Source organism: Chiloscyllium plagiosum, unplaced genomic scaffold, assembly GCF_037043375.1.
Source record: "Chiloscyllium plagiosum isolate Xiang-an unplaced genomic scaffold, Cpla_swu_hap1 HiC_scaffold_46, whole genome shotgun sequence".
Taxonomy (NCBI): Eukaryota; Metazoa; Chordata; class Chondrichthyes; order Orectolobiformes; family Hemiscylliidae; genus Chiloscyllium; species Chiloscyllium plagiosum.
Window position 1 is genome coordinate 1,487,352 of NW_028270184.1, and position 127,083 is coordinate 1,614,434.

The 127,083-nt window shown below is 47.6% G+C and overlaps 2 protein-coding genes across 7 annotated transcripts in view; one reads left to right on the forward strand and one right to left on the reverse strand.

Annotated features, from left to right (window-relative positions):
• The window catches only part of LOC122543788 (RDS/peripherin-like protein xRDS35), an 8,748-nt gene extending 6,961 nt beyond the window's left edge, over positions 1–1,787 (reverse strand). The window contains exon 1 of one of the 2 annotated variants that reach the window (XM_043682561.2): positions 1,062–1,785. In XM_043682561.2, coding sequence (XP_043538496.1) covers positions 1,062–1,642 — 581 coding nt within the window. In that variant the 5' untranslated portion in view covers positions 1,643–1,785. Of the gene's footprint in view, positions 1–1,061 lie in introns of both variants that reach the window. The other variant, XM_043682563.2, reaches the window with a different exon arrangement.
• A 44,502-nt stretch (positions 1,788–46,289) lies between these two features.
• Positions 46,290–111,037, forward strand: LOC122543787 (echinoderm microtubule-associated protein-like 2). Of its 5 annotated transcripts, none has more exons than XM_087983578.1 (25): positions 46,408–46,435; positions 57,346–57,447; positions 69,153–69,332; positions 70,639–70,762; positions 71,481–72,617; positions 74,392–74,523; positions 84,050–84,078; positions 84,459–84,491; positions 85,114–85,237; positions 86,088–86,237; positions 86,850–86,919; positions 88,544–88,654; positions 89,807–89,902; positions 90,974–91,108; positions 94,555–94,693; positions 96,529–96,680; positions 96,903–97,028; positions 97,226–97,357; positions 99,540–99,607; positions 102,014–102,102; positions 102,516–102,613; positions 103,395–103,482; positions 104,043–104,141; positions 105,183–105,313; positions 109,621–111,037. In XM_087983578.1, the coding sequence occupies exons 1-25, from the start codon at positions 46,423–46,425 to the stop codon at positions 109,822–109,824; spliced, it is 3,762 nt and encodes a 1,253-aa protein (XP_087839704.1). In that variant the 5' UTR covers positions 46,408–46,422; the 3' UTR covers positions 109,825–111,037. The 5 variants fall into 5 exon arrangements, with proteins under 5 accessions (XP_043538494.1, XP_087839705.1, XP_087839704.1 ...); XM_043682557.2 differs by lacking the exon at positions 46,408–46,435 and adding an exon at positions 58,279–58,448; XM_043682559.2 differs by lacking the exon at positions 57,346–57,447 and having other exon boundaries at positions 46,290–46,435.
• Positions 111,038–127,083: the final 16,046 nt, after the last annotated feature.

Genomic DNA, 127,083 nt, shown 5'->3' on the forward strand with positions numbered 1-127,083 from the left:
CTCCGACGCTCCAGGGAAAACAGCCCCAGCCTGTTCAGCCTCTCCCTGTAGCTCAAATCCTCCAACCCTGGCAACATGCTTGTAAATCTTTTCCAAACCCTTTCAAGTTTCACAACATCTTTCATATAGCAGGGAAACCCGAATTGAACACAGTGGCCTCAGTGTACATTTTGGAGGTAAAGGTAGAGAGGCTTTGGACTAACCAGAGTACTGGGGGGATCAGTGGGATTTGTGGGGGTGAGGCCACACTTGGATCAGCCAGGATTTTTTGGAATGGTAGGGTGAGCAGAAGGGACCAACTCCTACCCCAGATTCACCTGAACTTTCAGTTCCTGGAATTCAATTCACACTCAACACTGAGACAGCAGGAGGCAATTCAGCCCCAAGCCCTGCTCTACCATTCCATCAGATCACGACTGATCTGTATCTTAAACTCATCTCCCCTTGTGCTGTAATCACTTAATTACCTTAGCTGGGGATAAAGTATGGAGTTATTGAAGCACGCAATGGAGAAAGGACTGTCAGATTCTGGTGGCAGGAAGCAGGGTGAGTGGAGAGCAGACACCAGTGCAGGGTGCCTTGGCTCCAATGGCCTGTCTGTGCTGTCAATTCAATGTAACAAAAATCTACCGACATGACCTCTCACATTTTCAATTCACCCTTGCCCCTCACACTGACCTCCCCCCTGCTGGCCTCGAGGGCCATTTTTGGGCAGTGGGAGGGGGAGGGGTGGAATACTACATTTGCCCTCCCATTTGTGTGAAGAAGTGCTTCCTGACATCACCCCATCTCCGATCTGAAGGTTCTGCCCCTTACTCAGGGTGAATCTCTCTCTACTGACCTCGAGTTTCCTCAGTTGGGTCACCCCACTGAGGGAGACCAAGCAGAGAGATGATGGGGTGGGGGGAGGGGAGCACAGAAAAGATTAATACCTTTCAAAGAGACAAAGCAGAAAGAAATACTGACATAAAACCAGCAAAACCCAAGAGCCTGTCAGCAGCATATGTAAGGAGAGAGACAGAGTTAACATTTCAGACTGGTGATATTTTGTCAGAACTTACTCCCTGACTTCCTTGTTGTTGAAGTCTAGATATCGGTTACTGATCCACTGCACATCAAACCAGTCCTTGTAATTGTTGTTGCCACAGCATTGGAATTCCATCTGGATGTGGTCTATGGTCCTCTTCTGATAGCACCTCCCTGGGGTGTCTGTGTCCTTGTAGAAACGGATTCCGTTTCTCAGGCCAATCTTCAGCGAGGCGTCCAGGTTCCCTCTCATGAAGTAGCTCAGGAGTGAAGCAAACAGCATGAGGAAGGTGAAGAGGAATGAAAAGACGAGGTACGGCTCCACATAACCCTTCCATCGGGGGAACTTGGCCAGGTCCAATGAATCACTGCTGATCTTCACCCCGATGAAGTTGAGGAGCATAGACAGGAGGCCCACCACGATCAGGGTATTGGGGACAAGGTGAATATCAGTGTTGTCCATCACCTCACTCCGTCTCTTCAGCTCACATTTGAGGTAAATTCCCAAAGCGAAAGTCAGGATTCCAGTAAGGACTGAGAGCCAGCAGAGCATCCATAGGGTTTGCGCCAAGTGGACACGTTTTTGAAAGGTGAATTTCACTTTGAGTAAAACCATGTCTGTGCTGGTTTTTCAAACAATCTCTGCCACCCTCTCTCTTTCAATCTCCAGGGAGGGAAGGGCTACTGGGGCCAGGGGGATTCACAACGCAGTCCAATCAGATGGGCTTGAGTGCAGCAGTCCTAACTGTTCATCCATTGTGGAGCTGCACAGTTCACTGCAGTTCACTGAGGGCAAATCAAGAGAAAAGCTTTGACCTAATTTCCCAAACACCAGGTGGTAAGCTCTGATTTGGAACCAGTGTCCTACCAATAAGAACAGAGAGATATTTGTCCAAATCAGCAAATTCCGTTTCAATGTCACCTGTGAGCTTTATCAGTACTTACAGTCTTTAATACCTCAGTTATAGCTCTGTAATGTGCCATTATAATCCACTCATCTCTGTCCTTGTCTCAGCTTACTATGGGAAACTATTGTGTTTCACATTATGGGTAGATAGTGGCTGTCGGATGAGACTAGCAATCTTGTGAAGAAAGGTTAGCACATTGAGCCACTCCTGATCAAAGTTTCAAAGAATGAAAGGTGATCTTATTGAAACATATAAGATCCTGAGAGAAAACAAATCCTTGGAGAAACTCAGCAGGTCTGGCAGTGTCTGAGGAGAGAAAGCAGAGTTAATGCCATTCTGAAGAAGGCTCAGTAGACCTGAAACATTTCAGATTTCCAGCATCCGCAGCTGGTTTTTTTTGGTTAAGATCCTGAGAGGACTAAACAGGGTGGATACTGAGAGGATGACTCCTTGTTGGGGGATTCTGGCACTCGGGTGCACAGTCTCCCATTTAAGGGAGATGAGGACAAATTTCTTCACAGATGGTAATGAGAAGGTAGTGGAATTCTGTCTCTATTCTCCCCCCCCCCCACCCCAATCAATGGAAGCTGTGTGTTCAGGGCTGAATTGGAGAGATTTTTGATTGACCCCAGTACTAGATCAATGGAGGTGACCTTCATGTTCTCTCCAGCGGCCAAGACAGTGGTAATTGGTGAAACGAAAACAACTGATTAAAGACAACCAATGAATATCACCATTTTCAGCAGGGCCTACATCCTGACAGCGATGAATAAAACAATTAAATAAATGTAACAGTTGCACCTTGCATGAGCTCAGGCTCTCCAAAACACACCCAGCAACTTTATCTGCAGTCCTGCTACATGCAGTCATAAATGGTGGCTGAGATGGAGAGGGAGACTCCACAAATATCCCTATCCTCAATGAAGGAACAGCCCAGCCCATCAGTGCAAAAGATAAGGCTGAAGCTTTTCCACTAATCTTCAAGTGGTAGTGCCAAGTGGGTGATCCATCTCGGCCTCCTCCTGCAGTCTTCTGCCAATTCAGTTCATTCCATATGATATCAAGAAACAGTTGGAGGCACTGGACACTGCAGAGGCTATGGGCCCTGACAACATAATGGCAACAGTACTGAAGAATTGTGTTCTAGAACTTGCTGCTCACCTCGCTAAGCTGTTCCAGTACAGCTACAACACTGTCATCTATCAGACAATGTGGAAAATTGCCCAGGTATGTCCTGTACATAAAGAGCAGGACAAATCCAACTCACAATTACTACCCCATCAGTCTACTCTCGACCGTCAGTAAAGTGATCGAAGGTGTCATCAACAGTGTTATCAAATAGCACCTGCTCAGCAAAAGCCTGCTCAGTGACACCCAGTTTGGGTTCCGCCAGGGCCACTCAGCATATTAGGGAGCTCTAGGAAACCTGGAGTCAATGGGAGTTGGGAATAAAACTCTCCTCTGGTTGGAGTCATACCTGGGACATCGGAAGATGTTTGTGGTTGTTGAAGGTCAGTCATCTCAGTTCCAAGGCAGGTCTGCAGGAGTTCCTCAAGATAGTGTCCTAGGCCCAACCATCTTAGCTGCTTCATCAATGACCTTCTCTGCACAATAAGGTCAGAGTGGGGAATGCTACAGAACTTGAGCAATATCGAGGCTTGGGATGATAAGTAGCAAGTAACATTCATGTCACCCAAATGCCAGGCAATCTATTCATTACCCTTTCAAATTCTTTGGCACTACCATCACTGAATGCCCCACTATCAACATCCTGAGGGTTACTATTGACAAGAAATTGAACTGGACTAGTTATATAAATTCAGTGCAGGTCAGAAGTTGGGAATCCTATACTGAGTAACTCATCTCCTGACTCCCCAGAACCTATCCATCTCCAAGATACAAGGCAGGAGTGTGAAGGAATACTCCCCTCTTCCCTGGTGGAGTGCAGCTCCACAACATTCAGGAAGCTTGACATCCTGGATAATGCAGCCTACTTGATTGGCACTACATCTACTCCATCCACCATCAACACTCAGTTGCAGCAGTGTGTACCATTTACAAGGTACACTGCAGAAATTCACAATGGTTTCTTAGAAATCACTTTCCATGCCCACAACTACTAGTGTGACAACCCCTATGAGGCCAATGGAGCTCCTTAGGGAGCTAGTTGAGTATGAGTTCATACAGGCATGGCCTATCTGCTGAAACTCTGCTCTTTAGCTGCTTTTACTGGGGAGTTGATAGTGCGGTGATATTGTTGCTGCAGTAATATTCCAGAGACACACAGAAGACTCAAGGGATCCAGGTTCAAATCCATCTGTCTCTCTTGATGCCTTTAGAGAGGTGGGCACCATGAGGGATGTAGTGCTTTATTTGTCCCTCCAATTCCAGTTTGATTTAGCCCCTTCCCTCTCACCCTCCCCTCTCCTTCATTTTTGATGGTTTCCATTGGCCATAAAGGCCTTTGCTTGTAAATATTTGATTGGCGCCATGGGTGATTACTGTTGGTAGTTAAAGTAATTAAAAACAAAGTCCCAGGGATTTTGGTGGTGGTGAAGTTGCTCAGTTGTGTGGCTGGGTATAAGAGAGAAAAGATTGAAGCAGACCCTGGAGGGTTTTAATGGTCCAGTGGTAGTGTTCCTACCTCTGATCCAAGAGGCCTAGTCTCAAGGTGTAATAACATCTCTGAGCAGGTTGGTTAGGAAAATGTCGATAAAGCAGAGTCAAGGATGGGTGTAGAACGATCTGTCCTGAGCTGGGACAAGCCTGTCCACGTCATGTGTAGTGGCTCTGTTCAACAACAGGTTCAAGAAGGCAGCTCAGCACCACCCTCTCTAGGGAAACTAGGGTCAGGCAATGGGCTGCTGACCCAGCCAGCGATGCCCATGTCCAATGAACAAATCAAAAAAGGAAGATTTTCATTGAAGTGTTGTCACTGTTGTAATGTGGGAAACAGGGCAGAAAGGCTATGCACAGCAAGATCTCACACACAGTGAGGGAATAAATATCGAGGTTGTGGACCTTCTGACGGTAAAAAATGTTCTCTGTTTTTGAAAAGGGCAAGAGTAAGTTTTACCCAATTTCAATCCCTCAACACATTTGCTGAGAAATGGCTGTGTCATAAGCACATGGCTGTGGGCAGGATCTTGCTGTGCTGCCAATTGACTTTCATGTTTTCTACATCACAACAGAGGCCTCACTTTAACAATAATTACTTAGTTGGCTTTCAAAGCCTACAATTTGTCCTGGGATTGTGAATGGCTCAAGTGATAAGCAAGTGTTTCTCAGCCAAAGGCAAACAAATATTTTAAATGAATTCCTGGTTTCTTTCTGACGTTTGGTACCTGCCGTACCTGCACAAACTGTAGGTGTCACTGCTGCACTTTGCCGAGAATTATTTGTCTATTTGTCTGTTTGTCTAAGCTGAGCTGAGCTGAGCTGAGTGAGAACGACAAAGAAGTGCCAAGCCGAGACTGTTTCAAAGTGTAGGTCTCAGAAAGACTGAGTACCTACTTCATTTGAAATATTTTGGGAGTCTCGCATGATTTATGGCAGCAGCAAGACTCTCTCAGCGCCTTTCCAATCATGAATGACAACCCGCCAACAACGTGGGAGTGTGAGCAGTCACACCTACGAATAGTCCAAAGTGCTTTAAAACAAAGCCAGTTACTGATAGAAGATGCAGCAGCCAATTTACAGACTGCAAGCTCCAATGGACAACAATCTTAGAATGACCCAAAATCGAAAGAGGGCACAACCAACACCATTGCATCCTCACCACTGATCGTATGACAGTGCAGATCCCCGTCATCACTAACCGTGTGACAGTGCCTACTCCCCGCAACACTGACTGTCTGACAGTGCCTGCTCCCATAACACTGACCCTCTGACAGTGCCTGTCCCAAAACACTGACCCTCTGACAGTGCCTGTCCCACAACACTGACCCTCTGATAGTGCCTGCTCCCGCAACACTGACCCTCTGATAGTGTCTGCTCCCACAACACTGACCGTCTGACAGTGCCTGTCCCACAACACTGACCCTCTGATAGTGCCTGCTCCCACAACACAGACCCTCTGATAGTGTCTGCTCCCACAACAGTGACCGTCTGACAGTGCCTGTCCCACAACACTGACCCTCTGACAGTGCCAGCTCCCACAACACTGACCCTCTGACAGTGCCTGCTCCCACAACACTGACTGTCTGACAGTGCCTGTCCCACAACACTGACCCTCTGACCGTGCCTGCTCCCACAACACTGACCCTCTGACAGTGCCTGCTCCCATAACACTGACCCTCTGACAGTGCCTGTCCCAAAACACTGACCCTCTGACAGTGCCTGTCCCACAACACTGACCCTCTGACAGTGCCTGTCCCAAAACACTGACCCTCTGACAGTGCCTGTCCCACAACACTGACCCTCTGACAGTGCCTGTCCCAAAACACTGACCGTCTGACAGTGCCTGCTCCCATAACACTGACCCTCTGACAGTGCCTGTCCCAAAACACTGACCCTCTGACAGTGCCTGTCCCACAACACTGACCCTCTGACAGTGCCTGTCCCAAAACACTGACCCTCTGACAGTGCCTGTCCCACACCACTGACCCTCTGACAGTGCCTGTCCCAAAACACTGACCCTCTGACAGTGCCTGTCCCACAACACTGACCCTCTGATAGTGCCTGCTCCCACAACACTGACCGTCTGATAGTGTCTGCTCCCACAACACTGACCGTCTGACAGTGCCTGTCCCACAACACTGACCCTCTGACAGTGCCTGTCCCAAAACACTGACCCTCTGACAGTGCCTGTCCCACAACACTGACCCTCTGACAGTGCCTGTCCCAAAACACTGACCGTCTGACAGTGCCTGCTCCCATAACACTGACCCTCTGACAGTGCCTGTCCCAAAACACTGACCCTCTGACAGTGCCTGTCCCACAACACTGACCCTCTGACAGTGCCTGTCCCAAAACACTGACCCTCTGACAGTGCCTGTCCCACAACACTGACCCTCTGACAGTGCCTGCTCCCAAAACACTGACCCTCTGACAGTGCCTGTCCCACAACACTGACCGTCCGATTGTGCCTGCTCCCATAACACTGACCGTCTGACCGTGCCTGGTCCCACAACACTGACCGTCCGATTGTGCCTCCTCTCACAACACTGACCCTCTGAAAGTACTTTCTCCCACAACACTGACCGTCTGACAGTGCCTGCCCACATAACACTGACCGTCTGACCGTGCCTGCTCCCACAACACTGACCCTCTGACAGTGCCAGCTCCCACAACACTGACCCTCTGACAGTGCCTGCTCCCACAACACTGACTGTCTGACAGTGCATGTCCCACAACACTGACCCTCTGACAGTGCCTGCTCCCACAACACTGACTGTCTGACAGTGCCTGTCCCACAACACTGACCCTCTGACAGTGCCTGCTCCCACAACACTGACTGTCTGACAGTGCCTGTCCCACAACACTGACCCTCTGACAGTGCCTGCTCCCACAACACTGACCCTTTGACAGTGCCTGTCCCACAACACTGACCCTCTGACAGTGCCTGCTCCCACAACACTGACCCTCTGACAGTGCCTGCTCCCACATCACTGACCGTCTGACAGTGCCTGCTCCCACAACACTGACCGTCTGACAGTGCCTGCTCCCACAACACTGACCATCTCACAGTGCCTGCTCCCACAACACTGACCCTTTGACAGTGCCTGATCCCACAACACTGACCCTCTGATAGTGCCTGATCCCACAACACTGACCGTCTGACAGTGCCTGCTCCCATAACACTGACCCTCTGACAGTGCCTGATCCCACAACACTGACCCTCTGACAGTGCCTGTCCCACAACACTGACCGTCTGACAGTGCCTGCTCCCATAACACTGACCGTCTGACAGTGCCTGCTCCCACAACACTGACCCTCTGACAGTGCCTGCTCCCACAACACTGACCCTCTGATAGTGCCTGCCCCACAACACTGACCGTCTGACAGTGTCTGCTCCCATAAAACTGACCGTCTGACAGTGCCTGCTCCCACAACACTGACCCTCTGACAGTGCCTGCTCCCAAAACACTGACCCTCTGACAGTGCCTGTCCCACAACACTGACCCTCTGACAGTGCCTGCTCCAACAACACTGACCGTCTGACAGTGCCTGTCCCACAACACTGACCCTCTGATAGTGCATGCTCTCTCAACACTGACCGTCTGACAGTGCCTGCTCACATAACACTGACCGTCTGACAGTGCCTGCTCCCACAACACTGACCCTCTGACAGTGCCTGCTCCCACAACACTGACCCTCTGACAGTGCCTGCTCCCACAACACTGACCCTCTGACAGTGCCTGCTCCCATAACACTGACCGTCTGACAGTGCCTGCTCCCACAACACTGACCCTCTGACAGTGCCTGCTCCCACAACACTGACCCTCTGACAGTGCCTGCCCCCACAACACTGACCCTCTGACAGTGCCTGCTCCCACAACACTGACCCTCTGACAGTGCCTGCTCCCACAACACTGACCCTCTGACAGTGTCTGCTCCCACAACACTGACCCTCTGACAGTGCCTGCTGCCACAACACTGACCGTCTGACCGTGCCTGCTCCCACAACACTGACCCTCTGACAGTGCCTGCTCTCACAACACTGACCCTCTGACAGTGCCTGCTCCCACAACACTGACCCTCTGAAAGTACCTGCTCCCACATCACTGACCGTCTGACAGTGCCTGCTCCCACAACACTGACTGTATGACAGTGCCTGCTCCCACAACACTGACCCTCTGATAGTGCCTGCTCCCTCAATACTGACCGTCTGACAGTGCCTGCTCCCATAACACTGACCGTCTGACCGTGCCTGCTCCCACAACACTGACCCTCTGATAGTGCCTGCTCCCACAACACTGACCGTCTGACAGTGCCTGCTCCCATAACACTGACCGTCTGACAGTGCCTGCTCCCATAAAACTGACAGTCTGACAGTGCCTGCTCCCACAACACTGACCCTCTGACAGTGTCTGTCACACAACACTGACCCTCTGATAGTGTCTGTCACACAACACTGACCCTCTGATAGTGCCTGCTCCCTCAACACTGACCCTCTGACAGTGTCTGTCACACAACACTGACCCTCTGATAGTGGCTGCTCCCACATCACTGACCCTCTGATAGTGCCTGCTCCCTCAACACTGACCGTCTGACAGTACCTGCTCCCATAACACTGACCGTCTGACCGTGCCTGCTCCCAAACACTGACCGTCTGACAGTGCCTGCTCCCAAACACTGACCGTCTGACAGTGCCTGCCCCCACAACACTGACCGTCTGACAGTGCCTGCTCCCATAACACTGACCGTCTGACCGTGCCTGCTCCCATAACACTAACCCTTTGACAGTGCCTGCTCCCAAACACTGACCCTCTGACAGTGCCTACTCCTACAACACTGACCCTCTGACAGTGCCTGCCCCCACAACACTGACTGTCTAACAGTGCCTGCTCCCATAGCAGTGACCGTCTGACAGTACCTGCCCCCACAACACTGACCGTCTGACAGTGCCTGCTCCCATAACACTGACCATCTGACAGTGCCTGCTCCCACAACACTGACCGTCTGATATTGCCTGCTCCCACAACACTGACCGTCTGACAGTGCCTGCTCCCATAACACTGACCGTCTGACAGTGCCTGCTCCCATAACACTAACCCTTTGACAGTGCCTGCTCCCAAACACTGACCGTCTGACAGTGCCTGCTCTCACAACACTGACTGTCTGACAGTGCCTGCTCCCACAACACTGACCGTCTGACAGTGCCTGCTCCCACAACACTGACCCTCTGACAGTGCCTGCTCCCACAACACTGACCCTCTGACAGTGCCTGCTCCCACAACACTGACCGTCTGACAGTGCCTGCTCTCACAACACTGACCCTCTGACAGTGCCTGCTCCCACAACACTGACCCTCTGACAGTGCCTGCTCCCACAACACTGACCCTCTGATAGTGCCTGCTCCCATAACACTGACCGTCTGACTGTGCCTGCTCCCACATCACTGACCGTCTGACAGTGCCTGCTCACACAACACTGAAAGTCTGACAGTGCCTGCTCCCATAACACTGACCGTCTGACAGTGCCTGCTCCCACAACACTGACCCTCTGACAGTGCCTGCTCCCACATCACTGACCGTCTGACAGTGCCTGCTCCTACAACACTGACCCTCTGACAGTGCCTGCTCCCACAACACTGACCGTCTGACAGTGCCTGCTCTCTCAACACTGACCCTCTGACAGTGCCTGCTTCCACAACACTGACCCTCTGACAGAGCCTGCTCCCATAACACTGACCGTCTGACAGTGCCTGGCCCCACAACACTGACCGTCTGACAGTGCCTGCTCCCACATCACTGACCGTCTCATAGTGCCTGCTCCCACAACTTTGACCGTCTGACAGTGCCTGGTCCCACAACACTAACCCTCTGATTGTGCCTCCTCTCACAACACTGACCCACTGAAAGTACTTTCTCCCACAACACTGACCGTCTGACAGTGCCTGCCCCACAACACTGACCATCTGACAGTGCCTGCCCCACAACACTGACCATCTGACAGTGCCAGCTCTCACAACACTGACCGTCTGACAGTGCCTGCTCCCACAACACTGACCGTCTGACAGTGCCTGCCCCACAACACTGACCATCTGACAGTGCCTGCCCCACAACACTGACCATCTGACAGTGCCTGCCCCACAACACTGACCGTCTGACAGTGCCTGCTCCCATAAAACTGACCGTCTGACAGTGCCTGCTCCCACAACACTGACCCTCTGACAGTGCCTGTCCCACAACACTGACCCTCTGATAGTGCCTGCTCCCTCAGCACTGACCGTCTGACAGTGCCTGCTCACATAACACTGACCGTCTGATAGTGCCTGCTCCCACAACACTGACCGTCTGACAGTGCCTGCTCCCACAACACTGACCCTCAGCTAGTACCTGCTCCCACAACACTGACCCTCTGACAGTGCCTGCTCCCACAACACTGACCGTCTGACAGTGCCTGCTCCCACAACACTGACCCTCTGACAGTGCCTGCTCCCAAACACTGACCCTCTGACAGTGCCTGCTCCTACAACACTGACCCTTTGACAGTGCCTGCCCCCACAACACTGACTGTCTGACCGTGCCTGCTCCCACAACACTGACCGTCTGACAGTGCCTGCTCCCACAACACTGACCATCTGAAAGTACCTGCTCCCACATCACTGACCGTCTGATTGTGCCTGTCCCACAACACTGACCCTCTGATAGTGCCTGCCCCCACAACACTGACACTCTGACAGTGCCTACTCCCACAACACTGACCCTCTGACAGTGCCTGCTCCCACAACACTGACCGTCTGACCGTGCCTGCTCCCACAGCACTGACCGTCTGACAGTGCCTGCTCCCACAACACTGACTGTCTGACAGTGCCTGCTCCCACAACACTGACCGTCTGACAGTGCCTTCTCTCTCAACACTGACCCTCTGACAGTGCCTGCTCCCATAACACTGACCCTCTGACAGTGCCTGCTCCCATAACACTGACCCTCTGACAGTGCCTGCTCCCATAACACTGACCCTCTGACAGTGCCTGCTCCCACAACACTGACCCTCTGACAGTGCCTGCTCCCATAACACTGACCCTCTGACAGTGCCTGCTCCCTCAACACTGACCCTCTGACAGTGCCTGCTGCCACAACACTGACCGTCTGACCATGCCTGCTCCCACAACACTGACCGTCTGACAGTGCCTGCTCCCACAACACTGACCCTCTGACAGTGCCTGCTCCCACATCACTGACCGTCTGAAAGTACCTGCTCCCACATCACTGACCGTCTGACAGTGCCTGCTCCCACAACACTGACTGTATGACAGTGCCTGCTCCCACAACACTGACCCTCTGATAGTGCCTGCTCCCTCAATACTGACCGTCTGACATTGCCTGCTCCCATAACACTGACCGTCTGACCGTGCCTGCTCCCACAACACTGACCCTCTGATAGTGCCTGCTCCCACAACACTGACCGTCTGACAGTGCCTGCTCCCATAACACTGACCGTCTGACAGTGCCTGCTCCCATAAAACTGACAGTCTGACAGTGCCTGCTCCCACAACACTGACCCTCTGACAGTGTCTGTCACACAACACTGACCCTCTGATAGTGTCTGTCACACAACACTGACCCTCTGATAGTGCCTGCTCCCTCAACACTGACCCTCTGACAGTGTCTGTCACACAACACTGACCCTCTGATAGTGCCTGCTCCCTCAACACTGACCGTCTGACAGTGCCTGCTCCCATAACACTGACCGTCTGACCGTGCCTGCTCCCATAACACTGACCGTCTGACAGTGCCTGCTCCCAAACACTGACCGTCTGACAGTGCCTGCCCCCACAACACTGACCGTCTGACAGTGCCTGCTCCCATAACACTGACCGTCTGACAGTGCCTGCTCCCATAAAAATGACAGTCTGACAGTGCCTGCTCCCACAACACTGACCCTCTGACAGTGCCTGCTCCCACAACACTGACCGTCTGACAGTGCCTGCTCCCATAACACTGACCGTCTGACCGTGCCTGCTCCCATAACACTAACCCTTTGACAGTGCCTGCTCCCAAACACTGACCCTCTGACAGTGCCTGCTCCCTCAGCACTGACCGTCTGACAGTGCCTGCTCACATAACACTGACCGTCTGATAGTGCCTGCTCCCACAACACTGACCGTCTGACAGTGCCTGCTCCCACAACACTGACCCTCAGCTAGTGCCTGCTCCCACAACACTGACCCTCTGACAGTGCCTGCTCCCACAACACTGACCGTCTGACAGTGCCTGCTCCCACAACACTGACCCTCTGACAGTGCCTGCTCCCAAACACTGACCCTCTGACAGTGCCTGCTCCTACAACACTGACACTTTGACAGTGCCTGCCCCCACAACACTGACTGTCTGACCGTGCCTGCTCCCACAACACTGACCGTCTGACAGTGCCTGCTCCCACAACACTGACCATCTGAAAGTACCTGCTCCCACATCACTGACCGTCTGATTGTGCCTGTCCCACAACACTGACCCTCTGATAGTGCCTGCTCCCACAACACTGACACTCTGACAGTGCCTACTCCCACAACACTGACCCTCTGACAGTGCCTGCTCCCACAACACTGACCGTCTGACCGTGCCTGCTCCCACAGCACTGACCGTCTGACAGTGCCTGCTCCCACAACACTGACTGTCTGACAGTGCCTGCTCCCACAACACTGACCGTCTGACAGTGCCTTCTCTCTCAACACTGACCCTCTGACAGTGCCTGCTCCCATAACACTGACCCTCTGACAGTGCCTGCTCCCATAACACTGACCCTCTGACAGTGCCTGCTCCCATAACACTGACCCTCTGACAGTGCCTGCTCCCACAACACTGACCCTCTGACAGTGCCTGCTCCCATAACACTGACCCTCTGACAGTGCCTGCTCCCTCAACACTGACCCTCTGACAGTGCCTGCTGCCACAACACTGACCGTCTGACCGTGCCTGCTCCCACAACACTGACCGTCTGACAGTGCCTGCTCCCACAACACTGACCCTCTGACAGTGCCTGCTCCCACATCACTGACCGTCTGAAAGTACCTGCTCCCACAACACTGACCGTCTGACCGTGCCTGCTCCCATAACACTAACCCTTTCACAGTGCCTGCTCCCAAACACTGACCCTCTGACAGTGCCTGCTCCCATAGCAGTGACCGTCTGACAGTACCTGCCCCCACAACACTGACCGTCTGACAGTGCCTGCTCCCATAACACTGACCATTTGACAGTGCCTGCTCCCACAACACTGACCCTCTGATAGTGCCTGCTCCCATAACACTGACCGTCTGACTGTGCCTGCTCCCAAACACTGACCGTCTGACAGTGCCTGCCCCCACAACACTGACCGTCTGACAGTGCCTGCTCCCATAACACTGACCGTCTGACAGTGCCTGCTCGCACAAGACTGACCCTCTGACAGTGCCTGTCACACAACACTGACCCTCTGATAGTGCCTGCTCCCTCAACACTGACCGTCTGACAGTGCCTGCTCCCATAACACTGACCGTCTGACCGTGCCTGCTCCCATAACACTAACCCTTTGACAGTGCCTGCTCCCAAACACTGACCCTCTGACAGTGCCTACTCCTACAACACTGACCCTCTGACAGTGCCTGCCCCCACAACACTGACTGTCTAACAGTGCCTGCTCCCATAGCAGTGACCGTCTGACAGTACCTGCCCCCACAACACTGACCGTCTGACAGTGCCTGCTCCCATAACACTGACCATCTGACAGTGCCTGCTCCCACAACACTGACCGTCTGACATTGCCTGCTCCCACAACACTGACCGTCTGACAGTGCCTGCTCCCATAACACTGACCGTCTGACAGTGCCTGCTCCCATAACACTAACCCTTTGACAGTGCCTGCTCCCAAACACTGACCGTCTGACAGTGCCTGCTCCCACAACACTGACCCTCTGACAGTGCCTGCTCCCACAACACTGACCCTCTGACAGTGCCTGCTCTCACAACACTGACCGTCTGACACTGCCTGCTCTCACAACACTGACCCTCTGACAGTGCCTGCTCCCACAACACTGACCCTCTGACAGTGCCTGCTCCCACAACACTGACCCTTTGACAGTACCTGCTCCCACAACACTGACCGTCTGATAGTGCCTGCTCCCATAACACTGACCGTCTGACTGTGCCTGCTCCCACATCACTGACCGTCTGACAGTGCCTGCTCACACAACACTGAAAGTCTGACAGTGCCTGCTCCCATAACACTGACCGTCTGACAGTGCCTGCTCCCACAACACTGACCCTCTGACAGTGCCTGCTCCCACATCACTGACCGTCTGACAGTGCCTGCTCCTACAACACTGACCCTCTGACAGTGCCTGCTCCCACAACACTGACCGTCTGACAGTGCCTGCTCTCTCAACGCTGACCCTCTGACAGTGCCTGCTTCCACAACACTGACCGTCCGACAGAGCCTGCTCCCATAACACTGACCGTCTGACAGTGCCTGGCCCCACAACACTGACCGTCTGACAGTGCCTGCTCCCACATCACTGACCGTCTCATAGTGCCTGCTCCCACAACACTGACCGTCTGACAGTGCCTGGTCCCACAACACTAACCCTCTGATTGTGCCTCCTCTCACAACACTGACCCACTGAAAGTACTTTCTCCCACAACACTGACCGTCTGACAGTGCCTGCCCCACAACACTGACCATCTGACAGTGCCTGCCCCACAACACTGACCATCTGACAGTGCCAGCTCTCACAACGCTGACCGTCTGACAGTGCCTGCTCCCACAACACTGACCGTCTGACAGTGCCTGCCCCACAACACTGACCATCTGACAGTGCCTGCCCCACAACACTGACCATCTGACAGTGCCTGCCCCACAACACTGACCGTCTGACAGTGCCTGCTCCCATAAAACTGACCGTCTGACAGTGCCTGCTCCCACAACACTGACCCTCTGACAGTGCCTGTCCCACAACACTGACCCTCTGATAGTGCCTGCTCCCTCAACACTGACCGTCTGACAGTGCCTGCTCACATAACACTGACCGTCTGATAGTGCCTGCTCCCACAACACTGACCGTCTGACAGTGCCTGCTCCCACAACACTGACCCTCAGCTAGTGCCTGCTCCCACAACACTGACCCTCTGACAGTGCCTGCTCCCACAACACTGACCGTCTGACAGTGCCTGCTCCCACAACACTGACCCTCTGACAGTGCCTGCTCCCAAACACTGACCCTCTGACAGTGCCTGCTCCTACAACACTGACCCTTTGACAGTGCCTGCCCCCACAACACTGACTGTCTGACCGTGCCTGCTCCCTCAACACTGACCGTCTGACAGTGCCTGCTCCCACAACACTGACCATCTGAAAGTACCTGCTCCCACATCACTGACCGTCTGATTGTGCCTGTCCCACAACACTGACCCTCTGATAGTGCCTGCTCCCACAACACTGACACTCTGACAGTGCCTACTCCCACAACACTGACCCTCTGACAGTGCCTGCTCCCACAACACTGACCGTCTGACCGTGCCTGCTCCCACAGCACTGACAGTCTGACAGTGCCTGCTCCCACAACACTGACCGTCTGACAGTGCCTGCTCCCACAACACTGACCGTCTGACAGTGCCTTCTCTCTCAACACTGACCCTCTGACAGTGCCTGCTCCCATAACACTGACCCTCTGACAGTGCCTGCTCCCATAACACTGACCCTCTGACAGTGCCTGCTCCCATAACACTGACCCTCTGACAGTGCCTGCTCCCACAACACTGACCCTCTGACAGTGCCTGCTCCCATAACACTGACCCTCTGACAGTGCCTGCTCCCTCAACACTGACCCTCTGACAGTGCCTGCTGCCACAACACTGACCGTCTGACCGTGCCTGCTCCCACAACACTGACCCTCTGACAGTGCCTGCTCCCACAACACTGACCCTCTGACAGTGCCTGCTCCCACATCACTGACCGTCTGAAAGTACCTGCTCCCACATCACTGACCGTCTGACAGTGCCTGCTCCCACAACACTGACTGTATGACAGTGCCTGCTCCCACAACACTGACCCTCTGATAGTGCCTGCTCCCTCAATACTGACCGTCTGACAGTGCCTGCTCCCATAACACTGACCGTCTGAGCGTGCCTGCTCCCACAACACTGACCCTCTGATAGTGCCTGCTCCCACAACACTGACCGTCTAACAGTGCCTGCTCCCATAACACTGACCGTCTGACAGTGCCTGCTCCCATAAAACTGACAGTCTGACAGTGCCTGCTCCCACAACACTGACCCTCTGACAGTGTCTGTCACACAACACTGACCCTCTGATAGTGTCTGTCACACAACACTGACCCTCTGATAGTGCCTGCTCCCTCAACACTAACCCTCTGACAGTGTCTGTCACACAACACTGACCCTCTGATAGTGCCTGCTCCCTCAACACTGACCGTCTGACAGTGCCTGCTCCCATAACACTGACCGTCTGACCGTGCCTGCTCCCATAACACTGACCGTCTGACAGTGCCTGCTCCCAAACACTGACCGTCTGACAGTGCCTGCCCCCACAACACTGACCGTCTGACAGTGCCTGCTCCCATAACACTGACCGTCTGACAGTGCCTGCTCCCATAAAAATGACAGTCTGACAGTGCCTGCTCCCACAACACTGACCCTCTGACAGTGCCTGTCACACAACACTGACCCTCTGATCGTGCCTGCTCCCTTAACACTGACTGTCTGACAGTGCCTGCTCCCATAACACTGACCGTCTGACCGTGCCTGCTCCCATAACACTAACCCTTTGACAGTGCCTGCTCCCAAACACTGACCCTCTGACAGTGCCTGCTCCCATAGCAGTGACCGTCTGACAGTACCTGCCCCCACAACACTGACCGTCTGACAGTGCCTGCTCCCATAACACTGACCATTTGACAGTGCCTGCTCCCACAACACTGACCCTCTGATAGTGCCTGCTCCCATAACACTGACCGTCTGACTGTGCCTGCTCCCACATCACTGACCGTCTGACAGTGCCTGCTCACACAACACTGAAAGTCTGACAGTGCCTGCTCCCACAACACTGACCCTCTGACAGTGCCTGTCACACAACACTGACCCTCTGATAGTGCCTGCTCCCTCAACACTGACCGTCTGACAGTGCCTGCTCCCATAACACTGACCGTCTGACCGTGTCTGCTCCCATAACACTAATCCTTTGACAGTGCCTGCTCCCAAACACTGACCCTCTGACAGTGCCTGCTCCCAAACACTGACTGTCTGACAGTGCCTACTCCTACAACACTGACCGTCTGACAGTGCCTGCCCCCACAACACTGACTGTCTGACAGTGCCTGCTCCCATAGCAGTGACCGTCTGACAGTACCTGCCCCCACAACACTGACCGTCTGACAGTGCCTGCTCCCATAACACTGACCATCTGACAGTGCCTGCTCCCACAACACTGACCGTCTGACATTGCCTGCTCCCACAACACTGACCGTCTGACAGTGCCTGCTCCCATAACACTGACCGTCTGACAGTGCCTGCTCCCATAACACTAACCCTTTGACAGTGCCTGCTCCCAAACACTGACCGTCTGACAGTGCCTGCTCTCACAACACTGACCCTCTGACAGTGCCTGCTCCCACAACACTGACCCTCTGACAGTGCCTGCTCCCACAACACTGACCCTCTGACAGTGCCTGCTCCCACAACACTGACCCTCTGACAGTGCCTGCTCTCACAACACTGACCCTCTGACAGTGCCTGCTCCCACAACACTGACCGTCTGACAGTGCCTGCTCTCACAACACTGACCCTCTGACAGTGCCTGCTCCCACAACACTGACCCTCTGACAGTGCCTGCTCCCACAACACTGACCCTCTGATAGTGCCTGCTCCCATACCACTGACCGTCTGACTGTGCCTGCTCCCACATCACTGACCGTCTGACAGTGCCTGCTCACACAACACTGAAAGTCTGACAGTGCCTGCTCCCATAACACTGACCGTCTGACAGTGCCTGCTCACATACAACTGACCGTCTGACAGTGCCTGCTCCCATAACACTGACCGTCTGACAGTGCCTGCTCCCATAACACTGACCGTCTGACAGTGCCTGCTCCCACAACACTAACTGTCTGTTAGTGCCTGCTCCCACATCACTGACCGTCTGACAGTGCCTGCTCCCACAACACTGACCCTCTGACAGTGCCTGCTCCCACAACACTGACCCTCTGACAGTGCCTGCTCCCACAACACTGACCGTCTGACAGAGCCTGCTCCCATAACACTGACCGTCTGACAGTGCCTGCTCCCACAACACTGACCGTCTGACAGTGCCTGCTCCCACATCACTGACCGTCTCATAGTGCCTGCTCCCACAACACTGACACTCTGACAGTGCCTGGTCCCACAACACTAACCCTCTGATTGTGCCTCCTCTCACAACACTGACGCTCTGAAAGTACTTTCTCCCACAACACTGACCGTCTGACAGTGCCTGCCCCACAACACTGACCGTCTGACAGTGCCTGCTCCCATAAAACTGACCGACTGACAGTGCCTGCTCCCACAACACTGACCCTCTGACAGTGCCTGTCCCACAACACTGACCCTCTGATAGTGCCTGCTCCCTCAACACTGACCGTCTGACAGTGCCTGCTCACATAACACTGACCGTCTGATAGTGCCTGCTCCCACAACACTGACCGTCTGACAGTGCCTGCTCCCACAACACTGACCCTCAGCTAGTGCCTGCTCCCACAACACTGACCCTCTGACAGTGCCTGCTCCCACAACACTGACCGTCTGACAGTGCCTGCTCCCACAACACTGACCCTCTGACAGTGCCTGCTCCCAAACACTGACCCTCTGACAGTGCCTGCTCCTACAACACTGACCCTTTGACAGTGCCTGCCCCCACAACACTGACTGTCTGACCGTGCCTGCTCCCACAACACTGACCGTCTGACAGTGCCTGCTCCCACAACACTGACCATCTGAAAGTACCTGCTCCCACATCACTGACCGTCTGATTGTGCCTGTCCCACAACACTGACCCTCTGATAGTGCCTGCTCCCACAACACTGACACTCTGACAGTGCCTACTCCCACAACACTGACCCTCTGACAGTGCCTGCTCCTACAACACTGACCGTCTGACCGTGCCTGCTCCCACAGCACTGACCGTCTGACAGTGCCTGCTCCCACAACACTGACCGTCTGACAGTGCCTGCTCCCACAACACTGACCGTCTGACAGTGCCTTCTCTCTCAACACTGACCCTCTGACAGTGCCTGCTCCCATAACACTGACCCTCTGACAGTGCCTGCTCCCATAACACTGACCCTCTGACAGTGCCTGCTCCCATAACACTGACCCTCTGACAGTGCCTGCTCCCACAACACTGACCCTCTGACAGTGTCTGCTCCCATAACACTGACCCTCTGACAGTGCCTGCTCCCTCAACACTGACCCTCTGACAGTGCCTGCTCCCACATCACTGACCCTCTGACAGTGCCTGCTTCCACAACACTGACCCTCTGACAGAGCCTGCTCCCATAACACTGACCGTCTGACAGTGCCTGCCCCCACAACACTGACCGTCTGACAGTGCCTGCCCCACAACACTGACCGTCTGACAGTGCCTGCCCCACAACACTGACCATCTGACAGTGCCTGCCCCACAACACTGACCATCTGACAGTGCCAGCTCTCACAACACTAACCGTCTGACAGTGCCTGCTCCCATAAAACTGACCGTCTGACAGTGCCTGCTCCCATAAAACTGACCGACTGACAGTGCCTGCTCCCACAACACTGACCCTCTGACAGTGCCTGTCCCACAACACTGACCCTCTGATAGTGCCTGCTCCCTCAACACTGACCGTCTGACAGTGCCTGCTCACATAACACTGACCGTCTGATAGTGCCTGCTCCCACAACACTGACCGTCTGACAGTGCCTGCTCCCACAACACTGACCCTCAGCTAGTGCCTGCTCCCACAACACTGACCCTCTGACAGTGCCTGCTCCCACAACACTGACCGTCTGACAGTGCCTGCTCCCACAACACTGACCCTCTGACAGTGCCTGCTCCCAAACACTGACCCTCTGACAGTGCCTGCTCCTACAACACTGACCCTTTGACAGTGCCTGCCCCCACAACACTGACTGTCTGACCGTGCCTGCTCCCACAACACTGACACTCTGACAGTGCCTGCTCCCACAACACTGACCATCTGAAAGTACCTGCTCCCACATCACTGACCGTCTGATTGTGCCTGTCCCACAACACTGACCCTCTGATAGTGCCTGCTCCCACAACACTGACACTCTGACAGTGCCTACTCCCACAACACTGACCCTCTGACCGTGCCTGCTCCCACAGCACTGACTGTCTGACAGTGCCTGCTCCCACAACACTGACCGTCTGACAGTGCCTGCTCCCACAACACTGACCGTCTGACAGTGCCTTCTCTCTCAACACTGACCCTCTGACAGTGCCTGCTCCCATAACACTGACCCTCTGACAGTGCCTGCTCCCATAACACTGACCCTCTGACAGTGCCTGCTCCCACAACACTGACCCTCTGACAGTGTCTGCTCCCATAACACTGACCCTCTGACAGTGCCTGCTCCCTCAACACTGACCCTCTGACAGTGCCTGCTCCCACATCACTGACCCTCTGACAGTGCCTGCTTCCACAACACTGACCTTCTGACAGAGCCTGCTCCCATAACACTGACCGTCTGACAGTGCCTGCCCCCACAACACTGACCGTCTGACAGTGCCTGCTCCCACAACACTGACCGTCTGACCGTGCCTGGTCCCACAACACTGACCGTCCGATTGTGCCTCCTCTCACAACACTGACCCTCTGAAAGTACTTTCTCCCACAACACTGACCGTCTGACAGTGCCTGCCCACATAACACTGACCGTCTGACCGTGCCTGCTCCTACAACACTGACCCTCTGACAGTGCCTGCTTCCACAACACTGACCCTCTGACAGAGCCTGCTCCCACAGCACTGACCGTCTGACAGTGCCTGCTCCGACATCACTGACCGTCTGACAGTGCCTGCTCCTACAACACTGACCCTCTGACAGTGCCTGCTCCTACAACACTGACTGTCTGACGGTGCCTGCTCCGACATCACTGACCGTCTGACAGTGCCTGCTCCCACAGCAATGACCATTTGACAGTGCTGTGCTCCCTCCAACAGAGCTTGTTCCCTCTGCACTGACTGTCCAGCAGTGCCACACTCCCTCAGCATTGACCCTCCAAAAGTGCAGGACTCCCTCCACAGTGACCCTCTAATGGTGTAGCGCTCCCGCCCATAGTGCTCCCTCCACACACGCCCTCTGACAGTGGGTACTCCCTCAGCACTTGTAGTATGGCACCTCTCTTTATTTTGCTCTCCAACTCTGCAGGGACATTTCAGTGCTTCTTCAGGAGAGAAAAGCAATATGAAGGGATGGATGGTTTGGTTTGGGAATCAAATGCACCATCTTTATTTCTGTGGGGAGAGTCAGACAGTCAATTGCAGTCACTCCCTGAAGATTTTGAGGCCAACAATTCGGTTTCTGTTGTAGCCCCCGATGACCAGGCATTGGGCATTGCCTGCAGTTGTGTTTTGTTCTCTCTGCATTTCAAAGCTGTGCTGGTGGAACATAGACTTTGTGGTCCTGATTGAAGGTTGGGCTGTTTCTGACTGACTCACACAATTCTCCGCGGTACATCACATCCTCAGATAGGAATTAGAAAACGTCTCAGGGTGTCATCTCACTGGTACAGCTTGTCTGTGTGGCCAATCCAGTCCGCTAATTCAGAAAAAGGCAGTCAGCAGTTTTAACACAGACTGACGTTATTAACTGCTGCAGGAAATCAGAGTTAATTATAGCAAGACTGGACAAACTGGATCTGAACAACAATCTTTCATTCTGTTCCGAGGGTGACACTATGGTTAGCACTGCTGCCTCAGAGCATCAGGGATCACAGAATCACAGGGTTCGTACAGCGTGGAAACAGACCCTTTGGTTCAATTGATCCATGCCAATCAAGTTCCCAAACTAAACTAGCCCCACTTGCCTGCATTTGGCCCATACCCCTCCAAGCCTTTTCTATGCATGTACCTGTCCAAATGTCTTTTAAATCTTGTAGCTGTACCTACTTCTACCATTTCCTTTGGCAGTTCATTCCACACACAAACCACCCTGCGTATGGAAAACATTGGCCCTCAAGTCCCTTTTAAATTGTTCTCCTTCCAACTTAAAAATATGTCCCTTATCCGCTTTCAATTCCAACCTTGGGCAACTGTCTGTATATAGTTTGCACATTCTCCCCATGTCTGTGGGTTTTGTCCCTGAGTCCAGAGATGTGCAGGTTAGGTAGATTGGCCAAGGGAAATGCCTCTTCGGAGGGTTGATATAGACTTGATGGGCTGAATAGCCTGCTTCCATTCTGTTGGGATTCTGATTCTGTGAGTAGATTCCCAGTCACTACTTCCTTGCCCCAGTTTATGGGCTCAAAGTCTCAACTCCTCAAACCACTCCCCCTTCCCCCAAAGAATCCCATTCCTCAAATACTGACCTAACCAGTGTGAGACATTGCTATTATTCTGTACTTAACCCCATGCTGTCCCTGTCCTCAGAGTGATTAACAGGGACAGTGTAGAGGGAGCTTTACTGAAGCGCATCTGACAAGGAAAAGTCTTTTCATTCATTCACAGAATGTGCTGCATCACTGGGCTATTTATTGCCCTGTCCCTAATTGTCCCTTGAGAAGGTGGTGGTGAATCACTGCACTCCATGTGCATCACTCCATGATGTTAGGGAGAGAATTCCAGGATTTTGACCCAGCGACACTGAAGGAACAGTGATATATTTTCAAGCCAGGATGGTGAGTGGCTAGAAGGGAACTTGGAGAGTGATGTTCTAGTGTATCTGCTGCCCTTGTCCTCCGAGATAGAAGTGGCTGTGGCTTTGGAAGGTGTTGTCTAAGGAGCCTTGGTAAATTTTGCACTGAATCCAGTAGATGGTACACACTGCTGCGACTGAACATCAGGGATGGAGAGAGTGGATGCATGTGGGTGTGGTGCCAATCAAATGGGTTGCTTTGTCCTGGATGGTGTTGGGCTTCATGAATGTTGTTGGAACTACACTAATCCAGGCAAGTGGAGAGGATTCCATCACACTCCTGTCTTGCGCCTTATAGATGGTGGAGGGCTTTAGGGAGTCAGGAGATGAGTTACATGCTGCGGGATTCCCAGCCTCTGACCTGCTCTTGTAGCCACAGTGTTTATATGCATGTGGTGAGTCCAGTTCAATTTCTGGTCAATGGTAACCCCCAGAATGTTAATAGTGGGAGATTCAATGGTGGAAATGCAATTAAATGTCAAGATGTGTAGTTAGAATGTCTCTTATTGGTGATGGTCATTACCAGGTGCAAATATTAGTTGCCAGTTGTCAGCCTGAACCTGGATATTGCCCAGGTCTTGCTGAAGAGGTAGAAAGTGGGGTAGAAAGTCAGGCAGCATCCGAAGCGCAGGAAAATCGATGTTTTGGGCATAAGGCCTTCCTGATGAAATGTTGATTTTCCTGCTCTTTGGATGCTGCCTGACCTGCTGTGCTTTTCCAGCACCTTACTCCTGACTCAGGTCTTGCTGATTGTGGACACAACCTGTTTCAATATCTATAGAGTTATGAATCATAGAATCTCTACAGTATGGAAGCAGGTCATTCAGCCCATCAAGTCCACACTGACCCTCTGAAGAACATCCTACCCAGAGCCACCCCTCTACTTGTCTATCCTACCCCTGTAATCCTACACTTCCCATGGTTAATCCACCTAACCTGCACATCTTTGGTCAGTGAGATCAAACCAGAGGAAATCCATGCACACATGGGGAGAATGTGCAAACTCTGCACAGACAGTCACTCAAGGGTGGAATCGAACCCAGGTCCCTGGTGCTGTGAGGCAGCAGTGTTAACCATTGAGCCACTGTGCTGCCCATGGTGAATAATGCTGAACATTGTGCAATTAACAAACATCCCCACCTCGGACCTTATGATAGAGGGAAGGTCATTGATGAAGCAAAACATGAGTGAGTGTTTTGAGGAAGTAACCAAGAAGATCTGTGGCTCAGAAGGAATGGAGGAGAATAGGAGAGTGATAGTGATATATAAGAGATTCAGTGGTGAGAGGAACAAACAGGATGTTCTGTGGTCGCGAACGAGACTCCCAGATGGTAATTTGCCTCCCGGGTTCCAGGGTCAGGGATGTCTCAGATCAAGTATACAGGATTCTTAAAGGGGAGGGAGAGCAGCTAGAATACACATGGTACACATCGGTACCAATTACATTGGATGCTAGGATGAGGACCTGAATATTGAATATAGGGAGTTAGGGTTGGAAGCTAAAAGGCAGGACAAAAAGAGTAGTAATCTTCAGATTGTTACTGGTGCCATGGACTAGTGAGGCTAGGAACAGAGAGCAAGTGCAGATGAACACGTGGCTACGGGGCTGGTATTGGAGGGTGGGCTTCAGATATGTGGATTATTGGGATACCTTCTGGGGAAGGACGGCTTTTACCTGAATTGGAGAGGAAGTAATATGTGAAGGTTTGTAGCTCGAGTGCTCGTCGTTGTGGTTCTGTTCGCCGAGCTGGAAGTTTTTGTTGCAAACGTTTCGTCCCCTGGCAAGGAAACATCATCAGTGCTTGGGAGCCTCCTGCGAAGTGCTTCTTTGATGTTTCCTCCGGTGTTTATAGTGGTCTGTCCCTGCCACTTCCGGTTGTCAGTTTCAGCTGTCCGCTGTAGTGGTTGGTATATTGGGTCCAGGTCGATGTGTTTGTTGATGGAGTTTGTGGATGAATGCCATGCCTCTAGGAATTCCCTGGCTGTTCTCTGTCTGGCTTGCCCTATGATAGTAGTGTTGTCCCAGTCGAATTCATGTTGCTTGTTGTCTGCGTGTGTGGCTACTAACGATAGCTGGTCGTGTCGTTTCGTGAACCAAGTCCAGATTAGAGTGGTGCTGGAAAAGCACAGCAGGTCAGGCAGCATCCGAGGAGCAGGAAAGTTGACATTTCGGGCAAAAGTTCTTCATCAGGAATAAAGGCAGGGTGCCTGCAGAGTGGAGAGATAAATGAGAGGGGGATGGGGAGAAAGGAGCATAGAGTACTATAGGTGAATAGGGGTGGGGATGGAGGTGATAGGTCAGAGAGGAGGGTGGGGGAAGGTAACAAAGAGTACAATGGGTGAGTGGGGATGGGGATGAAGGTGATAGGTCAGAGAGGAGGGTGGAGTGGATAGGTGGGAAAGAGGATAGGCAGGTAGGACAGGTCATGAGGGCGGTGCTGAGCTGGAAGGTTGCAGCTGGGGTGAGGTGGGGGAAGGGGAAATGAGGAAGCTGTTGAAGTCCACATTGATGCCCTGGGGTTGAAGTGTTCCGAGGTGGAAGATGAAGCGTTCTTCCTCCAGGCGTCGGGTGGTGAGGGAGCAGCGGTGGAGGAGGCCCAGGACCTGCATGTCCTCAGCAGAGTGGGAGGGAGAGTTGAAATGTTGGGCCACAGGGCAGTGTGGTTGATTGGTGCGGGTGTCCCGGAGATGTTCCCTAAAGCGCTCTGCTAGGAGGCGCCCAGTCTCCCCAATGTAGAGGAGACCGCATCGGGAGCAACGGATCAGGAGCAACGGATACAATAAGTTATATTGGTGGATGTGCAGGTAAAACTTTGATGGATGTGGAAGGCTCCTTTGGGGCTTTGGATTGGGGTGAGGGAGGAGGTTTGGGCGCAGGTTTTGCAATTCCTGCGGTGGCAGGGGAAGGTGCCAGGAAGGGAGGGTGGTTTGAAGGGGGGCGTGGACCTGACCAGGTAGTCACAGAGGGAACGGTCTTTGTGGAAAGCGGAAATGGGTGGGGAGGGAAATATATCCCTGGTGGTGGGATCCGTTTGGAGGTGGCAGAAATGTCATCAGATGATGTGGTTTATGCGAAGGTTGGTAGGGTGGAAGGTGAGGACCAGGGGTATTCTGTCCCTAATTGAAGTATGTCTATTTTAACACAGGCTGATTAACTTTGAGCATGATCAGCAGTTGGAACTATGATGTTGTGGCTATTACGGAGACTTGGATATCATAGGGGCAGGAATGGTTGTTGGATGTTCCAAGGTTTAAATATTTTGAAAGGAATGGGGGGAGGTAAAAGAGATGATTGATGGCATTGCTAATCCGGAGTAGTATCACAGTTGTAGAAACAGAGATCGTCAAGGAGCGTTTGTCTACAGACTCAGCATGGGTGGAAGTTAGAAGCAGAAAAGGAGCAGTCACCTTATTGGGGATTTTCTACAGACCCCCTAATAGCAACAGAGACATGGAGGAGCAGATTGGGAGGAACATTTGGGAAAGGTGCAGAAGTAACAGGGTTTGTGTCATGGGTGACTTCAACTTCCTTGGTATTGATCGGAATCGTCTTAGTTCAAATAGTTTGGATGGAGCAGCTTTTATCAGGTGTGTCCGGGAAGGATTCCTGACTCAATATGTAGATAGGCTGACTAGAGGGGAGACCATATTGGATTTGGTGCTTGGCAATGAACCAGACCAGGTGTCAGATCTCTCGGCAGGACAGCATTTTGGTGATAGTGATCACAACTCACTGATCTTTACTATAGTCAAGGACAAAGTTAAAAATCATCAGGTAGCAGTGTTCCGAAAGCTAGTGCTTCTGAATAAACCTGTTGGACTATAACCTGCTGTTCTGTGATTTTTAACTTGGTCCACCCCAATCCAACATTATAGTCCACATTATAGTGATGGAGAGGGATAGCAGCAGATGGTATGGGAAAGTATTTAATTGGGGAAGGGGAATTACAATGCTATTAGGCAGGAACTGGGGCACCTAAATTGGGAACAGATGTTCTCAGGAAAATGCACAACAGAAATGTGGAGGTTGTTTAGGGAGCACCTGCTGATAGTGCTGGACAGGTTTGTCCCACTGAGGCAAGGAAGGGATGGTAGGGTGAAGGAACTTTGAGTGACAAGGGATGTGGAACATTGAGTCAACAGGAAGGAGGAAGCTTACTGAAGGTTGAGGAGGCAAGGAACAGACAGGGCTCTAGAGGGTTACGAGGTAGCCAGGAAGGAACTGAGGAATGGACTCAGAAGGGGGCATGAAAAAGCTTTACCGGGTAGGATTAAGGAAAACTCTAAGGTATTCTACACTTATGTGAGGAACAAGAGGATGGCCAGAGTGAGGGTAGGGCCAATCAGGGATATTGGAGGGAACTTGTGTCTGGAGTCAGGGGAGGTCGGGGATGGCCTTAATGAATACTTTGCTTCAGTATTCACTACTAAGAGGAACCTTGTTTTTTGTGAGGACAGTGTTAAACAGACTGATATGCTCGAACAGGTTGACCTTAACAAGGAGGATGTGCTGAAAATTTTGAAAAACATAAGGATAGATAAGTTTCCTGGGCCAGACAGGATATGCCCAAGGTTACTACAGGAAGCAAGGGAAGAGATTGCTGTGTCTTTGGTGATGATTTTTGCATCCTCACTGTCCACTGGAGTAGTGCCAGATGATTGGAGGGTGGCAAATGTTATTCCCTTGTTCAAGATAGGGAATTGGGATAATCCTGGCAATTACAGACCAGTCAGTCTTACGTCTGTGTGGGCAAATTATTGGAGAAGATTCTGAGAGGCAGAATTTATGAACAAAGAACAAAGAAAATTTACAGCCCAGGAACAGGCCCTTCGGCCCTCCAAGCCTGAGCTGATCCAAATCTACTGTCTAAACCTGTCGCCCAATTCCTAAGCATCTGTATCCCTCTGGTCCCCACCTACTCAAGCATCTGTCCAGATGCATCTTAAATTAATTTATCATGCCTGCCTCTACCACCTCTGCTGGCAACACGTTCCATACACCCATCACCTTCTGTGTAAAGTATTTGCCGCGTATATCCCCTGAAACTTTCCACCTCTCACCTTGAAAACGTGACCTCTCGTTATTGAATCCTTCACCCTGGGAAAAAGCTTATCTCTATCTACCCTGTCTATACCCTTCACGATTTTGTAAACCTCAATCAGGTCCCCCCTCAATCTCCTTTTTTCTAATGAAAACAAACCTAACCTACTCACCCTCTCTTCATAGCTAGTACCTTCCATACCAGGCAACATCCTCATAAACCTTCACTGCACCCTCTCCAAAGCGCCCACATCCGTTTGGTAAAGTGGCGACCAGAACTGTACACAGTATTCTAAATGCGGCTGAAACAATGTCTTGTACAATTTTAATATGACCTGCCAGCTCTTATACTCAATACCCCATCCAATGAAGGCAAGCATACCATATGCCTCCTTGACCACTCTATCCACCTGTGCAGCAACCTTCAGGGTACAATGGACCTGCACTCCCAGATCTCTCTGCTCATCAACTTTTCCCAAGGCTCTTCTGTTCATTGTATAATTCCCTCTAGAATTAGACTTGCCGAAATGCATCCCTGCACATTTGTCTGGATTGATTTCCATCTGCCACTTTTCCGCCCAACTCCCCTGTTTATCTATATTCTCCTGTATTCTCTGACAGTCCCTTATGCTTTCTGCTACTCCACCAATCTTTGTGTCATCTGCAAACTTGCTGATCAGACCAACTATGCCCTCTTCCAGATCATTTATGTATATCACAAACAACAGTGGCCCCAACACTGACCCCTGTGGAACACCTCTGGTCACCTTTCTCCATTTCGAGAAACTCCCTTCAACTACTACTCTCTGTCTCCTGTTGCTCAACCAGTTCTTTATCGACCTCGCTACAACACCCTGCACACCATGTGACTTCACCTTCTCCATTAGTCTACCATGGGGAACTTTATCAAACACCTTACTAAAGTCTATGTATATGACATCAACAGCCCTTCATTCATCTATCAACTTGGTCACTTCCTCAAAGAACTCTATTAAGTTGGTAAGGCACGATCTCCCCCGCACAAAACCATGTTGCCTATCACTGATAAGCCCATTCTTTTCTAAATATAAAAAGATCCTATCCTACAGTACCTTCCCCAGCAACTTTCCCACCACTGACGTCAGGCTCATTGGTCTGTAGTTACCTGGAATATCCCTACTACCCTTCTTGTACAGGGGGACAACATGAGCAACTTTCAAATCGTCCAGCACCTCACCTATGTTTAAGGATGCCACAAAGAGATGTCTGGGCCCTAGCTATTTCCTCTCTCGCCTCCCTCAGCAACCTGTGATAGATCCTATCCAGTCCTGGGGATTTGTCCACCTTAATAACCTCAAGCCTACCCATCACATCTTCCCTACTTATGTCAACGTGATCAAGACTAATCAAACTCCTATCTCTAATCTCGAGATTCATCATGTTCCTCTCCTCAGTGAACACTGATGCAAAGTAATCATTCAGAATCTCTCCCATTCTCTCAGGTTCGACACACAGCCTTCCTTCATTATCTTTTAGTGGACCAATCCTTTCTCTCGTTACCTGCTTGCCTCTTACATAAGAATAAAATTCTTTGGGATTCTCCTTAATTCTGCTCGCTAAAGCTATTTCATGATCCCTTTTAGCCCCTCATGATTACTTGGAAAACCATGGTTTGATTAGAGATAGTCAACATGGCTTTGTGAAGGACAGGTCATGCCACAAGCCTTATTGAATTCTTTGAGGATGTGACAAAACACATTGGTTAAGGTAGAGCAGTGGATGTGGTGTACATGAATTTTAACAAGGCTTTTGATAAGATTCCTTATGGTAGGCTCAGAAAGTAAGGAGGCGCTGAATACAGGAAAATTTGGCTGTCTGGATACAGTATTGGCTGGCCCATAGAAGACAGAGGGTGGTAGTAGATAGAAAATATTCACCCTGGAGCTTGGTGATCAGGGGTGTTCCACAGGGCGAAAATGAGGACTGCTGATGCTGGAGATCAGAGTCTAGATTAGAGTGGTGCTGGAAGAGCACAGCAGGTCAGGCAGCATTTGAGGAGCAGGAAAATCAACGTTTCTGATTAAGGGCTTTTGCCCGAAACATCGATTTTCCTGCTCCTCGGATGCTGCCTGACCTGCCGTGCTTTTCCAGCACCGCTCTAATCTATACGGTGTTCCACAAGAATGCGTTCTAGGACCTGTGCTCTTTGTGATTTTTATAAATGACTTGGATGAGGAAGTGGAAGGGTGGGTTAGTAAGTTTGCCAATGACATGAAGGTTGGTGGATTGGTTTATAGTGTGGAGGGCTGTTGTAGCTTATAATGGGACATTGACAGAATGCAGAACTGGGCTAAGAAGTGACAGATGGTGGTCCACCTGGAGAAGTGTTAAGTGATTCATTATGGAACGTTGAATTTAAATGCAGAATACAGGGTTAAAGGCAGGATTCTTGGCAGTGTGGAGGAACAGAGGGATCTTAGGATCCATGTCCTTAGGTCCCTCAAAGTTGCCACCCAAGTTGATAGTGTTGTTAAGAAGGCGTATGATGTGTTGACTTTCATTAGCAGGGGGATTGAGTTTAAGAGCTGCGAGGTTATGCCGCAGCTCTATAAAACTCTGGCTAGACCACACTTGGAATATTGTGTTCAGTTCTGGTCACCTCATTATAGGAAGGATGTGGAAGCTTTACAGGGAGTGCAGAGGAGATTTGCCAGGATGCTGTCTGGACTGGAGGGGATGTCATATGAAGAAAGGTTGAGGAAGCTAAGCCTTTTCTCATTGGAGTGAAGAAGGATGAGAAGAGACTTGATAGAGGTGTACAAGATGTTGAGAGGCATAGATAGAGTGGATGGCCAGAGACTTTTTCCCAGGGCGGAAATGGCTATCATGAGGGGGAGATGTCAGAGGTAGGTTCTTTACTCAGAGAGTGGTGGGTGCGTGGAATGCACTGCCAGCAGTGGTAGTAGAGTCAACTATATTAGAGCCATTTAAGTGACTCTTGGATAGGCACGTGGCTGATAGCAAAATGAAAGATATGTAGGTTAGTGTTGATCTTAGAGTAGGATAAAAGGTCGGCACAACACCAAGGGCTGAAGGGCCTGTACTGTTCTATGTTCTATGTAAGATTGATGAGTGGTAGACATTTTTTACTTGGATTTAATAAAGCCTTTTGACAAGGTTCTGCATGGTGGATCAATAAGTAAAGTTAGATCATTTAGGGAGAGCTTGCAAACTGGATAGAAAATTGGCTTTAGGGCAGGAGACAGAGAATGACGGTTGTTCCCTGGGCTGGAGACCAGTTACCAGCGGTTTTCCAAGAGATTGGTGTTGAGTCCTCTTTTGTTTGTCTTTGATATAAATGATTTAGGTAAGAATACAGAATGCATGGTAAGTAAGTTTGTGGATGAAACCAAAATAGTGGACAGTGAAGGAGGTTATCTAAGATTACAAAGAAATCTTGATCAATTGGGTCAATGGGCTGAAGGGTGGCAGATGGAGTTTAATTTGGATAAATGTGAGATATTGCATTTTGGTAAAACAATCAAGGGCAGGACTTATATAATTAAAAGGCTTTGGGTAGTGATGTGGAACAGAGACCTAAGGGTTCAGGTACATAGTTCTTTGAAGTTTGTACCTCAGATAGACAGGATGGTTAAGAAAGGGTTTAGCATGCTTGCCTTCATTGCTGAAGACCTTTGAATATAAGGGTTGGGATGTCTTGTTGATGTTGTATGGGTGGTTGGTGAGGCCTCTTCTGGAATACTGTGTCTAATTCTGGTCGCCCTGTTACAGGAAGGGTATAATTAAGCTTGAGAGGGTTCAGAAAAGATTTACCTGGATGTTGTCAGGAATGATTGTTTGTGTTATAAGGAGAGGCTGGTTGGGTGGGACTTTTTTTCACTGCAGCGTAGGAGGTTGAGGAGTGACCTTACAGAAGTTTATAAAACCATGAGGAATATACATAAGGTGAATGGCAGGTGTCTTTTCCCTAGGGTGGGAGATTTCAAGACAAGAGGGCGTATTTTAAGGTCAGAGGAAAATTATTTTAAAAAAGACACGAGGAGCAACTTTCTTTATACAGATTGTGGTTCGGGCGTGGAATGAACTTCCTGAGAAAGTGGTGGATGCAAGTTCAGTTACTTTTAAAATACATTTGACTAAGTACATGAATAAAAAATGTTTGGAGGAACATGGGCCAGGCGCAGGCAGGTGGGTCTAGTTTAGTTTGGAATTATAGTTGGCATGGACTGGTTGGACTGAAGGTCTGTTTCCGTGTTATATGACTCTATGACTATAACTAAATTTGGTTAGAACTCTTGCAGAGATATCCTGAACTGAGATGACTGATCTCCAACAACCACAAACATCTTAGACCATAAGACAGAGGAGCGGAAGTAAGGCCATTCGGCCCATCGAGTCCACTCCGCCATTTAATCATGGCTGATGGGCATTTCAAGTCCACTTACCTGCATTCTCCCCGTAGCCCTTAATTCCTTGTGACATCAAGAATTTATCAATTTCTGCCTTGAAGACGTTTAGCGTCCTCCCAGCCTCCACTGCGCTCTGTGGCAATGAATTCCACAGGCCCACCACTCTCTGGCTAAAGAAATGTCTCCGCATTTCTGTTCTGAATTTACCCCCTCTAATTCTAAGGCTGTGTCCACGGGTCCTAGTCTCCTCGCCTAACGGAAACAATTTCCCAGTGTCCACCCACTCCAAGCCATCTTCCTATGTGCCAGGTATGACTCCAACCAGTAGAGTTTGCACCCAATTCCCATTTATGCCATTTTTGCTGGACTGCCTTCATGCTTCACTCAATCGAATGCAACCTTGATGTCAAGGACTGTCAATCTCCCCTCCCCTCTGGAATTCAGCTCTTTTGTTCATGTTTAAACCAAGGCTGTAATGAGGTCAGGAGCTGAGTGGCCCTGGCAGAACCCAAACTGGGTGTCACTGAGCAGCTTGTTGCTGAGCAGGTGCTACTTGATCACACTGTTGATGACATCTTTCAACACTTTACTGATGATTGAGAGTAGACTGATGGGATGGTAATTGGCCAGATTGGATTTGTCCTGCTTTTAGTGTACACGGCATACCTGGACAATTTTCCACATTGTTGGGTTAATGCCAGTGTTGCAACTGTACTGGACCAGCTTGAAAAGGGGAGTAGCAAGTTCTGCAGCACAAGTCTTCAGTGCCAATGCCAGCATGTCATTAGGACCCACTCCTACTGATGTGCAACAAGATTTGCGTTGTCTTGTGTGTCAATACCGTAATTAAATCCACCCACTCCTCTATTTTCCCACCTCTCAGAGCATACTCCCTTTGGGCGTGTTGGATTGTCTTTCTGGCACTCCCAGTGGATTCAGGAGTCTTTGTGGTTGCTTTGGTTCCGTACCAGTCAGGCAATTCTCTCTCGACTGTAATTTCAATACTGAATTTCATCATATTGCTGCTGTTCTGTGTACAGCACGGCTGCAATCTAAACCAGCACCATCACCAGAGCTCAACACTACCAACAAAGCTGTTTCCTGAAATCTACTCACTGTTGTAGGTTAGGAAGCAGGGAAGCCAATTTATGCACAGCAAGATCCCCACACAGCTATATGGAAAAAGGCCAGATTTTTGGAATGTCATTAAAGTATGCTTTCTGTAAGGATTCCTTCATTTTATTTATCTTGAGAAAGAACTATCTTAAAGCCAGTGGCTATAAGAGTGGCTGGAGTTTGAGTTGCAGGAGATTTGGAGCTGAAAAATATACAGATGCCGATTTTGTTGGCAGCAATTGGCCTATGGACTGGTGACTAGTAGCAGTGATAGAGACCTTTTTCCCTGCTAACAACCATGTGATTGGTTCTCAGGTAACTGAACAGCTTGGATACAGGAGCCAGGAAAATGTTTTCTGAGAGAGAAAGAGGGTGGGGGGGTGAGGGAAAGAGAGAGAGAGAAGTGTTTGCCAGCTGGAAAGCTGTTTCTCTGTTCTCTGCAGTCAAAACTCATTGAAAGCTTGAAGAAAATCAACGTATCTTTTCTTCAGCTGTTGTTTGTAAACTGTGACTTTTAACTGATAAGTCAGAGACTTTTCTTTCTACAAGTGAACCAGTCACCTATGGCTCTTACCAACCTGTGGAAGTATCTGGGGTATGATGACTGAAGCAATGTGCTGGCTAACAGAAGAGTCAGAAAGGTCATCTCAACAACTGGACTTGAAAACAAAGACTACTGCCTTTCCAAAGCTTCCCCTCTATCCATAAGCTATTTTACCCAGTCTGTTTGCCTGTCTGTTAGTGTATAAGAGAGACTTTACGAGGGAATAGAGTTTTACTTAGTGGTATTACATATGCTGATGATTTACCTGGAGCTAGAGATTAATTACTGTGATAAATAGTGATTCGTATTCAGTACAGAAACCTGCTCCGTGATTTCTGCCAATTTGGGACTGATCATCAAGTAAATCGGGGAACTTTGTTTACTTTATAAAATTGTGAACATTGTGACGACTCTGGGCTCAATTTCCAGCGCATTCACCCAGTGAGATGGCATAGTTCTGAAATATTTCTTTTGACTTTCATTGACTACATATAAAACTAGGTCTAGGGCTTGTTGGAAAAAACACTTTGCAAAGTGATGATGACTGTCAGCAGCAGGGGAAGACGTCATCTTAGCAAGTAACCTAAGCTGCTTAATTCGAATCACTCAGTTACAGAATATGGAAGCCATTCGCGCCTGTCCCGTCAATCTGTAAAACCATGGCTGCTGTGCCCTAGGCCTCAAATATTACCCTCAACTCCTCGATATTTCAAAAATCTGTCTCCTCTTTAAATACTTGTGGAGTGCAATGATCTAGCCTCCACAGCTGTCTGGGCTAGAGAATTCTACACAATCATTACCCTCTGGGAGACGACTCTCTGTTTTAAATGAGTATCCACTCATTCTGTAAAACTATGTCCCCTGGTTCACAATTCCCCTCCTTACAAGGGGAAACATCTTCTCAACATCTACCCTGTCAAATCCCCTCATTCTTACAAGTTTCAGTAAGATCACCCCTCATTCTTCTAAACTTTAATGACTAAAGGCCTCACCTGTTTAGCTGTTCTTGTTACGTCTGCCCTTTCATCTCAGCAATCAGCCTGGTGAATTTCTTTTGAACAGCCTGCAATGCCAGTGTATCCTTTCCAAGTAGTGACCAAAACTGTACACAGTGCTCCAGGCATGACCTCACCAAAACCATATGCAACTGTAACAAGACTTCCCTGTTTTTAAACTCCAACCCCTCTAACAATAATGGCCAAATTTTAATTTGCCGCCTCCATTATTTGCTGCGCTTACATGCTAACTTGTGTATCATGTACAAGAACACCCAGACCCCTTTCTGTACTTGCTCCACTTTCTCTCCATTTAAATAATAGTCTGCCTTTTGACTCTAATATTACCTCATAGTTTCCTACGCTGAATTCCAACTGCCAAGTTTTTGCCAACTCACTCAATCTATCTATATCTCCCTGTAAATTTCTTATGTCCTGATCACAATGTGCCCTCCCTATTTTTTCACTGAATCCCTACAGTGAGGAAACAGGTGTCTTGGCCCAACAAGTCCACACCACACCGACTCTCCGAAGAGTAACCCACCCAGACCTATTTCCCTCTGACTAATGCACCGAGCACTACGGGAAATTTAGTATAACCAATTCACCTAACCTGCACATCTTTTGGATTGTGGGAGGAAACCCACACAGACACGGGGAGAATGTGCAAACTCCAGATAGACAGTTGCCCGAGGCTGGAATCAAATCCTTGCGCTGTGAGGCACCAGTGCTAACCCCTGGGCTCCATGCCACCTGTAAATTTTGTATCATCAACAAATATGGATACATTATACTCTCCCCCACCTCCAGATCATTCATATAGATGGTAGATAATTTAGGCCCTTGGCCTGATCCATAAAGCCATAGAAATGATACAGCACAAGAGGGGGCCATTTAACCCATTTTGTCCCTGCTGACCCGAAGACACCCAGATGCCCGTTCTAATCCAACTTCTTGCACATGGCCCATAACCCTGTATCTTACAGACTTAAGGTGCAGAGCCAAGTTAATTCTTAAAGAGTTTAGGGTCTCTGTCTCAACCACCAACTCAGGCAGTGAATTCCAGACACCCAGGTACTCTGGGTCCAGAGAGTCCACTCTAATCCTTCTGCCACTTTGCTTGAATCGATGACACTTGGTTTTTGAAGTCACTGTCAAGGGGAACAGATTCCTCCTGTCTACTATATTTTTACCCCTCACAATTTTGCATCCCTCAATCATGTCGCCCCTTAGCTTTCCCTGTTCCAAGGAAACCAAACCCAACCTCTCCAGTCCTGGCAACAGGTGAAATTCCTGTGGCATTTCACGAGTTACATCCTCCTGGTCTGAAAAAGACCCATTAATCTTAACTCTTTGTCTCTTTGTCAACTAGCCACGAAACGACACGACCAGTTATCCTTAGTAGCCACACACGCAGATGACAGGCAACATGAGTTCGACTGGGACAACACTACTATTATAGGACAAGCCAAACAGAGAACAGCCAGGGAATTCCTAGAGGCATGGCACTCATCCACAGATTCTATCAACAAACACATCGACCTGGACCCAATATACCGACCACTGCAGCGGACAGCTGGAACTGACAACCGGAAGCGGCAGATACAAACCACTATAAATGCCGGAGGAAAGATCACAGAAGCGCTTCACAGGAGGCTCCCAAGCACTGAGGATGTCACCTAGACAGGGGACGAAACATCTGCAACACAAATTCCCAGCTCGGTGAACACAACCACAACGACGAGCACCCGAGCTACAAATCTTCTCACAAACTTTGTGGGAAGGATATTATTAAGCTGGAGAGGATTTGAAAGAGATTTACGAAGATGTTGCCAGGTGTGGAAGGTTTGAGTTATACAAAAAAAGGATGAATAGGTTGGGATTTCTTTCACTGGAATGTAGGAGATTGAGAGGTGACCATATAGGAGTTTATAAAATCATGAGTGGTATAGATAGGGTTAATGGCAGATGTCTTTTCCCTTGGTTGGGGGATTTCAAGACTAGGGGGCACATTTATAATGTGAGAGGAGAGAGATTTTAAAAAAACATGAGGGGTAATTTTTTTACACAGAGAGTGGTTTGCATGTGGAATGAACTTCCTGAGGAAGTGGTGGATGTGGACACAATTACAATGTTTAAAAGACATTTAAATAAGTACAGGAATAGAAAATGTTTAGAGGATATGGGCCAGGAGCAGGCAGTTGGGACTAGTTTTGTTTGGGATTATGTTCGACGTGGACTGGTTGGACCGAAGGGTTTGTTTCTGTGCTGTATGACTTTATGATATCACTACTCACTTCTGCACTGACGTCATCCTTTATTAATAAAGCTTCCCCATCTCCTTTTCTTTCTGATGAAGAGCTTTTGCCTGAAACGTCTAATCTCCTGCTCCTCAGATGCTTCCTGACTTGCTGTGCTTTTCCAGTGCCACACTTTGTGACTCTGACTCTTCAGCATCTGCAGACCTCAATTTCTCCTTTTATGCGTATTCTTTCAGAACAACAAATACCCTTGAATATAGAGTTCCCAGTCTTAGTCACCTTGCTGCCATGTGTGTATTCATATTCATTTATTTCTGTTTGTACTATTAACTCATCCATCTTGATAAAAAAAATGCAGCATGCATTCAAATAAAGGACTTTTATCATTATTATACACTCTAGTTATAATTTTGGCTGCAGTCTCTGCTTATATTTTCTGCCCCTTCTTGATAATCAAAGTATCATTCACCTGTTCACAATCCTGCATCTCTGCTCTCATTTCTTTTTCAGATTTGTTTCTTTTCTTTTCATACCCCGAAGTGTTGCCACACAAAACCGAGTGACCTTTTCATCATAAAACAACTGAGTGACCTTACCACCACTAAAATCATCGTAACATTTTTTTTCCATTTTTTTAACAACTATCTACCAACAATAAAACACCCATGTAGCCATTTCAATACTTACCATTATGGGTAATGTGAACCATCAGAAGTGAAGGGGAGGGGTAGGGAGAGCAGGAACAGGCTAAATCAAAATGGAGTTGGAGGGAAAAATAAAGCACTGTATTCCTTGCAGTGCCCACCTCTCTCTAAAGGCATTTGTTTTTCACATTTAAAAACTTCCCTTCAATTGAACCCTCCCTCCACTAATTAGTTTAAAGCCTGACCTACAAGCCTAGCTGTACAATTCTCCAGGACACTGATCCCAGGATGACTTAGATGAAATTTGCCCTTTGGAATGGCTGTTTGTTTCTTCAGTACTTGTGCCAGCGGCCCATAAAGTGGAATCCATTTCTCCCATGCTAATCTTTGAGCCAGGCACTTAGCTCTCTGGTTTTATTTACTGTACACCAATTTGCATGTGATTTAGGTAGTAATCCTGAGATTAGAACATAGAACAGTACAGCACAGAATAGGCCCTTCAGCCCACGATGTTGTGCCAACTACTGATCCTCATGTATGCACCCTCAAATTTCTGTAACCATATGCATGTCCAGCAGTCTCTTAAATGTCCCCAATGACCCTGCCTCCACAACTGCTGCTGGCAACACATTCCATGCTCTCACAACTCTCTGTGTAAGGAACCCGCCTCTGACATCCCCTCTATACTTTCCTCCAACCAGCTTAAAACTATGACTCCTCGTGTTAGTCATTTCTGCCCTGGGAAATCGTCTCTGGCTATCGACTCTATCTATGCCTCTCATTATCTTGTATACCTCAATTAGGTCTCCTCTCCTCCTCCTTTTCTCCAATGAAAAAAGTCCGAGCTCAGTCAACCTCTCTTCATAAAATAAGCCATCCAGTCCAGGCAGCATCCTGGTAAATCTCCTCTGAACCCTCTCCAAAGCATCCACATCTTTCCTATAATAGGGCGACCAGAACTGGACGCAGTATTCCAAGTGCGGTCTAACCAAAGTTTTATAGAGCTGCAACAAGATCTCACGACTCTTAAACTCAATCCCCCTGTTAGCATCTCTGTGGTCCTGGTTTTTAATTTAGCCCTGAACTGCTCAAAATCCCTAGCTAAACATTTCCTAGTCCTACCTGTGCTGCTGTTATCTACATGGTCCACAACTACTGGATCTTTCCCCTCCCACTCAAAGTTCCTTTCCAGCCTAGAGAGGTACCTATTGGACAGAGGCACTAACTGAAACACCTGCAAAGCTAAATTCTGATCCCCAAAACTGCCTCACTCACAGTCACACCCACCCATTCCTGCCCATGGAACAGATTTTCTGGAATTAACCTAAAAGCTGTGACTGCCTTCTGAAGCACAGTGTCCAGGTAACCATCCCTCTCTCTGAAGTGTCTCAGTGTCTGCAGCTTGGACTCCAGTTCATCAACTTTGTACAAAGTTCCTTGAGCAGCCATCACTAGTTACAGATGTGGATTACACCAGCTCCCCCATACTACAGCTGCAATACTTTTGCCTGCACACCCATCTCTAATCTGTGTCATTAATCCATTTGGATGTTTAATCTTTTAAAAATATATTTCTGAAATATACCCTTCAAATCACTTAGCCAATCAAAAGAGGGACAGAACAAATTCTGCTCTTTATGAACCAGCTGTCTTTGCTTCCTCTTGCATGTTTCACAAGCACAGGGTCCTTATCTCCTTTTCTCAGTTAGGTGTTTTTCATTGTCCCAGAGTTGTCCTCTGCCATGTGTTTTAAGTGCTGGGGAATGGCTCTGGACCCTCCTCTCTCGCATTCTTTGAGATAACTTGCCTCAGGAGTAACACCTTTCTCTGAATTGCCTCTCATCAAAGTTGAAAACTCACTGGAAAGCTGCATCCTCACAAATGGTGGATTCCTAAAGGAGAATTCCAAATCAACACTTCCTTCACCAGAAAGTGAATTCAGCCAGCTTAACTGATCCAGGAAGACATCCCAGTACCAATAGCCTGCTTGCAAAATTACATTTAATACACTATGGAATTTTATATTTTTATCCCCAGGCGATGAGTCTGCACATGTTCATGTGTGTCCTCATTGAATGATGGAACAGGCTCGGGGCTGTATGGCCTACTCCTGTTCCAATATAAATATTGATGCAATTTAAACCTGGTTAATAAACCTTACACCAAAATTGAGAAAGGTTTGCAGTTCTTTATTTGTTACTAGATATGTTGGTAGTTCTCAACAACACTTCCCTTTTTGTTGTGACCAATGACATGGGTCAAGAAGAGATATTTCTTCACTTCTCATAATCCTAACTCGGAACAGTAACATTAGTTAAGGGAAATCACATGCATTTTAGATGGAGCATTATTTCTTTTTAATTCATCAGCTGGGAACATGAATTGAACTTTTAAAAACAGACATTCAAAACACAAAGCCTAAAAGAAACATGAGATCACAGCCCAAGACACCTACCCAAATTGCAGTATGGTACACTCACCATTCTAATCCATTAGGCTGAAAGGTTTGCCAAACCAGCAAGACATTGAAGTCCTGGGGAATGTATAGGACCTGCATCTCCAGTCCCATTAACAAAGCATTGAAAGAATCACCTGAGCCATTCAATTGTATGAGGTGAACCATTAAAACTGACTCATTTACCTGGCTGGTGCATCTCCAACAGCATTGAAGAAACTTGACACCATTCAGGACAAAGCAGCCTGCCTCCACCACCACCAACATTCAGTGCTACGATCCATGAGATGCACTGCAGAGATTCACCAAAGATTCTTAGACAGCACTTTCCAAACCTATGATCACTTCCATCCAGAAGGACAAGGGCAGCAGTTAGATAGGAACACCAGTTCCCTTCCAAGACACTCATCATCCTGATTGTGAAATATATCACCATTCCTTCAGTGTCACTGTTTCAAAATCCTGGAATTCCCTCCCTAAGGACATTGTGGGTCTTCCCACAGCACATGGACTGCAGTGGTTCAAGTAAGCAACTAGGGATGGGCAGTAAATACTGGACCAGCCAGCGATGCCCACGTCCCATGAGTGAATAATAAAATTTAGACAAATGGCATTGTGGCTCAGAGAGCATCCCAGGCATGATCAAACCAAATTCCAATTTCATTTAGAAAGATAAAGTGGAGAATAAGAATTTACCAGGCTATTTTTAAGTGTGTGATGATTCCGCAACAGCACATAACTTTTGCTGAAACTGAATTTTGATATTTATGAGAGTAGGTGCCTTTGGGCTGGAAAAGAAGAAGCATGTATGTTGGCATAAGTTGGCAGCAGTGTCACAGAATAGAGAGACTGAGAGCAACAGATTTCTCCAGAAGCCTGCAAACAAGTTGGATCTCTCCCTCTGTCTCCACCTGCAATTGGAAAAGAAACAGGAAAAAAAACTTAAGTCAAGCCAAGACCTAGTTCTAAATGACCTGCCCTGAATCAAGGATCACTGCAGTCAACAATATTGCAAGATTGTCGTGGTTTGGACTCAGTCCACAAACTTTATTTTTCTGAAAAGTTGTTCATCTCTTTTGCTTTGACTTTCCTATCTGTGAATGGATGTGTGAGCGTTTGGATTTTAAAGTGGGCAGAGTCTAAGTTTGCTTATATAAGAGAATGTTTGATAAATAAGAAATTGTTGATTTGTTTATTAATGAAATATGCAGTGAGCTAATGAAGTCTCACTGGGAAGAGCAGTAGATATCAAGCTCCATTATTCCCAGAATCATCAGAATAATTCAGTATTTTAAAAATTTGTAGAGTTCCCCAATTTCTCTCTCTTTGGATGACAGAAAGCATAGACCAGGTTTCTGTACTGAAACAAAATCAAGAGATTATATAATTACATGGAAACAACTCTGAATCATTGTCATGTAACTCACCTAATTAAAACTTCACCCTTTATAAACTCATGCTCCACACATACTCAGAGAAACACCCTCTGACAGTGCCCACTCCCTCAGCACTGACACTCCAACAGTGCGGTACTCCTTCAGCACTGACCCTCTGACAGTGCCTACTCCCTCAGCACCAACCCTTTAACAGTTCGGCGCTCCCTCAGCACTGACCCTCCAACAGCACAATTCTCCCTCAGCACCAACCCTCCAACAGCACAGTGCTCCCTCAGCACTGACCCTTTGATAGCACCTGCTCCTTCAGCACTGACCCTCTGACAGCACCTGCTCTCTCACCACTGACCCTCCAACAGCACCTGCTCCCTCAGTGCTGACCCTCTGACAGAATGGTGCTCTCTTAGCACTGACCGTCCGATAGCACCTACTCCCCCAGCACTGACCCTCTGACACTGCCTATTCCCTTAGCACTGACCCTCTGACAGCGTCTACTCCCCCAGCACTGACCCTCTGACAGCGCCTACTCCCCCAGCACTGACCCTCTGACAGCGCCTACTCCCCAGCACTGACCCTCTGACAGCGCCTACTCCCCCAGCACTGACCCTCTGACATTGCCTATTCCCTTAGCACTGACCCTCTGACAGCGCCTACTCCCCCAGCACTGACCCTCTGACACTGCCTACTCCCTCAGCACTGACCCTCCGAAAGCACCTGTTCCCTCAGCACTGACCCTCTGACAGAATGGTGCTCCTCAGCACTGACCCACATACAGATGGACACAGACAGAAAACTAACTTTGGTGTTACAGTTGAAGGCAGTTCTAAGGCCCCAACCTCAGGGTTCACTGTGAAGATTGTTCGGATTGCCAGGGTTCGCTGGTTTTCAATCTCCTTTCTACAGGTTTATTTCACTTCTTCACAGGAGGCACAAGCTGACTAGTACATTCACTGCAAAGTCTCTCTGTTACTGTTTAAAGCCAAAGCTTACAACAACTGGTGAGGAATAGTAAACTGGCTTTCTACAGCTTTTAAGTATTTTTCTGGAGAGAAAGACACACCAGCTTCCCTGCCTGATGTCCTGAAGCTTCTGCTAGTATCATTCACACCCACAAGCTGTTCCTCAGACCATAATATATAGGAGAATTAGGCCATTCATCCCACTGAGTCTTCCTTGCCAATCAATCATGGTTAATACGTTTCCCAAGCCCATTCTCCTGCCTTCTCCCCATAATCCTTGGTCACCTTACTATTCAAGAATCTACCTACCTCTGCATTAAGTATACTCAATGACTTGGCCTACACAGCCCTCTGCAGCAATGAGTGCCAAGGATTCATCACCCTCTGGCTGAAGAATCTCCTCCTCATCTCTGTTCTAAAGGTCATCTATTCACTCTGAGGCTGTGCCCCCGAGTCCTAGTATCTACTACTAGTGGAAACATCTTCTCTACATCCACACTACCCAGGCTTTTCAATATTCTGTAAGTTTCAATCCAATACCCCTCATCCTTCTAAACTCCATCAAGTATAGACCCACAGTCCTTAACCACTCCTCATATGACAATACTTCAACCTGGGATCATTCTTGTAAACCTCGTCTGGCCACCCCCTCCAATGCCAGCACATCCTTTCTGAGATAGAGCCCAAACTGCTCACAATATTTCAAATGCAGTCTGACCAGAGTCTTACACAGCCTCAGCAGCACATCTCTGCTCTTCTATTCTAGCCTTCTTGAAATGAATGTCAACATTGCATTTGCCTTCCGAACTGCCAAATGAACCGGTATGTTAACCTTAAGAGAATCCTGAATTAGGACTTCCAAGTCTATTTGTGCTTCAGATTTCTGAAGCCTTTCCCCATTTATAAAGTAGTGTACTCCTCTAATCTTCCTACCAAAATGTACAATTTTCCCACATTGTATTCCATCTCCTAGACTGTCCAGATCCTTCTGCAGCCTCCCCAATTGCTCAACACTACCTGCCCTTCCACCTATCTTTGTGTCATCTGGAAACTAAGCAACAAAGCCCTCAGTCCCTTTGATCAGATCATTAACGTATAACATGAATAGTTTTGATCCCAACACTGAATTCTGCAGAATTCCACTAGTCATTGGCTGCCATCCTGAAAAAGATGCCTTTATCCTCACTCTCTGCTTTCTGCCAGTGAGCCAATCCTTTATCCATGCCCAAACCTGTCCCAACACCATGGGCTCCTATCTTATTTAGCAACTTGCTGAACTGCACCTTGTCAAAGACCTTTTGGAAGTCAAAATAGATCATGGAAGGTCATGTTGCAGCTGTACAGGACATCAGTTAGACCACTTTTGGAATACTGTGTTCAGATTAGATTCCCTACAGTGTGGAAACAGGCCCTTCAGCCCAACAAGTCCACACCGACTCTCCAAAGAGTAACCCACCCAGACTCATTTCCCTCTGACTAATGCAATTAACAGTATGGGCAATTTAGCATGGCCAATTCACCTAACCTGCACATCTTTGGACTGTGGGAGGAAACCTACACAGACACAGGGAGAATGTGCAAACTCCACACAGACAGTCACCCAAGGCTGGAATTGAACCTGTTTTGGGGGGGTTTGAGCTAAAGGAAGAGGGTGAATAGGCTGGGGCTATATTCCGTGTGTTGAAGGCTGAGAGCTGACCTTATAGAAGTTTATAAGGTCAAATGGGCATGGATAGAGTGAACAGCCAAGGTCTTTTCTGCAGGGTAGTGGGTTCCAAAATTAGAGGGCACAGGTTGAAAGTGAAAGGGAAATATTTAAAAGGGGCCTAACGGGTAACATTTTCACACAGAAGGTGGTGCATGTATAAAACGAGCTACCAGAGGCTGGCACAATTACAACATTTAAAAGGCGTCTGGATATTTATGAATAGGAAGCGTTTAGAGGGATATGGGCCAAAAGCTGGTAAATGGGACTAGATTAGGTTAGGATAACTAGACAAGTTGGATCAAAGATGCTGCACATCTCCATGACTCTATGACAATTGGATTGCTTTTGTTTAACTTGCTTGTGACCTCCTCAAATAGTTCTAACAGATTTATCATGCATGACCTCCTCTGGACAAAACTGCTGACTCAGTTCAATTTACCGAGCACTTTCAAGTCCTCCACAATCTCACCCTTAATAATGGATTCTAAAATCTTACCAATGATCAAGGTCAAGCTAACCAGACTATCGTTTGTCAATGTCTGCACCTCCTCCCTTCTTAAACATGGGTATTAGATTAACCATTTTCCAATCCTCTGGGACCCTCCCTGACTCCACTGATTCCGAAAAGACCACCACCAATAACTCCATCATCTTCTGCAGAAACCTGGGGCATGGTCCATCTGATCCAGGTGATTTATCTGCCTTCAGCCTTTTCAGAGAGGGGAGGGGAAATGGAGAAGGTGAAGGGCAGAGGAAAGAGGGTGTTGGGTAAGTGAGGGGCAAAGTGAGTGAGGACAAGACAAGGGGCTGGATGAGTGCAGGGAGCAGATGTGAAGGGAGGACAGGTAAGGAATGAGTGCTGGGAGTAAGGCAGAGGCAGCATGAGGTGGGGGGAACAGTGGATGATTTGAGGGGTGTGAGAAGATGGATAGTGAGGGGATGAGTGGGGGAGGGATAGTGAGGGGGTGGGAAGGATAGTGGAGGGCGAGGTACAGTCATGGAAGGAGAACAGGTTGGAAGGATAGAAAGGGTTGGGGAAGGATAGAGAGGGGGAGGAGTAGTGGAGGGGGGAAAGGATTGCAGGGGGGGAGGAGAAGGGGCAGTGGAGGGAGAGTGAGGTGAGGGAGAGTGAGGTGAGGGTTAGTGAAGGAAGGAACAGTCGGCACTGATTCTCCTCCCTCCCTCTCAGTGAGCCGGCTGTTTGCTATCTCCAGCCTGGGCTCAGAGTTCTCTGTTTGTGTCTCGGTGTTTGTGGTTGTCTCTATCACATGGGCTGCGGGCCGTGCTGCTGATTGGGCGGCGGTACGGTGCCTTTCATCAGTTTCACTGGGATCTTCCTGTTCCCCGGAGTTGCCAATGTGGACGGGCAGTGAGCGGTGCTTGATAGAGACACGGAACTGCTGGCGCTCGCTATGGACAGTCTGGGTGAGTGAGTGAGTGAGTGACAGAGCGGGGGTGGGGGACTCCGGGCCGACCCTCTCCGAGCTTCACCCCCCACACCCCCCCCTTGCTGCCCAGTCAGCCTCTGACCAGCCTCACGTCCTGATCCAGGGACCCCCAGCCCCCAGCGCAGCACACCCTCCGTCAGGAGACGGAGACACCGCGATTCCTGTTCCTGGGCGGGTCAAAACAACTTTTAATTTGACTTGAAGTCAATTGCATTCTCTGAATTACTGTCGCTTCCTTCCTTTCCAGAGGGTCACTCGCCCCCTTCCCTCCCCCAGCCAGCTTCCCGAACGTTCCGAGCTCTCGGTATTCAGACCTGTCAAAGCCCCTGTTTCAGAGGCTCGGATTGGGAACATACAGCAGGCTCTGCGCTTAACCTCACGTTAGCACCAACAACAATCAATGCTTTCGCACAGAGGGAGTGCTGCACTGTCGGAGGGTCAGTGCTGAGGGAGTGCTGCACTGTCGGAGGGTCAGTGCTGAGGGAGTGCTGCACTGTCGGAGGGTCAGTGCTGAGGGAGTGCTGCACTATCGGAGGGTCAGTGCTGAGGGAGCGGGCACTGTCAGAGGGTCAGTGCTGAGGGAGTGCTGCACTGTCGGAGTGTCAGTGCTGAGGGAGTGCTGCACTGTCGGAGTGTCAGTGCTGAGGGAGTGGGCACTGTCGGAGGGTCAGTGCTGAGGGAGTGCTGCACTGTCGGAGGGTCAGTGCTGAGGGAGTGGGCACTGTAGGAGGGTCAGTGCTGAGGGAGTGGGCACTGTCGGAGGGTCAGTGCTGAGGGAGTGGGCACTGTCGGAGGGTCAGTGCTGAGGGAGTGGGCACTGTCGGAGGGTCAGTGCTGAGGGAGTGGGCACTGTCGGAGGGTCAGTGCTGAGGGAGTGGGCACTGTCGGAGGGTCAGTGCTGAGGGAGTGGGCACTGTCGGAGGGTCGGCGCTGAGGGAGTGGGCACTGTCGGAGGGTCGGCGCTGAGGGAGCACCGCACTGTCGGAGGGTCGGCGCTGAGGGAGCGCCGCACTGTCGGAGGGTCAGTGCTGAGGGAGTGTCGGAGGGTCGGCGCTGAGGGAGTGTCGGAGGGTCAGTGCTGAGGGAGTGCCGCACTGTCGGAGGGTCGGTGCTGAGGGAGTGGGCACTGTCGGAGGGTAGGTGCTGAGGGAGCGCCGCACTGTCGGAGGGTCGGTGCTGAGGGAGCGCCGCACTGTCGGAGGGTCAGTGCTGAGGGAGCGCCGTACTGTCGGAGGGTCAGTGCTGAGGGAGCGCCGCACTGTCAGAGGGTCAGTGCTGAGGGAGCGCCGCACTGTCGGAGGGTCGGCGCTGAGGGAGTGGGCACTGTCGGAGGGTCAGTGCTGAGGGAGTGCCGCACTGTCAGAGGGTCAGTGCTGAGGGAGTGGGCACTGTCGGAGGGTCGGCGCTGAGGGAGTGGGCACTGTCGAAGGGTCAGTGCTGAGGGAGTGCCGCACTGTCGGAGGGTCAGTGCTGAGGGAGTGGGCACTGTCGGAGGGTCAGTGCTGAGGGAGTGGGCACTGTCGGAGGGTCAGTGCTGAGGGAGTGCCGCACTGTCGGCGGGTCAGTGCTGAGGGAGTGCCGCACTGTCGGCGGGTCAGTGCTGAGGGAGTGCCGCACTGTCGGCGGGTCAGTGCTGAGGGAGTGCCGCACTGTCGGCGGGTCAGTGCTGAGGGAGTGCCGCACTGTCGGCGGGTCAGTGCTGAGGGAGTGCCGCACTGTCGGCGGGTCAGTGCTGAGGGAGTGCCGCACTGTCGGCGGGTCAGTGCTGAGGGAGTGCCGCACTGTCAGAGGGTCAGTGCTGAGGGAGTGCCGCACTGTCAGAGGGTCAGTGCTGAGGGAGTGCCGCGCTGTCGGAGGGTTGGAGCTGAGTACCTTCACGTGGTCAGAGCTGAGGGAGAACCATACTTTCGGATGGTCAGAGCTGAGGGTGTGCTGCACCATCAGAGGATCAGTGCTGAGGGATTGCTGTTTTGTCTGAGGATCAGTGTTGAGGGAATGCAGCAGTGTTGAAGTATCAGCGCTGAGGGAGTACTGCACCATCACAGGGTCAGTGCTGAGTGAGTGCTGCATTGTTGGCGCTGAGGGCGCTCCGCACTGTCAGAGATTCGGTGCTGAGGGAGCTCCGCACTGTCAGAGAGTCGGTGCTGAGGGAGCTCTGCACTGTCAGAGAGTCGGTGCTGAGGGAGCGCCGCACTGTCAGAGAGTCGGTGCTGAGGGAGCGCCGCACTGTCAGAGAGTCGGTGCTGAGGGAGCGCCGCACTGTCAGAGAGTCGGTGCTGAGGGAGCTCCGCACTGTCAGAGAGTCGGTGCTGAGGGAGCTCCGCACTGTCAGAGAGTCGGTGCTGAGGGAGCGCCGCACTGTCAGAGAGTCGGTGCTGAGGGAGCGCCGCACTGTCAGAGAGTCGGTGCTGAGGGAGCGCCGCACTGTCAGAGAGTCGGTGCTGAGGGAGCGCCGCACTGTCAGAGAGTCGGTGCTGAGGGAGCGCCGCACTGTCAGAGAGTCGGTGCTGAGGGAGCGCCGCACTGTCAGAGAGTCGGTGCTGAGGGAGCGCCGCACTGTCAGAGAGTCGGTGCTGAGGGAGGGCCGCACTGTCAGAGAGTCGGTGCTGAGGGAGCGCCGCACTGTCAGAGAGTCGGTGCTGAGGGAGCGCCGCACTGTCAGAGAGTCGGTGCTGAGGGAGCGCCGCACTGTCAGAGAGTCGGTGCTGAGGGAGCGCCGCCCTGTCGGAGGGTCAGCGCTGAGGGAGCGCCGCACTGTCGGAGGATCAACTCTGAGAGAGCGCAGCACTGGTGGAGGGTCGGCGCTGAGGGAGTGCTGCAGTGTCGGAGGATCAACTCTGAGAGAGCGCAGCATTGGTGGAGGGTCGGCGCTGAGGGAGTGCTGCAGTGTCGGAGGATCAACTCTGAGAGAGCGCAGCATTGGTGGAGGGTCGGCGCTGAGGGAGTGCTGCAGTGTCGGAGGATCAACTCTGAGAGAGCGCAGCATTGGTGGAGGGTCGGCGCTGAGGGAGTGCTGCAGTGTCGGAGGATCAACTCTGAGAGAGCGCAGCACTGGTGGAGGGTCGGCGCTGAGGGAGTGCTGCAGTGTCGGAGGGTCGGCGCTGAGGGAGTGCTGCAGTGTCGGAGCGTCTGTGCTGAGGGAATGTTGCACTGCCGAAATGTCAGTGCTGAGGGAGATGAATGATCCCACAGCTGGTGTTGTGGGGTCTGGTATGGATGTGGTCATGTCTCTGCCACCCCCTCTACCCCCACCCCAACATGTAAACAGAATAGTAGTGATTATCATTTTTCTGTCTCTGTTGGATCTTGTGGTGTCATAACTGTCATATTTTGAGAAATGATGTATTTGGCTGCTAAGGTGCTTTGACGCCTCCTGTGGTGGTGAACTTTGGCGAAATACAGATGTTTTTTTCTCTGAAACTTTGCCTTATGTTGTGGAAACATCGAATGTGAGAATTTGAAAACATCAATTTGATAGCAAGGTGGAAAGATAACAGGAGGTGCTCTGGCCTGTAGAATATCCTGTGCATACAGCTATTAATTTGGTGTTAACGGAGTTGTCCGTTTTTCAGTCCCGTTTAGAGAACTCTGTGCGTCTGGTCACTTTTGATGTAGTGTCACACTTGTACTGACCACCTGTCTATTCGACAGTACTGATAGATAAATTTGTGGTACCTGAAAGAACTTGCTGTGATAACTACAATTCGACCAAAGCTCTGCTGTCCACAACGTCACTGACTCACGTTCACCCAGTACGCCCCTGTGCTTACAGACTCACTTTAACACCCAGTGCAGACATGCTTCAATTTTATAATCCTCATTAGTGCATGAAATCATTCAAATCTCCTCCCCATCTCTGTAAACTCCTCCAGCCCCTATGCCCCTCCCTATCTTTGTCATCCCTCCAATCTCTACACCATCTCCTTGTCTCTGTCACCTCCTCCAATCCTGGCCTCTCCAGCATTTCCCAATTCCCATTGCTCCACTCTTTGGGGCTGTGCCTGGGGCCCTCAGGTCAGGAATTCTCTCAATAACTCTGAGCTCTTTGACCAGGCTTTTATGTCACCTGCCCCTTGTGTGGCTCTGGGTCAAAGCCACTCTGCTTGATGCTCCAGTGAAGTGCCTGAAGAGTTTTACTGTGTTGAAGGTATTAGACAAATACAGTCTCTTGTTGGAATCTAAAATAAGGAATGCAGGTCAATGCCAACACAGTCGAAGGCCACTCGGCCCTCTTGGATTTGCCAACTCTCCAGACGAAGGTGGTTGCTTTACAATGAGATTCAGTCAAACTATTGTGCTTGGAGTGTTGTTAACTGAGTCAAGGACTTATGTTTATATGGGCGACTGTGGGGAGTTAGCTTTGGTGATGATTTGGTGCTGTGGGGAATCGGATGAAGTGCTGCTCCAGGTTTGCTAATTGCTGTGTATTGGAGGAATTTTTCCCTCCCTCACTGACTAGGATATTCTCCTATGGCCTGTGTCCCTCAGTCACAGGCTGCCCTCTCATACCTGTCTCGTGGACAGCATTTATTCTCAGGATGCTGTTAGACCAAGGCACTAGATAAATGCAATTCATTGTTATAATCTGAAATACGGAATGCAGATCAGTTACAGCAAGTATGAGGTCACTGTGCTAGTCTGTCATCCATTTCCCAGCACGAAGCAGACTGGAACAGGAATGTTGGCCAGGTTAGAGAGTCAGGAGGCTCTGCAAGTGGCACTGCTGACACACTCACACAAATATACAGACAGACACACACACACACACACACACACACACTCTCTCTCTCTTACAGGCACACACAGGTATCTGCATGAACACACAAGCACAGATATGCATGCATAGACATGCAGACACACACACACACATATATACAGGCACACACTTTCACCCACAAATCCTCACTTCATTTCAACTGTTTTGCTTTCTCTTTGGCTCTGAACTCTCCGGATCTCCTTTACCACTTTTAAAAGATGCTGTTAAGAGCAGGGGAGACCAGAACTGGGGGATATCAATCGCAGGCAGTCCTGAATAAATCCAGTGCAGAATTCAGGAGAAACATCCTGGCCCCAGAGAGTGGGGAGAATATGTGATTTGCTCCCACAGGGAGGGCTCAAAGGGAATCATATCGATATGTTTTTTTTTTGGGGGGGGTCAGCTGGATAAATGCATGAGGGAGCTAGAAATAGAAGGATAGGGAGTTGGGGGTTGATGGTGAGAGAGAGTGGGAGAGGCTTGTCTGAGCTGTTAGTCTAAATGGTGGTATGGGAGTCCAGGCTAGGTGATACATTGGGCAGTTTTGACAGAATATCAGCTATCCCTTCTCCTTCAAACATGCCATTCAATGCAAGGAGAAGCCTCAATGCAAGGAGAAAGGGTATCCAGTGATTTTGACAATAGGATCCATAGTTGCTCTTCTGCAAAGACAATGTGTCACAAAAACAGGAAGTTGGAAATGTCACTCACATTTCGAAACTCAATGAGAACAGATGTTAGTCGCAGACAATATGAACAGGTGCAGACATTCAGAAGAAGAGGAAAAACATACTACTCCCTCTGATTAGGTGAATCTCTCTGTGGCTCAGTGGGTAGCACTCTCTCTCACTCTCGCCTCTGACCCTGAAAGTTTTAGGTGAGAGCACACTTCAGAGATTTAAACACAAAGCCAGTCCCAGCATTGCCCTGTTGGAGGGTCAGTACTAATGGAGCACCACACTGACATTTAACAGCACAGAAAAGGCCCTTAAGTCCATTGTGTTCTTGCTGGTCATCAATTCAAATCCTATTTCCCAGGGCTTGTTCCATAGGTGGTCAGCACTGCCCTTTCAACTGCTCATCTAAATACTTGTCTTGGGAGGGTTCACACCTCTAATATCCTTTTAAGCAGTGAGTTCCAGATACCACCTATCCTCTGGGTAAATAATTCTACCTCAAATATCCTCTGAACCTCCTGCTTCTTAGCTTAATACTGACCTCACTACTAAAGGGGGAATGTTTCTCCCTATTTACTCTGGTCTATACCTCTCAGAACTCTGTATACCTCAATCATCCCCCGTCCCCCGGCCAGCCTTCTCTGATCTGTAGAAAACAACCCCAGCTATCCAGTTTCTCTTCATCACTCAATCACTGCAGTCCAGGCAGCATCCTGGTGAATTTCCTCTACTTCCTTCAGTGCAATCATATCCTTCCTATTGTACGGTGACCAGAACTACAGTATTCCAGCATTGGCCTAGTTAACTTCATAACCTCCCTGCTCTTGTATTCAATATCTTGATTAATAAAGGCAAGTGTGCCATATACCTTCTTAACCACCTTATACACTTGTCCTACTGCCTTCAAGGATCTGTGGATACCAAGGTCTCTCTGATGCTCTGTACTTCCTAGGGTCTGCAAATTCAACATGTACTCTCTTGTCTCGTTAGTCCTCCCAAAATGCATTGCCTTGCAATTTTCAGGATTAAATTCTATTTGCCACTGTTCAGCTGATCTGACCAGCCAACCTATATTGTAGTCTGAGGCTTTCTTCCTTGCTATATTTACCATACCATTCATGTGAAAGGCACTTTGGGATATCCTAATCTGATGAGAGATAGAAACAGTTCTCTTTGTCTCACTGAGAATTGCATCCAAGTCTGTGAAATATTGACTCTGCGTTTTGCCAGGTTTCTGCAGACACTCTGGGGATTCTCGTTGTTCCCCCTTTTTCAGATTCTGGAGCAGATGAACTGAGATTACAGCTGGCAACAGTCTGGAATCTGAAACATTCACAGCAATCTTCAGCCAGAATTGCCAAATGGATGATCCATCTCTGCCTCTTCCAGTTGTCCCAGCATTACAAATTCAGCCAATTTGATTCACTCTGTGATATCGAGAAGCGGTTGGAGGCACTGGATACTGCAAAGTGTATGGGTCCTGACATTCTGATAATGGTATTGAAAAGTTGTGCTCCAGGACATGCTGCTCCCCTAACTTGTTCAGTACAGCTACAACACTTGCATCTACCTAACAATATAGAAATTTGCTCAGATATGTCCTTTACACAAAAAGCAGGAGAAATCCAACCTGGCCAATTACTGCCTCATCAGTCTGCTTTAGATCATCAATAAAAATGATGGAAGATGTCACCAACAGTGCTAACAAGCAGCAACTGCTCAGCAATAACCCGTTCAGGGATGCCCAGTTTGGGTTCCACCAGGGCCACTCAGCTTCAGACCTCATTACAACCTTGGTTCAAAAATGGATAAAATAGTTGAATTCCAGAGATGAGGTAAGAGTGACAGCCCTTGACAGCAAGGAAGTTACAGATATAGGGAGGGTCATGGGGGCTGGAGGAGGTTACAGAGATAGGGAGAGGTGTAGAAGACAGAGGAGATTCCAGAGAAACTGAGAAGAGGGGCTGGGGGAGATTACAGAGATACGGAGAGGTGTAGAAACTGGAGGAGATTACAGCGATAGTGAGTGTGTAGAGACTGAAGGAGGTTACAGCAATAGAGAGGAGGCCCAGAGGTAGGGAATAGGTAATGAGAGGTTTGAACAGAGAATGTTAAAGTAGGCCACCCAGCCCTTTGAGTTTCCTCTACAATCACCCTGATAACTATTGGCTCCCGTTTTAGAGAAGCATTTCTCTCATTGTCTTAAAGTACTGAATGCGCCTGTCCTCACCCCTCCCTGGGGAAGCGAGTTCCACAAAATAACAACCCTTCAAGTGATTAAAACACTTCCTGGCCTCCATCTTGACAGGGAAACTCCCCATTTTTAAAGTCCTCAGTTTTAGTCTCTCCCACAAAGGGAAACATCCTCTCAACATCCACCCTGTAATATTCCATCAGCATCTTTACACTTCAATAAGATCACCTCTCATTTATTGATAACAGGCTGAACCTATTCAGACTCTCTGTCAAAACACACTTCTGCCCATCTCTTTCTCATCTTCTGCAAACTGCCCACTCGATATCTGTCTTTAACAAACACTTGACAGTGCAGTTCAAAATGTTATAGAGGATTGTGTGACAAAACATACTCTGGTAAGCAGAGAGAGATGGTATTTATTAAATGTTTAAACTCTTGTTACCGTGATTGAGGATCCAGATGCACCAGAATCATTCAATAGCATGGAACACGTCATGATATCTGAGAGAGTGCAGGCCCAGTTGTCCCTAGAACTGGTTCGACAGCCTCACTCAAATCAATGGAGGCTACTCCTCACTGTGTCCATTATTTAAGAAGCTATAGCCCTAACCCGTGTCACCTTTAATGTCAGTGCCTCACTCCTAATGTCCCTACAGTCAGTCCCACCTCTCACTTGGGCACTATTCCACAGCTGCCTTGGATACCCTTGTTACACAAGTGGGAGTTGGGCCAGCTGTTTGACTCCTGGAGGCATCACTTGCCATCCAGCACGACCCACGTTTCAACTGAGATTACCAGATTCTAGATTAGTGTGGTGCTGGAAAATTACAGCAGGCCAGGCAGCATCCAAGGAGTAGGAAAATCGACGTTTCGGCCAAAAGGAATGAAGGCAGGGAGCCTCTGGGATGGAGAGATAAATGGGAGGGGGGGTAGGGCTGGGGAGAAGGTAGCAAAGAGTACAATAAGTGGATGGGGGTGCGGATGAAGGTGATAGGTCAGAGAGGAGGATGGAGCGGATAGGTGGGAAGGAAGCAGGAACCCTGGGCAGTGTTCTTACCCACCTGATCCAATACTGTACCCAACTGAAGGGGAACTGAAGCTAACTGTGAGTCAGCCAGACAGCACAGAGAGTGAGCCAAACCCGGTATATTCAGATCATTGTAACCAACCACTGACAAGTGAGTGGGGCAGGCACAGTCCCCCTGAAGAAAGAACCCGTGTTTCTGTGGAGTCCTGAGACATTCCAATGCTGTTCCCTGCAACTTGAGGGGTTTTGCACTGAAGCCACTGTTGTCCTCGTGGAAATGCAACTGCTTGCTTGTGCACAGCAAGATCGCACGGCCAGCTATATATGACTACCCAGATCATCTATTTTCAGCCCCAGGACACAGGGAGAGCTCTGTCCTGCACTACTTCCAGTTGTGCGGCTTTTTTAACCCACCGCCAACCTGCTACCTCATCCCGAGAGAAGCATTTATTCTGCCTGGAAGAGGATCCACTATAGCAGCTGCGTCGGTTCCTCTTTGCCACCATTAGTTTTGGAATCTAGCTAATTTAGATTGAATTGTCAACCCTGAAATGCTTCTCACAGGGTCAGTAAGCACCTGGGAGCCAGTTGTCCAAGCCTTTAGCAGCCTGCTCCTGAGTTGACTCTCAATGGACGATTGCCATGGCCTGGAGTCTGCTGCACAAGAGGCAGTGAGCAAGGTACAACCTCCCTAAGTCGAATAGCTAACTGAGAGAATGCCCTCCATGTGTGGCTAGTCTGAAACCGCCAATTGAGAAGGAGAGAGTGAGGGAAGAGAGGAAGAGAAGTTTTCTGCTGGTTCAGGGACAATTTTTTTTTTATTAGATTACCTACAGTATGGAAACAGGCCCTTCGGTCCAACAAGTCCACACTGACCTTTCGAAGAGTAACCCACCCAGACCCATTCCCCTACCCTATATTTACCCCTAACTAATGCACCTAACACTATGGGTAATTTAGCATGGCCAATTCACCTGACCTGCACATCTTTGGATTATGGGAGGAAACCGGAGCACCCGGAGGAAACCCACGCAGGCACATGGAAAATGTGCAAACTCCACACAGACAGTTACCCGAGGCTGGAATCGAACCTGGTCCCGGGTGCTGTGAGGCACCAGTGCTAACCACAGAGTCACCATGCCGCCCGTATCCGAGATGTTAGCTGGGAATTGTGGGCAGTATTACTCTGACTTGTTGTTTCTGTGTATTTATGTGATCTTGACACACCAGCTGTCTCCCTGCTTCACAGCTTCTGCCCTATCAAATGGAGGTACCTCTACTGACCACTGGGCTGTGTCTGGTCAGAGATGTACAGCACTAAAAAAGGCCCTTTGGCCCATTGTGGCTGTGCTGGTCAAGAACAACCACCTAATTAGAACTAGGGGGCAAAGCCTCAAAATAAGGGGGAGCAGATTTAGGACTGAGTTGAGGATCTTCACCCAAAATGTTGTGAATCTGTGGAATTTCCTGCCCAGTGAAGTAGTTGAGGCTACCTTGTTGAATGTTAAGGGCAAAGAGAGAGAAATTTTTAAACATTAAAGGCATTAAGGGTTATGGTGAGCAGGCAGGCAAATGAAGCTGAGTCCAGGCCAGATAGCCTACTCCTGCACCTATTTCTTATGATAATTATTCTAATCCCAATTCCCAGTACTTGGTCCATAGCATTGTCTGCCTTAGTATTGCAAGTCGAAAAGTGTGATGCTGGAAAAACGCAGCAGGTCAGGCAGCATCAGAGGAGGAGGAGAATCGACATAAGCCCTTCAGAAAGATATGTGGGTGGGGCTGGAAGATAAATAGGAGGGTGGGGATGAGGTAGCTGGGAAGGTGATCGGTAGATACAAGTGGAGTGATGGTGATAGGTGAGAGGGGAGGGGGTTAGAGTGAATAGGTGGGAAGGAAGATGGACAGGTAGGACAGTTCAAAAGGGTGGTGCTGAGTTGGAGGGTTGGATCTGGGATAAAGTGGGGGAGGGGAGATGAGGAAACTGCTGAAGTCAATATTGATGCTGTGTGGTTGGAGGATCCCAAGGCAGATGATGAGGCTTTCTTCCTCCGGGCATCGGGTAACTTGGATTTAGTGGCGAAGGAGGCCCAGGACTTGCATGTCCTTGATGGAGTGAGAGGGGGAGTTGGAGTGGTTGGCCACAGGGTGGTGTGGTTGTTTGGTGCGTGTGTCCCAAACATGTTCTCTGAAACATTCAATGAGTTGGCATCCTGTTTCCCCAATGTAGAGGAGACCACATCGAGAGCAACGGACACAGTACATGAGGTGTTTGGATGTGCAGGAAAATCTCTGCTGGATGTGGAAGGATCCTTTCAGGCCTTGGAAGGAGGTGAGGGTGGAGGTGTGGGCGCAGGTTTTACACGGTATTGACATCGACTTCACCAGTTCCATCTCCCCTCCCCCCAACTCATCCCAGATCCAATCCTCCAACTCGGCACTGCCCTTTTAAACTGTCCTACCTATCCATCTTCCTTCCCACCTATCTGCTCCACCCTCCCCTCCCCACTTGTATCTATATATCATTTTCCCAGCTACCTCAACCCCAACCCCACCCTCCAATTTATCCCTCAGCCCACATCTCCACCATTCCTGATGAAGGACTTATGCCCGAAACATTGATTCTCCTGCTCCTCGGATGCTGCCTGACCTGTTGTACTTTTCCACACCTTTTGACTCTGTTCTCCTGCATCTGCAGTCCTCACTTTCTCCTTCTGCACATCTAAATACTTCTTCAATATTACAATATTCAATATTACAAGGGTTTCTGTCTCTACCATCCTGACAGGCAATAACTTCCAGATTCCCACAACCCCCTGGATGAAAAGGTTTGCCTTGCATCTCCACTAAATCTCCTGTCCCTTATCTTAAATCTGTGCCCCCCCCCCCCCCGATCATTGATCCTTCTATCAAGGGAAAAATGTCTTCCTATCTACCTTATGTGTGCCTCCTCATACTTTTATCCATCTCAATCCTGTTCCCTGTCAAACTCCTCTGCTTTAAGGAAAACAGCCATAGTCTGTCCAATCTCTCTTCCAAACTGAAACTTTCCAGACCAGGGGCAGCATCCTGGTAAATCTCTTCCTCACCCTCTCCAGTTCCTGCTTCCAGCCACATAGTGTTTTCTCTCTCTCAGTTTATCTCTGTCTTTCTCTCTCTCCAGCTCCCCTATGGAGTCACCTCGCTGCAATCAATCATTTTCACATTCCTCTTTTAATCATTTGAAGATGTCTTATGTAAACTGGCTCCAGATCATAGCCGAAGAAACGTGCCAAGTCTCAAAACCCTCTCCACATCAAAAAGATTTCTCGTGGATTTTTGAATGTGACTCTGGTGCGTGCCCATGTACCTTTATGTGTCTATGTACACAAGTGGGGGAATGTGTTTGCCTGATGTACACAGTCAGTTCTGCTATAACATGTGTTTCTTCAACATGAATTAGCTTAAACACAATTGAAGAACTTAGACTGTTATTTGCAGTACGTGAACTTTCCTTACCTTTATATTGGCTATAACGTGATTCTGGACCCATTAGTTAAAATGGTGGCGCTATAGTACTATTTTCTCATAATGTGAGATCACACCAGAACCAAACTATTGCATTATATCAGAACTGACTATATATGTATATGTATGTGTACACCATGCCTAGGGTGCACCTGTGTGGTTCCATGCCCAAGTTCTTGCATGTGAGTGTACAAGTGATTCTGCACCAGTATGTGAACCTGTGCATCTGTATATGTGCATGGTGTGTGCATGTGTGTGTATGCATACACTTGGGTGTATGTGTGCCTTGGTTCAGGTATGTGTCTACACACACCTGGGTGCATTTGTATATACATGTGCATTATGTGTATGAATTCCTGGGCACACATGTTTTTTTATGTGCCTGGGTGCACTGATGTACATGCGCCAATCAAGTGAGCTATTTTCTTCTGGGTGGTTTTGAGCTTTTTGAATGTTGTTGGAGCTGTACCCAATGAAGCCAGTGGGGAGTATTCCGATACACTTCTGACTTGTGCCTTGTCGATGGTGGACAGGCTTTGGGAAGTCAGGAGGTGAATTACTTGCTGCAGGGTTCCCGGCGTCTGATCTGGTCTTGTAGCCATTATACTTATATAGAACATAGAACAGTACAGCACAGTACAGACCTTCCAACCCAGGATGCTGTGCTGAGCACTTATCTTAATCTAAGATCAACCTAACCTACACACCCCACAATTTACTGCAGTCCATCTGCTTGTCTGGCAGTCACTTGAATGACACTAATGTCTCTGACTCTGCTACCACTGCTGGCACTGCATTCCATGCACCCACCACTCTTTGCATAGAGGACCTACCTTTGACATCCCCCATACCTTCCTTCAATCACTTTAAAATTATGACCCCCATGACAGCCGTTTCTACCCTGGGGACAAGTCTCTGGCTATCTATTCTATCTATGCCTCTCATTACCTTGTACACCTCTATCAGGTTACCTCCCTTCATTCTTCTCTCCAATGTGAAAAGCCCTAGCTCACTCAACCTCTCCTCATAAGACATGCTCTCCAACCCTGGCAGCATCCCGGTAAATATCCTCTGCACCCTCTCTAAAGCATCTACGTCCTTCCTATAATGAGGTGACCAGAACTGGTCACAATATTCCAATATTATAGAGCTGCAGCACAACCTTGCGGCTTTTAAAGTCAATCCCCCTGTTAATGAAAGACAAAACACCATACACCTTCTTGACAACCCTATCAACTTGGGTGGCAACTTTGAGGGATCTATATATGTGGACCCACTGTTCCTCCACACTGCCAAGAATCCTGTCTTTAATCCTGTATTCAGCATTCAAATTCGACCTTCCAAAATGAATCACTTTGCATTTATCCACATTGAACTCCATCTGCCACTTCTCAGCTTAGCTGTGCCATCCTGTCAATGTCTTGTTGTAGCCTGCAACAGCCCTTGACACTACCTACAACGCCACTGACCTTTGTGGCATTGACAAACTTCCACTTCTTCATCCAAGTCACTTATAAAAACTATAAAGAGCAGAGGCCCAAGAACAGATCCCTGCGGGACACCACTGGTCACTGACCTCAGGCAGAATACTTTCCATGCACTACCACTTGCTGTCTTCTTTTGGCCAGCCAATTCTGTATCCAGACAGCCAAATTATCCTGTATCCTATACCTCCTAACTTTCTGAATGAGCCTACTATGAGGAACCTTATCAAATGAAATCCATATACACTACATCCACTCCTCAACCTTTATTAACTTGTCTCGTCACATCCTCAAATAACTCCATAAGTTGTGTGATTTTTAACTCAAATAACTCCATAAGTCTTGTGAGGCATGGCCTGCCCCTCACAAAGCTATGCTGACCATCTTTAATCAAGCTACGTTTTTCCAAATAGTCATAAATCCTGTCTTGCAGAACCCTTTCCAGTACCTTGCTTACCACAGATGTAAGACTGACTGGTCTGTAATTCCCAGGGATTTCCCTATTCCCATTCTTGAACTGAGGAACAACATTCGACTCCCTCCAATCATCCGGTATTACTCCTGTGGAGAATAAGGATACAAAGGGCTTTTGCCCAAAACTTCGGTTTTCCTGCTCCTTGGATGCTGTCTGACCTGCTGTGCTTTCCCAGCACCACTCTAAACTTGACTCTGATCTCAAGCATCTGCAATCCTCAGTTTCGCCTATGCAAAGATCATTGCCAGAGGCGCAGCAATCTCATTCCTCGCTTCCCGTAGTAACTTTGGATATATCTGGTTTGGCTTTGGGGACTTATCTATCTTGATACGTCCCAGAATTTTCAGCAAATCCACTTCCTTAATATCAGTCTGTTCAAGCCTATTAACCTGGTCCATGTGTTCTCTCAATTAGCAAGGTTCCTCTCTTTCGTGAATACTTAAGCAAAAAACTCATTTAGGGTCTCCCACACCTTTTCAGACTCCAGACACAAGTTCCTTCACTATCCCTGATCGGCCCTACCCTCTCTCTGATCATTCTCTTATTCCTCACGTTAAGTGTAGAACACCTTTGGGTTTTCCCTAATCCTTCCCGCCAAGGCCTTTACGTGCCCCCTCCTAGCTCTCCTCAGTCCATTTTTGAGTTCTTTCCTAGCTACCCTGTAATTCACTAAAGCTGTGCCAGATCCTCGCTTCCTCAACCTTAAGTAAGCTTCCTTCTTCCTCTTGACAAGAAGCTCCTCTTCTCTTGTCATCCAAGACTCCTTCACCTTACCATTCCTTGCCTGTCTCAGTGGGACAAAGGTATCCAACACTCGCAACAAGTGCTCCTTTAACAGTCTCCACATTTCTGTTGTGCATTTCCCATAGAACAAGTTGTTCCCAATTTATACTCCACAGCTCCTGTCTAATAGCAGTATAATTTCCTCTCCCCCAATTAAATACCTTCCCATACTGTCTGTTCCTATCCTTTCCAAATCCTATATGGCTAGTCCAGTTCAGTTTCTGTTGAATGGTAACTTGCAGGATGTTGGTGAGGGATTCAATGATGGTGATTACATTGAATTGTTGGAGATGATCATTGCCTGGCACTTGTCTGAATGTTGCTTGACATTTATCATCTCCAGCCTGGATTTATCCAGGTCTTGTTGCATTTGGACATCAACTGCTTCAGTATCAAACAAGTCACAAAAGGTGTTGTAAATGTGGAACTGTCAATGAACAAGTCCAAATGGGATGCAATTAAAGTGGATTAACGCCAGTACAGATACATTCAGTAACACAGGGCACTTGCGGGGGAGAGGGTATTACTGAGTGACAGTGTGAGGGATCTGGATTAACATCAGTAGGATACAGTCAGTAACACACGGCACTGGGGTTGGGGAGAGAGGGGTTACTGAGTGTTAATGTGAGGAATCTGGATTAACGTCAGTAGCAATACAGTCAGTAACTCAGGGCACTGGGGGAGAGTGGTTACTGAGTGACCATGTGGGTTAAACTGTAACACAGGGCGCTGAACAGCCTGGGTCACATTTGAAGTTTCTGCCCCGTTGTTCTGCCCACACCCCCCAGAGAAAATAGTTTCTCTCGATTGACCGTATTGAATCCTTGAATCAGTTTAAACATTGGTGAAAAATAGGCAAATTCAAATCTTGAGTGATCTCTTGTTCTGGGGTAAAGGTGTTAAAGGTCATGGGAGTGAGACAGACAAACAGAACAATCTCTTCCTGTTCCTAATCCAGGGAGATTAAGGGGCTGAATGGCCTGCTTCTGTAGCAGCCTATGTTGTCTGGGTTAGTGGCACTGCCAGTATGAAACGTGCTGGTGACGGGGGCTGTGACTGCTTTGGGCTCTGTTTGACTGGTACACAGGATTGTTGCATCATGGCTTGCAGCACTTTGACCTGCAGCCAGCTGTTTGCTCAGATCCCAAGCGTGAAGATTCCAGGCAGAACAGTTCTTGGCAGCAGACACAGCTGTTTCTCTCAAGTTGTGTTCATTCCTGCCTCATTTCACTATGCTGCAGGGCCACATGCCAATAATCTTTCCCTCACACTCTTCCCTCGGGTCTGTGACCAATTGGGCCCCATGTGACTGATAGAGCTTTTCAACAAAAGGGCCTTCATGATGATCTCTAACACTGGCTAATTTCAGCTTTGGTTGTGTTGGAATCACAGATTGAGGTGCTCTGCCAACATTTCTACAGTTAATGCAAGAAACCAGACAGGATCTGACCTCCGAGTCCTGAGAATGAAAAATGAATCCTCTGGAGGTGGCTTTTGAAGATTTTTGAGTGTCTCATTCCATTTGCAGGAATTCCTATTTCTTTTTTGTGTTGGACGTGCTTGACTATGATTACCCTGGCATGTGTCAGTGTTGTAGGTTAGACTGACAAATTCATCTCTAAATGAAGAATGTGTATTCTCGAGCACCTTTCCCAATCTTATTTGCAGTGAAGTCATCAGGCAGATTTTGGCAGCGAGTCATCACAAAACAACATTCCACAAACAACCAACAAGCCAGGAAGAGAAAAAGTTGTTTTGGTGATAGCTGAGGGATAAATACAGAACCAGGACACCAGGGAGAACTGCCCTGTGCTCTTCTTCCAATATGACCATGAGAAAGGATGGCACCTCTGCCAGTGCAGCACTCCTTCAGCACTGACCCCCTGACAGTGCCCACTCCCTTAGCACTGACCCTACATCCTTCCCTATCTTTATAACCTCCTCCGGGCTCTCCATCCCTCCCCATCTCTGTAACCTTCTCCAATTCCAACCTTTTGGGTAAAATCTGATTCCCATCGCTCCACCATTGGCGCCTGTATTTTCAGCAGCCTGGGGCCTGGAGTTTTCAGACGCTGGAATTCATTCTCTCCCTAAACCTCTAAACCTGTCAAGATACTTATAAAATTGACCTCTTTGGCCAGAAATGTAGTATCCTCTCCCTCTAATTCTGGCCTGATTTACCTCCTGTGAAGTGTCTGTGGATATTCCTGTGCATTACAGGTAGTGTGAAGACATGAAGGTTTGTTGGAATAGTTGGAGATAGATGCCGGCAATTTTCTTAAAGAACTGGCAGCACCCAGTGTCCGCATGAGCTTGGTTGGTGTGTGTTAGTTTGCCTTTTCACTGTGGACAGTGAGTGGGCTGAAGCAAATGTACTAAATATGAAATGTTCTTCATTCTCAGCTCTCCTCCTCTGCAACCACATGTCTGCTGTTAACTAAGTGCTGACTGGTTTCTGCAGTCTGCCTGTCACTCCCCCACAGACCCCCTCTTTCAGCATCAGTCACAGCACAGAAGCATCCTGCTGAATGAACCAGTTCACCTTATGGTTCTTGTCCCGATTCTCTTCAATTCACGTCCTTCTGGTGAACAACACTCCTGCTGCTGGGGACAGTCTCTCCCTCACTGACTCAATACAACAGCCCTTCTTGATTCTGAAGACCTTGATTCAACAACCCCCCCCCCCCCCAACCCCCGAATGTTTCCTGCTCCCCCGAATCTGCTGGACAGCTTGTATTCATATAGTGCCTGTAAAATAGTAAGACCATTCACATGAGCAGTATGGGAGTATTGTCACTGAGCCAGGGGCGACCAGAACCCTGATCTTTAAGGAGTGTTGTAGAGGGGAGAGGTTAGAGGGAATTCCAGAGCTTGAGATCACCCAGAGGAAGGCCTGTGGTGAAGTGACGGGATTGGGAATTGAATTTATTGTCACGTGTACCGAGGCACAGTGAAAAGCTTTGTCTTGCGAGCGATGCAGGCAGATCACAGAGTTACGTTGCATAGATAAGTAAATAATAGGTAAACAGCAGCAAAATAAAAACACAGGTACAGGTGAATGTTAAGTCTGTGAATCCATTCAGTATTTTAACAACAATAGGGTAGAAACTGTTCAAAACCGGCTGGTGTGTGTGTTCAGGTTTCTGTACCTGAATAAGAGCACTGAGGTGTTGTTGGGTTTTAGAGCTGGCTGTACATGTTCCAGAGATAAGGAAGTAGAATGAGGAATTGAGGGCTCTGCATGAAGTTGAGAGCTAAGCAGAGAGTGAAGTAGTGCAGCTGCATGGTCAGCGGAAGCAAGGTTCAGAGCGTGGGTTAGAATGAAGCGTGGTTTTGGTTATCGTGGTGACTGGGAGATTGTGGGGGAGCTAGTGATGAACTAACAGTTGCACGACAGTTTTCAGCTTCCTGCCTACAGGCCTCTTACAATGTGCATGGTTTGCCTGAAGTTTCACAGTGGCATTGAAGGCAGCAAGCTCCAGGATTGCCCAACAAACAACATCAAGGAAAGCAAGTCTTGGAGCAGGGGCTGGTAAACAAAGTTAACCAGCGGTCAAATATTTGTGATACAATGAAGCAATTCAGTAGAAATAAAAGCAAGATGAATCATTCATTTTGGTTTTGCATAAGATCTGCAATAGATCTGACCGCCTGAGGATCAAACCTAGGTGTGGGGCCCTGGGCAGTTAGTCAAGGAGGGTTTGAAAAATGCGAATGGGATATGCATCTTTCAATGGGAAGGGCTTTATTGGGAACAGTATTTTACTGCTCTAGCTAACACGAGCCAGTCAGGACCCAGATCCCTTGCTCAGTTCTCTACCTCTGGCTCCTCACTTTCACTCCCCCTCCTTTCTGAATCCCGTGATCAGTACATCATGGCTTTCAGCCGCAATATCTAATCCAGTGCTACCAAAGCTGATATAGTCAGAGCGCCGCAGTGTTGGCAGGTCAGTGCTGAGGGAGTGCTGCAGTGTTGGCAGGTTGGCGCTGAGGGAGCGTCGCACTGTGTCGGAGGATCGGCGCTGAGGTAGCACTGCACAGTATCGGAGGGTCAGCACTGAGGGAGCGTCCCACTGTGTCGGAGGGTCAACGCTGAGGGAGCATCCCACTGTGTCGGAGGGTCAGCGCAGAGGGGGCGTTGCACTGTGTCATAGTGTCAGCACTGAGGGAGCGTCGCACTGTGTCAGAGGGTCAACGCTGAGGGAGCGTTGCACTGTGTCAGAGGGTCAGCACTGAGGGAGCGTCGCACTGTGTCAGAGGGTCAGCACTGAGGGAGCGTCGCACTATGTCGGAAGGTCAGCACTGAGGGAGCGTCGCACTGTGTCCGAGGGCCAGTGCTGAGGGGCGTCGCACTGTGTCAGAGGGTGAGTGCTGAGGGAGTGCCATGCTGTGTCAGAGGGCCAGCGCTGAGGGAGTGCCACACTGTGTCAGAGGGTCAGTGCTAAAGGTGTGTCACACTGTGTCAGAGGGCCAGCACTGAGGGAGTATCGCAGTGTGTCAGAGGGTCAGCACTGAGGGAGCATCGCAGTGTGTCGGAGGGTCAGCGCAGAGGGGGCATCGCAGTGTGTCGGAGGGTCAGCGATGAGGGAGCGTCGCAGTGTGTCGGAGGGTCAGCGCAGAGGGGGCATCGCAGTGTGTCGGAGGGTCAGCGCTGAGGGAGCGTCGCAGTGTGTCGGAGGGTCAGCACTGAGGGAGCATCGCAGTGTGTCGGAGGGTCAGCGCTGAGGGAGCGTCGCAGTGTGTCGGAGGGTCAGCGCAGAGGGGGCATGGCAGTGTGTCGGAGGGTCAGCGCTGAGGGAGCGTCGCAGTGTGTCGGAGGGTCAGCGCTGAGGGGGCATCGCAGTGTGTCGGAGGGTCAGCGCAGAGGGGGCATCGCAGTGTGTCGGAGGGTCAGCGCTGAGGGAGCGTCGCAGTGTGTCGGAGGGTCAGCACTGAGGGAGCATCGCAGTGTGTCGGAGGGTCAGCGCTGAGGGAGCGTCGCAGTGTGTCGGAGGGTCAGCGCAGAGGGGGCATGGCAGTGTGTCGGAGGGTCAGCGCTGAGGGAGCGTCGCAGTGTGTCGGAGGGTCAGCGCTGAGGGGGCATCGCAGTGTGTCGGAGGGTCAGCGCAGAGGGGGCATCGCAGTGTGTCGGAGGGTCAGCGCTGAGGGAGCGTCGCAGTGTGTCGGAGGGTCAGCACTGAGGGAGCATCGCAGTGTGTCGGAGGGTCAGCGCTGAGGGAGCGTCGCAGTGTGTCGGAGGGTCAGCGCAGAGGGGGCATGGCAGTGTGTCGGAGGGTCAGCGCTGAGGGAGCGTCGCAGTGTGTCGGAGGGTCAGCGCTGAGGGGGCATCGCAGTGTGTCGGAGGGTCAGCACTGAGGGAGCATCGCAGTGTGTCGGAGGGTCAGTACTGAGAGGGCATCGCACTATGTTGGAGGGTCAGCGCAGAGGGGGCGTCGCACTGTATCAGAGGGTCAACGCTGAGGGAGCGTTGCACTGTGTCAGAGAGTCAGTGCTGAGGGAGCGTCGCAGTGTGTCGGAGTGTCAGTGCTGAGGGGGCATCGCACTGTGTCGGAGGGTCAGCGCAGAGGGAGCGTCGCAGTGTGTCGGAGGGTTGGTGCTGAGGGAGCGCCACGCTGTGTTGGAGGGTCAGCGCTGAGGAAGCACTGCACTGTGTCAGAGGGTCAGTGCAGAGGGAGTACTGCGCTGTGTTGGAAAGTCAGCGCTGAGGGAGCACCATGTTGGTGGGTCAGCGCTTACGGAGCACTGCACTATGTCAGAGGGTCAGTGCTAAAGGTGTGTCACACTGTGTCAGAGGATCAACACTGAGGGAGTATCGCAGTGTGTCAGAGGGTCAGTGCTAAGGGAGCATTGCAGTGTGTGAGGTCAGCACTGAGGGAGCATCGCAGTGTGTCAGAGGGTCAGTGCTGAGGGAGCATCGCAGTGTGTCAGAGGGTCAGCGCTGAGGGAGCACTGCAGTGTGTCGGAGGGTCAGCGCTGAGGGAGCACTACAGTGTGTCGGAGGGTCAGTGCTAAGGGAGCATCGCAGTGTGTCAGAGGGCCAGTGCTGACAGAGTGTAGCATTGTGTCAGGGGGTCAGCACTGACAGCGCCACACTGTGTCAGAGGGTCAGTGCTGAGGGAGCATCGCACTGTGTTCGAGAGTCAGCACTGACGGAGCGCCACACTGCCAGAGGGGCAGTGCTGAGGGAGAGTCAAACTGTTGAAGGGTCAGCGCTGAAGAGCGCTGCACTGTGTCAGAGGGTCAGCACTGACAGAACGCCACACTGTGTCAGCGGGTCAGCACTCAGGGAGCGCCGCACTGATGGAGGTGCTGTCTTTTTGATGAGATATTAAACCAAGGACCTGCCTCCCCTCTGGGTTGGAGGAGGGGGGCATAGCATGGTGTAAAAGATCTCCTGGCCTCTACTGGAAAAAGTGCAGAGTGTTTTCTCTCCAGGGTCCTGGGGATCACTCGATCAACACCACTGAAAACATTATCTGGGTCATTCTTACATTGCTGTGTGGGTGCAAACTGACTGCTAGAATTCCTGCATTACAACAGTGACCACATTTCAAGAATGTTTTTCATTGATTATGAAATTCCTGAGGTTTTGTATCAGCTGCTTACTGTCTACCCTAACTGGTAACTCACTGTGGCTGTCCTGCCAGCCTGTGTCACGTCGGGGGTGGGGCGAATGTACAGGGGAGTTCGAGAGCTGAGACAGCAAGGAATTAGTGGGTGGTTAGAATTTGGGCATTGTCCAGACTGACAATCTTGACTTTGACTCTGTCCAGTCTTCACTGCAGAGGTGCCCTGAGAGTGACCATGAATGCCACAGGTACAGGGTGAAGGAGGGAGCTTGGATATCAGGCTTTGTCAGAGATGCACTATCTGAGCAATAGTCTCTCCATAACTGAGTGACGAGCTTTTTGAGAGCTGCCTGGACTTGTGCATTCTGTGTGTGGGTGTGGGAATGTTACTCTGAAATGTTACTGATTCCAGGGAAAGCATTCACTGTCTCCTTTCTTCATATTAAGCTCTCCATAACAACCTTCTTTGCCTTGAGACTGTTCCACAGCAGGAGGACATTCAGCCCCTCAGGTCTGTTACACAGGAACAAGAATTAGGCCATTCGGCCCCTCCCTGAGCCTTTCCCACAGGAATGGGACAAGACCATTCAGCTCCTTCTCAAGCCTGTTCCCCAGTAGAAGGCTATTCAGCTTCCCAAGCCCCATCATTCACTCAGATCATGGTTGATCTGTACCTTAACTCCATCTACCAGCCTTGGTCCCAATGACCATTGATCAATCTTAGTTTTAAGATTTTCAATTGACGTCCAGGTTTAAGAGTATTTTGTGTGTGTTTGGGAGAAGAGAGAGTGTGATAGTGAGTTCTGGATTTCCATTCCCCTGTGTGTGAAGAAATGCTTCCTGGTGTCATTATAGAAAGGGTTATCTCTGGTTGAAGGTTTTGCCGCCTTGGGCTGTGTTTTGATTGAAAGCTTAAAATGGAGCATGTGTCTGCCCTCTCAGGGGGCGGGGAGGTGGTGTGAAAGCTCCAATGCCACTATCAGAAGTAGAGCAGGGGGATCTGGAGCCAATATTAATCCCTCAACCAACATCACGATAAACAGATGATCTGGGTCATTCTCAGATTGCTGTGTGTGGGAGCTTGCTTTGTAAGTCAGCTGTTGTTTCCCCTACATTACCACAGTAACCTGGCAAAGAATAGTATGTTTTATTGGCTGCAGAGGGATATCGGGCTGGGTGAGATAGTGTGATGGTTAGTCTCTGATTGTCTCCCTGACAGAGGACAATGTGTCTGGAGTGAGTGAGTGGGATCACCAGGACCACCGGCTTTCAGTGCTTGAACAGAGAGTCCAGCAGCAAGACGATGAGATTACACTGCTTAAATCCGCACTCGCTGATGCCCTCCGTCGCATCTGCTTCTACGACCAGCACTTCTCACTGCTGGAAGTCAACCAACCCGGTATGTTCCCAATTCCCAATCTGCTTGCAGTATATTCCATTACCCTGCTCATTCCCAGGCTTACTCCCCACACTCACCCAAGGCTGTGCTCATTCCTGGCCTCAGTCCATGCACTCAGCCCCAGACTTACTCCAGGCTCACTTCCTGCACTCATTTCCTGCACTCACCCCAAGGCTCACTCCCTGCACTCAGCCCCAGGCCCATTTCCTGTGCTCACTTCCTGCACTAACTTCTCACATTCACCCTTGGGCTCACTCTCAGGCTCATTCCCTGCACTCACCCCCCCCCCCCACTCACCCACAGGCTCACTCCCTGGGTTCACTCCTCACGCTCATTCTCTGCACTCAGTCCCAGGTTCAATCCCTTCCCTTGCTCTCCACACTCGGGGCCCAAGCCTGCTCCCTGCACTCACTCCCTACACTTGCTCCCCAGCACATGTCCCTCCTATTGCTCCTTAGCCACTTGCTTCCAAGCCTGCTCCCACTGTTTGCTCCCTCGGGCACTCTCTGGTGTGTACCTTCCTGCCTGTTCCCCAGTTTCTCCTCCAATTCACTCTCTGGCACATGTCCACCACTCACTGTGTGCTGGCCTCCCTCAGTACCACAACCCGCGCTCTCCCCTTGCTGTCACCCCCAAGCTCTTCCCCTCCCCCCAGTCCCCCTTGTTTCCAGTCTGCTTCCCACACACACACACCTGCTCATTGCCTGTGTGCTGGTCCCATTGGTGCTCTCCCATCCTCTGGGAGGAGGAAGGGGAGAGGGTGGGGGAGGACTAACAAGAGGAAGAAGAGGAGGGTGCGTGGGTGGAGGAAGGGGAGACATAGGAGGGCTCAGTGTAAGGAGAAAAGAGGTGGAGGAGGGGATAGCTGGAGTGGGAGGAGGAAAGGGCACAAGAGGGAGAGCCGCAGGAGATGGAAGAAAGGAAGAATGGGACTGAGGGGGAACGGGGGAGGAGTAGGAGTGTGGAAGAGGGAGAACTGCAGGAAGGGGAGCAGGAGGAGAAGAGAGTGGTGGAGGGAGGAGGAGGGGTTGCAGTGAGAGGGGCTGGGAGTGGGGTGAGATCACTTTGGACAGTAACTCAACATAGTGAGGTGTGAGCTGTTTGGCAATGGGGTTGGATTGTTTATATAATAATTCATTTGGAGATTTGAATGTAGTTTCAGAACTGGGAAAAGAAAGAGGGAAGTTCAGGTTGAGTGCTTATCTTGAGACAAATATGTGAGAGAATTGTGTGATTATCTCTCTCTCTCTGTCTGTTTGTCTCTCTCTCCATCTGCCTGTCTCTCTCTCTTGCTCTGTCTCTTTAGGAAATCACAGTTTACTAAGTGCCTTCCCTACTCTGGGACCAACGGGGCGGTCCAGTGCGACAAGGACCCAGTCTTTGAGTTCAGCCTATGATTTACTGCGTCATAGTGGAGATACCAGTACAAGGTACAAATTGTCTTCTCATCTCTCTGTAACCTGTATCTTTGATTCAGCAAGGGCTGATTGCCAATTAGTCCAATCCACACAGTCCCAGTCACTCAATCAACCTTTTTCCAACTCACCTCCTGACTCCCCAAAGTCTGTCAATCACTGACAAGGCACAAGTCAGGAATGTGATGGAATACTCCACACTTGCCTGGATAAGTGCAGATCCAACTCAAGAAGCTTGACTCCATCCAGGACAAAGCAGCCCACTTGATGGGCACCATATTCACAAACATCCACCCACTCCACCACCGATGATCAGTAGCAGCAGTATGTGCCATCTACAGGATGCACTGCAGCAACTCACCAAGGCTCCTCTGAAAACATCTTCCATGACTAGGACCATCATTGAGAAGGATGAGGACACAGATACATGGAAACACCATCCCTTGCTAGTTCCCCCACAGTAAATGAATTTAATAGATATGGACTCTGGGCTATCGAGGAGAGGGGTTAATGCCTTTATCGATCATTAATCCCTGCAGATGGTGTTGTATTGTTATTAGTCTAACTCCACTGCCCAGACAATCTTGGTCAATGAAATGTGCCCACTGGCCTACAGATAAAGAGAGGTTTCACTGACAGAGGTGGTGGTGGGCAGGGGGCCGGTGTGGGGACAGCTGTGAATTGTGACTGATTTGTGTATTTAATTTCTTTCTTTATCATGTACCATCTGCAGTTGTACACACACAAAGGAGAGAAAAGTCAAGGGGATTGAGGCATTACACCAAGCGCATGTACAACAGCCCAGGGGTCAGGCTGCACTGACAGTGCGTTCATGGCCCCAGGACTCAGAATCCACAGTCAGGCATTCACTAGCCCCTCAGTGCCTGTCCCACTGTCGACCTCATCCCTACCTGATCCAACCGCTTGCATCAGTCCAACAGTCTGCTGGAGACTACAAGCAACTGCTGTGCTGCCAGGAGAATGCAAAGAGCCCAGGAGCCTGGCCTCCTGCCCAGGCAACTCAACTTCCAAACAATGATGAACCCGGCTGGCAGCTTTGTGAAGGTGGCACCTTCCCAAACCACTCAGGTGAGCCTGGAGGTCAACCTCAGTTTGAGCCAAATGCCCAATGGCCTGCCAAGCTGTCCACATGCCACCTGAAGGATGAGTCGAGGCTCCAAAATGCAGAAACATATTCGTGTACACAAGGACAACATACATTTCCAGGAACGGAGACCAATGCTGCCCTGGAAACAGCCCTTGAGAATGCCCATCCTAACCCCCTACTGCCATCTCATGTGCCCGCCGCCCAGAATATCATTCAGCAATATTCTCAGTGTCCAACTGAAACTCAATCCAACAGAAGTCCAGACCAGCAGGATAAGCCTTCAAGACGGAGCCCAGATGAACAGGTTCTCTGTCCTGTGGCTTCTCTGGATATGTATGGGAGCCAACCTATAGCAGAGACCCTTCCTCAATCTCAGACCAGGCCAGAGGCAGCTCCTCTCGATGGATCCCTGAGCCAGCCAAGCAATGAAGTCCATGCAACAGCCATCAATGCAGATGTGTCTCACTGTCTACAACAAGAACACTCAACACCTCTAGCAGCCAGTCCTGATTCTGCTGAGGTTGTTCAAGCAGCTGAAGGATCTCCCTCAGCAGCCAGCCTTGATGCTTCTCAAACTTCATCTCAAACACAGAATGAGCCAGTAACCAAACTCCTGCCGTGCCTCCAGGAATGTCCGGATGAGCTGACTTCTAAACCTCAGGGCCCTCATAGTGTGAGCCAAGCCAGCCAACAGAGTGTCAGGAATTGCGTCCCATCATCATCGCCTGTCGTGACCAACTCTGCCCTCAATAAGAAAGTTCTGTGCGTTGGATATTAGCTCTATTGTTGTCTTTGTGGGTCAGCTCTCTGGTACTGCTGGGTGATTGGAGGACTCCTGCCAAATCCCAACACCTCCCCCACCCCCGCACCGAAAAAATCCCAGGTCACTGTCACTCAGCAGTTTCAAATCTCCAAGCATTTATCTTTGCCTGAAAGTTTTCCTTTCATCTGTCAAAATGACTGAACCTTTTGCCCTATACTCTGCACAGCTGATTAACAACCATTTGCAATCTGGCATTGAGGGAGCTAAGATGGACCTGGGATAATCTAGTCGCAGTGTCTCCTGGATTGATTGCAGATCTGGTGCAGTAGGTTTTTGCATGTAGACTGTAATCAAGTGTGATCAATTGTTAATCAAAGCATCTCAGTGCTGGGTTAACACTTCATCTTTCGTGATCTGGCCCAGATGAAACGTGGAGGAAAAATCCCAATCTGGTTGCTAGCTCCATTTTTTAGAGCACAGAATAGCTGAACCAGTCACTCCTGAGCAAGGAAACTCATTGTATATGGGAGGGGGTGTTTTTTGTTGAGATGGACAAGATACATAAATATACAAATCAGAAGGTATATTCCACCACTTCAATCCACTTCAAGCTCATGTGTTTAGCAAGGGTTTGAGGTGTACCTTTAATTATTTTTATTCATTTATTCAAGGAATCTGGGCAGCTTCACTGGCCAGACTCAGCATTTATTGCCCATGCCCCTGCAAAGAAGACAATTACATGTCAACCACATTAGTGTGGGTCTGGAGTCACAGGTAGGCCAGACCAGATAAGGACTGTAGTTTTCCTCTCCTTAAAGGGCATTTGTGACCCAACTGGGTTTTTACAACAATTGTCTCCATGAGATTAATTTTAATTTATTTTAGAGGGCTGGAGCTTAGGGCAGCAGGGAAAATGGGGATGTTTCACCATTGCCAGTCGAGTTGGGGACAGGAGATACGGACATTGAGAAATTACTGACACCATATTCTTGGACTGACTGGTGCTGATAGACAGAAGGGAGAAAGATCTCTGATCTGCAACACTGATGTACCCTTATCCTTGCTCGGGTTGGGACTAAACTGGAGAACCGGAAAGAGGAGTGAATATACTCGGAACAGAGTACACAGAACCCTGGCCCGGACAAAACAGTTGGCTAATTTGGAATGTTGGGACGTCTCCCGCAGCTATGAATATTGTTTCTTACTAACTTTCTTCTAACCCCATTAAAATAGCAGCTGATTGAGGTGTGTGACTAATGCATGTCAAATTCCAATCACTCCTTCTCAATGAAAACCTAATCAAATCCTGTCTGTGTTTGGGGAAAATGGAGTTACCTTAGCCTGAACTAACAGGGTCTAGTTTTCCGCTGCTTACTTCAGGAGAGACTCGGATAGCGTCAAGGTATTATTACCACTTTGCGCAGAGGGCAGCTCCCTACTGTGTCTGAGCAGACAGCAGGGCAGGAGCCTGGCTTCATTTGGGCCAGGGCTGCTGAGAATGACTGACATCTGAAAGATCTTGGAAGGAGACTGCTGAAACCTCCATTCTCTACAAACCCAATATAATTCACTAACATTCTGGGAAAGCTGCAGCTTCACATGCCATGAGATGGGGACATCACTCATGTTGTGTTGAGCTAGTTTCTCTGTATCCTAACCCTTGTAACCTGATTCTGGGTACCTAGCTTTGAATGCATTGCTCCCTTCCTGATTAACATCTCCCTCACCTTGCCTTTGATTTTAACTACAATTTTTAAAAAAATTTTTCTTTAGTTTAAGACGCTGCAGCACTTCAGATAAACTCGGAGCGCTGCGAGACAGGGCCACAGAGAATGGAAAACCCAAACTCGTAAGAAAATCCGCTTCCTCTCTGAATCTGATGACTAAATCCAGGAATGTGGACAGGTTAGTGTATTAGATAGTTTCCCTTTTCTCTCACTCACTCTCCCTGGTCTCTAAACTCCCACTACTGCCCCCTCTGTGTATCTCTCTCTCTCTCTCTCTCTTTCTCTCTTTCTATAACTCATTCTCACACCCAATCTGTCTCATTCTCTTCTCCCTCTTTCTCTGCCTTCCCCTCTGACCTGCCTACCACCTGTCTCTTTCACAAACAAATTACCTCCTTCTGCCCAGTCTCCACTCTGGCTCCACACCATCTTCCCTGCCTCCCACTCCAGCCTGCCTGCCTGCCTCCTCTCTGCCCTCCCTCTGAAGGGAGTTGTGAGCCTGGATGATGATCCTGTTTGGAAGGGGTCAGATTCTAACCACAGCCGCCTCTGAAACAAATGAAAGGGTTTTTAAAAAAGTGATAAATGGTGATTGGTTTGGGGAAGAAAACCACCATTATTTCCTCACAGCTGCTAGTGAAGTAAATTCTTCAGCTTTTGGGAGTGAATGTGGACATGGCCTGAAGTGAAGACTATCAAGCTGTGGGGGTTTCTTTGGGAAAGTGTATTAACTTTGCAGAATAAATACCCCATTTAGAATGGACCTTTCAACAAGTATGTTCCTGAATTATTCAAGTTTTAATCTGATTTCTAATCTCAGACGGCAAGTGCCCTGAGCTGGATTCCCACAGTACTGGATGTTTTTTTGGTTTATACTCATGTCAGCCAATACAGTGGAAAGATATTTGATCCTGGGGCCATCAGACGAACACAATCCTGCCCCAGATACAATATCATGTCAACGTGAGGCCTACCTGGGGGGGTTGGATAATGATCTAGAGCCACAACCTTAGCTGGTTTCCTGCTATAGCCCCTGCCCGTCTTACTAACTACCAACTATTGCTAGTATGCATTGTCAGTTGTGACTCAAGGAATCAGAGTTAATGCACTTGGAAAAAACTCTGTTTATCTGCATTTTCTGTGCATTAACGAATTCTCCATCCACACCAATACAATACCCAGGTGGCACGGTGGCTCAGTGGTTAGCACTGCTGCCTCACAGCACCAGGGTCCTGGGTTTGATTCCTGTCTGTCTGTGTGGAGTTTGCACATTCTCCCTGTGTCTGATGCGCAGGTCAGGTGAATTGGTCATGCTAAATTGCCCACAGTGTTAGGTGCGTTAGTCAGGGGTAAATATAGGGTAGGGGAATGGGTTTGGGTGGGTTTTTCTTCGGAGGGGCGGTGTGGACTTGTTGGGCCGAAGGGCCTGTTTCCTTACTGTAGAGAATCTACAGAATCTAAACTAATCTAATACCCTGACTCTGCAAGCTTATGTGTTAACCTTTTAGAATCATGGGATTTTACAGTACAAAAGGAGGCCAATGACCCATCATGTCTGCACTGGCTCCCGAAAGAGTTACCCAGCTAGTCCCATTCTCAAGCCCTATCTCTGCAACCTCTAACTAACTCACTTTCAAATATGTATCCAGCTCTCTTTTGAAACTGCTTATGGAATCCGTCTCTACTGTGCTCCCAGGCAGTGCATTCCAAATCCTAACAATTCCCGGAGTAAAGCAGTTTCTCCTCATTTCAGTCCTTGCTCTCTTGCTGACAGTCTTGAAATTGTGACCCCTAGTTACTGACATACCAATTAGTGGAAACAGAATATCCTTTCTTAGTCTGTCAAATTGTTCATAATTTTGAATACCTCAATAAGGTCAACTCTTAATCTTCTCTGCTCCATGAAGAATAAGCACAATTTCTCTCCAATCTCTTGTATCTAAAATCCCCATTCCTGGGATCATTCTAATAAGTCTTGTTTGCATTCTCTCCCAGGCTTAACATTTTTCTTTAAATAAAGTGCTCAGAGCTGAACACAATACTCAAAATATAGCTCTTTATCTATACAACATGCATAAATCTTCAAAAAACTCTTAATAAATTTGCCAAACACTATTTTCTTTTTGTTGATTCTATTGATCAGACTTTAATTCTCTAAATACAATCAGTATGAATTTGGAGCAGGAGGAAGCCACTGAGCCCTCAAGCCTGAGCCCCATTCAATAAAATCATGGCTACCAACCCCTAATAACATCTCATCACCTTGCTTAACAAGAATCTATCCACCTCTGCCTTAAAAATATTCAAAGGTTCTGCTTCCACTGCCTCTTGAGCAAGAGAGTTCCACAGATACATGACAGAAAATATTTCTCCTCATTTTAGTTTTAAAGGGTGACCCCTGGTTCTAGACTCTCCACATCCACCCTGTTAAGATCCCTTGAGGTCTTACGTGTTTCAAATAGTTGCCTCTTTCTCTTCTAAACTCCAATGGATACAAACCTAGCCTGTCCAACGTTTCCTCATAAGACAACCTGCCCGTCCCTGTTATTAGTTTGGTAAAACTTCTCTGAACTGCCTTCAACACATTTTAAAAAAAACTTCATTCACACAATGAGGGTATCGCTGGCTAGGCCAGCATTTATTGCCCAACTCTATTTGCCCATAGGGCAGTTCAGTGTCAACCACATTGTTGTGGGTCTGGAGTCACATGTAGGCCAGACCAGGTAAGGATGGCAATTTCCTTCCCTAAAGGACATTAGTGACCGAAATAGGTTTTTCCCCGACCATCAACAATGGAATCATGGTCATCATTAGACTCTTAATTCAGATATTTTCTTTATTAAAGTCAAATTTAATCATCTGCCATGGTGGGATTTGAACCTGGGGTCACCACAATATTCCCTGGGTTTCTGGATGAACAGTCCAGTTATAATACCACAAGGCTATTGCATCCCCCGTTTATAACTACTACATTTTCTATTAGCTAACTAGTCTTTTATTCATGCCAATATGATTACCCCTGCACCATGAACTTTTATTTTTAGCAACAACCTTTCAAATGCCCAGAAGTAGGTTCCTGATAACATGTAGTTGTCATGGGGGACTTCAACTTTCCAAATATTGACTGGGATCACTACAGTACGAGTACTATAGATGGGTCAGTTTTTGTCCAGTGTGTGCAGGAGGGCTGCCTGACACAGTATGTAGACAGGCCAACAAGGGGCAAAGCCACATTAGATTTGGTACTGGGTAATGAGCCTGGCCAGGTGTTAGACTTGGAAGTAGGTGAGCACTTTGGTGATAGCGATCACAATTCTGTTATGTTTACTTTAGTGATAGAAAGGGATAGGTGTACACCACTGGGCAAGAGTTACAGCTGGGGGAAAGGCAATTACGATGCGATTAGGCAAGATTTAGGAAACATAGGATGGGGAGGGAAACTGCAGGGGATGGGCACATTAGAAATGTGGAGCTTATTCAAGGAAAAGCTTCTGACTGTCCTAGATAAGTATCTACCTGTCAGGCATGGAGGAAGCTGTAGAGCGCGGGAGCCGTGGTTTACGAAGGAAGTGGAATCTCTGGTCTAGAGGAAGAAGGCGGCTTATGTTAGGATGAGATGTGAAGGCTCAGTTAGGGCGCTTGAGGGTTACAAGGTAGCCAGGAAAGACCTAAAGAGAGAGCTCAGAAGAGCTAGGAGGAGACATGAGAAGTTGTTGGCGGATAGGATCAGGGTAAGCCCTAAGGCTTTCTATAGGTATTTAAGGAATAAAAGAATGACGAGAGTAAGATTAGGGCCAATCAAGGATAGTAGTGGGAAGTTGTGTGTGGAGTCAGAGGAGATAGGGGAAGCACTAAACAAATATTTTTTGACAATATTCACTCTAGAAAACGACAATGTTGTCGAGGAGAATACTGAGATACAGGCTACTAGACTGGGGGTGTGATTGAGGTTCACAAGGAAGAGGTATTAGAAATCCTGCAGAGTGTGAAAATAGATAAGTCCTCTGGGCCAGATGGGATTTATCCTAGGATCCTCTGGGAAGCCAGGGAGGAGATTGTCGAGCCTTTAGCATTGGTCTTTAAATCATCATTGTCTACAGGAATAGTGCCAGAAGACTGGAGGATAGCAAATGTGGTTCGCCTGTTCAAGAAGGGGAGTAGAAACAACACTGGTAATTTTAGACCAGTTGTTGGTAAAGTGTTGGAAAGGTTATAAGAGATAGGATTTATAATCATCTAGAAAAGAATAATTTGATAGGGATAGTCAGCATGGTTTTGTGAAGGATAGGTTGTGCCTCACAAACCTTATTGAGTTCTTTGAGAAGGTGACCAAACAGGTAGATGAGAGTAAACTGGTTAATGTAGTGTATATGGATTTCAGCAAGGCGTTCGATAAGTTTCCCCACAGTAGGCTATTGTACAAAATGCGGAAGATTGGGATTGTGGGAGATATAGCAGTTTGGATCAGTAATTGGCTCGCTGAAAGAAGACAGAGGGTGGTGGTTGATGGGAAATGTTCATCCTGGAGTCCAGTTACTAGTGGTGTACCGCAAGGGTCGGTGTTGGGTCCACTAATGTTCGTCATTTTTATAAATGACCTGGATGAGGGCGTAGAAGGGTGGGTTAGTAAATTTGCAGACGACACTAAGGTCAGTGGAGTTGTGGATAGTGACGAAGCATGTTGTAGGTTACAGAGAGACATAGATAAGCTGCAGAGCTGGGCTGAGAGGTAGCAAATGGAGTTTAATGCAGACAAGTGTGAGGTGATTCACTTTGGTCGGAGTAACTTGAATGCAAAGTACTGGGCAAATGGTAAGATTATTGGTAGTGTAGATGAGCAGAGAGATCTCGGTGTCCATGTACACAGATCCTTGAAAGTTGCCACCCAGGTTGACAGGGTTGTTAAGAAGGCATACAGTGTTTTAGCTTTTATCATTAGAGGGATCGAGTTCCGGAACCATGAGGTTATGCTAGAGCTGTACAAAACTTTGGTGCGGCTGCACTTGGAGTTTTGCGTACAGTTCTGGTCACTGCATTATAAGGAGGATGTGGAAACTTTGGAAAAGGTACAGAGGAGATTTACTAGGATGCTGCCTGGTATGGAGGGGAGGTCTTATGAGGAAAGGCTGAGGGACTTGAGGCTGTTTTCGTTAGAGAGAAGAAGGTTGAGAGGTGACTTAATAGAGACATATAAGATAATCAGAGGGTTAGATAGGGTGGACAGGGAGAGCCTTTTTCCAAGTGTGGTGACGGCGAGCACGAGGGGGCATAGCTTTAAATTGAGGGGTGATAGATATAGGACAGATGTCAGAGGTAATTTCTTTACTCAGTAGTAAGGGTATGGAATGCTTTGCCTGCAACGGTAGTAGATTCGCCAACTTTAAGTACATTTAAGTCGTCATTGGACAAGCATATGGACGTACATGGAATGGTGTAGATTAGATGGGCTGCAGATTGTGGGCGGCACGGTGGCCCAGTGGTTAGCACTGCTGCCTCACAGCGCCTGTAGACCCGGGTTCAATTCCCGACTCAGGCGACTGACTGTGTGGAGTTTGCACATTCTCCCCGTGTCTGCGTGGGTTTCCTCCGGGTGCTCCGGTTTCCTCCCACAGTCCAAAGATGTGCGGGTCAGGTGAATTGGCCATGCTAAATTGCCCGTAGTGTTAGGTTAAAGGGGTAAAGGTAGGGGTATGGGTGGGTTGCGCTTCGGCGGGTCGGTGTGGACTTGTTGGGCCGAAGGGCCTGTTTCCACACTGTAAGTAATCTAATCTAATCTAAAAGGTCGGCGCAACATTGAGGGCCGAAGGGCCTGTACTGCGCTGTTATGTTCTATGCTATCAGGTTAACTACTCTGTCAGTCCTTATTTTCTCTCTTTCTGCCTTTCTGAATAGTCATGTTACATTTGCTAAATTCCAGTCACTGGGACTGTTCAGGAATCTGAGAAATTTTGAAAACGAGAAGCATAATATCCCTGTTGCTGCCTCTTTTCAAACATTAGGATGTAGGCCATAATGGCATGGGGACTTAGAATATAGAACATTCCAGCGCAGTACAGGCCCTTTGGCCCTCGATGTTGCACTGACCTGTGAAACCAATTTGAAGCCTATCTAATTTACACTATTCCATTTTCATCCACATGCCTATCCAATGACCATTTAAATGCCCTTAAAGTCGGCACGTCCAACACCTGTGCAGGCAGGCCATTCCACATCCCTACTATTCTCTGAGTAAAGAAAGTACCTCTAACATCTGTCCTATATCTATCACCCCTCAATTTAAAGCTATGTACCCTCATGCTAGCCATCACCATCCGAGGAGAAAGGGTCTCACTGTCCACCCTATCTAACCCTCTGATTATCTTCTATGTTTCAATTAAGTCATCTCTCAACCTTCTTCTCTCCAACCAAAACAGCCTCAAATCCCTCAGCCTTTCCTCATAAGACCTTCCCTCCAGACCAGGCAACATCCTAGTAAATCTCCTCTGAACTCTTTCCAAAGCTTCCACATCCTTCCTATAATGCGGTGACCAGAACTGTACGCAATACTCCAATGAGGCCGTACCAGAGTTTTATACAGCTGCAGCTTGACCTCATGGTTCCAAAACCCAATCTCTCCACTAATAAAAGCTAACACACCATATGCCTTCTTAACAGCCCTATCAAGCTGGATGACAAATTTGAGGGATCTATGTACATATACACAGAGATCTCTCTGCTCATCTACACTACCAAGAATCTTACCATTAGCCCAGTACTCCTTATTCCTGTTGCTCCTTCCAGAGTGAATCACCTCACACTTTTCTGCATAAAACTCCATTTGCCAACTCTCAGCCCAGCTCTGTAGCTTTTCTATGTCCCTCTTTAAGCCACAACATCCTTCAGCACTATCCACAACTCTACTGACCTTAGTGTCATTCACAAATTTACAAACCAATCCTTCTATGCCCTCATCTCGGTCATTTATAAAAATAACAAACAGCAATGGCCCCAAAACAGATACTTGCAATACACCATTAGTAACTCCAGGATGAACATTTCCCATCAACCACCACCCTCTGTTTTCTTTCTGCTCGCCAATTTCTGATCCAAACCGCTAAATCACCCTCAATCCCATGCCTCCGTTATTATAAATCCTATATCTTATAACCTTTTTGAACACTTTACCTACAACTGAAGTAAGGCTCACTGGTCTATAATTAGCAGTGTTGTCTCTACTCCCCTTCTTGAACAAGGGGATAACATTTGCTATCCTCCAGACCTCTGGCACTATTCCTGTAGACAATGACAACATAAAGATCAATCTCCTCCACTGCTTCGCAGAGAATCTTAGGATAAATCTCATCTGGCCCAGGGGACTTACCTATTTTCACACTTTCCAGAATTGCTAAAACTTCCTCTTTATGCACCTCAATCCCATCTACTCTAGCAGCCCGTATCTCAGTATTCATCTTTTTCCAGTGTGAATACTGATGAAAAATATTCATTTAGCGCCTCCCCTATCTCCTCCGACTCCATGCACCGCTTCCCACTACTATCCTTGATTGGCCCAAATCTTTCTCTAGTCTTTCTTTTATTCCTGATAAACCTATAGAAAGCCTTAGGATGTTCCTTGATTCTATCTGCCAACAACTTCTCATGTTACCTCCTGGCTCTTCTTAGCTCTCTCTTTAGGTCTTTCCTGGCTAATTTGTAACTCTCAAGCGCTCTAACTGAGCCTTCACATCTCATCCTAACATAAGTCGTCTTTTTCCTCTTGACAAGAGCTTCAACTTTAGTAAACCACTGCTCCCTCGCTCAACAACTTTCTCCCTGCCTAACAGGTACATACTTATACAGGACACAAAGTAGCTGTTCCTTGAATAAACTCCACATTTCAATTGTGCCCATCCCCTGCAGTTTCCTTCCCCAAGCTATGCATCCTAAATCTTGCCTAATTGCATCATAATTGCCTTTCCCCCAACTATAACTCTTGCCCTGCAGTATATATCTATCACTTTTCATCACTAAAGTAAACATAACTGAATTGTGGTCACTACCACCAAAGTGCTCACATACCTCCAAATCTAACATCTGGCCTGGTTCATTACACAGTACCAAATTCAATGTGGCCTCGCCCTTTATTGGCCTGTCTACATACTGTGTCAGAAGACCTTCCTGCACACAATTGACAAAAACTGATCCATCGAAAGAACTTGAACTATAGTATTCCCAGTCAATATTTGGAAAGTTGAAGTCCCCCATAACAACTACCCTGTTACTCTCGCTCCTATCGAGAATCATCTTTGCGATCCTTTCCTCTACATCTCTGGAACTATTCGGAGGCCTCCAGAAAACTCCCAACAGGGTGACCTCTCCTTTCCTGTTTCTAACCTTAGTAGATGAGTCCTCAAACGTCCTTTCTGCCCCCGTAATACTGTCTTTGATTACTAATGCCACACCTCCTCCTCTTTTGGCATCTTCTCTGTTCTTACTGAAACATCTAAATCCCAGAACCTGCAACAACCACTCCTGTCCCTGCTTTATCCATGTCTCCGAAATGGCTACAACATCGAAACCCCGGGTACCAACCCATGCTGCAAGTTCACCCACCTTATTCCAGATTCTGTCAGTGTTGAAATAGACAAACTTCAAACCAACTTCTTACTTGCCAGAGTCCCCTTGTGACCTTGAAACCTTATTTCTGACCTCACTACTCTCAACCACCTGTATACTGGAACTACAATTTAGGTTCCCATCCCCCTGCTGAATTAGTTTAAACCCTCCCAAAGAGCATTAGCAAATTCCACCCCCAACCCCCCAGAATATTGGTATCCCTCTGGTTCAAGTGAAGACCATCCTGTTTGTAGAGTCCCACCTACTCCAGAAAGAGTCCCAATTATCGAGGACTCCAAAACGCTCCATCCTGCATCATCCCTGTAGCTACACGTTCAACTCCTCTCTCTCCCTATTCCTCACCTCACTACCACGTGGCATGGGCAACAAACCAAAGGTAAATAACTCTGTTTGTTCTAACTCTAAGCTCCTGTCAGCTTTTAATCTCTTACATTTATCTAATATTTCTAATGTCAATGATTTAAAGTTCCTGACTCTCTTAGTCCCTTGGTTACCCCTACACCTGCTATGTCATAGAGTCATACAGCACAGAAATGGACCCTTCAGTCCAACCAGTCCGTGCTGACCATAATCCCAACTAGTCCCACCTGCCTGCACTTGGCCCATATCCCTCCAAGCATTTATTCGTGTATTTATCTAAATGTCTTTAAACGTTGTACCGTACACGCATCCACCACTTCTCTGGAAGTTCATTCCACATACGAACCACTCTGTGCATAAAAAACAAAATGCTCCTTATGTCTTTTTAAAATCATTTTCCCCTCACCTTAAAAATGTGCCACCTAGTCTTGAAATCCCCCACCATAGGGAAAAGACACTTGTCATTCACCTTTTCTATAATCCTCATTATTTTATAAACCTCTATAAGGTCACCCCACAATGTCCTGCACTGAAGTGAAAAGGTCCCAGTCTATCCTGTCTCTCCTTATAACTCAAACCTTCCACTCACATCCTTTGTGTTTTTGACTGTGAGTACAGATACAAGTTATTTGTTCAAGCTCTCTGCCATTTCCTCATTCCCCAGGATGATTTATCCTGCCTAAATGATTTGCTTGCTAATTCACTAAAAGAGTGTCTCTTCTTTCCTGTAGCCGAACCAAGGAGCTGATACAGAGTCCAGGTAATGAATTGGAAAGTATCAGGGCACGCATATAACCTGCAAATGCACCAGCATCTGATATTGGCCCTCAGGGGATGGGAGGGACAGTGAAGTGAAAGAGTGCGGAGGAAGGTGATGGGATCCATTCGACGTGTGACAGGGTTCAGGCGGAGGGTGACAGGAATGATGAGAGGCGATGAGTTTGAATGGTAATGGGGAGGGCAGTGGGTTTGGATGATGATGGGGAGGGCAGTGGGTTTGGATGGTGATGGGGAGGTAGTCTTGTCTACATGTCATGTCTGGCCGAAAATTGTTGTAAATGCTTTAGCCTTGCCTTTTGCTTTGAATTGCCTTTGAAGCTGAGAAATAAACTCTTAAGCCTAACTGCTTTTCTGTTTCAGGTGCTGTTTCCCGACGTGGAGTCTACAATCAGGGTGAGCTTCCATCTTTCCTCATTGACCAGATATTGAAACAGATGACAAAAACAACAGTAACCCTCATTACAACCAAACATTAATCCTCAAAACTCTCACTAAACCTTGACACACTCACTAAACCCAAGAATTACCCTTGAAACACTCACCACCTCCGAGAACTACTCTCGAAAGATTCACTACCCCAAAAACTATCCTAAAAACTCACGACCCCCAAGAATTACCTTCAAACAACTCACCATCTCCAAGAACTACCCTCAAAACACTCTCTACTCTCAGGAACTACCTTTGAAACACTCACTACCCAGTAGAACTGCCCTCTAAATCCTCATTACTTCTGAGACACTCACAAGAACTACCTTCAAAACACTCACTACCTCCAAGCTGTACCCTCACTATCTGGGTTTTACTGTATTGTTCATGGTCATTTTCCCTGATCCCAACCTAATATCAAATATTCATTGTGCCACGATGGTCTCTCAACTCTTGTACCCAGGTTTCTGTCCGGAGCACCATGAGCCCACTGAAATAAGGGAGGGAGGTGTGTAGGTGCCCAGATGGACATTCTCCTGCAGTCCTGCATTCTGCTTTATAATCTGTGCTCCTCCTTTCACTATTCCAGAGGGAATATCCATAAAAATGTTCCTCCGAGGGCGTCCAATCACCATGTATGTCCCATCCAAACTCCAGAATACGGAAGATCTAAAGGCTGAGCTGCCAGTGGAGAAACTGAAACTGGACTGGGTGTATCCTCTGATCTGGATAAGAGTCAATGGTGTCGCCGCCTCTCCCTTTTCCCATTTTCTCTGCTCACTCATTCTAACTTTTACCTATTGAACTCAATCATGTATAACAAAAAGCTCAAGGTAAGTTCCTAGCTTCCAGACTTCTGCTTCATATCAATGTTGGGAACTGTTACTGTATCTCAGCCACTCAGTAACTCTCCCATATTTACTGCCTAGGGATCGTCAGTCTGTCCAGACCAAGAGAATGGGAGAGCCAGTTGACACCATCTAGGGATCGTCACTCTGTCTAGACCAAGGAGAATGGGACAGCCAGCTGACACTGTCACTCTGTGTAGATTGAGAGAGCAGGTCTGCTAGCTATAATTGTCTAGGGATTGTCTCTCTGTTTGGACCAAGAGAGCGGATCAGCCAACAACACTGATTAGGCATCATCACTCTGTTTAGACTGATTAGAATGGGGCATTGTTACTCTGTCCAGACCAAGGAGAGTAGGGCAGTCAGCTGATACAGTCTAGACACTGTCAGTGTGTCTAGACCAAGATACTGGGGCAGCTAACCACACCTGATGTAACAGATCTGTCCAGATAGAGGTTAGTGGCATCACTCAGTATAGACTTTGTCGGTCTGTCATGACAGAGTTTAGTAAGACATCCAGTTGTGTATGCACAGTCAGTCTATCTTGATGGAGGTCAGTAGGAAAGTTAGCTGACACTATTTAGATGATTTCAGTATCTAGAGGGTGGAGTGTGCTGGCCATGTGATAGCACTTGGGAAGATTTATAAGCTGCGCAGGTTATGTTTTATTTATTAGCTTTCTCCAATCCATCCATCAGTCCTTAACCAGATCTAGCTATGGTTACAGAGGACGGGACTCTCGCTACAACCTGCACTTGCTGTCTTCGGGTGAGATTGTCTATTTCATTGCCTGTGTCGTGGTTTTGTTCAACATCGAGGAGAGGGCACAACGTCACTATCTCAAACACACCGACTGTGTACGCTGGTGAGAATGGGGAGCTGTTGGAGGGAATGGACTGAGTGAGAGGGCAGATAGTGGTGTGTGTGATCATGCACAATGGTTCTGGTGTATAATTTGAAGTCTGTGCAGTAGCACAGTCTCACATCAGGAGGTGGCAAATGATTGTGATGGGGGGGGAGGAAGGGGGCTTGCGTCAAGGAGGGCTGTGGCTCAGGATGGGAATTGGGTTGAGGACTTGGAGAGTCGAGGGGGTGAACGAATGGATGTGGAGGTAGTCTCTGCAGGACTAAGGTAGAGTTTTGGATGTGTCTGAGAGGGTGGGGGGAATAGGTCTGTTGCTGTACTCTGAGAGAAGGATTAGGGGAAATTCAATAGGCTGAGAGTAGCAGTGGGGGCAGAGGAAGCTGAAGGGAGTTTGGGCTGTCTGCAATCCAGGAAGAGACTTGGGATTCTTCAGGATGTTTCTGCAATCTGAAGTATGATCGGAACTGAGGGGAAGGAGGATGGAATTGAGAGGTCTGAGAGCTATGAGGAGAGGTTGGAGTTTGGAGTGATGAGCGGTAGTGTGCAGTATATCAATCAGATCTCGAGGATTTACTATATTCAGGATTAACAGACTGTGCTGTTTTTCACTAGTTTGGCTGTCCACCCGGATAAAGTGCGGATCGCATCAGGACAGGCAGCTGGAGTCGATAAGGATGGCAAGGTATTGAGTGAAGTCCCAATAGCCATTGAGGCCATGGGAAATGTGGGTTATGCTTCAGTCAGTGCAGGTTGTTCAGTTACTGTGAGTAGACAGTATCTCTCACCATCATCTCCAAACTGAAAATGGACATTTTATTCTCTGCCTTCACCCTCCACTGCTGTCTCTGGACAACTACTGCTTTAAAACAGCCTGCAACATTTCAATCATCTTAACTTACACATAGTGATGCTGGAGCATGTTACAGTTCACACTTTGACACTTACTGTGGGGATGGAGCCTTTGGAGAGCAAGGAGGAGAGAAGCATAAAGAACAGGGGGAGAGAGACAGAATGAGCAAAAGAAAGTGGGGTAGTGAGTAAGAGATGCTGTGGCGACTAGGACAACACTAGTGGAGTAGTGTATACCCCCCACACCTGTTCTATAGGACAGAGAACAAATCAGATGACATGGGCATGTAAAGTAAGCGGTCTTTAATTGTGGGTGACTCTAATCTTTATGTAGATTGGGAAAATCAAATTGGCACAGGTAACCATGGGGAAGAATTTATAGAGTGTATTCCTTGAACAGTCTATTGTGAGTCCAACCAGGGATCAGACTGGATTGAGAATGTATAATGGGAGGAGAGTGTGAAGATGACAAAGATTTTCAGAGGGAGTTAGACAGGCTAACTGAGTGGACAGAAACTTGGTAGGTGCAATATAATGTGGGAAAATGAAAGATTCTGTACTTTGGCTGGAAGAATAGAGGAGCTGACCATTACTTAAGTAGAGAAAGACTGTAGAAAGCTGCAGAACAGAGGATTTGAGAGTCCTTGCCCATGAATCACAAAAAGCTAGCATCCAGGCTCGTTGGGTACTAGGAAAAAGCAAATGGAATGTTGGCCTCGAAAGGGAATAGAGTACAAAAGGGGGAAGTTTTGTGAAAACTATACAAAGCACTAGTCAGACTACAGTTGCAATATTGTAAACAGTTTTGGACCTGTTTTCTAAGAAAAGATATACTGGTATTGGAGACATTCTAGAGAAGGCTGTCTAGGCTGATACCATGAATGGAGGGGCTTTCTTATATTGAGAGGTTGAGTAGATTGACATTTAGAAGAATGAGAGGTAACTCTGTTGAAATATATAAGATTCTTAAGGGACTTGACAAGGTAGATTGTTTCCCCTTGTGAGGGTGTCTAGGGCTAGAGGGCATAATCTCAGAACAAGGTGTCACACATTTAAGACAGAGATGAGGAGGCATTTCTTCTCTGAGGGACATCAAGGTTGGGTCATTAAATATGTTCAAGGTTGAAATAGTCTGATTTTTATTCAGAAAGGGAATCAAGGGTTATGGGGAAAAGGCAGGAAAGTGGAGTTGAATATTATCAGATCAGCCATGGAATGTGGAACAGCAGAGCAGACTTGATGGGCTAAATGGTCTATTTTTGCTCCAAAACTTTATGTGAGTGAGAGAGTGAGTGAGATGAGGGGACTGGGGGTAATGAATGAGTAGGGTGAGAGGACTGGGGGGGACGTGAGAGTGAGGGGAGAGTACTGGGTGAAGGAGGAAGAATTGCGAGGCGGCTCTCCTTGGTCATGTTAAGATTGACTGACCGTGGTTGTTGTTGTGTTCCTTTTTGCAGCTCCTGTTACCTTGTGTCCACATCTGGGATTCAGTGACTTTACAAACACTGCAACACATTGGCCTAGGCAGCTTTGAGAGAGGGGTTGCTACACTCGCTTTCTCCAAGGCCGTAAGTCCATCACCGCATCCTCATATTCCCTTCTCTCCTGCTTCATCCCCTCCCCTCCTACTACATTTCTCATATTTCCCTCCCCTACTGTTTCATTCCCTCATAGTACCTCCCCTCCAACTCCATTTCTCACATTCCCTCTCTTCTTCCATTCCCTTACCTCTTACTCTATTCCTTCATGTTCCCTCCCCATCTCTTTCTTTCTCTCTCTCTGTTCTCTCCTCCTGTCCTCTGTGGAAGTTGCTAACTCTCTCATAAGTGTTTGCTGCTCTTTAACCTGCCTGTGATGTTTGGCACCAATCCACAGCCTTTCAAACATACAGTCTCTTTTGATCCAGTGATGAGGAATGTAGTGTTCCCCACTCAAACCTGCCATTTGGGGCAACACTTTGTTTTTCCACACTGTCCAAGTCCATTTTAAGATCCATTCCTCAGCTGGATTGGGAACAATGTGTGATCTTTGCTAATCGATGTATAATATGGAATTTAGGAGGGGGATCTCTCTGAAGATTTCTCATTGTAACTGGTGTAGACATAGTTTGAAATTGAGTGCTGATGCATTCTGCAGTTTCCATACTCTCTCACTTTAGATGAACATTAAACCAAGAATCTGTCTGCCCTCTCGCAAGGTGGGGGGAGTGTAAAAGATCCCACGTCACTATTGGAAGAAGAGCGGGGTGAGTTCTCTGGGGTCTGCAGGCTGGTATTTATCCCTCAACAAACATCACTCTAAACAGATGATCTGAGTCATCCTCATTGCTGTGTGTGGGAGCTTGTAGTATATAAAATCAGCTGTCGTGTCCCTATGTTACACCAGTATATTTCAAAAATACTTCAATAATGGAAAAGCATTTGGGATATAATCTGAAGTGACAAAGCTCGTTACAGAATTTTCCTCCTCTTCTCTCACCTTCCCTCCCCTCTGCTTTCCCCCATCATTCCCTCCTCTCTGAGTCCCTACATCACTCCCTTTACCTGTCACTCCATCCCTCTGCATCCTGTCATCACTCCCTAACCTTGTCACTGTCTCCCCTCTGTAACTCCCAACTCCCAGTGTCCCCTTGTCACTCCCACCCTCCCTCAGACATCCTTTTCCTGAGAGGTTTCCTGCAGACCAGCCAGTGAGGCTTATGGTGCCGTTTGATTTTGCAGGATTCTGGTGCTTTTCTCTGTGTAGTTGATGATTCCACAGAACACATCATGTCCATCTGGGACTGTGCCAAGAGTACCAAGCAGGTGGAGATTAAGGTAGGTATTTTAAACACTAGAGATGATGGGCATGGAGGCTGGGATGGGTTCTTGTAGTCAGCATAAGAGTAAACAGGTGAATTCCTTTGGGATAGTGACTCTGTAGTGGAATGAACTATGCTTGCAGGGCTGATGTATCTCCAATATTAACCACAGAAGGTCATAGGGGTCCTGGAGCATATCTGTCAGGGGCTGCTCTGTAGCGTTGGAGGGTGCTCTGTTCTTGATCACTTTCTGTGAATCAGGGGCTTCATAAAGTGATCAACCCTAACCTAAATAATGGCTCGAGGAAATTCTGCTCAGCATGTGCATTGGGCAGGGTGCTGACTCAAATGGCCTCTGGCTACTCACCAAGTCAGAGCAATGCTGGAGTGGAGACAGGCCAATAGGAAACCTACCATTTGATGAGGGGATGAACCATGATTTAAAATGCTGTCTTCTACACAAACTTACTGTGGGGACATTGTTTAAGCTGTTCTGGCTCAGTGCAGGCTCTGATAGCTACTTCCCATTACAGAGCAGTGGTGATAGTTCCTTTAGCCAGGTTGTTTCCAGACACAGCTAAATATTACGAGGAGCTGAAGAGGGACATGGAAATTAGGTCATGTTCATGTTCAAGGTGTGAAGGAGTTAATTGCCATCAGCAGTGTGAATAGGCATGGTTCTGGAATATTGAGGCCTCCCAGATGGAGTCGGGGCTTTCAGTCTGATTACTAGAATAGAAATCATGCTGAGTGAGTGAGAAACCCTTTCCACTAAACATAGGACATTGATTGAAGAGACCAGAGGGGGAAAGAGAATCACCTTTTTTGACACAATGTGTTTTGCGAATTGGAATACCCTGAAAGCAGATTCATTAGGAACTTTGAAGAGAGAATTACAGAAATAATGGAAAAGATATGTTTTCAGTGCTATTAAGAAAGATTAAAGAGGTGTAGCCTTATTTGGGTAGTTCTAATGAAGAGCTAGCACAGACCCAGTAGGATGAATGGCCATCTGTACCGTAGAATGCAGTGTTTGTCTCTGAATTGATGTCAGATGCTAATCTCCACTGTGGTCTCACCCTGACAGACAACCAATGAGGCAGTGTTCGAGGTAGAGTTTCACCCAACCGACAGCTCAAGTGTTGTCACCTGTGGCAAATCACATGTCTACTTCTGGACTTGGACTGGCTCCTGCCTCACCAAAAAGCAGGGCATCTTTGGGGTAAGTTATGCTATACCACAGCCTGACTAACAGTTAGATATTCCCTATTGTGTCAGTGCATCAGACTGTACTCTCTAATGGTAACACCTGATTAATCAACCACTGTGCTCTGTACCAACTCTGTGCACTGAATTCAAACGGTACTCTTTAAACAGTCACTCTTTACTAACTGGCATTCTGTACTGGTGAGTTCAGACTACACTCTAAATGGTCACTCTGTAGCAGATGCCAAGATAAGGAATTTGTGGAATGTCTACAAGAGATTTTTTTAAAGCAGACTGTGGTGGAACCCACCAGAGAACAAGCAATTCTGGATTAGACATGTGTAATGAGGCAAACGTGATTAGGGTGCTGAAGGTGAAGGAACCCTTAGAGGGCAGTGATCATAATATGATAGGATTCACCCTACAGTTTGAGAGAGAGAAGCTGGAATCAAACCTGGGTTCCAGGTGCTGTGAGGCAGCAGTGCTAACCACTGAGCCACCGTGCCATCTGTAGAATCTGTTAGAATTCTTTGAGGAGGTAACAAGCAAGTTAAACAAAGGAGATCCAATGGATGTGGTCTATTTGGATTTCCGAAAGGTCTTTGACAAAGTGCTGCACAGGAGGCTGCTAAGTAAAATAAGAGGTGGGAACAAGGTATTGGCATGGGATAGAGTATTGGCTGATTGGCAAAAGGCAGAGAGTGGCATTAAAGGGGTCATTTTCAGGATGGCAGCCAATGATGAGTTGATTCAGCAGGGCTTAGTATTGGAACCACAACTATTCACATTATACATTAACGATCTAGATGAAGGAACTGAGGGCATTGTTGCTAAGTTGGAAAATGACACAAAGGTAGATGGAGGGGCAGGTTGTGTTGAGAAAGCAGGGCGGCTATTTGGACATGGACTTGGACATGCAAGAAGAGTGGGCAAAGAAGTGGCAGATGTAATACAGTGTGGGAAAGTGTAAGGTTATGCACTTTGGTAGGAAGAATAGAGATGTAGACTATATTCTAAATGGGGAAAGGCTTTGGAAATCCAAACCACAAATGGACTTGGGAGTCCTGGTTCAGGACTGTCTAAAGTTAACATACAGGTTCAGCTGGGGTTTAGGAGGTCAAATGCAACATTAACATTCTTTTCAAGAGGGCTAGAATACAGAGCAAGGATGTACTGCTGATGGCTGTGTAAAGCTGTGGTCAGACTGTATTTGTAAATATTGAGAGCAGTCTGGATGTAGGTTTGCTTGCTGAGCTGGAATATTCGTTTTTAGACATTTCGTCACTATACTAAGTAACATCTTTAGTGAGCCTCTGAATGAAGCACTGGTGGTGTAGTCCTCTTTCTATTTATATGTTTGAGTTTCCTAGGGTTGGTGATGTCACTTCCTATGGTGACATTATTCCCTATGGTGATATCATTTTCTGTTCTTTTTCTCAGGGGGTGGTAAGTAGAATCCAAGTCAATGTGTTTGTTGATAGATTTCTGGTTGGAATGCCATGCTTCTAGGAATTCTCATGTGTGTCTCTGTTTGGCTTGTCCTAGAATGGATGTGTTGTCCCAGTCGAAGTGGTGTCTTTTGTCATTTGTATGTAAAGATACTAGTGAGAGAGGGTCATGTCGTTTTGTGGCTAGTTGATGTTCATGTATCCTGGTGGCTAGTTTTCTGCCTGTTTTGTTACTGTTCTTGCTAGGTATTTTGTAATGACAGTAGTTTTGCTTGTTATTTGTACGAGGTCTTTCAAGTTCATTAGCTGCTGTTTTACTGTGTTGGTGGGTTTGTGGGCTACCATGATGCCAAGAGGTCTGAGTAGTCTGGCAGTCATTTCTGAGATGTATTTCATGTAGAGGAGAGTGGCTAGGGTTTCTGGGTGTGTTTTGTCTGCTTGTTTGGGTTTGTTGCTCAGAAATCAGCAGACTGTGTTCAATGGCACCAGTTCTTTTTGAATACATTGTATAGGTGATTTTCCTCTGCTCTTTGTAGTTCCTCAGTGCTGCAGTGTGTGGTGGCTCGTTGAAATAATGTTCTATTGCAGCTTCGTTTGTGGATGTTGGGATGATTGCTTCTGTAGTTCAATATTTTGTCCGTATGTGTTGTTTTCCTGTAGACACTGGTTTGAAGTTGCCCATTGGCTGTTTGCTCTACTGTGACATCTAGGAATGGCAGTTTGTTGTTGTTTTCCTCCTCTTTAGTGAATTTTATACCAGTAAGGGTATTAATGATGGTCTTGAAGGTTTCCTCTAATTCCTCTAACTCCTCTAACTAACATATAAATAGAAAGCGGGCTACACCACCAGTGCTTCATTCGGAGGCTCATTGAAAATGTTTCCTAGTATTGTGACGAAATGTCTGAAAACGAACCTTCAAGCTCAGCAAGCAAACCTACAGCCTGAACCTCAACCTGTGCTACAAATCTTCTCAAAACTCATTGAGAGCAGTTTTGGGCCACGTATCTCAGGAAACTGTGCTGGTATTGAAGAGTATGGCAAGAGGAGGCTTATAGGAGGGATGAAGGACTGGTCATAGAGGTATGGTTAAGGACTCTGGGTCTATACTCAGTGGAGTTTAGCAGGATGAGGGGCATCTGATTGAAACTTAGAGGCCTGAATAGAGTGGATGTGGAGAAGATGTATTAGTAGGACAGACTATGACCCAAGGGCACAGCCTTACAATGAAGGAATGACCCTTTACAACTGAGCTCAGGAGGAATTTCTTCAGCTGGAGTGGTCAATCTGTGGAACTCATTACCACAGAAGGTTGTGGTGGCCTGGTTATCGAGTGTATTTGAGAGAGAGATAAATAGGTTCTTGATTAGTAATTGTATCAAGGGTTAAGGAGAGAAGGCAGGAGAATGGGGTTGAGAAACCTATCAGCCATGATTAAAGGCAGAGGAGACTTGATAGGCCCTATAGCCTAATTCTTCACCTTTATCTAATGGTCTTATAGGAGAGAGTGGGACCAGAGGGCAAAATCTCAGAGTAAGGGATCACCAACCAAGGACAGAGATGAGGAGGATTCCCCCACTCCGAGTGTTTGGATCTGTGGAATTCTTTACCATGGAGCCTGAGTCCTTGAGGATATTCAAGGAAGAGATAGACAGATGTTTAATCAGTAAGAGAATCAAAGGTTATGGTGATAAGACAGGAAAATAGGACTTGAGGATTTTAAGATCAGTCACTGTCTCATTGAATGGCAGAGTATATTAGTCTACTGTTACTTCTACATCTTATCCTCTAATATTCGATGCTGTGACCATGCTGCAAATTATTTTAGTTCATACCACCCTCTTTTGTTGAATAGTTTCTGTAACCCATGGGCTGCCCTGCCTCAGCTGTGAGAAACCGGAAAGCTGGTGAAGCGACAAAGTGATATAGTGAGGAGAACTGACCTTCTGTTGGTGATAATACAGTGACAGGAAGCGCAAGTTTGCAGCTGAATTTGTTTCCTCTTTCATTTTACAGAAATACAAGAAACCCAAATTTATTCAGTGTTTTGTGTTCCTGAGAAATGGGGATGTGCTGACTGGCGACTCAGAGGGAAATATCCTCCTATGGGGTAAAGCAGCTGCAGACATCAAGACATTGGGCAAAGGAGCCAAAGGTACTTGTCAGCCGTCTCTACCACTAGGGCTTGCCCTGGTTTCTGTAAGGGACATGAACATAAACTACTACTCACTGACTTGTCAGAAGTGAAACAAGCACGCTCTCCACAAATAATGGCAAGAATGTGTGTTTTACATATAGCAAGGTTTCAAGCAGCAGGATGCAGTGAGTAGTTTGCTTACATCTGTGGAAGGCATCTCTCACTTGGTGTGGAATCAGCTGGTGTGGTTAAGATGTTATATTTTATATTATAATTATCTCAGTCAGCTTTCATAGCATCCCTACACTGTAGAAGCAGGCCACTCGGCCCATTGAGTCCACATCATCTCTTCAAACAGCATCTGACCCGGACCCATCCCCGACACTATCCCTCTAACTGCATTTCCCATGGTTAATCCACCTAGCCTGCAGAACCCTGGGCCCAAAGGGCAATTTAACATCGCCAGTTCACCTAACCTGCACAACTTTGGACTGCGAAAGGAATCAGATCACTCTGGGAAATCCCATGCAAACACGGGGAGATCATGCAAACTCCACACAGACAATCACTGGAGGTGGCGCTGTGAGGCAGCAGTGCTAATCACTGACACACTGTGCTACTGCCACCCCCCTCCCCCCTCCCCCACAAAGGTTGTGGATTCAAGGCTCACTCTGGAGACATGAATACAAAATCTGGACTGACAGATCCCTGCACTGTCGGATAGTCAGTGCTGAGGGAGTGCCACACTGTCAGAGAGTCAGTACTGAAGGAGCGCTGCACTGTTGGAGGTTTAGCGCTGAGACAGCACCATACTGTCAGAGGGTCAGTGCTGAGATAGAACTGCAGTGTCAGAAAGTCAGCAATAAAGGAGCTCCACGCTGTCGGATGGTCTCTATTGCATGATCAGAGGTACTGTGTTTCAGATGAAACATTAATTTCAGACCCCATTGTCCTCTTGGGTAGGTGTAAAATGTTCCAGAGCCACCACTGGGAGAAGAGCACGAGGTATCTCTCCTGTGTTCTGGGCCAATATTTTTATGCCAGTGGTTAGCACTGCTGCCTCACAGCGCCAGGGACCCGGTTTCGAATCCAGCCTTGGGCGACTGTCTGTGTGGAGTTCGCACATTCTCCCTGTGTCTGCATGGGTTTCCTCCGGGTACTACGTTTCCTGCCACAAGCCAAAGATGTGCAGGCTAGGTGAATTGGCCATGCTAACTGTCCACAGTGTTCAGGAATGTGTAGGTTAGGTGTATTAGTCAGGAGCAATGTAAAGTAATAGGGTAGGGGAATGGGTCTGGGTGGGTTACTCTTCGGAGGGTTGATGTGGACATGTTGGGTCAAATGGCCTGTTTCCACACTGTAGGGATTCTATTCTATTCTTAGCAAACATCACCAAATCAACAGACCAAATGAAACAAAAACTGAAGTTGCTGGAAAAGCTCAGCAGGTCTGGCAGCATCTGTGAAAAGAAATCAGAGTTAACGTTTCGGGTCCAGTGACCCTTCCTCAGAACTGTACTGAGGAGGGGTCACTGGACCTGAAGAGTTAGCTGATTTCTCTTCATAGACACTGACAGACCTGCTGAGTTTTTCCAGCAGTTTCTGATTTACAGCATCTGCAGTTCTTTTTGTTTTCAGCAGACCATCTGATCTGTTACACGGCTGACTGTGGAGCTTGCTGTGTACAAACTGGTTGCCGCGTTTCCTACATTGTAGTAGTGACACCATTTCCAAAGTAAATCATTGTTTGTAAAGGGCTTTAGTTTGTACAGAAAGGTTGAGAGTTGCTGGAAGAAATTGGAGTTTCAATGAACATGTCACAGGAGTCTCTTAAATTCTCTGGTGCTGTTTCAGAAACTTATCAGATTGCCAAACAAACAAAGGCCCACGAGGGCAGTATTTTCACCCTCTGCATCATGAGAGATGGCACGCTGCTCAGTGGAGGAGGGAAGGACCGCAAAATCATCCACTGGAACCTGAGCCTTACAACAGATCAAGAAACTGAGGTGAGGCAGACATGCATTATTAAAATGTGAGGAGGAGAGAACACCAGCAAGTGGAGGGAATGAGGGAGTGGCTGAAGGAAGGGGCAAGTGAGGGATGAAACCGAAGTGAAGTGGATATGGTGAACTTCGTGATTAAACTGAAGAAGCACTTCATTATTGTTGAGGTTATTATTTGGATTGCCTTAAGTTGTGAAAGAATATCAAAGCTGCTTTGTATTGTAGATCCCCGAGCGATTTGGTGCTGTGCGTACTATTGTGGAAGGACAAGCGGACGATCTCCTAATCGGAACCACACGGAATGCCATCCTGAGGGGCAGCTTTACTGAACCCTTTACTCCCATCGTGCAGGTCAGTGCAGAACAATAGGAGTCTGGCTCATCCCCCCCACTCCTTCAAAACTTGGGGGTGATCATTTTTGTTGTATGAAGGATATTAAGAACAACAGAGCCAAGGTTAGCGAAGGGAGCTAAGGTACAGATTGACCTATGAGTTAACTGTTATGGAGAGGTTTTTCCATGTGGTTATGCTTTGTGGTTCACTTGCAGGGTCACACAGATGAACTGTGGGGATTGGCCACGCACCCATTCCAAGATCTTTTCCTGACATGTGCACACGACAAGCAGGTGTGTCTGTGGAATCAGGAGCAGCATATGCTGGAATGGAGTAAAACGCTGGAGGTGAGAGGGAAAACCTTGCACACTGACTCTTGAGTGAAAGTTCCTTGACCTACAATGAGAGGAGGGGGGACCTTTCATCACACCAGAGTCTGGCTATTGTCCCTGGAGAAAGTGAGGGCTGCAGATGCTGGAGATCAGAGCTGAAAATGTGTTGCTGGAAAAGCGCAGCAGGTCAGGCAGCATCCAAGGAACAGGAGAATCGACGTTTCGGGCATATGCCTTTCTTCAGGAATCAATTCTGAATTCTGGCTATTGTCCCTGCCTGGAAAACACTTCCTGGGAAGTACTGCTCCCCTCTACCTCAGTTTAAGGGCAATTGGGGATGGGCAACAAAAGTTGACCCAGTCAGTGACGTTCACATTCCAGGAGGGAATAAAGGAAAGGTTTATGTCAAAAAGTTATACAGCATGGAAACAGACCCTTTGGTTCAATCAGTCAATGCCAACCATGTTCTCAAACTAAACCAGTGCCACCTGTCTGCACTTGGCTCCTATTCCTCCAAACTTTTCCTATTCATGAACTTATCCAAATGTCTTTTAAATGTTGTAACTGTACCCACATGCACCATTTTCTCTGGGAGTTCATTCCACATGTGAAAGAGTTGCCCCCTCATGTGCTTTTTAGATCTTTCTCCCCTCACCATAAAAATATACCCCCTAGTTTTCAACTCCCCCGCCCTAGGGAAAAGACCCTTGTCATTACCTTATCTAAATCCCTCATGATTTTATAAACCTCAATAAGATCACCCTTCAACCTCCTATGCACCAGTTTAAAAAAAAGTCCCAGTCTCTCTCGTCTACTTTTTTATATCTTATATATCTTTTATATCTTAACCCTTCCATTTCTGGCAACCTCCTGGTAAATCTTTTCTGAACTCTGTCCAGTTTAATAATATCCTTCCTATAATAGGGCGACCAGAACTGCACATAGTATGTGTTTCTGTCACTCCTGCCCGCTGCCCTATTACAAGAATGATCCTTTTGTTCTTTCCTCAATCTCCAGCCCACACATTCTGTGTCTGCAACTGCCTGACCCATTTAAACCTCCAACCACTTCAAGTTCTGATCAAAGGTTCTGACCATTAATTCTGTTCTTCCCCTTTCAGACTGCCCCTGTGCACGCGCTCTCTCTTCTCTCCCCCCCCCCCCCCCCCCCACTCCCCTCCTTTCTGTCTCTCATTTTCTCCTTTATCATAAGCAGGAATCCTGGACTCAGTTTCTAACATTCCTTATCCAAAAGCTGAGAGGCGATTTAAGCAGCAGTCATGCTAATTACAGCATTGAATAACAGCAAAATATTGTCAATACTGGAAATCCCAAACGTAAACAGAATGTTGGAAAAACTCAGCAGGTCTGGCAGCATCTATGGAGAGAGAAAAACAGAGTTAATGTTTCAAGTCCTGTATGACTGTTCCTTAGGATAGTTCTGAAGAGTCATGTCAACTCAAAATGTGAACGTATTCTCTCTCTACTGCTGAGTTTCTCCAGCATTCTCTGTGTTTGTTTCTTATTCTGGCACAACCGAGCTGGCATTGAACCTGCTCCCTGGTGGGTGTCCTTCTCCAGGTTATGTCAATTGCCTGACTGATCAGAGATTGGGATAGTGCTGAGAAGAAAGCCGCCAGACTTGCTCTGGCTACCGTTTCTGTGGGTAACCTCACAACATGCATGCTCCCTCTTGTGGTAGAATTGTTACAGAACGGAGGGAGGCCATTTAATCCATCATGTTTGTGCCAGTCGGCCTAAGGATCAATTCAGGTAGTGCCCCCCCCCTTCCCATCCTTCTCCTCAAGTACCCCTCTTCAGAAATTTAGAATGTTTCCAGAAAGAGGCTAGTTTGTCCAGCATGGCCAAGAAACAAGCCACTTTGTCAAAACTATTTCCCAGCACTTGGTTCGTGTCATGGATGCTACAGTCCTGAGTTTCCACTATTCAAATTACGTAGAGCACTGAATGAATTTTTCCCTAAAGGCTGCCCAAATGCTTGGCAAAATTCAAGGGGTGATCAGTTGAAGAAGTAGCACTATCCTGATAGGTAGAATGGACAGATTTGACAAAGAGCTATTCCACCAATGAAAGGTTGGCTCTCACTGCACTTTGAAAGTATTTAAATATGTATTTAGGGACATGGTGAGGCTCCTACTGCATGGCCTGTACATTTAATAGTTTCACTAATTCCCCAGGAGACTGGACTGTGTGCTGATTTCCACTGCAGTGGCACCGTGGTGGCTGTTGGGCTGCAGACAGGCAGGTAACTACCACATTTTACTATCTGCTTATTTTCAACCCATCTCACTGCACCAATGGACATCAGAAGATCATGCATTCTGATGACGGGCCTCAATGTGCAGAAGACAATTTTAAAGTTTATGAATGACATGAAATTTAAAGCATTGGAAATAGTGAGGAGGACAGTGACAAGTTGGTGGAGTGGGTGGATGTGTGACATGTGGAATTCAATATCCAGAGGTGTGGGGTGATGCATTTTATATACACTTCAACTCAGTATAGGAACAGGCCCTTTGGCCCACCAAGTCTGCACCAGTTCCTAGTCCTTATTTGTACCTGCTACTTATTGCCCATGCACAGTTTCTATCCCTCTGTTTGTCTACTGTTCATGTGTCTATCAAAGTACACTTTAAACATTGATAATATGCCTGCTTCCACCACCACCACTGGCAGTGCGTTCCAGACACCCACCCCGCATGTCTCCCCTAAACCTTCTCCTTCTCACCTTGAACCTGTGCCCTCTTGTAGTTGACCTTTCTATCCTGGGGAAAAAGCCTTTGACTATCTAACCTATCTATGCTCCTCATAATTTTGTAGACCTCTATCAGGCTCAGACTCCATCTTTCCAGTGAAAACAATCCAAGTTTATCCAAACTCTCCTCATAATTAAAACCATCCAGACCAGGCAACATTCTGATAAACCTTCTCTGCGTTCTCTCCAAGGTATCCTGTTGGTAGGGTGACAACCAGAACTGCACAAAATATTCCAAATGTGGCTTAACAGAAGTTTTGTACAGCAATAACATAATTTGCTGACTTTTATAGTTGATGCCCTTGCCAATGAAGGCAAGTGTGCTGTATGCTTTCATAACCACCTTATCCAGCAGTTGCCACTTTCAGGGATCTGTGGACATGTTTGCCCAATGTCAATGCTCCAAAGTGTTCTGCCATATATTGTGTAATTTACACCTGAATTTGATCTTCCAAAATGCATCACCTCACATTTGTCCAAATTAAACTCCATCTACTGTTTTTCTGCCCAAGTCTACAATCTATCTATATCCCACAGTATCCTTTGACAATCCTCCTGATTATCTGCAACTCCACCAATTTTGATATTAATCAGACCACCTACTTTTTTGCACCAGATCATTTATATATATTACAAACAACAAAGGTCCCAGCACTGACCCTACTGTCTTGTCTACCTTTAATGAATTTAAAGACACCCACCACTTCCTCCTTCATTATGTTGTGGAGGTACCAGTGTTGGACTGGGGTGGACAAAGTTAAAAATCACACAACACCAGCTTCCTGATGAAGGAGCCAAAAGCTAGTATTTCCAGGTAGAGCTGTTGGACTATAACCTGGTGTTGTGTGATTTTAACTTCATTATGTTGATCTGACTTTGGTAGAAAGAACTTTGAAAGACAATACATTAGGAGATACAATTCTAAAAAGGGGTGCTGGAGCAGAGGGACTTGGCTGTATATGTGCACAGATCATCAAAGGTAGCAGAACTGATAGGGAGAGCAGTTGATAATAGAGTATCCTCAGCATTACTAATAGGAGCATAGAGTTCAAGATCCGGTAATGCTGAACTTGTATAAGACACTTGTTAGACCTCAATTGGAGTATTGTGTACAGCTCTGGGTGCTACATTATGAGATGGATGTGTACACTTTGGAGAAAGGGTGGAAGAGATTTACAAGAATGGTTCAACGAATGAGAAACTTCAGCTATATATGTAGACAGGAGAGGTTGGTTCTCCTTGGAGAGAAGAAGGCTAAGAGGAGATCTGATAGGGGTTTTCAAAATTATGAAGGAACTGAATAGAGTAGATGGGGGAAAAAGTGTTCCTGTTAGTAAAAGGAACAGGGGACAGACACTTAAAATGATTTGCAAAAGAAGCAAATGTGCTGAGGGGAAAAAGAAACACTTTTTTGCACAAGTGGTTAAGGTCCGGAATACACTGCCCGGAAGTGTGGTGAAGGTAGGTATAATTGAGGCATTCAAGAGGGCATTGGACACTTAAATAAAAACAATGTAAAGCGAATAAGGGAAAGGTAGGAGGATGGGACTAAGTCATGATGTTTGTTTGTTGGAGAGCCAGTGCAGACACAGTGGGCCAAATGGCAGCCTTCTATGCCTTGACATTTCTGTAACTCTGAATGAGGTAGTGATGGCTTTCAGTGACATTAACTATTGAAAGGTGGGAAAACTCTGAGATGTATTCTCAGCACAATTCCCTCTGTCCCCATTATTAGGTCTGAATACTTTCAATGCTGGATCAATATGTTCTTTGTGGAATGATTATAAATCTCATTACACTGAAACAAGAAATTGTGACACACACTTTTCCTCTCTGTCCTGACCCCCATTTCTCTAGTTGCAAATGATTTTTTGTGGGTTTTTTTCTCCCCCACAGGTGGGTAGTTCTGGATTGTGAAACACAGGATCTGGTTTCCAGTACTGTCGATGGAAATGAGCAGCTCTCGGTGGTGCGCTATTCCCCAGGTAATCTCACATTGTGAACTGTCACTCACACCAACTGGCATTCTCAGATATTGCAAGCTTGCTGAGTGGTAGCAGCCCTGCCCTCCCATGAACCTGGGAGCTTCGAGCAGTCTTGGTGAATTGATTTTCAGTAACAGCGAGCAGTAGGCTCACCGATGGAGAGGACAGGAGGATTTAGCATAGTTAACCAGTGTCCCTCAGGATCATTTTTAGTCAATCTACCAAGCATTCTCGCCTTCATATGTGAGCCTGTGCAGTCAATGTGTTTTGTCATGGAGAGGTGGTAGCATGGATATTGCAGCCAAGCCAACACAAAGCTGGATGCGGTTGAGTAGGCACCCAGCTCATCACCATCGACAAGCCCTCCCAAAAACCAGTTATTGCATGTGCATTAATTTTTTATATTCCAACAGATGGTAATTTCTTGGCAATAGGATCACATGACAACTACATTTACCTCTACACTGTCAGCGAGAATGGTCGGAAGTATAACCGGTTTGGCAGGTGCATGGTAAGAACATCAATTTATATTAAACTTGAAATGTTCTGATGGTCCTTCCTTTTCCTAATCTATTTTTTAGCTCTTTCCCTGTCCACTGTTTGGGAAACAATGGGTCTACTTAGAGCAGCAAAGCCATTTCTAATGTCTTCCTGTGATAAGCCCAGGAATAGTGCTCTCATCTTTTATCCTACATTTCCCTCCCGCTATTGCCACTTCCTAGATTGGGATCTGATCTGCTTCAATTCACCATTCCATTTCCGCTTTTCCTCACCTTGTCCGTCTCACTGTTCACCAAAGGCAGTTCAAGTTACCCTTCTATGGGCATGTTGAGGGTCTGGCATCTTGCCCAAGAGATCATCCTTCCATGTGTAAGGCTAGGTAGTAAAATGATAATAACCAGGAGACAGGCAGCAGAAGATGATCTCCTACTCAATATTGTAATTCACAACAACATGTGAGGGTATGTGTGTATAGAATATACATGTCGTGTATTTCATGTAGGTGAATGTCCCAAGCCTCTTCATTGTCAACATTTCATTGACAAAGCTGCAAATATCATGCAAACAGTTTTTAAGAGTAGATGATCAAAAACTTAGTAAACAGGTTATGAGGACCATCATAAAGTTTTTAAGTCCTGATGTGGGCCTGGCTCCTGAACTAACATTCATGACACATGGTCCACAGAGACTATGTTGAAGTGTTAAGTTCTGCATTGAATAAGTGTGTGATGGTTGGTGTTATTTTTGATGATGACTCACTATAACCCCATACCTTTCTTGCTTATACTTAGGGTCATTCGAGCTTCATCACTCACCTGGACTGGTCTCAAGACAGCCACTTCATCATGTCCAATTCTGGAGACTATGAGATCCTCTACTGTAAGTAGAGAAGTTTCCAGATCATCTAGGTTTTTCCCAAAACCAGCACTGCAATGCCCTCAAACCCATGTTATAAAGGAGGGCATGGCTTTCTTTATGGTTTGGTGGCAGCAGTAATGGTGCTAAGCTGGGCCTTGGTACCTCTAGTTGGGGTGCGGAGGAAGATTTGGTGGGGCATTCTGCTTTTGGTCTAGTTGTATGTCACGGATATGAGATGAGACCGGCCTTGAGCCCAGTCAGTTCACTTTCTGTCATACCTCTGAGGAATCAATATCATCAAAGGAGATGGAAACACTTACTAGATTTGGGATGATCTCCTGTGTATGAGGTCTGTATCTCAGTGAGTCAGTGGACTGTCTATGTGGTAAGTAGTGAAGACATTATTATTTAGTCTGTAGTTTGTAACTCAAAATTGATGAAGGGGCTTTGCTGTCCTTAGTCTCTGTGATATCAGCAGATTTCCATCAAACCTGACTGGAAAGAAAAAGGAAAACAATGTCTGTTTGAACAGGCAGTAACTCCAAGTAATTTATTCTTGGTATTGGCATCCTGTTTTACAGGGGACATCGGGGCAGGATGTAAACTACTCAGAAATCGTTATGAGTGCAAGGATCTGGAGTGGGTCTCATATACCTGTGTCTTGGGATTCCATGTTTTTGGTAAGGATGATAGTCTTGGACAGTGGTGGGAGCAATGGGAGAGGGTTTAAAGAAATGCATGAGAATTCTATAGTCAGTGGATGGGGTGAAGAATATGTGAGGGCTATAAGAACACCTCCCTCATGAAGCAGGGACATATCTCAGTGCTGGGGTGAATCTAACACGAAATTAACCAGCTCTGACTTTAGACTGCCCAAGTCATTAGGTTGGGCAGCTCCTAGGTGGGCTTCTAAAGCCAATGCTCTGCAATGAAGATGATTTCACAATGGACTGTTACAATCAAGTGCTTAGGACATGGGACTTTGGAGTAGAAGTAGGCCCCTCCAGCCTGCTCCCCAATTCAATAAGATTGTGGCTGATCTGCTTGTGGTCTTAACTCCACTTTCCTGTCTATCCATCTCACCAGTCTGCTCAGGATTTTACTGTTTCAATAAGATCATGTCTTGTTCTTCTAAACTCTAACATCCAACCCACTTAAGCTTTCATCTGAAAAGTAGACTTTCATCTGAGGAATGAATCAAGTGAACAATTGCTGAACTGCTTCTGATGCAGTTATGTCCTTTTCCAAACAAGGAAACCAAAACAATGCATAGTACTCCAGAAGTGGTCTCACCAACACCTTAGACAACTGCTCTAAGCATTCCTATTTTTATATTCATTTCCCCTAGCAATAAATGTAACTAGTACAGATTCACTTCTCCCTTACACTGGCAAATTTAAACCTCCCGAAGAAAAAGTGCAGAGAATATTTACTAGACAAACTAGAGATGGGAGACTTTAGTTAATGTGGAGAAATTGGAAAGTGAGACCATGACCAGTGGGGGAGGAGACCTGAAGGGCCAAATAGCCTGCCCATGCTGCTATAACTATGGGAAAAGGAGAGGGGTAAAGAGAGATTGGTAATCATTGGAGAGATCGTTTAAAAAGCTGGCACAGGCACAATGATGTTATGAATTCCAACAGCCTTTCTCCTTACTGCGAACTGTCAAGCAGTTTGAATAACACTGGGAGCTTTTTTTTTTGCTTTTTGTCTTGCTGCAGGGGTCTGGCCAGATGGTTCTGATGGGACAGACATTAATGCACTGTGCCGCTCTCACAATGAGCGCACAGTGGCTGTGGCTGACGATTTCTGCAAAGTTCATCTCTTTCAGTATCCATGTGCGAAACCTAAGGTCAGTCAGTGTTGATGAGAGAAATAAAAAGAGAAATTGCTGGAAAAACTCAGCAGGTCTGGCAGTATCTGTAGAAAGGAATTAGTGTTTATGTTTCAGGTCCAGTGACTTTTCTTCAGTATGTGGGGTTCTGATGAAGGATCGCTGGACCCAAAACATTAACTCTGATTTCTGTCCACAGATGCTGTCAAACTTGTTGAGTTTTCTGATTTCCAGCATCCACAGTGCTTTCGGTTCTTTTTGTTCAGTTGTGGTGAGTGTTTCTTTGCAATTTCAGCATCACAAAACACTGGGTGGATCCCCCCAACCAGATCCCAAACTGCTTCATCCTTCCTCCAGATCACAGCTGATTTATGACTCAACATCACTTGACTTTGCTTCATAATCTTCTAATGGCCCTTGTCTATCAAAAATCAGTGATGAAAATACCCAAAGCCTTTTGGAGTCCAGAAGTTCTAGACTTTCAAAACTATTTATGAGAGAGAGGTTTGTTCCGTGATTTCTCTAGAACGCTAATTGATGAGAACAAGCACCCAGTATGACGCTTTCATCCTGTCAATGTGAGAGCAGGACAGATCATTTCAAGAATGAGATAGCCAAGCACGGAAGGGTTTAGTGGACTAATGGCACAACATTGTTGAGTATTAGGATCCGCACCATCCATCTCTCTCTTGCTCTCTGTCTGTCTGCATACAGAGAGTCTGTGTGGGAAGAAGCCAGTTGGCAGTGATATTCATGCAGGCTACTGCCCAAAAGCAGCGCCTGCCACACGCAGAATTGAGAAAGAGCCAGAAAGGGAAATGTTTGGATGACCACAGAAGATGCCTTTCCTGTTTTGCTTATGTGGTGGAAACAGATTTTAATCCAGGTGCTGTGAGGAGATGCCTGAGGTGTCCTTCCACATATTAACCAAAGCAGCTTTGTAAAGGGAAGTGGGTACCCAATTCACATTCACCCACTGTCCCACCCCGCCCTCCACTACAGCCACCATTGGGCACCAGTACTGTGTAACAAACAGCAGGGACAGATAGCACTGCAATAGGGTTGGACTGTGACGCCTTCCAATGTTGAATAAGGATCTGGGTCTGTACATATCAAATGGTACTGGATATTAAAGGTACCATGGGTGGCCAGTTCCTGTGCAACTGTGCCAGGGTCAGAACGGAGCCTTTGAGAAGCAGAATAAAAAGCTGCATTGAAACATTACAAACCACTTCTCTTCTGTGGCTGGATGCACTATAATGATCACTGTGATCATTTCTGAGCCGTGTGGGGAAAGGCAGACAGCAGCCTGGGCTATTTAAATACAGGCATAGAGTAGAAAAGCCAGAATTTATGTTAAGCCTTTCTAAGTCACTGTATTAGACTTCAGTGAGAGTATTGGATCTAAAATTTTGTTCATTATTCATTGAGTGTTTATGACTAGGCCCACCCCTTAAGAATAACCACATTGCTTTGGGTATGGAGTCACAGGTAGACCAGACTGGATAAGGACAGCAGATTTCATTCCTTCAAAGACATTAGTGACACCAGGGTTTTACGTCAATTCACCCTGGTTACATGCTAACCATTAGATCAGTTTTTAACATTACACAATTTTGTTGAATTCAAATTTTACCAGCTGGGATTTTAATCTCTGCCCCCCAGAATACAACCAAGGTCTCTGGATTACTAGTCCAGTGACATTAATACCACGCTGCCACTTCTCAATTCTGGACCCCACCCTTTTGGTAGGATTTTGAAACTTCAGAGGGTACGGAGGAAATCTGTTAAAATAGGACCACGGTTGAAAGATTTTTATGAATGTGGAAAGACCAGAGAAGTGGAATTGTTCTCCTTAAAGCACAGAGAGTTAAATGGGAGATTTGACCAATGCTACACTGGAATACATTTCTTAATTTCCATCAACAAGTTGATTTGGTTTTAATGTAACTGCATTTGGTGCCTGCAGAGGGTAGTACTGAGCTTCTCCCTTATTCCTAACACTGCCCCACGCAGGCACTCTGTGTTATTACTGTGTTTTGGCCTGGTTACCTAATTCTGGATCAGTGGTGCTGGAAGAGCACAGCAGTTCAGGCAGCATCCAAGGAGCTTCGAAATCGACGTTTCGGGCAAAAGCCCTTCGTCAGGAATAAAACCTAATGTCTTGGCTTCCTGGACAGGATATTCGGTTGCAATAAGCCAGTTTGGATGTCACTATTTTATGTGACATAGGGAAGTTGTTGTTAGTGAAATGTGACTCATCCAGAACTACCTGTATTGATATGGTACCTGATAATGCAGCACAGTGTTCCAATGTGCTGGATATAAAAGGACAATGTGGAGGAGCCAGTGTTGGACTGGTGTGGACAAAGTTAAAAATCACATAACACCAGATTATAGCCCAACAGGTTTATTTGGAAGCACTAGCTTTTGGAACGCTATCCTTCGTCTGATGAAGGAGCAGCACTCCAAAAGCTAGTGCTTCTAAATAAACCTTTTGGATTATAACCCTGGTGTTGTGTGATTTTTCACGATATAAAGGAAGGCATAGGTGTAGTGATGTCACTAACGGATCCTCTAGGGACATGACCGGTGATAAAATCTGAATTCAGCAAACAAAGTCTAGTCAAAAACCCATCTGTGTCATTAATGCGATTTAGGGAAGTAAACTGCCATTCTTACATGGTCTAGGCGATAATGTGACTCCAGACCCACCCTTGACTCTTAAGGACACTCTGAAATGGCCTGGCAAGACAGTTAGTTGCATCTAAACGTTACAGATATTCAATAAAAGCAATGGAATTAAATGGACCATGATTCATAAACCAAGGTGCTGGAAATAACACCATAGTCTTGTCAACCCTGTATTTATGCACAACATAAACAGCACTGCACCCATTTCAACATAACAAAATAGGTGACAGCCATTCTCTGGTTTATTTCTCAGGACATGCCTCGACCAATGAAAGTCATGTGCCTTGTTTAAAATTTAAACAAAGCTTGGCAGTTAACTGGTAATCATCATTCGAGATTGTGGTGCTGGAAAAGCACAGCAGGTTAGGCAGGATCTAAGGAGGAGGAGAGTCGACATTACAGGCAAAAGCTCTTCTTCAGGATGGCTGCTCAGATGCTGCTGTTGTGCTGTTGTGCTTTTCCAGCACCACACACTCGACTCTAATCTGCAGTCCTCACTTTCACCTGGCAATCATCAGTAACTAGTGCATTTTACAAGCAACATCCCTACCAATCAGAGTCCACTTTATCAACTAATCAGCACTCTCCTCTTATACAATAAATATTATTTTTCCCATTTCATTGGTTTACTTGAGATTGGTCCTGATGAGCACAAGATGAAAAACTTTGAGAAAAGTATATTTTTCAGCAATACTAACATTCTTTCTACCAAACAGCTATTTGAGTGACCTGCTCAGTGATGCTCTGTTTGGGTTCTGTCAGAGCCACACACCTCATTTGTAGCCTTGGCTGAAACATTATCAATAGAGCTAAACTTTAGACATGAGGTGGTAGTGACTGTCCTTGTGTTTGACCAAGTCTGTCATTAAGGAACACAATAAAAATTGGAGTCAGTGGGAATCAGGGGAAAATTTTCTGCTGGTTGTAGTCATACTTGGCATAAAGAAAGATGGTTGTGGTTTTTTAGACATCAGTCATCTCAGCTCCAGGACATCTGCACAGATGTTCCTCAGGGTACTGTCCTAGACCCAACCATCTTCAGTTGCTTCATTAATAATCTTGCTGATAATTGCTGGTAATTGGCAAATAACGTGCACTATGCAAGTGCCAGACATGACTGTTTAGCTCAGTTGGCTAGGTGGCTCAGTTGTTGGACAGCTGGTTTGTAATGTAGAGTGATGCCAGAAGAGTGGGTTCAATTCCTGCACTGACTGAAATCATCATGAAGATCCACCTTCTCAATCTCGCTCCTCAACTGAGGCATGGTGACCCTCAGGTTAAAATCACCACCAGTAGTTTCTCTTTAATAAGAGAGCAGTCCTATGATCATCTGGAACTGTGGCAGCTTGACTTTAAATGTACTTGCCTAACGAGGACCATTTCAGAAGACTGCAAGTGGTGCCACCTTGTCGATTAAAACGACCTCAATGAGACAAAATTAATGTTCCCAAGGAGCCCCGAGCATTATACCTTCTTTACTGTTCTTTTGAACAAATCTGTGCAGTAACATCCAGCTCTCTGAATTAATGAGAATCAAGGAATATCAGTTAAGGTCCTACACTCTGAACTGTTACTGGAAAATTTCCAAACATGTGAAGACTCTAAGTTTCTTAAATTTTCTTTGTTTGTAGGCACCCAGCCATGTATATGGTGGACATGGCAGTCATGTGACTAATGTCCGTTTCACACACAGTGACACTCACCTGATTTCAACAGGGGGCAAGGACACAACTGTGATGCAGTGGCGCATGATGAACAGCAGCCTTGAACGCAGCACTTCCATCTCATCCACTTCTGTCTCCTCGCTGGACATCCCTTCAGGAGGCAATGTTTGAAGTGTTTAATTGGTAGACTCTCTCTGTCTGTTATTTGCCCCTGCCCTTTCAGAAAGTCAAAGGTAATTGGACTGAGAGGTTCATAGTATAGATACAAGTTGAGATGAGATGTTTCTTCATGAGGACCATTCTGAGATTATGTAAATACTGTGCACACTTTTCTCAGCTGCCCAATTCTTTACATTCTCATTTGCCCCTATTACTGAGCAATGATGGGAGTGGGGGATAACCCTGATACTGGATATAAATTTTAAAAGTTGATTTGTTTTGAATAGATAGGGTAAGTTGAAGTTTAGTCGGACTGTCAATGTTCAATTGTAGAATTGCTGGGGAGGTTTATAAGGATATCCTGCAGTAAAATGGGAGACTTGGGATTGTTGAGTCTTTGTTGATATATGTAGGAGTTTTAAATTTAGTATGCAGAAGTGGGAGAGGCTCAGTGTGAGGCAATGGAATTATAAAATGATGGGAAATGGAATTTGATTGTGTGTAAGGAGGGCTTGATATATAATGGATATTGCAGTGAATACGAAGGTGGCTTTTGTTTTGCACAGTTGGGAGGCAAGCCTGTGTGTTTGCATCTCATATTGAACAACTCTTATTAACCTCACATTAAGAAGCAGGATGGAGTGTGTCACAGTGATGGGACAGGAAAGTTTATTCAGTGTAGCTCATACACTGTGGATAAGTGCAGAGCAGTGGTCAGTTATCAGGGGCAGATTTGGTCAACAAAATGGAGGGAAAAAAAATCAATCTTTTGCAGATTTTGTCCTTGTAGTTTTGCTTTTAAAGTCTGTGAAGTAACTGTGGACAAATGGACAAATAAGCAAGAAAGTTACTGCTAGTCCTCTGCCACGCACTGGGTGCTACAGTTAGGGCGCAACCAGTCCAATTCTCCCCAACTCACTGATTTTGCCGTGCAGGTCATTGGCAGCTCTGTGGGGAGATCCATCTTTACATTCTAACAGTCATTGGTACTGCAACTCTATCTGATAACTTACCTGTATTTCATTTTCAAAAGTAGTAGTCCTCATTTGTCTTTTATAGACGTTGTCTTCTTGGGAAGACTTGAACATTATGAAAATTAAATAATTGAAGCCAAATGTTGTCACAAGGACCAAGGCACCTTACTCACAGACTAGATGATTGTAAACAGTTTTGAACTGTACAGAAATGTATTTTTTCTTTGAAATAAAGCCCAAATTTAACAATATGTTTAACTGTTTGCCAATATTTAAACTGATCTGCACAACAGGATTGGTAATGTGGTTTCCTTGAGTTTCACTTATCTTCTACTTATTTAGCTGCAAAGCCAGTCCTGGTAGAAGCATGAGGAGACCATTCAACTCTTGTTCCACTATTCAACTAACTCATGGCAGATCTGCTTCTTCACTTATCCAGTTACCATATCCTTTTGTCCTGCACCGTTATTGCTTTTGACACTTAATTTCTCCTGCTTCCCACACAGTCCACAGACTTTCCCATGTGTTCTTATTCGCATCAACTGCCCCACCATCACCACTCCCTCCTATTCACTGCTAAACAGGAGTCCTCAGCTCTGGGCCTACCACAACCATAACCTGCTGCTGCCACCACCTCACAACAACCACGAGTCCTCAGCTCTGGGCCTCACCGATAACAAAGAATCCCCTGCTCCAGCCTACCACAACTAGGAGCTGCCGCCACTGTCTCATTAATAACCAGGAGACCCTGGTTCCAGGTCTACCACAACCTGGAGCTGCCATCACGGTCTCACCGATAATCAAGAGGCCCAGAACTAGGGTCTGTCACAATCAAGAACTACTGCTGCCACCTCACCAATAACAAGGAGATGACAGCTCTAAGCCTACCACAACCAGGAGGTGCTGCCACTGTCTTACCGATATCCAGAGCGAGAACCCATAATTCTACTGCATTCAGGAGACCCTGGCTCCACTGCAGCCACCACCTCATTCCAGGGCATATTGGTGCAATTAGACTGTGATCTGGACACATATACTTGCTCTGTGACCTCTGCTACCAAAGGGTTTCAGTGACGGAACACAATGTTGTCCCTGCACTGATTTTTACAGAAGATTGTAGAACATTAATTTGGTCCATAGGCTTGGTGCTGCCGTTTACGTTCCACATGAGCTGCCTCTTACCTCTAGTCCATCTAATTGTGTTTCAGTATATCCTTTCTTTCGCCCCACGTGTTTATCTAGCTTCCTCTTTCAATACCTCAACACTTTTCACCTCAACCCATCCCTATGGTCCCGAGTCCACGTTCTCCTCACTCTCTGGGGAGTTTCTCTTGAATTCCCCATTAGATTTATTGTTATTAATCATACTTTATATTTATGGCTCTTATTTGGTTCACTCCCATAAGGGGAAACATCTTCTCTATGCTGCCCATTCTAAAACTCTACCCAATTAGTCCCACTCTACCCCACTTTAGCTAACCCCTATAAATTTCTCTTTTTCAAATCTTTATTTATCCATTCAGATTGCCCATTTGAAATTTACTAATGAATATGCTCCCTCTGCCTTTTCAGGTAATGTGCATTCCAAATTACAACAACTCACAGAGTTGGAAAAAGTTTGTGTTTTCCCTCTGCATCTTACACTCCAGATTTTTCTCACTAGGGATCTGTGGGAAAGACCTTTCCAATAGTACTGCCATCAAAGAGCTTCAGCCAAAAGCAAATATAAGCAACACTAGAGGGAGGAGTTTCACATAGCAGATATACCCAGCGTTACTTAACTGCATAAAAATATGTATATAGAATCTGTTATTAGCCCAGTTATAGAGTCATAGAGATGTACAGCATGGAAACAGACCCTTTGGTCCAACTCGTCCATGCCAACCAGATATCCTAACCTAAGCTAGTCCCATTTTCCAGCACTTGGCCCATATCCTTCTAAATCCTTCCTATTCATATACCTATCCAGATGCCTCTGAAATGTTGTAATTGTACCAGCCTCCATCACTTCCATACATGCATCACCCTCTGCGTGAAAAGGTTGCCCCTTCGATCCTTTAAAATTTTTCCCCTCTCACTTTAAACCTATACCCCCACTCCAGGGAACAGACCTTGTCTATTATCTTATACTAAATTCTACTGTACTCTAAGCTACTTTCTCCCCCACCCCACCCCCACCCACACCCCCACCCCCCTGTCATTTTTCTCTCCACTCTGCAGGCACCCTGCCTCTATTCCTGATGAAGGGCTTTTGCCCGAAACGTCGAATTTCCTGCTCTTCAGATGCTGCCTGACCTGCTGTGCTTTTCCTGAGTGGTCAACAGGTGAAGCAGAGGCCTAAGTGGGCTGGAGGAAGGGGCATTATATTGGCACAAAGCACTGGCTAGACACTGGGGACTGAAAAGAGAGATTAGATTAGATTACAGTGTGGAAACAGGCCCTTCAGCCCAACAAGTCCACACCGACCCGCTGAAGCGCAACCCACACATACCCCTACATTTACCCCTATACCTAACACTACGGGCAATTTAGCATAGCCAATTCACCTGACCTGCACATCTTTGGACTGTGGGAGGAAACCGGAGCACCCGGAGGAAACCCACGCAGACATGGGGAGAACGTGCAAACTCCATACAGTCAGTCGCCTGAGGCGGGAATTGAACCCGGGTCTCTGGCGCTGTGAGGCAACAGTGCTAACCACTGTGCCAACGTGCTGCCCACTATGCACATGTACACAAGCATTTTTCCAATATTTCTGTTGTAAGGTTCTACCTCTGCTATCCATATACATCACATCATTCTCCACCACTTCCGCCATCCGTATACATCACATCATCCTCCGTCACTTCCACCACCTACAAACAGACCCAAACACCAGGGAGAGACATTCCCTCTGCAATTGCCTCGTCACCCACCAGCCCACACCTCACTCCCGGCATCTTCCCCTGCCACCGCAGGAAGTGCAAAACCTGCACCCATGTCTCCCCCTTCACCTCCGTCCAAGGCCCCAAAGGATCCTTCCACATCCGACAGAAATTTGCCTGTACCTCCTTCAATATCATCTAAGGTATCTGTTGCAACTGATGCAGTCTGCTCTACATTGGGGAGACAGGATGCCAACTTGCAGATTACTTAGAGAACATCTCTGGGACACCCGCACCAACCAACCCCACCACCCCATGGCTGAACACTTCAACTCCCCCTCCTACTCTGCCAAGGACTTGCAGGTCCTGGGACTCCTCCAACGCCAAACCCTTACCACCTGCGCCTGGAGGAAGAATGCTTCATATTCTGTCTTGGGCCATGCAACCCCACAGGATCAATGTGGATTTTACCAGTTTCCTCATTTCCCCTCCCCCTTCCCCCACCCCACCCCCCATTATCCCAGTTCCTAGCCTCCAACTCAGCTCCGCCCTCTTGACCTGTCCATCCCCCCCCCCCCCCCTCTGACCTATCACCTTCTCCCCACCTTTATCTACCTATCTTGCCCCCAACCCCAAACCCCTCCATTTATCTCTCAGCCCCCTGGCCCACAAGCCTCATTCCTGCTGAAGGTCGATTCGCCTGCTCCTCGGATGCTGCCTGACCTGCTGTTTTTTTCCAGCACTACACTCTCGACTCCGATCCCCAGCATCTGCAGTCCTCACTTTCTCCAAGGTTCGATACCCCAAACCTTGTACATCAAGTGACTTTCTCTGCACCACATCCTCTCCTCACTTATCATCTGTCCACCTGCATTTGCAGCAGAGGACCATTGTGTTCAGAACGTAGGAAAGGGTAAGTCATTCAGCCTCTTGAGCCAGTTTCATCAATGTGAGCATATTTCAGGCTGAGGGCTTCAACGTGTGTGCCTTTAAAGGTGTCAGTTTAAGTGTGAGCATATTTCAGGGGAGACGATTCAGCGAGAGTGTATTTCAGGGTCTAAGATTCCATGTGAGCATGTTTCAAAGAGAGATTCTGTGTGAGCATGAGATTGAGTGTGATTCAGGGTGAGAATTTCAATGAGCCTGTGTTTCAGGGTAAGTTTCAGTGTGAATATGTTTCACAATGTGAGAGTCAGTATGAGCGTGTTTCAGGGTATGAGTCAGTGTGTGTCTGTTTCAGGGTCAGAGGTTCATTTTGTGTGTTTCAGGGTATGAGAGTTCATGAGTGTGTGTGTGTTTCAGAGTGTGAGCGGAGTTGCTACACTTATTTTCTGGCTAAAAAGGTATTGGCAATTTCTTTTAACCAAGTAAGTTATAGAAATATTAGTTTTTCCTAAACGCTGGATGGAGTTTACCAATGCAAAGTCATGCTGTTTGTGATGAAAATGCACGAGCAATGTTAGAAATGGTAACTTTAACCCACCAACATGTTAGATACAGGGATACTGGTGCCACTATAAATGCCGGAGGAAACATCACAGAAGCGCTTCACAGAAGGGTCCCAAGCACTGAGGATGTCACCTAGACAGGGGACGAAACATCTGCAACACAAATTCCCAGCTCGGCGAACAGAACCACAACAACGAGCACCCGAGCTACAAATCTTCTCCCAAACTTTGAATATTATATGCATGATGTTTTTGGGAACTGTACTAGGAACCTTATACAAAGCTTTGCTATTTTCAATTTAGAAAAGTGTATTTTGCAATTAATGGGATTATATTTTTACTATGTGTTTGTAACATTTGAAATTGTATTCTAAGTATGTGGTTTGGTTCATTTTATGTAATTGTTGTTCAAGCTCAATCTGCAGCATTGTGTGCTTATGGCTCTGCAAATGACGACTTTGTTAAAACTAAAACAAATTAAGTTATGACCTATCAAGCTAGTTCCTGTCTAGGATCTGATTTGTCTGATAATAATATTAAATGGGATAATTTCTCTCCATTTCATTCCAAAGTGACCTATCCTCTATCCTGAGACTGTGACCCCTTGTTCTGGATACCCTTGTCAGGGGGAGTATCATCCTTACATCCAGTCTGTCCAACCCTGTCAGAATTTTATACATTTGAATAAGATTCCCTCACATTCTTCTAACAGTGAATACAGCCCCGGTCGAACCAATCTTTTATGACAAAACTGCTATTCCAGGATTCAGTCCTTTTCTTTTAACTGCTGTTTCCTTGACTTCACTTAGCCTTTATGGCATTACTAGAGAAGCTATAACATTCGCTCCTGCCAAATCATTCCTTAAGATTTAATACAACTCCATCTATGGGTAAATTGTGGACAATCCAACAGTTACCATTCCAGATGTTAGCTCACACACTTAACCTTGTACCCAGTGACAAAAGGTACAGGTATATATGCCCCATGAATACATTTTACTAAAACTTTGGCATTCATGTCATTCTCTGGTGAAATAGTCATGCCTTTCCCCAACAAGAGTTTGCGTGGCTCCTGTATCTCTATGTATCATCATAGGTTTATTAAATAATTATTCCTCAAATTATGCACTTTACACATTGACAAAAATTCCCAATAAATCATTGATCATTTGTTTACTTTGTTCATTTGCCTGCACTCAAGGTGTTTCCACCTAGTCTCGCAACTGCAGTCAGTGATATAATGTGTTCTGCAGTACTCTCAGTCTGGTATCCTTTCTCTGCTGACCATGGGATTTATCCAAGGATTCCATGGATAAATCCCATGGATTGACCTGACAACTTCCAGGAATCAGCACAACAGAAGTACCTTTGTATTTGGGAATCACTTCCACCTTCAGCACTCTCTTGTGTGGCCTGTGGACAAGATCCTGGGGCATTCTCAGCTGTCTTCTTGAATCTGGTAACTTGCATTCCTTTCACCTTCCCATCTTATCTTTGTTAGTTTATGGAAGTGACAGAAAAAAGGCTTAATTTTGTGGATCAACTCGCTGCTTATCTTGCTGTTTCCATTGCAAGCTTTCAATGCCCATTTGCAACAACATGGGGGTAAATTTTTAAATTCAAGGAAAATTACTCACTCAAGGGTCTCATACATAGTCTACATTTCATGCATGCATCCAACAATCAAATTTTTTGCTTTACCCTCTCAAAGCTGCTGAAGCTTATTTTTAAATTTTGCCTGTGACTCCTATGTAGCAAGATTACTTTTTTTTAAACCAGTTCATAGTCGATAACAACTGTCCTCAGAAAGCAAGCAATTTCATCAACCAACTCTCCAACAACAATGTTCAGTTTTCCTTGGGTCACCTGTTCAGCCATCTTTTTAAAGGAAAGGAAATATTTATCATAGAGCATAGAAAAGTACAGCACAGAACAGTCCCTTTGGCCCATGATGTTGTGCCCAGCATTAATCCTAATGCAAAATAACTTAACTTAACCTACGCACCCCTCACCTCACTGCTATCCATGTGCATGTCCAGTCGCTTAAATGTCCCTAATGACTGCTTCCACCACCACCGTTGGCAACGCTTTCCATGAATTCACAACTCTCTGCGTAAAGAACCTTCCTCTGACGTCCCCTCTATACCTTTCTCCTAATATCTTAAAACTAATAGAAACAGAAAATAGGAGGAGTAGGCCATGAGACCTTTCAAGTTTGCTCTGCCATTATGGTCATGGCTGATCATACAATTCAATAGCCTGTTCCAGCCCTTCCCCCCCATATCTTCTGATCCCATTAGTCCAAGTGCTATATCCAACTCCACTTTGAAATCAAATGTTCCTTTGGTTTTGACATTTTATATGGTAGAGAATTCCACGAGCTCCCCATTCTCTAGGTAAAGAAATTTCTCCTCATTTCAATCCTAAACGGTTTACCTCATATTCTTAGACTGTAGCCCCCAATTCTGGACTTCCCCACCATTGGGAACATACTTCCTGCATCTACCCTGTTTAGTCCTGTTGGAATTTTATCGGTGAAATATCTGCACAAAGGTTGGTATCCCGTCACCAATTCACATGTGGAAAGTTCTTGACATTGGTCCAGCTCTCAAGAATGAACAGAAACTCTGACACTCCAGTCAGCCAGGGTTTCCTGACTGGACCAGATTAACAGCCCCAAATCAGGGAACTCATATTGTATGAGGTCCACCTGGTTGACCTCGTTACAATCATTACATCAATTCCTGAGTCTGGGAACATGGGCCAGTTCTATTTTGAAATTCCTCCTAGGACATTTAGCATGGGGTCAGGTTCCTTCAAATCTGCCTCTGATACAGGCAGCATGTAATGTGCAGTAGCTTGCCTGTTGCACCCAAAGCATCTTGGAAGAAACTCATTCTCCTCGTCAGGTGGCAAAAAGCAACAAAGCAGTGATATCCGCTGTGTTCATCTCAGATTCCAAGGCTTGTTGGTGAGGGAGAGCCCACCGGTTCCAGAACAGTCGGAAAGGCAGTCGAGGAGCTGGACACATTTTGCTTCCACTCCATTTGCAGGTTTGCAGCTTTCATATGGTCCATATGCTTGTTCGGGACAATTGCATCTAGTTAAATTTTACATGTCACTCAATCTGACCTTGGGTCAACCATGCCGTTTACCCATGGAGGGCCATTCCCATGGTTGCTATAGCAAACTCCATTCCCTTAAGTAAACTGTCTCTCTCACTTCGTGGAGTCCTGTGTCTGGTATTGGCATTCCTAATGCTGTTTCACCCTTCCCCTTCCCAGGCCCTAGAAGATCAGATTTAACTAGTACGGAATCTTCTCCCCATTAGCAACGGTGCTGAAGTTATCCCTGAAATTGCAAGAGGAGTGGTCCCATAATCAAAGAGGAACCAGGGCAGCTTGGTTTCTAGCGAAGCTGCAGGCTGTTTCTTTAACCTTTTGTTTCTGCCAGATCATTGGATGTTGGATAGCATACATATTGCATTGATATAGCATGGATATGTTGAATACCATTCAATTTTAGCAAATACTCAAATTTCCTGCTGGTGAATGATGGCCATTATCCATGATCAACACTTCCGGGAGTCCATGTATTGCAAAAGGTGCACACAGTTTTTCTATCATTGTCCCCATGTTTGATGAATGAACTCTACGCACATCCAGCCACTTTCAGTGGGTGTCCACAATAACTAAGAACATTGAGCCCATGAAAGGACTGCAAATTCAACATGCAAAAAGGGCCAGGATTTATCCAGCCGTTCCCACAAATGTGAGGGAGCTGCTTTGGGTAATTTTTGTCTTTATTAGTAAACATAGAACAGTACAACGCAGTACAAGCCCTTCTGCCCTCAATGTTGTGCCAATCTGTGAAACCAATCTAAAGCCCACCTAACCTACACTATTCCATTATCATCCATAGGTTTATCCAACGATCACTTAAATGCCCTTAATGTTGGTGAGTCCACTACTGTTGCAGGCAGGGCATTCCATGCCCTTACTACTTTGAGTAAAGAACCTACCTCTGACATCTATCCTATATCTATCAACCCTCAACTTAAAGCTGCTTCCCCTTTTGCTAGCCATCACCATCCAAGGAAAAAGGCTCTCACTGTCAACCCTATCTAATCCTCTGATCATCTGGTATGCCTCTATTAAGTCACCTCTTAACCTTCTCTCTAATGAAAACAGCCTCAAGTCCCTCAGCCTTTGCTCATATGACACTCCCTCCATACCAGGCAATATCCTAGTAAATCTCCTCTGCATCCTTTCCAATACTTCCATATCGTACCTATAATGCAGCGACCAGAACTGGATGCAATACTCCAAGTGCAGCCACACCAGAGTTTTGTACAGCTGCAACATAACCTCATGGATCTGAAACTCAATCCCTCTACTAATAAAAGCTAACACACTTTACACCTTAACAACCCTATCAACCTGGGTGGCAACTTTCAGGGATCTATGCACATGGACACAGATCTCTCTGCTCATCCACACTACCAAGAATCTTACCATTAGCCCAGTACTCTGCATTCCTGTTGCTCCTTCCAGAGTGAATCACCTCACACTTTTCTGCATTAAACTCCATTTGCCACCTCTCAGCCCAGCTCTGCAGCTTATCTGTGTTCCTCTGTAACCTGTGACATCCTTCTATACTGTGCACAACTCCACCGACTTTAGTGTCATCTGCAAATTTACTAATCCATCCTTCTATGCTCTCATCCAGATCATTTATAAAAATGACAAACAGCAGTGGCCCCAAAACAGATCCTTGTGGTACAACACTAGTAAATGAACTCCAGGATGCACATTTCCCATCAACCACCACCCTCTGTCTTCTTAGAGTTAACCAATTTCTGATCCAAACCGCTAAATCACCCTCAATCCCATGCCTCTGTATTTTCTACAGTGGCCTACCATGGGAAACTTTATCAACGCTTTACTGAAATCCATATACACCACATCAACTGCTTTACCCTCATCCACCTGTTTGGTCTCCTTCTCAAAAAACTCAATAAAGCTTGTGAGGCACGACCTACCCTTCACAAAACTGTGTTGACCATCTCTAAGCAAATTATCCCTTTCTAGATGATTATAGATCCTATATCTTATAATTCTTTCCAAAGCTTTGCCACAACAGAAGTGAGGCTCACTGGTCTATAATTACCAAGGTTGTCTCTACTCCCCTTCTTGAACAAGGGAATACCAATTGCTATCCTCCAGTCTTCTGGCACTATTCCTGTAGACAATAACAACAGTAAAGATCAAAGCCAAGGATTCTGCAATCTCCTCCCGAGCTTCCCAAAGAATCCTAGGATAAATTCCATCTGGCCCAGGAGACTTATCTATTTTCACACTTTCCAGAATTACTAACACGTCCTCCTTATGAACCTAAATCCCGTCTAGTCTAATAGCCTGTATCTCAGTATTCTCCTTGACCACAGTCTTTTTCCCGTTTGAATACTGATAAAAAAAGTTATTTAGCATCTCTCCTATGTATTCAGACTCCACGCACAACTTCCCACTACTGTCCTTGACTGGCCCTAGTCATTCTTTTATTCCTGACATATCTATAGAAAGCTTTTGGATTTTCATTTATCCTACCTGCCAAAGACTTCTTAAGACCCCTACTGGCTCTTCTTAGCTCTTTCTTTAGATCCTTCCTGGCTAACTTTTAACTCTCAAGTGCCCTAACTGAGCCTCAGAGTTTGAGTTCAGAGCAAATTTTATTAAAGACTGGTTCTGCAATCATTGAAACGATTGCACCAGTATCAACCTCCATTAGAACCAAGTGACTATTCAACCAGACATGTATTTTGATTGGTTCTGATTTGGATGTTGCCAAGCAATTTAACTGTTACAAACTTTTCCTCGTGCACTATCCTGGAATACTGGCCTGTGACTTCTCTAACTCAATTTAGGTGTAGTCGAATTCTTTTACAATCCACAGTCCTCGTACCAACAGCAATCACTCTGACTTGCCAGCCTGGATCCTGAAGAAAATTTTAACCATTTGGCTGAGGCTTGGTTTTGTTTTGAGCTTTTGCTGTGGGCTGATTTGGGGTCCCTCTGTTCATGATATGTCCAGAGTGAGGCTATGCAGTTGCACCACTCAAGTGGTATTCCCAAACTCAGTTGGATTAGCGAGGGTGTCCACTCCCATCAGAATATCCTGCAACTCATATGTTCCACTTGCCGCATTTTCCAATGATAAAGCCAGTTGTAGTGCCTGTTTGCGGTTCAGTTAGGTTTCAGCTAGTAGGCGCTTTTGCAAGGTTACATAATTAATCCCACATATCAGTCTCTCAACATCTCGTTAACAGTTAAATCAAAGTCAAATGCCTCTGCCAGTCGTCTTAAATATCGTCAAAATCTTGGATTCCCCTGGTTCTTGAATTGCCAAGTAAAACCGCTAACATCTCCGAATTAGAGGCTTTGATCGCAATATTCTAAATCCGTCAACTCTTGAAAGATTTTAGTATCTGTGCCTCAGGAAAAGTTAAACTCCTAATAACCAAAAAAGCTGTGTGTTCACAGCTGTCAGGAGAATTACTCATTGCTTTTCATCTGCCCCAATATCATTTGCCCGGACAAAAGAACACATTCTTTCCACATACTGGGCCCAAACTTCGATAGCATGATTCAATGAGTCAAGCTTCCCAAATAAAGGCATGATGCCAGAAATGCTTACCCCAACTCAAAGACAATTGTTGCGAGTGAACATCTTCAGGAATGTGCTTTTCTCTTGTCACCACTAAAATAACTGAACAGAAGCTGGTATCCTGTCACCAACTCACCCATTATTTACACACAGAAGGTCCTTGACAACTGATCCATCTTCCTCAGACCTAGCTCTGAGTGAACAGAACCTCTGACATGCCTGTTTATATTTTTTTCCCCACTCCTGTTTATCTTGGTCAGCCAGAGCTCCCTGATTGGACCAAATTAACAATCCCAATCAGGGAACCCATATTCTCTGAAGCCCACCTGGTTTGACCTTATTGCAATCACTACAATAGATTTCTATAAGATGCCCTGTTATTCTTCTAAACTCCAGTGAATATAATTTTAACCAATCTAGTCTCGCTTTATATATCAGTCCTACCATCCCAGGAATCAGTCTGGTACATCTTGGTTACAGTCCCTCTGTACGAAGAAAATCCTACTTAATCCTAAAACGACCAGAATGGCACACAATATTCCAGGTATGATCTCATCAAGGACCTATACAATTGCAGCAAGACATCCCTGTTCCTGTACTCAAATCCTCTCACTATGAAGGCGAATATACTATTCCTAACTGCTTGCATCGCTTTCGTCAGATTTTGAAAGCCTACACAAATTTAAACAGTCCAATTGGGTTTTGACTCTGGTCTTTGCCAAAAGTCAGAGCCTTCTTTTAACATTCCAGCCTTTTAACATTAGTTTATTGCCAAAACAGAATTTCTTCAATGAATTGGCAATAATTTGTTAACATGCACAGCAGTGATATAAAAGTCTAAATGCCTACCTATCTAGATATCTCCAAAAGACCTATGCAAACACACGCATGGTGTTTCTCTTCTGAAAGAGAGGAAAAAAAGATTTCTGTACAGAAATGGACTTTCTGAAAAAAAACACCTTGGCCAATGGAATATTCATGAAGGTAAAGGGATAACGTATAGAATGTTCTCTAATGTTCATGCTTGTGTGATCAAGTCATTAATACTGTTTTTGATGGCTTGTAGAAACAACTTGCTCATGAAACAAGTCATGTTTGATGGGTGGCACGGTGGCACAGTGGTTAGCACTGCTGCCTCACAGCACCAGAGACCCGGGTTCAATTCCCACCTCAGGTGACTGACTGTGTGGAGTTTGCACATTCTCCCCGTGTCTGTGTGGGTTTCCTCCGGATGCTCCGGTTTCCTCCCACAGTCCAAAGATGTGCAGGCCATGCTAAATTGCCCGTGGGGTAAAGGTAGGGGTATGGGTGGGTTGTGCTTCGGTGGGACGGTGTGGACTTGTTGGGCCGAAGGGCCTGTTTCCACGCTGTAAGTAATCTAATCTAATATGTCGACAGTTCATAGTTGTTTACCTGTGGTTTGCATCAATTTACTTGTAATAAGTTGCAGTTTTTGTCAAGTACAGAAACCTTGTCCATATTTTCTATTAACTTGAATCTGAGTAACTAGGGGCATTCAGAAAATGCTCAACCTTTATGATAGTTTCGGGAATAGTAGGCTTATTTCCAGTGCACTATTCTTGTGAGGCATAACAGGAGGTATCAGGGGCCCTGCCAGTAATTGTCAAATCCTCTCTGGCCACAGGTGAGGTGCTACAGGACTGCAGGGGAAATATGAAAGAACCAGGCAGAGTGGGGAAGGATGAGTGGGGGAGAGGGCCGTGAGGAGACAGACAGGAACATACCTACTCAGCGAAGACGCCAACAATGAAAGCATCCCAACTTCTAACTTCAACCAAATTCCAATCCAATGGCAGGCATGGAGGGGGGTGGGGGTGGGGTGGCGGGGGGGGGGGGGGGGTGAATAGAAAGGAAATCCAGCTCCGTTTGCAACATGCAAGAAGGTAGGGAGAGAGTGAAGAGATTGGAGGGAAAAAAGGAAGTGGGGAAAAGAAGTGGGGGAGACAAAGGGTTAGGGAAGAGAAAGAAATGGGGAAAGAGAAAGGGATGGGGGAAAGAAGGAAGTGGGGGTAAGAGAAGAGTATTGGGGAAGAAAAAGGAGTGAGGGGAAGAGAAGGGGATAGGGAGTGTTTCCATGAGTAGGATCTGAGGATACAGTCTCAAAGTGCTCCTTGGATGCTGCCTGCACTGCTGTGCTCTTCCAGCACCACTAATCCAGAATCTGGTTTCCAGCATCTGCAGTCATTGTTTTTATATCAAAGTGAAAGGACAACCCTGTAGAACTGAGATGTGGAGGAATTTCTTCTGCCAGCAAGTGGTGAATTTGTGGAACTCATTGCTGCAGAAGCCAAGTCATTGAGTGTAATTAAAACAGAAATAAATAGGTTCTGATTAGTAAGGGGAATCAAGGGCTAAGAATGAAAATAGAAGGATGGGGTTGAGAAACATATAAGCCATTATCAAAAGGCGGAGCAGACTTGAAGGGGTGAATTGTATAACTCCACTCCTACATTTTACAGTCTTATACGATCAAGGAAGGGGAAGCAAGGAAGGGGTTGGTGCGGAAGGGCAGAGATGTAGGAAGAGGGGATGGAGAGGAAGGGGATACAGTGGAGAAAGGGGTGTGGGTGCAGGGGACAGGGAGAAGATAGTAGGTTGGAGAGGACATGGAGGAGGGATATGAGGGAGATGGATGGGGGACAGTTGGAGATGAAGGTGGGGAGACAGATGGAGGTTGATGTGGAAGAGATGGAGATGGGAGTGCAAGGAGATTGGGGGGTTAGCTGGAGGGAGTGTGAGGGGAGATGGAAATAGGGATGTAGGGGTAGATAGAGGAGGTATGGGGAGAGATGGGGATGGGTTGATTGAATGAGGGTAGAGAAGATGGAGATGTGAGGAGAAATGGAGGACGGGGAGTTGGCAATAGGGTTGGGAGATGATGGAGATGAGGTGGGGAAGATGGAGGTCTGGATGATGGAGGAGAGTGTGGGAGAGATGGAGGTCTGCAAGATGGAGGAGTGTGTGAATATAAAGATGGAAATGTGGGGAGATGGAGCTCAGGAGAGATGGTAGTCAGAGGAGATGAAGGAGGTGTGGGAGAGATATAGATGGGGATGTGGGGGAGATATAGATGGGGATGTGGGGCAAGATGAAAATATGAGGGAGATGGAGCTGTGGGGGGAATATAGATGTGGGAAAGATGGAGGAGTGGTGGGGGAGAGATGGGGTAATGGTAGAAGATGTGGGGGGGGGGGAAGATGGAGATGGGGCTATGGGGTGGGTGTAGATGTGGAGGAGATGGAGATGTGGGCAGGGAATGGAGATGGGATGTGTGGCAGACAGTGAAAGGATGTGGAGAAGATGGAGACGCAGTTATAAGGGAGGAAATGCCGTGGGGAGAGATGGTGGGTGATGGTGTTGGGAGGGACCTTCATGAAGAGATAAGGGGAATGGTAATAGGAGATATAGCTGGGTGTGAGCATGGATTTGCCAAGAGGTGGGGTAAGGGCAGTGTAGGGGAGGAAACAGAGATGGGACTGTGGGGGTTGGGAAATGGAGGTGTGTGTGTGGGAGAGATGGGGGTCTGGGAAGGGAGAGATGGGGGTGTTGAGAGTGTGAGGGAGAGAGATGGGGGGATGGGTGGAGAGATGGAGGCATGAAGAAGAGAGATGGGGGTATGGGGGGTAAGATGGGGGTGTGTGAGGGGGAGGGATGGGGGTGTGAGATGGGACTGAGGGGGATAGGAAGATGGAGATATGGGGGGAGATGGGGCTATGGAGGGGAAGTGATGGGGATGTGTGGGGGGGGAGAGATAGAGGTGTGTGTATATAAGAAAAATGGGGGTGTGTGGCTGGGAGAGATGGGGTGGAGATATGGGGGAGAGATGAGGTTGTGTGGGGGAGAGATAGGGTGTGGCAGGGGGAGATGGGAGTGTGGGGAGGGATATGTGGGTGTGGGAGAGATGGGCTGGTTGGGAGGATCTGGGATATGGGCGAGGTGATCGGGGTGTGGAGATCGGGGTGTTGGAGGGAGAGGGACATGGAGCTGTGGGGAGAAATATGGGTACAGGGGCTAGTGGGAGATGGGGGAGAGGGAGATACGTGTGGGGTAAGATGGGGGTATGGAAAGGAATAGGGTGATGGGGGGGGTGAGGAAGTCAGGGAGGAGAGGGAGAGTGGGGAAAATGTGGGAGATGGTGGTGTGTGGGGGGGAGATGACGGGGTTGTGGGAGATGGGGGAGTGGGGAGGGATGGGGCTGTGGAGGGAAGGGAGAGGGTGATGGAAGTGTGGGGTGGAGATAGGGTGTAGGAGGGGAGATGGGGAAGAGATGGAATTGTGGGAGAAAGGGAGATTAGGGTGTGTGAGAAGAATGGAGGAAATGTGGATGTGGGGGGGAAGGGGAGGTGTGTAAAAGATGGGGTTGTGGGGGAGAGATGGGGTGTGGGGAAGATAGGGGCGGGTGTGAGGGGCAGATGGGGGAAAGACGGGGTTGTGGGTGGGAGAAGGGGGGTTGTGTGGGAGATGCAGATGGGGGAGATGGGGGGGGTGAGGGGGAGATGGGGGCATGTGAGGGGGAGGTTGGGGCGCGTGAGGGGGAGATGGGGGCGTGTGAGGGGGAGATGGGGGCGCGTGAGGGGGAGGTGGGGGCGCGTGAGGGGGAGGTGGGGGCGCGTGAGGGGGAGATGGGGGCGCGTGAGGGGGAGATGGGGGCACGTGAGGGGGAGATGGGGGCGCGTGAGGGGGAGATGGGGGCGCGTGAGGGGGAGATGGGGGCGCGTGAGGGGGAGATGGGGGCGCGTGAGGGGGAGATGGGGGCGCGTGAGGGGGAGATGGGGGCGCGTGAGGGGGAGATGGGGAGTGTGAGGGAGAGATGGGGGTGTGAGGGAGAGAGGGAGGTGTGAGGGAGAGAGGGAGGTGTGAGGGAGAGAGGGGGTGTGTGAGGGAGAGAGGGGGTGTGTGAGGGAGAGAGGGGGTGTGTGAGGGAGAGAGGGGGTGTGTGAGGGAGAGAGGGGGTGTGTGAGGGAGAGAGGGGGTGTGTGAGGGAGAGATGGGGGGGTGTGAGGGAGAGATGGGGGGTTTGAGGGAGAGATGGGGGGTTTGAGGGAGAGATGGGGGGTGTGAGGGAGAGATGGGGGGTGTGAGGGAGAGATGGGGGACACCCCACATCCACAAGCATTCACTCCCTCCCTACTACCAGCAATTTGTAGTTGTAGTTTGTACTGTCCTCAGGAGGCACCACAGAAATTTGCCCAAGACCCTTAAATCGCACTGTCCAAACTTATGACTACTTCCATCGAGAGCAACCTACTGGAACATGGGAATGCCAGCATCTGCACGTTCTCCACTAAGCCAGTTACTATC

Excerpts from the sequence above, each read along its gene's own strand:
- LOC122543787 (XM_043682557.2), top strand. The coding sequence starts at position 57,392 with ATGTGCAGGAAAATCTCTGCTGGATGTGGAAGGATCCTTTCAGGCCTT. Across the intron at positions 89,903-90,973 it reads CCAAGCAGGTGGAGATTAAG|ACAACCAATGAGGCAGTGTT; the intron begins GTAGGTATTTTA and ends TCACCCTGACAG. Across the intron at positions 102,103-102,515 it reads GGTGGTGCGCTATTCCCCAG|ATGGTAATTTCTTGGCAATA; the intron begins GTAATCTCACAT and ends ATATTCCAACAG.